General features: G+C 39.9%; 1 protein-coding gene and 1 long non-coding RNA gene across 2 annotated transcripts; one reads left to right on the top strand and one right to left on the bottom strand.

Moving 5' to 3' along the window:
- Window positions 1-28,297: 28,297 nt before the first annotated feature.
- LOC119646179 lies at window positions 28,298-113,196 on the bottom strand. Its single transcript, XR_005248698.1, has 3 exons — window positions 113,058-113,196; window positions 29,657-29,751; window positions 28,298-28,979 (listed from the first exon to the last, which is right to left on the bottom strand). It is a non-coding gene; the product is annotated as an uncharacterized LOC119646179 (long non-coding RNA).
- Window positions 113,197-113,448: 252 nt separating this feature from the next.
- LOC119646605 (zinc finger protein GLIS2 homolog) lies at window positions 113,449-114,915 on the top strand. The gene is made up of 2 exons (XM_038047105.1): window positions 113,449-113,901; window positions 113,967-114,915. The coding sequence occupies exons 1-2, from the start codon at window positions 113,552-113,554 to the stop codon at window positions 114,829-114,831; spliced, it is 1,215 nt and encodes a 404-aa protein (XP_037903033.1). The 5' UTR covers window positions 113,449-113,551; the 3' UTR covers window positions 114,832-114,915.
- The last annotated feature ends 15,415 nt before the right edge of the window (window positions 114,916-130,330 follow it).

Below are 130,330 nucleotides of genomic sequence, written 5' to 3'. Positions count from 1 at the left end.
GACGTTCGTTAATACGTCAATCACGAAGAACATCAGTTGTGGCATGCCACTTCATCCAGGTTGCGCTAATGCGTGAAGCAATTTCATAACGTAATTCCTCATTGACTAATAATATTGATTCACGGTTATTTCAACGATTTCGCGAACACGGTTGTCAAGACTGCATTCAAAAATCTTCATAGTAATCGGGCAGCAACCGGATCGGACGGTAATTTGAACATTGTGCCGGACTACCCTTATTTTTCTACATAGTGGCGTTGACAGGTGGAATTGCTCCGGTGGAAATCGAGGATGAACAAACTTTTCCGTTGAAATTGGCTCGAAATATTCTCGCCATCTATCTGTCGCGGCTTGACGGTCGGTAAGCAAAGTACCGTACTTCTCATTAACGCAACAGAAGTGTTCGATATTCTGTGTGTGTTGGTGTCGGCTTTGGACAAGTCGATACAGATCCCTCTCGCGATCCCCCGGTTGGCATTCTTGTAGGTTTGCCAATTGGTTGGAGTTTGGGTTTGAATGAAAAAAAGACAAATTTTATTTTTTAGTGCCGAATAGGCGTTGAGAAATTTGTGGTAGAGGTGATTCTTTTCACGGACCGCCGTTCCAACATTGTCATTCTAAAGCCAGGTATATCAGTTAATGAACCGTTTACCTGATTTGGTCATCCCTAGGGTTACAGAGGCCGCTTTGAAGATTATGTCTATAACTTGGTTTGAAGATTCTTCCACATTCGTAATATTTGGCAATCGGGCAATAGAGATAATTTCTTCTCACGAAATCGTCACCATTCAATGCGCAGTGGGCCAGTACTTTTTTCACGTTGTTTTATCGGTGGCTTGGTTCACAAGACGGCAATCAACAACAGATCAGATTTTCTCTCTGCGGCTATGGGAAAACTGTTGGAATATGGACATCAGTTGCACCATCTTTTCATCGACTTCTAAGCCGCTTATGACAGTATCGTCAGGGTACAACTGTAAATAAACATGAGAGAATATCCCAAAGACAAGGTTGACTAGGCTGACCCTGAACAATGTGCGAGGCCAGATAAAAGCATCAGGATCACTCTCGAGACCATTCAATATCAACAACGGACAATGAGATGCCCTATCATGCGTCCTCTTTAACCTGGCCCTGGAGAAAGTGATTCGGGATGCAGATGTCAACGCAAGAGGCACCATTATCATAAAATCCACCCAACTACTGGCCTACGCTGACGCTATTGAAATTATGGGAAGACCAACCTGAGATATACACTCTACCTTCATCCAGATCGAGCAGGTGGCACGAGATCTCGGGCTGCACATTAATGAAGGCAAGACGAAGTACATGCAACATCAGTGCCAAAGAACAAAGAACCAACATCATCGAATCGCACTTTTCAAACGGGAAGAATAAAGATAGGAGGCTGCAACTTTGAGACCATTCAACATTTCTCTTATCGAAGGTCGAAAATCACAACCGATAACAGCTATGACGATGAAATCCGTGCACGGTTGTTGGCAGCCAACAGAGCCTACTTCAGCTTACAAAAACTGTTTCACTCGAAACGTCTCACCATAGGGTCAAAGCTCTTACCCTCTCTTATCCATCTTATCATCATCAACGGTGCAACAACCGGTATCCGGTCTAGGCTTGCCTTAATAAGGAACTCTAGACATCCCGATTTTGCGCCGAGGTCCACCAATTCGATATCCCTAAAAGCTTTCTGGCAGGGTCTGCCTCGTCTTCTTTTCCTACTATTGATATTGCCCTTATAGACTTTCTGGGCTAGATTATCCTCATCCATACGGAATAAGTGACCCGCCCACCGTATCCTATTGAGCCGGATTTTATCCACAACCTGGCGGTCATGGTATCGCTCATAGATTTCGTCGTTATGTAAACTACGGAATCGTCCATCCTCATGAAGGGGGCCAAAAATTCTTCGGAGGATTCTTCTCTCGAACGCGGCCAAGAGTTTGCAATTCTTCTTGTTAAGAACCCAAGTCTCAGAGGAATACATGAGGATTGGTGAGTTCATTGTCTTGTACAGTAAGATCTCGCGCCGCCTGCTCGCCGCGTTTGTATGAATGAATTGCACAGACTGTTTCTCCTATATTTGGTGGTGGCTGTATTTGTCCGTCGTCTTCAGTTGGCGTGACCTCCAACTCGCCGATGGTCTGGTTGTTCAGTAGCTCATCAAAGTACTCAACTCACATGCACATTCTGTCGGAAATCAGATTTCCCTCTTTGTCTCGGCAGGATGAGCATAAGGTGTATAAGGCTTCATCCTGCTGACTTATTGGTACTTTTCTAGTTCACAGACTTGTTAGTTCTGCAAGGCTTCCTTTTTCCGTCTGAGAAGTCGCTTCTCCGCTCGACGGAGTTCGTGATAAGTCTCTGCGCGTGCCCGCGTTTTTTGTGAATGCAACATTACTCGCATTCTTCCATTCCGTTGCTAGCTTACATTTATCATCAAACTAGCCGTCCCGACTTTTCTTGCGACTGGGGCCAAGTATCTTTGTGGCCGATCAATGATAACGTTCTTCAGGTGGTTGTGAAAATCATTTGTGGATGCTTCATCTCCAGGACCTCTGTTGACTGTGGTTATTGCGGCATCCATTTCCTTCTTATAGGTGTTGCGGTGGGCTGTGTTGTGGATGGCTTCAGTATTCACTCTCACCTGATTGTCAGAGGGGATTGTAGGTGGTGTCGCAATTCGAGCTCGGAGCACCATACCAACGAGATAGTGGTCCGAGTCTATATTGCTAGTCTATGCGCGAGTCTATATTATGCTGGTGCGAAGATATCAATCAGAATGTTATTAAGAATAATTCGTAATTTCAGTAAAACCCCTCCTATTGTATAACAGTAGAGGGTGTTTACTTCGAGAAATTTCATAAAAAAATTAAATGAAAACAATTAGAATGGGGTAATTATGATTCATGTCCGTTGAAAATATTTTTTTTTTTTTGCGGAAGTCCGACTCACTTACTAAGTCAGACGCCGGACCTAAAATTTCCCTTTTCTCAATTTATACCTGACTGCTAGGTGCCACACACAGGGAGGAAAACCACAAAGTTCTTGCACTTTCCTAATTCCTACCGCCATACAGACTTGTTTATGCTATTTACTATTCTAATTTCATTTGAGTTTTAACTAAATTCCTTCCAGCATTCAGACTATAGCCATGTAATGCGAGTGAACCCCTACCTCGAGGAGGGAGTCATCACTTTCGTGAAAATTAAGAGCCAATCTAACAGAATTTATACATACATATTTTCTTACTTACCTCTTTAATCCATTTTAAAAAATATACTTATCAAGACCTTCCGTATGATATGCCTATTTTTGTCGATTAAAGGTTTTGCATCCACAATGAGCATATTTATAATTAAGTTTTTGGCATCATGGCAGAAGATTATCTCTTCTGGGATTTCATCCGTGTCATTAAAAACGAATACTTTCGTTATCTATGGAAACATTTTCAAAAAACTGCGCGTTTCAAACTTTTTTGCAAGAACTTATTATGTATGCCTGTGTGTCTAAGACTTGTATATACATTAAGACTCACGTGCGTTCCATTTGGCGAGGATTTAGATAGATAAATTACAAGATGTACGCATATACCAACTCATAAAGTACAGATTTACTTAATTCTACGAAGGTCCGGCAAATTTGTAATTTACTACCAGAAAATGACACGCTTTTCATTGTCCAATCATATTTATCAATTGATCCACCCCATGCAGAAATACTATCTTAAATTATAACAATTCTTTTAATAATATCGGGAGGATCGATTGCTGCACCAACTCCGTTGGGGATTCTCGCATCCACAACTGCCACTCGTGGAACACCACGTGCGATTTAAAAATAAAACGCATCCTCCTAAGTGCAGATAGATAATGTTGCACTTGCATCTAATAATCGGCCCCGAGATATAGAAGAGAGCCAAATTCGGACCCCATGCATTGTCTGCGGGTTGCTTGCGCTGATAAGATTCAGATGCAGCGCAAAGATTCCCTGTTCGGTTATCTTGTGTGGTGAAGGTGAGCGCGAAGGTGTTAGATGATTCACGTTTCCGTGATAAGTTCCATTGTTATTCCTTGAGCAGTGAGTAAATTTTGGGAAATAATAGTCTTGTCGGTGTTATCCTGTTTCTGTAGCCAACTTGTGAGTAAAGTATCTCGTATGTTCTTGGAATGGAATTTTTTGTTTCGTTAATTTTTTCGTCGCTGCTTACTTATTTCGACCGTTTGTAAACAAAATCGTGAGTGGAATATTTTGATTATCACTAACGCTTTTTGCAGAGCGACAATAAAACAAAAAATTGATAATTATTTTAGTAAATGTTAGAATTCCAGCAGAGTATTCTGATTTAGACTTGAGTGTGGGGCATTTGTAAATATTTGGCAGCAGCACGTGGGGGTGGGATGAATTGAGTAAAACCCTGGGATTTATGTAATTACGAATTACATGAATTAGGAAAACGTTTGGGAGTACGCAGTCTATAGTTCATACGAACAAAAACGCATGACTTGAAACTTGCTCTACATTAATCCCTTTCATAGGTGATAATAAGTTTTAATTTGATATCGTGCACATACGATAACATTAAATGGGTCCACAGTCCTATGTAGTTGTACATAGATGTACTAGATATTTTATTTGTTATCCTTCAGCAACACATGTGCGCAAATGAGGCGCAGCAGAATAACCCAAGCTCACAATATCAATGTTTTATCAATATTTCTAGAATGATTGTGGATTATACTATTTGCCCCCCTTGTGAAATTTTTGGTGAAATTGCGTAATACGATGCCTTCTCTATAGATACTTTACGCCGTCTTCGTATTCGTCATATTAGCTGTTGTCCAGTCATTCATTTTTGTGGCATGGGTAGCTAGAGATAGTAATAATTTCTACAAATTAATTTCGAGCGATCATTGGCACATTGCTACCAATAACCTAATATAATAAATTGGCGGTGATGCTTGTGTTAGCGTCAAGGGTATGGTTTCAGTACAAGACAATCTGTGACCTTGTTATATATAGAAAGCATTTATGTGTATACATATATTTATATACGTATATCCAACTCTTGCGGGACTCTAGTGATTTTCAGCTACGTGCTTCAAACCTCGTCAGGCTTTCTGAAGAAAACTGCAATTTTGACGGTTCTGCGCCATACCTTCATGAATTTGATCTCTCTGAAATAGGGCGTTGCACTACATTTGAAAACTTACATATAATAAAATGCTTGGCATTATGAAGTGTATAACCTTCCACTACCACTACTACGCTGGTACTATTCTTAAATTCGAGAGTCAGAACCATTTGGTTTAAGTTCAGGATTCGGTGGAAAATGAAATACTTTTCGTCGAAGTAGGGTCAAGCAGGTTTTTAAAGCACCTTACCGATCATAATAGGACCCATACACTGTCAAACAATTTGCGCAATGGGCGATGTGCAACGTTGCGTTGTCCAATTGCATTTCTCATAAACTTGTTGGTAAACGGTAAGAGTAATATATCCTTAAAATGGGATTGCATCTATCTGTATTGTTATGGGGAGGGGTAGGAGGGTAAGGGAGTGATCCCTCTGTAGCCCCCCTCCACATTGGAACGATAATTACTACAACAGCTTATTTTGATTCGAAACTAGCCCTTTTTCGGAGTTCCGTAACTTTAAGAGAAGTGGAAAGGAGGGACATTTTTTTCCTTCTGTATATTCTTTTTACACTCTTGCTCTCCGGGGTATGGTTGGCAAACCCTACTTTACCATGATTATATCAAAATACCTCTCATGGTCAGGCTGGTGCAAAAGGAATCCCACTTTGAATGGCCACAACATTGTAAGGGCGATTGGTGCATCGAGTTCCCCTTCCTTCTCCATAAACTTTCTACCCCCTCCGGGGATGAGGTTGAAACTCTATTTTTACGAAAATTATACTTCAGCCGTCGGCGGAAGAATATTGGGCAACGAAGCACAATATGCCTATACACAACACATCGCGTTCTGCAAAAGATTTCAAACATGTTTGAAATTCGTCAAACATTTGCGCGACGCATGAAAGACGCCCATACATTAGCAAATTATCGCGCAACAGCCTCCGTTGCGCAATTTGTTTGATAGTGTATGGACCCTCTGAAAGTAAGTTCCTCCGAATCTGGGCTCGGTTCTCTATGAGTCTTAGCCGAATTATTCCTTTATTCTTAGTATTTAGTATTTATCGAGCTTCCTTAAATTTTATCTTTTGCCATCTTTGGCATTAGTAAAGATCTTAGAATTGACGAGCTTCTCCTGAATGGGTCCATTTCTTGGTCTTGGAGTACCTGCTGTGGTTGTTCCTCTTGAACGAATACAATGAGTGTTGAAACCACCGCTGTTGATCAGTGATTTCCTTCCATCGTTCTTTGGCTTGGTTATTGGTATTCTTTGTACGATCGCGCTTCGTTTGAACACCTATTTCTCCAAATGTAAATCGCTCGTGGCATTTGATTGCACGGTGGCCAAGTTATCCACAAACGAAACACCACGGTCGACGATTATCGCTTTCTCCCTCCCTAAAGATGCCGGTACTGGGATCCCGAGCCCTGCACTGTAATTTTTCTCCTTCTTTCATCTTAAATTTTGGTTTTATTTATTGAGTATCCTTTCCATAGCCATTTCGGTCTACATACCGGAGATGTGCTAACATGTGCAGGAAAGTGCATGAACACATATTTACATTTAACAGGTATGCTGCTATTCGCTACCACGGGTCGCGCCTGCAGGGAGATCTGGAAATTCTTCATAGGACTGCCTATATAGATCTTGGTTTATCTGCTCGCATGCTCTCTATTTATTTAACTTTTCGCTTGTATTTTTATCTCTCCATATATCCGTCGGTTTGTTTTTTTTTCCGGAGATGAAAATCTTCAAAAGACACTGGGACATATGCTACAATCGTTTTACCCACTAAAACCATCTCCTAACTCTTGTCCTTTTCTTCGGGGAACTACCAGAAAATATTACGTCGCGGGATGGATATAGATCTAGCTACCTCTGGTCATCGATTGATGCGCAATCGCGCCTTCACTGCTTCTCTTGCTTCTTAGTCTGTATTTAATCAGCCTCGCTATGTGGTTTACTGCATTCAGTTTTCCTGGCATGCAATAAAGGATTCAAATTTTAACTAAATCGACTCTTTACGCTATAACTTTAGAATTTTTTAAAATTTCAGTCTGACATTTTGACAGTATATTTTCAATATGTCAGTTTCAAAGCAAATAATAATAATAATAATCGTTGGCGCAAGAATCCATATTAGATCAGGGCTTTGAAGTGTGTTAGAGCACTTCATTCAAGACCGTAACGGTACAAATACAGTACACTGTAGGAAATTACAGTACGCTCGCCCGAAATTATTACCCTGATTTGACTCAGGTGCTCATTCACAGCTGGGTCGACTGGTATCCCACATCCAGTCACGATAACAAATTCCTTTGTCACCAGTGAGATTTGAACCGCGACCTTCTGCTACCACTGCTCTTACCACTTGAGCCATCCAGACACAAATATATAAAGAACAAAAATCGAACTTTTCAAACTGTCACGCTCTACCTTACCTTAGCATCGGCTGTACAAAGTAGGGGGAATGGTCAAAAAGTGCAAATTTGAAGTGAGACAGGGTGCTGAAACTACCCAAACCTAAAATCTGAAGAAAAATAAAGATGCCTCTATATCAAACAGAACATATCGAAAGCTTAATCGGCAGTAAGCAGGTTGGTTTTCGCTCTGGATCCTCCTGCATTGATTACATCAACACCTTTTCTTTTAGGAGAAGCGTGCGATGCTCGGACATCCGCTTCACCTACTCTGCATCGATTAGGGAGTGTCTCTGGAACGGTTCACGCAGGAGAGACATGTCTGAGAAGTTAATAGCTAACATCGGAACGATATATGATATATACATATATGGTTGCTATTTACAGCGCGTCAACCACATGTACGCCCCATTGCGCGCCAAGTTTTCTGAAATGCGGTTCAACTCCAATCACGACTCCCCGAGCTGAACGCATTTCATGCTGTGCCAAGTGGGCTTGGGCAACCCACTCGTCGGCCATCTGGGAAAATTGGGTTCCACTACATGGCGTAGCCCGCAATACAATTGTCGCCCCTCCTTAATGTGTGACCTGCCCACTTCCACTTTTTCCTTCCGTTCATATCGCGTACGGGTGACAGGTCTGTGGGCTGGCCAAACTGTTCTCCAATGGCAGACTGGTGTTGACGAAAATTTGGAACTTTCGAGTGGCAGTGGTGGTCGCTTTCCATGTGCTACTCCCATATAGTAACATAGAAAGAACATTGGCACGGATTCGTCTCAACTTGAACTTGGTGTTGATATAACTACATTTGCAGATTTTAGACAAGATAAGATAGATATGCAAATTGATTGACGCCTTCGATGCTTCGCACATTAATGCAGATATCGACGGTACGATGAGTCTTTAGACGGAGAACTTTGTTTTTTTGTGCTTATCTTCAATTCAACTTTAGCTGCTTCTCATTTTAAATCTAAAGCCATTTGTCCAAGGCTCATGATCAGGTGAAGGAGCAAGCAGATATCATCAACGTAGTTGTGGTGTTTGAGGAAAGATGTCATCGCCTACTAAATTCATCCACGGACTGCTGCATGAAAAACGCCACTGATAGTAAGAAGAAATGATATCGGTGACAAGACGCAACCCGGGTGGACTCCGCTTTCGATTTCAAAGTTCTCTGCGATTCTATCTCGGTACAGCGTGTGACATATTGCGCCATTATTTGTCACTCTGATAATTGCTATTAGTTTCTCCGGAATGCCCCTCATGCGCAGAGCACTCCAGATACACTTTCTGTTCACAATGTCGAAAGCAGAGGGTTCAGAACGGAAATCAGTCTGCTGCTTTCGAGATATTACAAGACTCGTTCGAGTTATCATCTGTATCTCCGTGTAAGTGGAATAGTAGATATGCTTAAACTGTAGGAGCAGGGAGACCATCAAGCCCAGCAGGTTTACTCAGTTTAAGTACATTGATGGCTGAGGAGCATTCTGTATCTAAATGTTACGGCGACTAGTCAGTTCGTCCACGAGAGGCGGAACTTCACCGAATGTGATGCGGTTTAGAACCGTGGTGAAGTGCTTTTTCTACCTCTTTCTATTTCTGCTCGTCATCGTGAGTGAGGAGTCGACCATTGACGTTTTTCACCGAACCATTGAAATACTTGCGATAACCTGCAAGCTCTTTCGTGATGTGGTATACGGTAGCAAAATCGCTTCTCTGCTTCCCTGACCAAAGTAATGAAGTTCCTGGACTTGGAGAAGAAGGTAAATAGCGCTTGACTGAAAACAAACTACGATAATACCAAGGTTCTTCGTATCACTGGTCATCACACCTATTTGCAATAATGCAAAAACATCAAATTGAGACTGTTCCGCACCGATGCTCTCCGGAGTAGTAGCACATGGAAAGTGATCCAAGCTTTTATCAATTCATGCGTTGGCACGTAGGTAGGAGTTTATGATAACCTATATATGTTTTACAAGTTTGCTTCAGAATTTGCCAAACCAAATTCGGAATTTTTCAAACTAATTTCAGACCTTCCCAAATCAATTTCGGAATTTTCCATTTTAATTTATTTTACTATAAAATGTTATACTAACTTTTAACCAGTGGATAAGGATGGAGCTGAGATCCTTTGAGTAGAAATTTGAGCAGCCCAGCAATTTCCTATACTCATTTGTTTTAATGGACCTTGATATTCGGCCTGGGAAATCAATCATCAATCTTTCCTGTTTTCTTCATGACCTCTAAATATAAAATCGTTTACTTGTGACTAGAATTAATTCCTTCTTTTTTTGTAGATCCCTATTAATGTTCACTGTCAATGGAGAGGAGTATTCAGAAGTATAAATAGTGATATTCTTAATTACTTTTAGAAACTTGTCTGGAGCAAGCGAGAAGTCAGGAGACACATCAACTGCTTTCATCACTTTTTACCATCCCCTTTAAAGTTTCTTATTTACTTAATTAAAGTGGACGTAGGCTCAAGGAGGTGCCCGCAATTTCAGGATTGCATTGCATTTTTTGAAAGTATGAAACGACTAATAGTGTTCTAGAGAGTGCCGCTGAACCATTATATTCCCAGACCGAATAGAATGGTTCATTAAAAGAAATAATGCCAAAAAAATTGATGAGCAGCTCAGATTTTTTCAAAAAATTCCTGCTCTATCCCTATGCAGTAGTAAGAAGTTGATATAAAACTTTATAGTAAAATAGTGAAAAAATTCTGAATTTGAAATGGAAAATTCTGAAATGGATTTAGAAAAGTTGGAAGTTAACTTGGAAAGGTCCGAAACTAGTTTGAAAAATTCTGAATTTGGTTTGGAAAATTCTGAATTAAACTTGCAAAGCCTATATATCTATGAGGTACTCAATTATTTATGTTATTTATTAGCATTATGATTTGGCAAATTTTCACCCTCCTTAGTTCAGTTTCACTTCCCTAACGTATTACATGCAAATAAACGAAATTATTTTTGTTCTGGGTAAAGTTTCCAAAAGTTCAGAAATCGCCTTAAAAAGTTCTGATATACACCCTAAACCGTCAAAATTTTATTTCGATTGCTTTTATGTTTGCGCTGTAACACTTTAAGCGCCTGAAAAATTTCAGGGTTATTGATAATATTTAGGGCATTTAATCGCACCTTCCAGGGGGCCGAACAACGCCGATAAAATGGCTGATCGTCCATATGACGATGAAGCTCCGTGTGCAAAAGATCGATTACCTGAAGGCTTATACGACACTAAGTCCATTTCCTATACGTATGGTGGTGTATAATTGGGAAAAACAGTGGTTATCATGCCTCTCGAGCCTTAATTGCACCTCTGTTGTTATCTTCATCTTTCAAGAAAAATGAGTTAATAATGCCCCTCTGCTAATCACACTAAATATATTGATTTGACTTGTTTACTTAGCCGTCGGGGAAAAAGTGCACCCCATTTGAAGTACGTACTACGTATATGCCGAAGTACGAATTTCCAGATTGGACTTTGGAATAGGAGTGGAAAATGGTGTCCCCTCATTCGTCATTCAATATAAATGTAGGCGGGAGTTCTGTGGTCGTTTGACTCGCAACATCTAAGAAGCTGCGCAGGCTGGACAATTTGGCCTCCGGATTTTTGAAAACGAAATCATGTTGTAAATTGAGGGCTTCTGTTTGGAAACGGCCATTGTGTATCTTTGAGGAGAACACATTTTCACAATTCACTATCACCCCCTGAATGACCTTGATTGACTTATCCATTTTGCAGACTTTCAAGGTGAGGAAGTCTGAAGCCTTGCAGAGTAAACCACCACATGTCCCAAATCTCATGTCTAACCAGGTGCCATATAATGTTCCAAACCATAAGGGTAATCTTGATAGTTGGTGTCGCGGCTTATGTACGGGCTGTGATAAGACCCCATTTATCAGTGATAAGAATCCGATTAGATACAATTTTTTCCTCACTTGGGTCTGAATATGAATTTTATGTCACCGTTTACCGGCGTGATAACAAAAGTAAATTTCGTCATGGGTCTCTCATGTGGTCTGCTGGCGGGACGCTTGCGAACGTGTGCTCTTATCATATTCATACGTATGAGTACACAGTTTCAACTGGGTTTTTGTCACACGTAGCAGAGTTGGGAGGTCGGGCAAATTAATCATGTTCCGAAGGTTAAAGCAAGTATAATTGAGTAATTAAAATTTGAACCTCCGGAACACAGAGTTTAATCTGCGACTCGATTTATGAATGGGAAAATTTAAGCTTTTTAAACTATTTAATTGTTCCAACTTAGATAAGGAAGCGCTTATCTCGAGACAATAAGATCTTTCTTGACTTATTTGTAACTGTTTGAGTTTAATCCTTTTGTGGCATGCTGATGAAATATCTGACGAGATTGTGAGCGGAATGCTTGCATTTTGCTAATTTGAGGATATACGAGTTCGAAAGTAGTTGGGAATGCCACCGCAGCTTTTTTATTGTTGCCAATAAACCGTTGTGCCACTTGCGTTGAGCCACTGGCGAATTTAGATAGGGAGGTAGGGTCTCCGAAATTATTTGCCAGTTGACTACATTCTACTTTGATCTACCGAAATATTCTTGCTGGCCATATCTATTCTAACAAACATTCCAATTTTGCATCTTTGGGAAAGAGACAATGAGAAATAGGAAAAAAATGAGCTTTAGCTTTAGCAGCTGGAAGTGGCAATAGATAGGCCACCCTTTAAGACAGGGCGACGAATCCATTGCTGAATATGGCACGCAATGAAACCCACTATCCAAAGTGACCGACGAATGTGTCAATTAAAATAAAATTTAATTTGAGTCCGTTTGGGAAGGATCGTATGACCTTTTTATTTAAATGCCAAATTTAGACTAAAGACTACTTACAATATTTCTTACAAAGTAACCTATCTTGTAAACATTATCCTATCTTTATCATGTGTCGCGCACATGTCCATATTGCATTTTACAATGCGCAGGTCAAAGTGTCTTCACACATTTCTTACGAAATAGGGTACAAGCAATATAAATAACATTATGCTTGTACCATTTTTATTATCAGGCCCGTTCACACATGTTACAAAACAAGATGCGTTCTTCGAACAAGGTCCTGTTATTATCTTAAGATAAGAATATGTCTACAACTATGGTACAGGCAATATAAAATACATTATGCCTGCACCCAATAATATTTATTCTATATGTATACCCTAAATATTCATATTGTGCTATTACTTGTCCCCCTAGAAACACATGGCGCAGAACAGTAGAGCAGGAGTGTTGGTTTCTTGACAAGACCTGGAGAGAGATAAAGCGCACCGTCCTCCACGGTAGTGTTGAACCCGCCCTCTTAGAATGTTCGGTCTCTGCCGCTTTACGGAAATTGCAGGGATATAGACTAGATATTTTGAGTTCAAGCAGGGTAAGATGGCGGGGCGGGAAACACTCTTTTCCGACTATGTAATACGGTAACCTTATCGAAGGTAAGCATGAATTAGGTGTCGCATTTCCTCCTAAGAATCCAATATCAGACTGAATATTGACTGCGGGATTCCTGTCCAGAATGTGGAGCAGAGAAGACTTTTAAAGTAAAGGAGAATTCAGTGTGGTTCAAAAAAAGGTTCTGAAAGCTAACGTTGTGATCATGATGGTTGACCTGAATGTTAAGAAGGGTTCCGAGAATAATAATGAAACCTGAGCTTGGGCCCTAAAAAAAGGTTTGTGACCTGCGGTGACTTGTTCGTAAAACTTCTGCACGTGACGCGATTGTCCCTTGTTCATGGACCTGTTGGTTCGACCAGGCTTCCTTTTTCTGTCTATGAAGTAGTACAATTTCTGTGAGCGCGCATTCTGTATGCTGCATTTTCCGTTCCGTTGTTAGCTCACAATCATCATCGTTCCAACTTTGTTGTCAATTGCCGCCAAATATATTTATCACTTTATAACTTTCTCCAGGTGTTCGTGAAGATCATTTGTCGATACTTCATCTCCAATACCTCTGTAAGCTACGGTTGCAAATATATGTATTACGGTTTGTTGTGGATGTATTTAGTGTAAGTGTAATCTATGTAATTATCAGAGGAGATTCATGGTGGCGTTGTTATTTAAACCTATATTCAAGCCTGGTAGTGATCTGAGTCTATATCAAACCCGACCTTTTATTATGTGGTGGCGTTTATTTAACACATGGCCAATTTTATTTAAAAGAAGTTTCGTATGGGGAGATCCATGTGTGCTTTCCGCGCAAACCAAATGCTTCCGTCAACCATTTCCTGTGATACTGCTAGTTTTATAATCCGCAATCCATTCTCATTGGTAATTTTATGCAAGCTATGGGAACCGAAGTAATGCCTACTTGGTCCTACTTGGCCCAAGTATGACTTTGATATCATACCTGGGGCAGGTTTTGTGGGTTAGTTTCACTGTCTCGTAGAGGGAAACCTTCTCTTATTCTCCAGCCTCCTCTCTAGGGACGTGAATTTTAACGAAGCTTGTGCTTCGAAAATTGCCTCGGAAGCGTATGATGCATATCCGTTTGCTTATGTTTTGAAAGCCGATAATAACAGGTTCCATTTTTTGGTTGGCTGTAAAACACATGGTTCATTGGATGGCCGCCATAAGCAGCGCGTTTTTTGCAACAGAATGGTGTCATCTTTATATTGAGGCTAGGTATCGGCTAGCTACTAACAAGGTTTTAATCATGGTTCCTGTTCTTCCCTCTTCGTTGTATAGTCAATCTAGTCCGAGGCTTCTTTCGTGGTTCTGTAAGCTTGGTGTTTCATGTCCAATTGTCAGCCCCAATTAACCTTCAAACCTGGCGGACCAGGAGGTATTCGATACACCGTCGTCAAAGAAGGGTTGCAAGAGTATTTTTCAAATATAGCCAACTGGGGTATTAACGGTATTTTCCGAAGCAGGTCTTTGTTCTGACGTTGGTTGTGAAGAAGTAAAGCAACGCAGTTAAAAAAATTAAAATTAAAGCGAGCATCTATTCTCAGAAATTACTCATTTCATGATAAAAATAAATATAAAAAATATAGCCATATCTTCTCAAATGTAAAAGTAAATAACCCCTTTTAAATTCATCCCAAAATATATGACATAACATGAAGCAATAGGAATGATTCTGCATTGATCATACTGCGTACTGCGGGTTATAACATTGGAATTCATGGAGTTCAAATTCAGTTGTCGAAAGACCGCCAAGGCAAAATTGTTTAAGGTTTGCCCGTAAATATTGCAGCTCCATCTAAGTGTTCTGCTGACACGTGCTTGCTTGCCTTTACGCTAGCATGGGTATTCACCGGAACCTGAAAGATCAACAGAAATGAGAATTCGCGCGAGCCTACCGGAAGATCAACACGCGAGCTAAACCTGAAAAATGAAAATAAAAAAAATAACGGGTCGGTTGCATGCGTGGAGTCGAAAAACTCGATCGAGAGGGAAGATCTATGACGGTTCGCATACTCAATCGATGTTTCTCCTGCTTCAGATCTGCTATGAGCCGAAACCTTTGAGGTTCCCGCTTTGCCTTGGAACGTTAGATTGCAGAATGTCCCTAAATAAAGTGAGATTTAAAGGTTACAAGACCAAAAAAAATTAAACGCAAATACAAATAATATGAAATGGCACTTCATGGCTACGGAATGATGCCAGAGGGCATGGTTTCGCAATCAAATATACCCTACGTGCTAAGTGCGAGCTGACAAACTTGATGTACTTAGATGGCATCAAGCTATATACTGGTACTGATTGTTTCGAATAGTAGACATTTTCACCCGTGATATTCGGATGGAATTATTAGCCAAGTGTCGAATCCAAACCCCGCTGTGGAGCGGGTGAACCTGCCTCGCGATATCGGAGGTAGGGGCGAGGTTGACATGGCGGCACAACATCATCGTCAACTCGACTCGCTACGCGCTTATTTTTACAGCAGAATGCAGGCGAGTCCCTTGCATGCGGCTGTCTGTAAGACAGACTGAGGGCTGACTCCACCTAACTTGACGGATCGATCTTTAAATCCTCTGACTGGGGTGAAGTCGGACCAAGAGTAGATCGATGAATGGAAGTCGAAGACAATGCACCGTAAGCACGTGAATTGTCTTTGGCAGGCAATTGTCGATTTGCATTTGCTGATCAGATGGCCGTGTGCTGGAGAGCTCTTTTCAGAGACGAAGGGGTTCATGTGTGCCATTCAGGACGGCGTGGTCGTCACCCGATCATAGAAAGAGCTCATAATGAAAGAATGGGTGGAGAACGGCCAGTGCAGGTTGTGTGGTTCGGCGTTAGAAACGTTAGACCAACTCATTTCTGGCTGAACTGTTATGGTACCGGCGCAATATATGAAAAGGCATAATGCTGTATGTAAGGTGATCCATCATAAACTGGAATACAAGCATGGGCTGATCACGGGAACATGTCTGGTTTACCGATATGAGCTGCAAGCAGTACTTGATAGTTCTGTTTACAGCATGTATTGGGACAGGGAAATTATAACTGATCGGCACATTCCACACAACAAGCCTGACGTGCTGTTAGTTGACAAGACGAGTCGCACCGTTTATATTATTGATGTTGATATCCCCTATAAAATCAACATTGAACGGAAATACGTGGAGAAGAAGGTGAATTATGAGCCACTGGCTCGTGAAATCAAAAAATGTTGGCGTCTGGAGTGAGTGGTTGTAGTTCCCATAATATTGTCAAATACAGGTGTTGTACCTAAATGCCTCACGGCTTCCCTTGATGTCCTGGAACTCTCACACAGCCTGGTTCAAACCATGCAGAATGGTATACTTCTCGGGGTGTTCTTGACGAATTCTCCCATTAACTTACCACCACCAGCGCCCCTTTATAATTTAAGTAGGTAGGTTCGTTCGAGCTTAAATATTTGGCACAGTGCTAGTATTAGGTAAAATCCGGCATCTGCCGAGATTGTGACAACTCAGAAAATGATAAAAATATAAGAAATTATATGAAATAGAAAACAGTAAAATATAATAAAAATAATTCAAGTGAAACGAGAAAAATAGTTCATTGTAAAATAAATGAAACTAATGAAAAGAAAAACATAAAATAATAGAAATAAATTAAAATAGTAATGTTTATATGAAAAATAAATAGTAAAACTCTGCTAAAAAGACTTAAAATCCCTCACCCAGAACTCCAGCTCTGGTCTACAGAGATCTAATAACATTATAAACTAAATAAAAGTACAGCACAAGAATCTTAAAAATATGGCAACGCTCTGAGGATGGGATGAGTGAAAGTTAGACTGTTCATCAACATTTTCATTAGAACCTAGCATGCAATATATGCATATGTTACGCGAAATTATCCACTTTCAAGTAATATTGAGATTCAAAGTCCTGAATTTGCAAAGAAGCGACAATTTGACCTATTATAAAACTTTGTTAGTAATAGTGCGATTTTCACCAAACATGGTAGTATCATGCTCTATATTATAGCCTACATTGGTAGATGGTTTTCCAGCCAAATACTACAAATTATAGTAACATACTATCATTAACTTGATTTTAATAGATATTGGTAGTAGGCTTTTTCGAAGCCAAGGTACCATATAGTGGCAACCTCTTGATTTTTTTTCAGATTTTTCAGTTTGGTAGTTTCTGAGAATGGGTCCGCGAAAGAAACGATCGCTTTCAACCCCCGCACTCCCTACCTCTCCAACAAATGTCAAAACTCAGGCCGGCTTCGAAAAGTACTAACCGAGACCTTTCATTTACCCCAGATGACTATATTTGGTGAGAAAAATTTACACCCCCCTTTTTCATTATGAGGTCATCGTACTTTGCTTATCTGCATTAATAGATAGAATTTTGAAGGCAATGAACAATTTGCATAAGTATGCAGCTTTGTTTCGGCCAGTCGGTGACACCAAATCAAATTTGACTCTATGTATTAGCAGCATTTAATTCACTTTTGCTAATTTCCCAAAATGGTGAAATGCAGGTATTTCAACGCCAATCTGGCTTATCTTTCTTTTACTGCTCTTCCTCATGGAAAACTCATAAAACTGAAAAGTCAAAGGCTTTTACAGAAGAGAAAGTTTCCAAAGAGATAAAGCCTGTTTGTTATTTATGTTGGCTCCGATTGCAGTGAGAATAATTAATTCAAGCATGGTGTCATCTCAAAATTCTCATCTCTTTCTATGCTCCATGGACAAATTCTCTGTATAATCGCAAGTCATCATAAATCCGCAGAATTAGAAAGCAAACGCGTGTTCCACATTGGGGATTAATCTCTGTTGATCAGGGTTCACACTTCAAACTTTTCCGCTATGAGTCAAAAATACTCAGCCGTTGATAGACAAATTAATGTCTTAACTGGGAAATTTACATTGAACTTTCATCTTGGGCTACAGCTTGTCTGGGGTTTAAAGTCCAAAACGTAAATAAATAGGCAATCACACCACAACGAATCAATGCAGGTAAGACAATATTTACGAAAACAGATAAGGATGTCCAAAGTCGAAATTTGGATACTACGTGTACAATGGTTTTTATACCTCCATTCTGCATACAGTATATTTTTTTATGAGAAGTTGGATTGCTGTTGCCACGACATCCGTCGTAAGGTACTATGTATAATTTGGAGTGGAAGGGTGGAATGATGAGTTAATTGAATATGGTAACTTTTATAATTGTGTGTTAAGCTTCTTCCATTTGATATGCGGGAAAGAGAACCTTTTTTGTTGCCTATCTTTCTACGAGAAAATGAAGGAAAAAATGGTCTTATTTCCACGTAAGTATAGAAACTACGAACGACTAATGGGGATTGAAACGCCAAAAAACCTTATCGGTATAGTATTCCCTACGCCCTAATAATGTGACGTATCCAGTGTCGCTTTAAATAAACTTATCTATAGACATATTATAGGTAGATTTTCTGTGGAAAGTTAAGGTTGAATGAACAATTTTAAGATATGGAGGAGGATGAGGAAATCCGTTGAAATGTGAGCATTGTTTGAAGTTTCAAACCTACTTCTGGAGAAGGCATGGATAGAGAGGGTCTGCTGGTATGCACGAGCCAGAGGAAGACTTCTTTTAAACTCTGGTGCGATGATTACCCCTTAACCCTTTAAAATGTATGGTATGGAACCTCAGGATGAGCTATTTTGACGTCATACCGGTAAGGCACAACTTTCAATCCTAACCTTACCTGGGGAGAGGGAGGGGGTGAGAAGGATGAGAGGAACAGGCAAGTTTGATTTAATCCATTTAAGGTTCGCTCCTCCTGCCTCTTTAAATGTTCTTTCCTAAATATCTTCACACTATTGTCCTAGGAAAAAGAAAGAACCGAACATTTTACATGCGTGTATTGTTTGCATGTTTAAATCGGCCATATAAATACAAATAGATACATTGTTTCTTATAGCGGTTCGTGATATAATGAAGAACTCGAAAATTAACCCTTTGTTTACACCAGTAATCTTATTTCTCCCAATCTTATGGACTCGTGGTTTTTTTTTCTGTTAACTCAACATTTAAACACACAAAAAACTTAGTAGTATTAGTATTAGTAATAGAATTTTAAGGGTACTTCTTACATTCAAGAATCAACTTCAAGTCGAAACTCGCAGCAATTCTTTTGTTTGGAAATTTTTTTTTTGTGAGGTCTAAGCTAAGAAATTTCATACAACCTCTTGGGATCAAGTTTTTCAAAACCTTCCCTCATTTTTTTCAGGATCGATACTAATAACTTTTTTCTCAAAATGATCATAAAATTCGTCATTATGGCCCAATCTAGGATTTCCGAGATTCGTTTATATTAACTGTTTATATGTTTCACCTAAAATATCGAAAGGGCGATTTTGAAATTTAGTTCGGGACATAACTACATGTGTTCTAAACAAAACTGTATCCAAATTTTCTTGTTCGGATTCACGGTTTGTGTAAAATAAAACCTTATCAAAATCAATCGATTCAATGTCTTTCTGTCTGTTTGTCTGTCTGGGAAGTGGAAACTCAAAACCTATTCAGATGTGAAATCTGAAAGAAAAAAAGGTCAGGCCAGTCTAGAAGTATGTACCAAATTTGTCACCAGCTTAAGTGCCAATATAAAGCATAATTCTGCAAAGTTGAAGGCAATGTAACTATTAATAACAAAGTTGGGTCAGTGTTTTGGAGCTTACATTTTACCACCAGGGTTTCATATTTACAACTGATCTCGGTAGGTACTAATCGAGAGCTTTTATTTGATACCCCCAAATAGCTATCTTTAGTATAAAACAAGTCTGAATACCGGAAGTTCGCGCTTCGGGTACAGCGGCTTTGTGTCCATCTTATGTAAGATTTTCCTATCCGTATATAGCTACAAATCTGTTCATATTTTTCCAAACTACGAAATATATGTACATATTACAGCCATAGATATTATACTCACCCTAAACAAACAAACTGCTTATTTCCGAATACTGTACATATATATGTACGTATATAAATTGATCGTACCCATATTTCCGATTTACTTCGTGCACAAAAGCATACGTATGTACATATATAGTATGCATATTAAATACGGCTGGTTAAATGTACAAATATAACTATCTGAATTAGACACTAGCCGCAAACTTCATTAGCACGCATATACTATATACCTATATACATATATGGCTGTTGGGAGTAATTGATATTTATATACAAATGAGAAAAAAAATAAAACAAAATAATTCTTTGCGACCCCATTCATAAGAACCTATTTCGTTGTGGTATTGATGAATTGATATGTGATAATGACGTCATACATTTTTATATTTTATACTTCTGGGATGAACATTACTATTATTAACTTTATTTGTGCAGATATCGGAACCGGATGTATTTTGAGGCCTAGACTTTGTAGGAATGCACCACTGTGATTTTTTTCAGATTTTTCGGTTGGATAGGTTCTGAGAACAAGACCTGTTCCACTTTTTGTGGGTCATATTTTGAGCCCTCACTCCCCTATATTTCACCCAATATCAAATATGGAACCAGTTTTGATAAGTACTAATTGAGACCTTTCATTTGATACCAGATGGCCACATTTTATGAAAAAAATTTGCACCCTTCACTCATATGTATGGCGAGCGTGATGGCGGTTTTCCCCGCGGATAAAGGGGAGCGCAAACAACACAAGCAAGCATTGAACGTTTACACTATACCTGCGGTAATTGAGGAGGAACTTGCGCAAATTTGCCGGCGAATTGGTGATAACAAAGCACCCGGTTTGGATGTTGTACCCAATAGAGCTCTTAAACTCGCTGTTAAGGCCACATCCGACTGGTTTATCAGCGTTTTTGAAACATGCATGGTAGAAGGAGTTTACCCCGACCAGTGGAAGAGGCAAAAACTAGTTTTGTTTCCGAAGCCAAATAAGCACCCAGGAAACCCATCATCATAACGACTGATTTGCCTCATCAACACGGCAGGAAAGATGCTCGAAAGTGTCATCTACAACAGACTGCTCCCAATCATTGAATATAAGGATGGATTATCGGACCGACAATTTGGATTTCGTCAAGCCCAGTCAACGATCGACGTCGTAGACGTTGTTTTGAAGCAGGCTCGAGACGCGATGTCGTCTAAAAAATGCTGTGCTGTCGTGACGTTGGAGTTGCGTTTAATTCAAGTTAGGAGTGGATAAAAAGCTCACTGGCTAAAACGGGTGTCCCTAGTTATTTGACTAAGCTCCTCGATAGGTCACTTTGGTACGACACGGATGAGGGGTCCAAGCAGTACAGCGTCACCGCAGGAGTACCACAGGGTTCAGTGTTGTGTCCTCTCCTATGGAACGTCATGTACAATGGGGTCCTTGTCCTTCCCGTGCCAAAGAAGGTCACTATAATCGATTATGCAGATGATCTAGCTGTAGTTGTCGTCGCGAAATAACCTGAAGACGTCTAAATGTACGCTAATGAAACCATTAGCGCCATAAAAGCGTGGCTGGAGATGGTTCAGCTTGACCTTGCGGAACAAAAGGCGGAGGCGGTCTTGATTACCAATCGTAGGAAGAGGAATACGGTTAATATTCTTGTTGGTGGTCACGTCATCACTTCGAAACCGGTTATCAAATACCTAGGGGTGATGATTGACGCTAAAATAAATTTCAAAGGACATATGTACTATGCCTGTGAGAAAACGGCAAATACCAGCGCATCATTACCGCGGATGATGCCTAACATTGGAGGCCCAAGATAAGTCGCAGATTACTTGTAGCCGGTGTGGTTCGCTCCACACTATTATACGCGGCACCTTTTTGGGAGGAAGCATTAGCGTATGAGAGTAATCGTAGGAGGGTAAATATAACTTATCGCTTAGTAGCGCTAAAGGTGTGCAGCGCCTTCAGAACAATATCAGGCGAGGCACGGTCTGTTATTGCGGGAATGATCCCGATAGACATTCTGGCTAGTGAGACACGCTGCCTGTACGAGTCAAGGAAAATGAATCCTCCTGAAAAGGAGAATTATAACGAACACAAATCCGCCTCCGTCTGATGAGTTGCCTCTTCCCTGGACGAAATCGCAAGTCTTAAATTTTGCATCTTGGGTGCTTGGCAACTGGCCCGGTCCGCCATTAAGTGGATTTAGGAATCCCTCAATTTTTAAACACAATTTTATTTTTGCTATTAGTAATTTTATTTAAGTAGCTATCGGAATGGGATATATTTTTGGGGTCTAGATTTACATATGTGCACCATTGTGTTCAATTTTTCGGTTAATGTGGGTCTGACAATGAGACCTGTTAGACTTTTCGAGGCATACATTTTGAGTGCTCACTCCCCTATGTACCGCCCAATATCAGAAATAAGATTAGTTTTGGAAACTACTGATCAAGTCCTATCCGGTGATACTCCACATGTCATATTCTGTAAAAAAATTGTACACCCCTCTTCGTATGTATGGGGAGCTACTCTTAAATTAAACAGAAAATGGCGCCACCACATGTTCTCACCAAATCCAAATAAATCGGGACATCGATTCTAATAAGGTCTTATTTCACACAAAACCTTAAAAAGAGGTTCGACTGGAAAACCAACTTTGCTGGCTGTCGCAAAGAGCATCTAGTACTGTTTAAGAATTCACAATCAAATGAAGTGAAAGGAGTTAACTCAATCAAAATTAGAAGGAGCGTATTAGGTAAACAAGAAATTTAATAATGCCATTAATCCGATTAAAAAAAATGGGAGAAAGTGAACAAAAAATAACAGAGTACCTGGAGAAACAAGCACCATTGAGAATAGCAGGAAGAAAATACGTTTCTTTTTCGGGATGAATAAGTTTAGGTGGAGAGCATTATTTTAAAAAAATATGGGTAACGTCAATTGCGACAAAGACTACTTGGACAGGAAATTGTATAGTAGTAGGGCGAATTTTATGTTAGAATACTTGACAACAGATGAGTAATAAAGTAGTTTTCTAATAAGCATTCACGCCCTTTTCTGAAATATTCAGGGAGGTAAAAAGGCTTTGAGGTTCATTTTCAAACTCAATCTAAGCGTCCATATAAACAGCAACGTAACATTGTCAATTTCAGGGAGATTCCTTTGGAGTGCATTTCCATTATTAGAGAATAACCTTTTATAGCTGGAGGTGCTATACAGTGGAGCTCATATTCTCGATAGTTCCGCTGTTTCGGAATTTTTAGCACAAAACAACTCAACAGGTTCTGGCGACTCTTTCGTAGAAGTCAAATTCGACAGGAAAGCGCTTGCTAGAGCTCACTTGCCTCGTTTGGCTTCCCTATATTTGTATAGCGGTTGTGCTTAAAATGTTATCCTCCGGGCGTTCGACAACAATGTTTGACTACTGAACTTTGAAGTTGTATGAAAATCTACTCATATTTTATTTCATGTTTCCTCCTATGAATTGATTGAAATGTATATTTACCATTTAAATACCAAGAAAGCATCAACAAAATAAGAATTGAATTATTTCAAAAGACCATAAGTGTAACAATTAAAGAGCGGCGCCAAATTTTCTACAGAAATTCTTTGTTTGAATAATTTAACTACCCAAAATCCCGTACAAGCTGTATTGAATAGGAAGTTCTGTTTAATTAAAAAACGGAACTCACGCGCAAGTGCTTGGAAGACTTAGTAATCTCCGAGAAGACCCAACAGAAACATTTGAGAATGATAATAACATTACTTCTCAGCGAGCTGCTGATTTCCAGTGAAAAGCAGTCTCAATGGAATCTCAGTAGAATAAAATGACGAAAACACCCCGCGTTTAAGTCAATAAAATGAAGCACCATTAAAACAAACAACCACCCCAATCCAAACAGACATTCAAGTAACTGTGGCGCAAAACACATTGGGGTTAATTATGTCTACCCCCCATTAAGCGGAGCTTTGCTGATTAGAGTCCGCTTATAAAACTGGATTTTCATGGACAGAACATTTGTCCGCAGTATCTGTATACGGGCTGATAACCGCTACCCGACCTGGTACCGAACCAGTTCCAGGCGGATTCGTAATACTTCACTAAATCAAATTCCGTCTAGATAAGGGGGGCGAATAAATAGATGGGCGATCCAGACTGGCTTTCGTACTGATAACGGCGTTTGCACATGAAATTATTGTTGTTAATGTAAATATAGCAGGCGGTTGGAGCAGCGCTTTATTGCTTTTTTCGCCCGATTTAGCGCGGACCCCGGCTATTCGGCGCGCACAGATATAAACATTCATTATGTGTACTCGAGTAAGCCAAATGCCGGCGACTTATAAGTGCAAAAAACAGATAGGTCACTATTTGGGCTTGGTGGATTTTTCCCCGAAAACGAAAACAACCCAGCATACACTTGTTATAATTTAATATGTGGAAAATGAAAAAAAAAAATGGAGGGCCGAAGAGAAATAACCTCCCGCTTATCATATTTTCATGTTAGACAACAACAGGGTTTGGTTTCGAAACGCCAAAAACGATGTTATCGATTGAACCGCTTTTGGCAGGATTTTCAGCGCAGAGTGCCGTGAATTATTATAAGCTTCTAACGATATTTTAAAAAAAAATAATGCGGTTGATTTTGGAATTGGCTGTTTATCGTGCTTCACTCTAACTTGCGAGTTTGTGGGGGAACTTGAACTTTCTTCGTCTTAGTCGACTTAAAATTAAACATTTTCTGCCAAAAAGTAGATAATCCATCCAAGATTCTCTTGCGTTACACTACTCATATCAAAAATCAATATGTCGTGCAAGATTGGAAAGCCTATTTGTATATTGGAAAGTTTATTGAAAAAGAAAGTTAGATTTGGCTGAACTTAATTAAAACTCTTATTAGGCCGTTTCGGATTCTTATTAAACGCGAAACTATAATTTTCTAAGCAAAACAATCGTGAACATGTTATAGTTACAGTCATAACAGTAATAATTTTCATACTTTTTTCATTTACAATTTTACTCCTCTAGTATAATTTCTATATCTATGGGAACCATATCAAGTTGGAATTTCCGATGACACAATCCCACATTGGGCGCCAATATTTCAGTTTGAATTTATATGCTTACATGGGGTATTTTAAAAAATCAATTCTGAAACGGTTATCATGGTTTTATCAAAAATCAAACCTTATTAAAATCCATTTATTGTCTGCCTATATGCCCGACCTTCATCATATCTTTCCGTCTCTATGTCAAAAGCACAAGAATTATCAGAAAACTAAATTATTTTCAAGGTTTTGTGAAAATTGAACTTTGGTTATATGCATTAATAAAAACTTTACTAGCGATGGAAATGGTATTTCTAATTTAATTTCCCGACATTTCACTATGCAAACTCCGTGAATACATATTATTGGTTGGTATTTCTACCAGGCCACAAGCGTTTTTCAACAATTTCTTTAAAGGTCATCCCGTGTAAAGGCCGTTTTTTTGGCCTTTTTTTGAAAAATTATTTTGGAGGACTGGATAAAGATAGAAATGTGATTTTTTCACCATATGTTTATTGATATCTCTAGTATATGTGACAAATTTTTCAGCTTGATATCGTAGTTAATTTTCGAAATAATAATAATCGTTGGCGCAACAATCCACATTGGATCAGGGCCTTGAAGTCGTTTAGAGCACTTCATTCCAGACCGTAACGGTACCCTACAGTACACTGTAGGAAGCAATGTGGTCGAAATACTTGTCAATTTATGCACCCATCGCTGGAGGGCGCTGTGTTCATCTGAGGAAAAAAAACTAAATGGCATTTTAATGTGGAAAATATTCCACGGTCCGCAAACTAGGATAATTAGAAAATATTAAAAGGTAAATTTTTGGTGGGCTTTTAAACTTAATTTTTTGGATTTTGGTGTATTTTTACGGCTTTTTTTTATGAATAAAAAAAACGACCAGTCCGATTCAATTATCCTAGTTTGCAGACCGTAGAAATATGTATTAAGGAAGTCGTGAAAATTTTAAAGAATTTGGTTGAATAGATTTTGAGCAATGTTGGCAGCCGATTTTCAAGCTGCAGTTTTGAGAAAAACGCATTTGAAAATTTAAATGTGATTATCAACAGTAAAATTTTAACTCACCATTAATCTGCTATACCTGGTCTATAGAGAGCACCCTTCGTTTCTTCAAAAAGTCTTGTAAGGCCGATTGTTGCTTTCTGGTTTCAATTCTGGCTCTTTTAGCGAGGTCAGTCGATCGTCGTTCTGACCGCCAAATTCGCGCTTCATTGCGGCGGTCGACATAAACCTGACATATGTGAACAACTTGACACCCCATTGTCACTAGGATTTTGAGAGTGCCATTGAATCCTTCATTGAAAATAATTACAGCCAAAAAAATGGTTATTCCTACGACCCTGGCCCCAGAATGAAGGTGTTTAGGAGCGAAACTCCACATCAACGTATTTAACGACTCATTGTTATTCTGGGTCTCTGCTCCTAAACATCTGTTCAAGAGATCATCTCGTATATTGGTTTGATGACTGTTTGAACTTCTCCAGTCAAAGGTGCCTTCTCGTGGTGGAAACTATCCAGTTCTCCTTTAGCTTCCGCGTTGCACCATTTGTACCAACTGTCCTCGTCTGCTGGGCAATTTTGATGCTGAGGATTTTCGTCTGTAGAACATTTATGGAAGAAAGTTGCCCAAATTTCTTGCTTTATTCCTTCTATCGAATTTGCGTGTCGACGTGTTGCCCAAAAAATGTAGTGAGGTCGTTAATAACCTTATCAGTAAGTTTCCCAGCCCCTTTCCACCAACGCCTTTGTGATTCTTCTTTCCATTTCTAAGCCGCGTTCACATTCTTTTCTCGACATGTCCTACGTATTCCTTTTTAAGGTTTTGTGTAAACACAAAACCTTATTAAAATCGGTTTACTGTCTGTCTGTCTGTCTGTCTGTCTGCCTGTCTGTCCGTCTGTCTGTCTGTCCGTCACACGCATTTTTCTCGGAGACGGTTATAGCGATTGACACCAAATTTGGTAGAAAGGTGGGAACTGTGAACGCTCACGCATACAGTGAATTACATCCTTTTACATTGAATTTAAGCGGGAGTCCCCATACATGCAAAAGGGGGGTGTAAAATTTTTTTTCATCAAATATAGTCATGTTGGGTATCAAATTAAAGGTCTCGATTAGTACTTTTCAAAGCCGATCTTAGTTTTGACATTCGTTGGAAGGATGGGGAGCGCGGGGGGTTGAAAGTGATCACTTTTTAAAGGGGGCCATTCTCAGAAACTACCAAACCGAAAAATCTGAAAAAAATCAGGAGGCTGCCACTATATGGTGCCTGGGCTCCGAAATACCTTCCATGACGATATCTGTTTAAATAAAGTTAATAATAGTATATTACTACAATTTTTTGTAATTGGTTAGAAACTCCCCTTAAGTTCATCCTAGTACCATGAAATTTTGCAGTGATATAGGCTATAATATAGAGCATGATCTTACCAAGTTTGGTGGAAATCGCACTATTATTAACAAAGTTATAATACCTCAAATTTGTTGCTTCTTTGAAAATTGAAGACTATGAATGTCAATATCACCCTAAAGTGGATACTCTCACATAATATATGGATATATTACGTGCTACGTACTAAGAAATACACAAAACCTTTCGTACCTAAAGCGTCCAGCTTCCGGTTTCCCGACTTGTTTACTACTACGTATATTTTATTATTTGCAAACATTTGCAGAAAGACCGGAGAAAAGTCCAGCAAAATCCAATATACAATATACAAAACTTGTCGCAATTGGAACATCCATGTTCATGCTTGCTGAAAGTTTCTTTGCTGATGTTGCGAAGTCCTTTTTCTTCTCTGATAACTATCGCTTTCCATGAAATACTCGTTTTTTAGTGCGAGCATGACGTTGAACGCTAAGGCGATCTCCCTTTGTACGATCCATTTAAAAAAATCACTGGACACACAAACAGCACAATATTTAAAACAAAATATAACTGAGTATAACTTGAAAGCCTTTCAGTGCTCACTCTAGACTGGATTATCCTTTTTATTCCAAAGAGCAAATAAGTTTAGACAATTGATTGGTTTTCCGTCTTTTTATATTTATATCTGTGTTCGAATTTATAAGGCTCAGGTAAAAAACTAACAGGTAAAAAAGGATTCGATGCTCTTTCTCATCGAGTACTCTAGCCGCGGTTGCAAACTCCTTACCTGTTTAACCCTGTAATTTCTCAAGGACTCGGAATATCGGAAAAACAATTTGACAAAGGAGTGCTGAAGAATTTAGAAAAGAGGACATTTACAATTAAAAGAATTTATTATATAATTTACTTTATTTTAATCATATAGTGCGCGTTAAAAAGGTAGCGCACCTGGAAATTATCTATGGATTATCTAAACATTGGGCAAGTAGACTAAAATACATATTTCTATCTGAACATAATTGGAATTTACTCAAAGATTTAACTGTTAGAGCGAATTTCATGATTTTTAAATGGATAGAAAATTTAGCACACTTGAAGGAATTAATGGGGTTGCATATATATTTATTGTTTCATTTCATTCATTTATTCATATATATTTATCGTTTATTCTATATGTATTAATTGTTTCAAAAATATTTAATTGAACCTCCATTACATTTAATACTTCACATATTCTTTCTGGATTTTTTGTGTATAATTTCCTTAATATTGTATATTAAAGGAGAATTTCACCCTAGTTATAAAATAATTGTCTTTGTCATTCTCATTCGCTGTTCCGTATTGTTTTTTTTTTGGCTTAGATATGTCGTGCCAGTGTTGCCCACAACTTTTCGATTATTTTGAGTTCGTGTGACCGTGGTGTCTCGATTAGCCACCGACTCCTTTCGCTTGGAGGAAATATTTTACCTTCCTAGCAATATGTGCAGGAGTATTATATTGCATAATGCGGAGTAACTGCTTAAAATCATTTCTTCCTTTTGAATGTCGAATATCGTTAACCATTTAGATCATTTAAGGGACGAGATACCTGCAAACTGCCGAAAACAGGCAAATTTTCAGGATTTTTTTCGTATAGAAAGGTTATACAGGGTGCGGCAGCATAACTTCCTTTTTTAAAATGCGCGCCACTCAGTTATTTGATGTCATAGCGGAGGGCTAGTGGTCTCGTTCAAGAGGGGATACTGTAAAGTTTTTTCCCGACACGGTTCGCCATCATGCGTTGGAATAGTGAGGAGCGTGCCTTTGCCGTTGAGGTTTACTTTTCAAGCGGATGTTCGGTTATTGCAACACAGTGTGCATTTCGGAATCGCAAATCAATTGTTACATGGGTCACTACATTCAGACAAACTGCAAGTGCGACAAAAGGAAGAACTGGAGTCCCTCGGTCCGTTAGATCACCTGAGAACATTGAAGCAGTGAGAGCGTCAATGTTGCTAACAAGAGTCATGACAAACGCCAGAAATCGGTTTACGCAATGTATGGAGAATGGGGGACGTCACCTAACAGATTTGATCTTCAAAACAATGTAAATAAAAACTTTAGACATGTACCTACATTATAAAAAATAAATAAATATTTTCCGATGCATACAATAGATTTTATTGAGTTTTGAAAAAAGGAAGTTATGTTGCCGCACCCTGTATTTTAAATATTTTAAATAATATGGTCATAATTAAGTATATTTCAATGAAGTATTTCATTTTTATTTTACTCTTAAAAACCATGGCCGTAATATTTGCACTTGTTTGAAGGACGTCACAATCGGAATGGCAAATCGGTGTGCTACTTAGCTTTCTTAATTTTTATCTGAAAAAATAAAAGAAATGTTAGTTGAAGCTATAACAGGTCAAACTTTAAACAAAGAAGTGGGGATTTCAAGTAAAAATTGAGACTTTTATGCTTTAAGAAAATAATTTCTTAAGCACATAGCTCCCCCTTTTTACAAATACTCTTTATTTAACCTATAAATCATTATTCTGAAACTTCTCACTCCCTTCTTCACTACTTAGTTCTACAACGACTTTACAAGTATCGGAAACGATAAATAATCAAAATATGCTTGCTGGAAACACTGTGAACAAACAAACAAATATCTTAATACCAAAATCTTATCAAGTGGTTCATCAATTGATGTTTAAGATGTGGGACAGCGAATTAATGCTTGACGACTGGCAACAAGGCATTATCTGGCCCATATAAGAAGGGGGATATCATGAAGTGAAGCAATTATAGAGATATCACGTTACTGAGTACCATTTATAAGATCTCTGCTATCTTGGTAGGCTCCATACGCCCAGAACATCATTGTCCCATACCAAAGAGACTTCACTCCAGGCAAATCAGCAACAGATCATATCTTCTCTCTGCGACAAGCGATGGAAAAACTGTTGGAATATGGACATCAGTTGCATCATCTTTTCATCGACTTTAAGACCGCCTATGACAGTATAGCCAGGGTAAAACTGTACATGACCATGAGAGAATTCGGTATAACACTCTCGAGACCCTTCAACATCAACAAAGGTCTAAGAGAAGGGGATGTGGGGGGTCACGCGTTCTCTTTAACCTGGCCCTGAAGAAAGTGATTCGCGACGCAGATATCAATGCAAGGAGCACCATCCTCTTCAAGTTCACTCAACTACTGGCTTTCTTCTTTTTCTTTAGCCTTTTTCCTGTTCACAAGCTTGGCTTCATCAAATCTCGGATCTGGATGCAATCTCGAGGCTTTCAAATCTCCACCCAGCGTATCAAGCCACCGTTGTTTCCAACTACTGGCCGATGCTGACGATATTGATATTACGGGAAGAACAATGAGATGTACTCCCTACCTTCATCCAGATCGAGAAGGCGGTGCAAGATCTCGGACTGTACATTAATGAGAGCAAGTCGAAGTGTAGTCTCCTATCTTTATTGTTGTTCGTTCTTTATTCTTTGGCGTTGACGAACAACAATAAAGATAGGAGACTACAACTTCGAGACCGTTGAAAATTTCTTCTATCTAGGGTTGAAAGTCACAACCGATAACAGCGAGGCAGACCCTGTCTGAGATGGAACGATGGCGTACGTCAGGACGCTAAACAGCTTTTAGGGATTTCGAATTGATGGGCCTCGGCGCAAAACTGGGGTATCTGGAGTTCCTAACTAAGGCAGTAGTATTCGCACAACACCTATCCTTTTTTTATTTAAATTCTTTTTGGATATTTAAATTCTATCAGATTGAGTAGAATTGATTAAATTAGGCAAAATATTCCAAAATAATTATTCCTATTACCATGGCAGGTGGACACAATAATGACTGTTCACGTTCTTCTCTCTCCGCCGGGAGTGGTCATTGCTCGAGCATCGTTCGGAACACCAATGCTATGTCATTGGCGTAGCCCGTAAGCCTCTCAGGCTGTTAACAATGATTTACGTCTGCCTCAAAGGTGACGATGACCACCATACTACGTTTGGGTGGCAGAACAAGATGGATTTGTATATATGGGCTCTTAGTATCTGTAATGCTTCATTTTATTGTGACACTGATTTATATCGTTACATATCTTTTACACCTGAAACGAGTTGCAGTACATTGGCATTCAAACGACAAATTAAGGACACAGGTTGATAGCGCCAGGAAATTTCAGCACAGTCCACTTCCTTCCTGAATGGGCTACTGACAGAAGGAGAAAGTGAAAGTTATTCTAAAAACTGAACCGGATATTCACATAGCAGCATGAAAAACCACTAAACCTATCTCACCATCTGATATTGAAATTGCTGCTGCTGAGAAACGAAAGCTTTGGAAAAAATTACAACTATATCGATCTTTGCAATCAAAAGGCTGCTTGCCTAATAAATGTATGAAGTAATTGACCTACAAAAACATAAACCTTTATCATCTTATCATTTACTACTGAAAGTAGTTATTCTCTTTTAGAAGGCCCTAAAAAATCAGCAAGCTGATTCCCCGGTAAGATTGCTCACGGTTGACTTAGCCAGAATTGATCTCGCGCAAGCATAGCCTTTCATTGAATATATTGAACGAGTTTTTTGATATCCAATTTCTAGAAAAAAAACTTTTAGGGTCACACGCGAACTAGTGTAGAAAGTGATTAAATACAACATAAAACCTAAAATGCTCCCGGGCAAAATATTATCACCGGATGATACAAGAATCTCCGCGCATATTTATAAAATCCTTAACGGTACAACAACTCGTATCTGGTCTAAGCCTACCTTAATAAGGTATTCTAAATATCTCAGTCAGCCAGGTCCACCAGGGGCCTAGATAAAATGTTTCGAAGGATTCTTTTCTCGAACCAAGTCTTAGGGGAATATATGAGGGTTGGCAAGATCATTGCCTTGTACAGCTCATTGTCTTGAAAAGCCAAATCAACCATTCATCATCATCATGAACGGCACAACAACCGGTGTCCGGCCTAGGCCTGCCTTAATAAGGAACTCCAGACATCCCGATTTTGCACCGAGGTCCACCAATTCGATATCCCTAAAAGTTGTCTGACATCCTGGCCCACGCCATCGTTCCATCTCAGGCAGGATGTGCCTCGTCTTCTTTTTCTATCAAAGATATTGCCCTTATAGACTTTTCGGGTCAGATCATCCTCTTAAGTGGCCCGCCCACCGTAACGTATGGAGCCCGATTTTAACCACAACTGGACGATCATAGTATCGCTCATAGATTTCGTCGTTATGTAGGCTACGGAATCGTCTACCCTCATGTAGGGAATCAAAAATTCTTCGAAGGATTCTTCTCTCGAACGCGGCCAAGACTTCGCAATTTTTCTTGCTAAGAACCCAAGTCTCTGAGGAATACATGAGGACTGGCAAGATCATTGTCTTGTACAGTAAGAGCTTTGACCCTATGATGAGACTGCGATCAGAACAGTTTTTGTAAGCTGGAATATGCTCTGTTGGCTGCCAGCAACTGTCCGTGTTTTTCATCGTCATAGCTGTTATCGCTTGTGTAGGAGGAGGAGGAAAAATTATCAACGGACTCAGATCTATATTCTCCTATTTTTATTGTTCTCATTGATCAGAGCGATTTGAAGTTGCTGTTTCTTTGGTTTTTGGTGCTGACGTTGCCACCGTGTACTTCGTTTTGCTTTCATTAATGGGCCACCCAAGATCTTATGACGCCTGTTCAATCTAGATGAAGGTAGATAGTACACCTCGGGTTGTTCTTCCCATAATGTCAATATCGTCACCACTTATTTCAGCATCGCGGATTACTGGGTTAAAGAGAATACATGATGGGGCATTCCCTTGTCTTAGACCGTTGTTGATTTTGAATGGCCTCGTAGATTGGTCAAGGCCAACCTAGTCAGTCTCATCAATTTAGGGGATATTGAATGGCCGTGTACATTTTTATCCTCGCGCATCGGCAGCCTTGAAGTCGATGAAAAGCTTTGCTGATTTTCGTGGAGTGCAATCTCTTGGGTATGGGCTAATGATGTTGTGGGTGTATGGAGCTATTCGCCCTAACAAGTTAACGGAGAGTGTCTTATAAATGATACTCTGACTGATGGCTTCATATATAAAATAAAAGTGCGAAAATGATAAACTTGAAGCAGAAAATCCTGTAGATATAATGAAAACCTATGGAACATTGAAGTAGAAAATCTGATCATTAGGTCCGGACTTCAAAATTGTTAAGCTTTAGTTTCAAAATCTGTAAACTGATTCTTCATGAAATATAATTTGGTAACTGATTATCATTTCCGGACAATTATTCGAAAGATACAATAAATGGAATGTTTTCTAACAAAAGGTAATGAAATAATTGTGTGTACACACCTTTTAAAGAGAAGACAACATTTTAGAGAATATTTTTTGGCACAAATACTCATATGAGGAGTTTGACAATTTTCCGTCAGCTTGCAATTCGGTAGAATATGATTTCATAGATACTTGGAGAAGATATGCAAATTCAAATTGGTATATCGAATGCGTCTGTTCTTAAACTGAATATTCACTGTTCAAACATCTAATATCAAAAATGATATCATTAGATAATCAAAGTATTGACATTTGGTGCAAATAAACAGGAGTGAACATCGAATTGTTAAGCTATTGCGTCAGGCCGCCATAGCTCGATATACGTATTTTAGCCGCTTTTAGAAAACTATGATCAAAAAGGGTTCCGGAATATCTAGGATCTTATTGTGAAATATCACTCGAAATGCTTTTTGCAAGGTTGCTATTTATACTGAAGCGGGATCAGCAGAGATGAAAAGAGCGGAACATATACTAATGCCATTCTTTTTAAACGTTACAGAAGAAAATCAACTAATTTATGAGAAGACATCAGAATAAATATTTGAAAATTGAAAATATTCATGAGAATCTATGCTCGATTAGTTGGCGCTTATCGAAATTGTAATCGATATTGAAAGAGAGGTTGATATGACAAATAATCGAAGGTATCTGGGATTTCAAAAGCATTCATAGGGCATTAGCAAAGCTTCTTAATTAAATCATTTTCCACTGGCAATCATTTATTTACCCTTCAAGATACATATGTTTTCCACCCTTTAAAACGTTCTGCTATTCGTAATTTGCTAGTTAAGAGAGCAACAAATAAAGTCAAACGACTTTTAAACTTATAAGGAACTTTAGCTGTCTGGAAATATACGGCAGATCAGCACAATTATGCACCTGAGATATGAATATTTAATTGAAATAGGTTTGTAGCTGCCGCCGGAAATAAGTCACTCTGTTTTTGTAGCCAGGAGAATTTTATTTGAATATTTAAGAAAATTTTACGATTTTAAATAAATAAATTTAATTACGTATGTTCGTATACCGCGAGTGTCTCAGATATGAAATTTACCGCACTGTCATTTACCCTTTACGATTCTAAAAGCAATGAACATCGCTTCGCAGTGTTGGAGACAAAGATTTTGTGCTAGATCGGTGGTATAAGACCTATGGTCACGTCCGCAAGTAGAACTTCTGTAACACAGATCGAAAACAAATTTTCGGCGAATTTTTATATTATGTTTATAAGAACGTCCTCTGCTTGAAATTTAATCAATCACATTTTCGTTGCATTGGCCTCAATAACGGCATTTCAAGTCTATAATGTCAAGTCATAATAGCTCCTCCTTCTTCTTGCCTTTCTGAGTATGTTTGTTCTAAATTACTTATGCACGTCCAGAGACATTTGGCAATTTATCATCTTAAAGTTTGTTATCGTATTTTCAATAATCTCTGGAAAGTTTTCAACCCTTCCAGCTTCAAATTTTTTATATCTTAAAGAATACTGGTTTGGAACAATTTGCCAGATAATACGTTGTTTAAACATTTTTTAATTTTAACTAAAATTTAGCGTTTGACAACTTTCTCATCTAACATTTTAACGCTTAGAGACAAGCAAAGCGGCTCACATCTACCACTTAACTTTCCTAACTCAAATTTCATCTTTTCCGGTTATGGCGATCGAACATGGAACTTTACTGCCCCACAAACAATAGAGAGACAACCCGGAGCTGGACTGAAAATTATGCGAAAAAACGAGATAAAAATTATACGGATCCTGGGTGAACATTATACGGGCCCCATATTATCCCTTTGTTTCATGAAAATTTCTATTCCGGCCCACCTAGAAAATTCCGGGTTTGGGGGAACCCATTTTCGCCCTCATTGGAGACTTTGTATGTCCTTGGCATACGGCACATATATCAGTTTTTAACGAGATACAGATCCAAGTTGCATGAGACGATGATTCCATTTTTGGGCAAGTTTTTCGAGATTATCACTTTTCCAAGAAAGCAGCATGTGCACGGACTAGTATGTAGGGCGCTGGTATCCCGTATGGCAGTGTCTATGACAATATGACAAGAACACAAAGAAGTGGAGGGAGAATAGGATGCTCCCTTGATGAACACTGACAGAGATACGAAGCGTTTTTCATATACCTGGCACACTTAGAACTGCGATCTTCGGATTAAAGTAGAGGAATTTAATCCAACGCACAAGTTTCTTTGGCAGAGAGTGTCGCGGCAAAGCGTACCATATGAGTTTGCGTCATGGTCAAGTGCCTTCTCTAAATCCAGGAAAGCAATTAAGAGAGGGCTACGCTTACCGCGCTATTTACCTATGAGTATTCGCACAAGGTGCATTGTGTTAGACGCTTCACAACCCGGTTTGGTTCACGGTTATTTGAACGATGCTGCGAATATGATTGTTAAGAATACATTCAAAAATCTCCAAGGGTGTGGCGGAGCGGTACCAAGGATCCGCTTTACAGCCCTGTCTGGGATGAACGATGCGCGCACCCGCCGGACGAAACGAAACTTAACGTTACTAAACGTATAAAGTGAGGAGCATAAATTTGCAAAGAGATCTAAAAAGTTTTTCTCCTGATGTCCCCATGTGGGGTGTCAAATGAAAGGTTAGTGTTCAAGTAAACTGCAAAATAGGGGAGTTAGGTGCTAAAATGTACAAACTTAAAGTGAGACAGGATTCATTTTCGGAAACTACCCAACCTAAAAATTACAAAAAAAAACAATTCACATAAATTTAATGATAGTATATTATCAACTTTTTTTAATTGACCGGAAAACCCTTTTTCAGTTCCTCTTGAGAGAACCAATAGCCACATATGAAAGATAGTTTCGCGCAAATTACTGAAAAATTTCGTGAAAATTCGCCTATTAGTATCAAAGTCTATCAATTACGCGTGAATTTACTGCACCTTAAGCCATAAAAATAAAATGTTGAACTCATAATTAACGAGAATAATTGAGATACGAGCAAATTTCTAGAGTCAGATTTTTTCACGATGATTAAGATCCAAAACGCCTGGATAATACTCAAACACATAAAAAAGATACTTGAGGGAAAACCTAGAAGACAAAGCTCAAGTAGGAAAACCAAGGAAACGCTGGGCGGATTCAAAAGATGAAGAAGGGTATCAGTTTTCCGATTTAAGAATTGAAGCATCCAAGGCACGAAATTGGTCTGCAGAGCCTCAAAAATGACGACGAATAAGTTGTCACTTGTACTATTAATAATTTCAAGTTTACAGTAAAACGCTTTCATATGTTTGGAATGACGGCCAGGAGAAAATGGAAGTATGTATTTGGAACTTTTTGTAGATCTGTCGACAAAGTATTCTAACTGCTTTTACCTTTTTACATTGTTACAACAAGTCGGGAAACCGAAAGCTAGACGCTTCAGGTACGAGAGGATGTATTTTTTTTATAAAGAGAATTGAGTGTGCCTTTGTCCCATTAGTATGTAGCAGGTAATATATGCATATATTATTTGAAAATATCCATTGTGTATGATATTGACTGAATTTGCATAGAAGCGACACCAGCTTTGACCTATTATAACTTTGTTAGTAATAGTGCGATTTTCACCAAATTTGTCAAGGTTATGCTCTATGCTGCATCCTACATTGCTGCAAATTTTGTGATTCTAGGATGAACTTAAGGGGGGTTTTACTCAATTTCCCCGAAAATACGGTAATATACTATTATTAACTTAATTTGAGGAGATATCGATATGGAGAGTATTTTGGAGCCTGGACACAATATAGAGGCAGCTTCATAATTTTTTCAGATCTGTCAGTTGGGTAGTTGCTGAGAATCGATTCGTTAAAGAAATCATCACTTTCCACCCGTCTGACTGAGACCTTTAATTTGATAACCCACATGACTATATTTGATGAAAAAAAAATTTACACTCCCCTTTTACATGTATGGGGTTTTGTGTTTACACAAAACCTTAAAAACAAAGGCAGTCCTCTGTAAAATACGTAGAAAATGCCTCATATCGGTTTCGTTGATTAGTTACAACATTTCGACATCAACAAGAAAATTCTACTATTTCAATAGATAACCCAAGAATTCTGTTTTGGCAAATTCAAATTTCCAAGTTATTAAAGTTTTTTTGCGGTAAGCAGATAGGGTTTTGATGGTTCCTACAATAGTTGAAAATTTAACTTTACTTTAGAAATTTGAAAAAAAATGTTAAATTAAAAATAAGGTATGGATAAATAGTTGGATGTGTACTTTCACCTTTTGATTGTTTGGCGGGATTCACTAAGCAGAATTAGCTATAAAGTGTGGACTACCAGTCTTTGTCAAATTCTTGGCACTGTAAATTTCTATAAAATTATGAGATTAGTGTAAACTGTAGGAGACAAACAGTTGACCCGTGGATCAACCGAAAATCTGCCTCTACGTTATTTTCATGGTGGTCGTGGTAGATTCTAAAGAGGGGAATTCATTTCATTGGGCTAAGATGGGAATTCAGCCTTGACTTGTGCTATTGTACTTCAGATTGATGAAGGGTTGGGATCTAACTAACTAACTAACGCTAACTACTCCGACAATTGTTGTTGTGGAAAAGTTTGAATTTTCTGGAAAGCTAATGAAATCTTTTAAATATTTTTGAATTCCTGAAAATCTCTTAAATTTTCGCAAGCACACAACCAATTGAAGTCAAATATTGATTGGATGCAGGCTCCTTCTTCGTGTGAAAAATGCTCAAACTGAACGGAAAATTTTTAACATCGTATGTGATTGAACGTTATCAAAATCTAAAGGAAAATCACACCAGACGGTCCTATGTAATGTGATATCATAAGCTTTGAGCAATCGCGCAATTTAGGCATTTACCGGACTACAAAGCTTAGTCTAAACGCAAAGCAAAAAATACACAATTGGATTTTAAATTGAAGCCACATAAATTTTCGGCCAACTATTTTTGCAATCTAGTCTAGACAGAGCAACAAATCCGTGATTATTTATTTTTGTGTGCAGAGCAGCAGGATAGATACACAGCGACTGACCAGGAGTGAACACCAAATGAATCTTTCTCGGTGCGCGTACACTAGATAGTTTTTTTATGGAATCTACTACTGGTTTACACCTGCATTTTTCGCAATGAAATATGCTGCGCTACATAGCAATTTTTCCGGGAAACAGACGGTCAATGTTCAAATAGTATCACGAGCCTTCGATGTGATAATGTGTCAGACGTAGGGGGATTGAACATTTTATCGACGTCATTCGATGCAAAATGATATAATACATAATAAGTAATAAGGCACACGTGCTGGTTGTCGTCTAGACTAGGCGGAATTGCGCTAAGTGTAGGAAAGTTTTTATCGATTGTTGGCCTTCCACCAACCACCACCAGCGCTGATTGTACAAAAAAAAAAATTAAAACGATTTTTACCGGTTTTTTGAGATTATAAACAAGTTATCAAAACACCACACGCACATTTTTCTTCGCTATTAGGACTGATTAATGAATAGACTGATAAGACATGAGAAGCATCAAATGAATTATTGTAGACACCACCAGATAAATTACGGAGGAATTCTTCTAGGTGATAATTAAATGTTGATTTATCTTGGAAGATTTCAGTTAATGTCGAAAACTATAAAATATATGAATTACACAGATTATGGGAGTTAGAAACAGTTGGCAATACAAACGCAGAAAATTTGCAAATCTTTTGGCAAGTTCGATAATGCGAGCAGGGTCCTTGACATTCTTAGTGCATCCGAACTTTTCGCTTCAAAATCTCCAAAAAAATCAAGACAAGAGGATCTCGAGACGAGGGAAGAAACGGTGAAATGCATCTTCTTTCGATTTTCCCCTTTATGGCAACTACCTTAGCATTGCAAAGCCTAATGACATTTAAAGTGATGTCTCTCTGAAAGTTAGGGGAGGCGGAAATCAGAGAGCAAAAATTAGATTGAAGATTAAAGATTCAAAGGAAATATATGGAAATTGAAACTAAAACAAAATCTTATTAAAGTCGATTCAATACCTGTTTTTCTATTCACTTGTGTGTTTGTATGGTTGTCTGTCTATCTATCGATCACCCTCAATTTACTCGACAACGGCTGAAGCTAATAACATGAAATTTGGTGGCAATATGTAATCTATAAAACTCTTTACATAAAGCGATTGGCATCATTTTCTGTTGGGGTTGCTCATTTATGCAAAAGGGAGGGTGTAAATGCCTTTTTCTACGGAATATACTCATGTGAATATTAAGTGAAGGGGAACGATTCGTATTTTTTGAAGCAGCTATAATTTTTTACATCGGTTGTGAAATTAGGAGTTGGAATTTAAAAATGAACATTATAATGTAAAACATGTCTTATTCTAAGAATTTATTAAACGAAAAATGCTCTCGTTCCATATGTAATCGTGAGTAGAGTGATGAGTAGTTTCTTGAAAAGTCATATTGTGAATAATCGGTGAAAGAATACTAACTTAAAGTGATAATGGACTCATTTTTAGAAATTACCCAACCGAGAAAAACTACAATTATGAGTTAAAACATCTAGGCCTCTAAAAACCACTGAAACCAAGCCTAATTTCTACTACTTTGGATATTTACTGGAAAACGTATTTTAAGAGTACAAAATTTCACAATAAGGTACAGTATGTAATCGGACTTGATATTGGAAAGTTTTATTGGGAATCCTACTAGCAGCACATGTGAATTTACTGCTCGCTAAGACATTAAAGAGTTTCATCAAAATTACTTTACTAGATAATGTGAAAATGAATAATTATATGACATTATATTGTAAACGTTGAAGGAACTCTATCATGTAATAACTTATGAGGATTACCGAAGATCCAAGGACCATTTTGAGTGGCCGAAGACAACCAGGAGCGATTCAAGTATCTCAAAAACCTAAAAAGATGGCGAAATCAACAGTGAACGGCCGCCTGCAAATACTGGAGCTCTATCGGGGTGTTCCGTCGACACGCTCGGGATTGTTGGGGGTCTCTTGGAGCACTTGCCATTTAAGAAAACACGTATTTGTTTAACCAATGTGTGGGTCCGCACCGAATCCTGAAAAATACCAATCCAACACGGAACTTCGCTTGCACCAAACGAATAATCTATACGCGAGCTAACGTAAATTGAAACAAGAGAAAAAATCACGGCTCGACCGAGCGCAAGAAGCCGTAAAACTCCAGCCTTGAGTGCTGCGATCGTGAGGGAAGATCCACGACGGATCGTATTCTCAATAAATGCTTCTACTGCCTCAGATGTCACATGAGGCCTTTGAGATTCCCGCCATGCTTTGGCATGACCATCATATTGGAGGACGGAGGAGAAGGGGAAGTCCTCAAATTAGAAACATTTTGCTGTAATAATATTTTTTATATAATTTCCAGCGGAAAATTAGTAAAATGAAATGATTATTATCATTATTATTATGTTAAGGGAAAGTCGCACCGCGTCCTTGAAGAACTGTTGTGCCCTTTTTACTGGTTATAGTGTACCTATTGATCATAGTATCTCAAGCAGGCCCACAACCGTTAGCAGCTTTAGTATATTCCCCACTTCCAGATGTTTCAGCTTTGCATCTGGTATTAAGTGTTCTCCCAGATGCCTGGGCCTACTTTGCACAAGTGCCGGACACTGTCCCAGGACGTGTATAGAGGTTTCGTCATCCTCCTTACAAATCCTGCAGGCAGTGTCCGTAGATATCCCTAACTTCCCTAGGTGATAGTTTAGCCGACAATGACCAGTGAGAAGGTTCTTTTTGGTGAGGTTTAAGCAATACTTTGTGCGCATGGGTTCGTATCCCCCAATAAGCACCCTAGACTGCTCCATTCCTGGCAGGCCCGCCCAGTATAGTTCCCTCAACCGTTCCTCTTCATTTCTTAGATTCATAGCCATGAAACCGTTTCCGATTCCACAGAAGGGCTCTGAACCATGTAAAGGCGTCCCTGCTCCCTTCTTGGCTAGTTCGTCTGCTGCCTCGTTGCCTTCCAACCCAGCATGGCCTGGAACCCAAAGTATCCACACCTTGTTGGACGAGCCGAGTGCATTCAGTCTCTCAAGGCATTCTTATACCAGTTTAGAGTTCATCTGGTTGGACCTAAGTGCCTTGATCGCTGCTTGGCTATCGGTGAGAATAGCTATATTCTGCCCCCTATAGTTCCTTTGCAGATTAAAGGAAGCACATTTGTCTATGGCGTATATTTCCGCCTGGAATATGCTAGTGTACCTGCCCATTGGCTCAAAGTACATTTTCCTTGGACCAATGACACCGGCACCCGCGCCCTCTGCTGTGAGGGATCCGTCAGTGTACTAAGTAATCAGTTGCTGAATTAAGCCGTATGTCGCAGCCACGCTCTCCCAGTTTGCCTTGTTACTCCAACGTGTTTCAAACTTCTTATAGAAGTGAAACCTCGTTGTCATGTTATCCCTTGGTATCAGTAATTCGGGATACCGCCTAGAAAGGATATCAATCTTCCTTCGATTTAAGGAGCTCCCCGCCTCACTTATACTAGCGGCCATCCTGAATATTGATCTCCTTGCCTGCATCTGTATGTGCAGATGGAAAGGGGTTAATCCCCCTCCAGGGATGCCGTTGGGCATGTTCTCATTGCCCCACTGATACACACGCAAGCCAGCCTTTGGAGCATATGTAATTCCCTGTCTTGTGTGCTGAGTTCGATTCTTTTTGCCCAGATTACCGCTCCATAGGTAATCATTGGCCTTACTATTGCAGTATATATCCAAAGTAGTATCTTCGGGCTGCAACCCCATTTTTTTCCTGCTATGGATCTGCAAGTCATCAGAGCCCTCGTGGCTTTCCGACAAATGTTTCCGACATGTGCCTTCCAGAGTAATTTTTGGTTAGCGTAATTCCCCCAAATGAAATGATAGAATAATATAAATAAAAAATAAAAGAAAATATATATAAAATAAAAATTTATGGTGAAATCAAGATCTGCCTCGATCATTTATTATTATAGACAATTGACTAAGGTGTAGGCAGTAAGTAAAAATATGTACTATTAGAAAATAGGAAATCAACATATAATAGTATATGAGAAAGTATTTTGGAACATCTGATTATTAAGTTTTGTTATGCGAAATCTATTGTCAAATTTTCGGGGCAGGACTCATCAAACACAATTTAGCTGATTTAGTTCGAATCGCTTATGCTACACACCCATGCCGATATGCGGCACCTCAAAAGTATTTAATTTTCTAATAATAAATATTTTTGGTTAACTATTTAGCATGAAACAAATACAACGATATCGCAAATTTTTTTCACAAATTCGCCATTTTGCTATTTTTAAAAAATATTTTTCATATTTCGACAAGAATACAGAATAGAAAAAAAGTGTTATTTCGAATTCAGACCATAACAGAAGGCTTCCCCGAGTGAGACCCATCTACTTTGGTCATAAGAAACATACATTGATTAATGCAAAATTTAGTAAAAAAAATTCTATCTAAGGTAATAGTGCAGTGCGACGCTCGACACAAAACACTCGTAGACGCATCATGAGCACTGAACACCTCACAGTTTTCCGAAATTTTCCTTCAGTGAAAGCATTCTATTTTGTGAGGGCATTAACGTCGGTGTAGTACTTTTCTTTTTTCTCTTTCCAGGGGAATCAATGAATGGTTTTACTCTCCACTGCGAATTTCCGCGCCCAGAAGAAAGGAACAAGAAACAAAAACCTGTTATTAACTGCCGCCTCCCATGTTTATCTTAAACATCAAACGTCTTTCAGGAGCTTATAGACATCATTCCAAGATGCGTGATGCGGCATAGGCGATTTGATAGTATTCACCGTTATTTTTCATATACTTCTTTCCTTAAATTTTTGATAAAACTGAATATCGGGACGGGAATTAGGAAATTGAAATTTTTTAGTCAGATTGTCCCTGGCTGAGGCGAGTGAAATGTTGCATATGTGGCAAGGCCGTGGACACTAAAACCACCATCATCAACCGATGTCTTCACCTGAAGTTCGCCAATTCGATATCCCTAACAGCTATCTGGCGTCCTGCCCTACGCCATCACTTTATTTAAAACAGGGTGTCCACGTCTTCTTTTTCTAGACATTGCCCCTACAGACTTTCCTTTTTGGATATCCTCATCCAGAGGGATTAGGTGACTCGTTTACCACAATCTATTGAGCCAAATTGTATCCACAAGTGAATCATCGGAATCGTCTATTCTCCTGTAGCGAACCACCAAATCTTCAGTGGATTCTCCTCTCCAATCCGGCTAAGAGTTCGAAATTTTTCATGCTAAGAACCCAAGTCTCGGAGGAAAACGTTATGACTGGCAAAATCATTGGCTTGTACAGTAAGAATTTTGACCCATTTCCAGCGGAACAATTTTTGTAAGCTGTAATATGCTCGATGCGCCGATTTCGTCGTCATAGCTGCTGTGATTTTCGACCCTGGATAGGAGGTTTTCTTAACGGTTTCAAAGCTGTAGTATCCTATCTTCTTGCTGACGTTGCCATCATGTAATGTATTTTGTCTTGCCTTTATTAATGTGCAGCCCAAGATAGATGAAGGCAGTTTGTACATCTGGAGTTGTTCTTCCCATTATGTCAATGTTGTCAGCATAGGCCAAGTGTTGGCTGGATTTAAAGAATATACTGCATCTAGTCCTTCCCTCAGCATCGTGGACCACTTTCAGGGCTAGCTTAGATCATTCCCTTCTTTTAGACAATTGTTGGCAGTGATAGGTTTTTAGAGTAATCCCGCTACACTTTATACTAGCTTCACACATCAGCCAAATCAGCCAGTTCAGATGCAAAATCATCGGATTCTGACAATTAGTGATCTCTAAGCCAGGCGGACCGTTTCCGCCATGCTGGGTGCCCCTCGTGAGGGCAATTCCGGTAGTAACCACAGACGTCTAAGGTCTGCGGCGGAATGGGTGATAACAAAAACTGAACGGGGTATAGAATAGGGCCTTTAAGGTGGCCGTGGAATCTAGACTGGGTATACTCGCTGAGCTATTCGAAGCGTTCATGCCCAACGGGATATTTTCTGCACCATGGAAGTGAACCAATATTGCCGTCTAACGCTAATCTCCTAAAGCCTGCCATATGTCTACTAGGCACTATGAAGAAAATGTTAGAACCGGTAATCTACAATAGATTGCTTTGAGTTGTTGAGGGCTAATAAGTCTTTTCAAATCAGCAGTATGTGTTTCGAAAAGCCAAATCAACCATTCATCATCATCATCAACGGCGCAACAATTTCGGTTTAGGCCTGCCTTAATAAGGAACTACAGACATCCCGGTTTTGCGCTAAGGACCAACAATTCGATATCCCTGAAACCTGCCTGGCGTCCTGGCCTACGCCCACCGTAACCTATTGAGCCGGATTTTATCCACAACCGGACGGTCATGGTATCGCTGGAGATTTTGTCATTGTGCAGGCTACGGAATCGTCCATCCTCATGTAGGGGCCAAAAATTCTTCGGAAGATTCTTCTCTCGAACGCGACCAAGAGTTCGCAATTTTTCTTGCTAACAACCCAAGTTTCCGAGGAATGCATGAGGGCTGGCATTGTCTTGTACTGTAAGAGCTTTGACCCTGTGGTGAGACGTTTCGAGCGGAACCGTTTTTGTAAGCTGAAATAGGCTGACAACAACCGTGCGCGGATTTCATCATCGTAGCTGTTATCGGTTGTGATTTTCGACCCCAGATAGGAGAAATTATCAACGGTCCCAAAGTTGTATTTTCCTATCTTTATTCTTCCCGTTTGACTAGTGCGGGTCGATGTTGTTTGCTCCTTCGTTTTTGGAGTAGACGTTGCCACCATATATTTTGTTTTGCCTTCACTGATGTACAGTCCAAGATCTCGCGCCGCCTGCTCGATCTGGATGAAGACAGTTTGTACATCTCGGGTTGTTCTTTCCATTATGTCGATATCGTCAGCATAGGTCAGTAGTTGGGTGGACTTAAAGAGGATCGTACGCCTCGCACTTACCTCAGCATCACGGATCACTTCCTCGAGGGTCAGGTTAAAGAGGTCGCATGATAGGGCATCCCCGTGTCTTAAACCGTTGTTGATGTCGAATGGTCTTGAGAGTAATCCTGCTGCTTTTATCTGGCCTCGAACATTGGTTAGGGTCAGTCTAATCAGTCTTAACAATTTCGTCGGGATACCGAATTCTCTCATGGTCGTGTACAGTTTTCCCCTGGCTATGCTATCATAGACGGCTTTAAAGTCGATGAAAAGATGGTGGAACTGATGTCTATATTCCAACAGTTTCTCCATCGCTTGCGGCACAGAGAAAAGCTGATCTGGTATTGGTTTGCTTGGAGTGAAGCCTCTTTGTATGGGCCAATGAAGTTCTTGGCGTATGGGGCTATCCGGCCTAGCAAGATAGTGGAGAATATCTTATAGATGGTATAGATGGTACTCAGCAACGTGATACCTCTATAATTACTGCATGCAGCCCTTTTTATGTATGAGACAGATAATGTCTCGTTGCCAGTCGTCAGGCTTTGATTTCCTATCCCACACCTTGAGTTTAAGTTGACGAACCACTTAGTGTAATTGGTCGACTCCATATTTAACCAATTCGGCTGTAATTCCATCGGCTTCTGGCGACTTTACTCCGATCAATTGCATGGACTGTTTCTTCTATACTTGGCGGTGGCAGCATTTGCCCCTCGTCTTCAAAATTCCTTCTTTGTCTCGGCAGGATGAACATCGAGGTGTATAAGGTTTCATCCTGTTGACTTGTTGGTAAAACTTCCGCGTCTGATGCGACTATTCTCTACACTTTTCTAGTTCACAGACCTGTTGGTTCTCCCAGGCTTCATTTTTCTGTCTGTGAAGTCGCTTCTCCGCTCAACGGAGTTCGTGATAAGTTCCCGTGCGTGTACGCGTCCTTTGAGAATGCAACATTACTCGGTATGCAGCATTTTTCCGTGCCGTTGCTAGTTTGCATTCGTCGTCGAACCAGCCATTCCAACTCTTTTTGCGGCTGGGACCAAGTATGTTATAAAAACGGGATAATGTTCTTCAGGTGATTGTAAAGATGATTGATGCTTCATCTTCAGGTTCTCTGGTGACTGTGGTTATTGCCGCATCCATTTCCCCTTTATTGGTTTTTCAGAGTGCTATGTTGAGGATGGGTTCAATGTTAACTCTCACCTGATTTTCAGAGGGGATTCTGGGTGGTATTATTATTCGTATTCGGAGCATCATGCCAACGAGATAGTGATCCGAGTCTATATTGACCTCTTTATATGTTCCTACATTCGTCAAGGCTGAAAGGTGGCGGCGTTCTACCAGCACGTGGTCAATTTTGTTGAAAGTGGTCCCGTCAACTATTGATCCCATCAAATTGAGTAGTGGGTGAGAATGTAATTCAAGGAAAGGCCAGCAAATATTGCGTGGTCGTGATCCAGGACGTGAAAAATGCGGGAAGTTGGGCCTTAATTCGAAAGTCCCTGGCAGCAATTAGTATTTCTATGTATCTCGCTGCCATTGCCGCTGATGTGATACAATGCTCTGTACTGGATCCATTTAACCTTCGAATTTCAGAAGAGGCTGTTAGCCCGACAACATAAGACACTCGAGTATGGTTATAATCGCAAAGTTTCTAGAGGGTACTGAGCTATACTCTTACGCAATAATCAATACAATCAACGACAATCGTACAGTGTTAGGGCCTGGTTAGAGAGCGCTGAATTGACACCTGCGATGGAACAGGCGGAGGCGGTCTTTAGCTAACATAAGAATAGGCAATCACATAATCTCTTCCAAGCTATCGAGTACTTGGGAGTAATAATAGACACGAAGCCAAGTTTTAAACAACACATGCAGTATGGCTCTGGGAAAAATGTTGCCGAGCGTGTGAGGGCCGCAGTATACCTAAATATTTCCAGGGTGCTGTTCCGATTTGGGGAAATGCGTTTTAAATATCATTCTGTCTTTAGAACCGTTTCATAAGAGGAAGCTGCCGTCATCTCGGGCATGATGCCGATTGACATCTTGGTAGGCAAAACGGACAACAATATGGAGCCCAATAGATGGCGAGAGCGATAGGAACCTTCGGGAAAGGGGCGGTGGAGGTAAAGGCTAATTCCTATAATCGAGGAGTCATTGGAGGGACGACATGGAGAGATCGATTATAATCTCACTCATCGCCGGATATCGCCAGTGCCTATACAAGTTTAAACTGGCGATTTCATCCGATTGTCCAAACTGCGCTGTCCAAGATTTATAAAAAAAACCTATAGATTACTTTAGGAGCGATTCTGGAACCAAAAAATCTAATCCGGGGAATGCTAGCATGTTAAAAGGATTGGGATGCGATTGATTCCATGATCGTGCTGCAATACGTAATATGGGGCAGGGAGGAGCTGGAGTTAAGGATGGTTTAGTGGGAGATAATCCCATGCACTGGCGTGTCCATGCTACTGTCTTTTCAAGATTTCTACCTCACAAATGCAGAGAGACATTGAATCGATTTTAAAAAGCCGTCATTTTGTCATTTGTCATTTGTTTCCCTATGTGAAGAACGATGAGTGCATGGCAGTTAAAAATTCAATTGCCCTCATTTTTTAAAGAGCCATTTACATAAATAATTTGATCTGGAAAGCACTGTATTGATAATAGGCCACTTTATACGCTTCACACCTGGAGTTCAAAATGATTAGTAAATGTTCAGCAATTAAGGAAGTCAAGAAGTTCAGGTATGAACGGTTTTGTATTCATCTTATGTGAGCAATTCTCTACGCATGTTTTTCCATTCCTCCATAGTTAAGGATGCAAAATATTCCTTCACATATTGCCTAACTCCAAGATATAAATAGGTACATACATATTAAAACAAATAAATATTGCCTTTTACTGTATCCTACTATATATGTACGCAACTAAATTGATCTAACGCATCTCCACATATTTTGACTTTACTCCTTGCTTCAAAGCGTGCACATGTACGTAAAGTAAATATCTATTTTATTGTACACTACCCGCAAACTTTATTAGCACATACATATATATAAACATGTCTGTTTCCAGTAAAAAAATGTACACCCCTCTTTTGCATATATGCGAAACCATGTAGGTTATAATATAAAGCAAGATCCTACCAAATTTGGTGGAAATCGCACCATAATTAACAAAGTTATAGGTCAAAGTTTTAGCTTTTTTGCAAATTCAAGACTTTGGATGTCAATATCACTTGGAAGTGGATATTGTTCACATAATATATGCATATATTACGCGTTACGTACTAATGGAACAAATACACACTCAAATAATAATAATAATCGTTGGCGCAACAATCCATGTTGGATCAGGGCCTTGAAGTGTGTTCATTCAAGACCGTAACGGTACAATAGGAGACAATGTGGTCAGCATTGCGCTCGCCCGAGATTATTATCTTGATTTCACTCAGGTACTCATTCACAGCTGAGTCGACTGGTATCCGACGTCAAATCACGATAAAAATTCCACTGCCACCAGTGAGATTTGAACCGCGACCTTCCGTACGACAGCCTTGCGCTCTAACCGGACACTCAAATGTCTTTATAAAATAAATACACAAAATGTTTCATACCTGAAACGTCCAACTTCCGGTTTTCCGACTAGCAGTTCTCCAAAATCACTTCTGTCTCATTTTAAGTGTGGAGATTTTGACTCCTTGACTCCTTACATTACTCCTTAATTTACGTCACTTACTGAATGCGTGGGATTTCATAGTACCCATATGTCCACCAAATCTAACCGGTTTAACCGTTTTGAAGAAAAGTGCGTATGACAGACAAACAGTGGATCGATTTTAATAAGAATTTATTTTACATAAAACCTTAAAAAAGGATAAGATACGGTTTTGGTTTTGGACACATAAAACGAAAGTAACAATGAACCACATAGTGGAGGGGTTTCATATGCTACGGGATTTATTCGGTCGAATGTTAGGAATTCCTATGAAGCGGGTGGCAGATGTAGGGAAAATGTTTACGTTCCCAATCACTCTGATGCCTACTTCAGTATGTGATTCAGATGACACGATTTGTAAAAAGGAAAAATGATTTTTGAGCTGATAATAAATTCGAATTTCTATTGTTTGCAGTATTAATATAAAATAACTATTTTTTAATACATCTTAAAAGTGTACATCTCCTGAATTACCTTCTGATAATTTAATAATAGTTTCTTTGGTCCGTCATGAATATTTTAGAAAATTGTCAGAAATGCTATAGAATATGTATGTAGGGTGAGAAAAATGCAATGTGTCGCCAAGCGCTGCGCTGCAAGTTTTTGCAAGTTAAAACTTTTTGGCAACCATTTATTCCACTTCGTCTTTTAGCAATATTTTTCCTGTATTTGCTGAGTTTTGTTCAATTGTTAGTTTTTTTCGTCGAAAATTTGACAGACGTGGTCATTGACAGCTTGGCCATGCACTTGTCCTCCAGTGAGCCTTTTGACTGTCGGGCTGTTGTTCCACGGACAACAATCCAATCATTTCCAGGTAAAATATGTACATATATCGCGCATTGAGTCAGGCTGGTTTCACTAGAGCCAGCTTTAGACTACTATAATTAGCGCTCTATACTCCACTTACAGGTTTTTCGCTACCATCATATTTTCACTAGGCTAACTTTTGACAACTTTATTCAATATTGATTCTATATTTTCTTTATTGGTTAATTGTCTAAGCTTTGCTTCTCTAATATAATTGAGTCCTATTTATAGTCTTATCGATACTTTGTTTACTTATTTATCAAGTGTTTCTTAATTGCATTACGACCTCCCCTTTATCTTTTTTTAATACAAAAAGCAACAAAGTTGCTTTTAATCCGTGTTCGATGGTGTGTTTTTATTTGTATGCACATTTCAGTTTACATACAAAATACATAAAATTGAACAATATCTAGCTAATTTGAGCTTCCAATCCAGTCAATTTTTGAATTCGTTTTGAACTTGAACTTCAGTAGATTGTGCTAAAGCAGAAAGAATGGGACTGAATGTGAAGGGTTGAAGGTTCGGGTCACAAACCAACAGCAACTTCGGCCATTGCAATGTGAAATGCGCAAACGTAAAATAAATGTTTACTCGTAGTACACATTTGCTCACATCTTATCCTGGTGGATTGCATAGTTATTGTGTACGATGAGCTTGCATATGTTACGTCCACTTATCTACTTCAATCGGTGACGTCATTTAAAAATGCTTAATAATGCTTGAATTTATCATCGCTCTTTTATATTATTTTGCACAAAAATACACGTGGCTCGGTATCTTACGTTTGTATAACGTTTTTCTGGAAGACAAATACGATAAGGTGACTCTAACTCTAAATAAGAGCGCATGCAGTGGAATAGTTGATTAAATTGCAATTAATCTTTTAGGTTTTATTTCAGTAATACAATTTTACTACAATTAATACAACATTTCTCAAGTAGCGTATCACCTGTGCACTTGTGGGGGGAAATTAATGGAGGCATTCAGAATTTATTGCGGAGATCTGAGCAATTCTTGAAAATAGTCACGAGACTGCATTGGAACATAATCTTTTACACTCTCATGTCCACCAACATTTCGTTTATTTTTTTTAAAGTGTTGCATGTGAATGTATTTAGAATAGATGGTGTGGAAATTACACATCTATAATAGCTTTGACTTTTTTTAGTAAGCCCCTGATGGACAAAAACAGATGCATTTTTTTTAGAATATGTCATTAATGGCAGTAATTTTCATTATTAGGTTAATTGGCCTAGGTATTAGAAAATGTTACCTTTTACCGTTTATAAAATCCTCACAAAAAGATCTTGTAGTACCTTTTGGACTTTTACATCGAACATGTCAGGTTTATTAACTTTTCACTTTAATTTCTACTAGGACTTACAGCGCAGTTTGCAATCTTTCTCTGCAACTAACCAATGCAAACAGTCTTAAAGTAAAGTAAACCATTTGAATCCATTACTGACCAAGGGGCCTGCTGCATAACATACCTTGGTATAGAAAAGTTGTTTTCTTAAGTTGTGATCAATTCGCTACCATTTTCCTTCTCAGTATCTGAATGCTTACATAGATCTATTTTTTCGTTTCATATAGTATTGAGCCAGCCTTTCTAACATTTAAATATTAAGTTTTATATCACATATTTCGTTGCTGATTAATAGTCTCGTTATAAATAACACCGGCAATTGGATTAAATATTTTTTCAATCTAAAATTATTATATCAAGTTTGATATTTCTTGGGAACCAATCAATATGAAAACGCAAGATCGGAATCATAATTGTAAATAACTCATATAAATGGAATCTGAATAAAAAATGTTGGACGAGATCACCAAAATATTTTGCGGACTAGTGGTACTCGAGAAAAGCTGGACGACCTTTCTATTCAATTTCTTGTCAATAGGTTTGACCGTTTCGGAGAAATGTGCTTGGGATAGAGAGATAGGCAAACACCCAGGCAGACGAACGGACAAACAGACAAACACAATAAATCGATTTTAATAAGGTTTTGTTTTTCAGAAAACACAAAGAATAGATCCCTCTCCATTACATTCCATACCATACATTACATTCTTTTGTTACGAGAAAGTCATGATACAGTTTCCTCAACACTACAGCATAAATTTTCCGGCAGCAAAAATAGCTGCCGAAAGTATAGTATATCATCAGTAACTATGTGTATATATTATAACAAGCGAGATCCTTCGAAGGTTAATTTATGATTGGCTGTACTCAATAATCAATTGCTGTGGTTGCTTGTCAAATCGGCTACGCTTTCATTGAAGGAAAGTAGTGTACAGCTCAACTTCGAGTAGTGAAAGCGCTCATCGGCAGAAAAAAGTAGGGTTACTTACGAATATTTAGTTAGGGTGATTGATAATAGATGAACTTAATGTCAATAAGGAGGTCCTGTCAAAGGGGCACAGTAGTTTTCTAGCAAAGTATTCGCATGCTCTTCTGGAATATTCCGCGGCTTATAAAATAGCCGATGGTTCGTCCTCGAACCCAGTCTAGTTCTTGAGTTAGAACAAAACGTAACGGTTATAAATACGTCTCGAGTTGTACCAGTTGTTCTATAACAGGGAGTTGTAAATTAAGTGTGCAGATTCCGATTAAGGAAGTCTCGGGGTTTCAAGTGAAGAGGGTTTAGGAAGCCCCAGGTTTTTACGTAAAGTAATCCAAGCACTGAAGTCCCGGTATTCAAATGATGTATGATGGCAAGTTGCGATTGCAAGTGCTTAGTCAGATGGTGTTGTCCCTGAACTCTTGGAAGAGGTTGGAATCGCGATGACATCTAAACACACGGATGAAATCGGAATCTACACCAGCTAGGCCGTTTGGATAGTTAAGGGGGTCATCCCGTGTGTCGGATTCGCGGAATCGATTTTTTTTGGTATCAATTCTATCTAGATATGCGCAAAGTGAATTTTTGTTATTCGAAGTCGTATAGATGTTAAACACGTAATAAGTCATATGGGAGATTTATGGCGTTCGCCGTATTAAAGCGCGTATTTATCGGTCCGAATGACGTTCGAATGACTTCGCTAAAAGGACAAGAATCGAAGCCAAGGCTGTACATGTATTTCTTGAAGAAACCTAAGGTTTATGGATAAGGTATAGCAGATTAATGGCCAATTAAGATTTTATGACTAGAAATCACATTCTACTTTTCAAATGCGTTTTTCTCGAAACTGCCTATTGAAAATCTGCTGCCACGATAGCCTAAAATCTATTCAACGAAATTCTTCACAACTTATTCAGAACATATTTCTCCGGACCGCAAAATAGGATAATTGCGATTCATTCAGTAGTTTTTTTTATTCACTAAAGACATTAACAAGGTACCAAAAATTTAGTTTTTAATATTTTTTAATAACCCTAGTTTGCGGACTATAGTTAAGACTGCACGTTAAAATGCCGTTTACTTTTTTTTCTTTAAGATGGATTATAGCGCCCTCTAGCGTGGCAGCAGGAAAACATCTTTTTTGGAGATGGGTGTGTAAATTACTCTGTATTTCAATAATGAACTACGTTATCGAACTGGAAATATTATTTCGCATCCTCAAGATATTATTAAATATACGATGAAAAATTCGTATTTGTATCTTTATGGAGTTCTTCACAAAAAATGTCCAAAAAAGGAGAAAATGGCTTTCACACGAGATGACCCCTTTAAGGGGCTTTTCCTATGTGATGTTCTCCAGAAATCAATTTTTTCTTTCATCCATATTTGGAAAGCAGAATATGTTGTATATTGTAAACATTTTGGACCGAAATTCAAAATATTTACTAAGTTACAACAAATAGAAAAGAGCGCGGCATGTTGACAAACTAATCAAACGAAAATTTTAAACGCGTTTTTCTCGAATCATGGAAAATACAACTGAAATTCTATTACGCCCATCGAGCTAAAATTTTTATATTGTATATTATTCTATCAGTGGTTCTGATCCGAATTATGTATTTTCGTTAATACGTTACTTTAGATTTTGAATGAAAAATATACGCGATTTTTGAAAATTTCTTTTACAACTCCATCATTTCAATGTTTAGCAAGATAAAGTTATGATCATGGGTCGGACGATGGAGGTAAGTATATCGAATAAGAAACCATTCGAATTTGGTTTCAGCTTACTACAAATGGAGATGTGCTTCCCATTAGCTACCCAGCTTTTTTTAGAGGAGTCCATTTTGACAGCAAAAAAACAAATACAAACAATCATTAAATTCATTAGTTAACGATTTGGTATCATAATGGAAGATTGAAGATATTACATTAATTTTAAATGTCAAAAAAAATCCGAAAGATTGGAATATCGTCACATAAGAAACCCCCCTTAAGTCTTGGGGAGGAAACGTCGGCCTGTAGATTACCGAACATAAAACGGAGATACTCATAATAAAGCGGCACAAACCTACAATATTCAACTTTCGTTCATTGAAAGACACCAATGATATGTCAATGTATTTGAATTGTAATTACTAGGGGTTTATAGTAGCGGTTTAAAACGATAAATTTGTAAAAAAACTCAGGGATAAATTTGGCGGCGATTATAAATGTTACTGTAATTTTCTACAATCGTCGTTACCTTCAACAAAGGTAATTTGAAAATAATCTTACCAATAAAATCTGCCACATTATGCACCATTACTCGATTTCTTGTAATCTGCTTCAACTATTACTGCAATTTTCCGAGAAACTTGCGCTCATCCTGCACTGTTCTACGCCACGTAGTTCTAGGGCAATCCGATCGCCAGCCATCCTGAGGTAGTTATCGAGTTATCGTCCCATCTCAATGTGTGACCCATAGTGACATTTTGCGCCATAGATTCCATTTTCACAGGATGAAGAACCTCTACATAATTCCTAAAGATTATCCCCCTCTACTCAACGGAGCCTGAAAATCGCTTGATTTAAATCCGATAGTTTACTTCGTGTTGAGGTATTTGAAAAAAATTGGTGGGTCATTGCCACCGACAACGATAGAGCCTGTTTCATGGGGATCGGTCGACTAAAATTCAGTTTTATTCATAATGTATTGTATGAAGTAGTCCGGATGGCTCAAGGGATTAAAACGCTGGACTGTCGTAGCGGAAGGTCGCGGTCCAAATCTCACTGGTGGCAGTGGGATTTGTATCGCGATTTGATGTCGGATACCAGTTGACTCAGCTGTGAATGAGTACCTGAGTGAAATCAGGGTAAGAATCTCGGGCGAGCACAATGCTGACCACATTGCCTGAGTTAGAATTGCCACAAATGTGAAAAAGTCATTTTGTGGAAAAACAACTTTGAAAAAAAAATTTTGAAAAGTCGCCTTTCTGATATGAAGACATTTTGAATTACAATCAAAATATCATCATCATCATCAACAAACATCCCGGTTTTGCGCCGAGGTCCACCAATTCGATATCCCTCAAAGCAGTCTGGCGTCCTGAAATACGCCATCGCTCCATCTCAGGCAGGGTCTGTCTCGTCTTCTTTTTCTACCATAGATATTGCCCTTATTGACTTTCCCGGCTGGATTATCCTCATCCATACGGATTAAGTGATCCGCCCACCATAACCTATTGAGCCGGATTTTATCCACAACCGGACGGTCATGGTATCCCTCATAGATTTCGTCGTTATGTAGGCTACGGAATCGTCCATCCTCATGTAGGGGGCCAAAAATTCTTCGGAGGATTCTTCTCTCGAATGCGGCCAAGAGTTCGCAATTCTTCTTGCTAAGAACCCAAGTTTCCGAATTACCGAATTCTCTCATGGCCGTGTATACTTTTACTCTGCCTATGCTATCATAGGCGGCTTTAAAGTCGATGAATAGATGGTGCAACTGTTGTCCATATTCCAACAGTTTTTCCATCGCTTGCCGCAGAGAGAAAATCTGATCTGCTGTTGGTTTGCCTGGAGTGAAGCCTCTTTGGTATGGGCTAATGATGTTCTGGGTGCATGGGGTTATCCGGTCTACCAAGATAGCGGAGAATATCTTGTAGATGGTACTCAGCAACGTGATACCTCTATAATTGCTGTACTGTGTGATATCTCCCTTTTTATGTATGAGACAAATAATGCCTCGTTGCCAATCGTCAGGCATTGATTCGCTGTCCCTTACCTTAAGCATCAGTTGATGAACCACTTGGTGTAACTGGTCGCCTCCGTATTCAACCAATTCGGCTGTATTTCCATCGGCTCCTGGCGACTTATGACTTTTTAGCCGATGAATTGCACTGACTGTTTCTCCTATACTTGGTGGTGGCAGTACTTACCCGCCGTCTTCAGTTGGCGGGACCTCCAACTCGCCGTTGTTCTGGTTGTTCAGTAGCTCTCAACCCATTGCTCCAAGATGTACATTCTTTCGGAAATCCGATTTCCCTCTTTGTTTCGGCAGGATCAGCATCGGGGTGTATAAGGCTTCATCCTGTTGACTTGTTGGTAAAACTTCCGCCTTCTATGCCTGGTGGGGTTGCTCCCTGTACTTTTCTAGTTCACAGACCTGTAGGTTCTCCCAGGCTTCCTTATTCCGTCTGTGAAGTCGCTTCTGCGCTCGACGGAGTTCACGATAAGTCTCTGCGCGTGCCCGCGTTCTTTGAGAATGCAGCATTACTCGGTATGCGGCATTCTTCCGTTCCGTTGCTAGCTTACATTCATCGTCAAACCAGCAGTTCCGACTCCTTTTGCGAGTCGGGCCAAGTATGTGGCCCTATCAATGATAACGTTCTTGAGGTGGTTGTGAAGATCATTTGTTGATGCTTCATCTCCAGGTCCTCTGTTTTTTGTTTTTTTTATTTTTAGTAGGGTAGGTGAATGCGTTTACGCACAGAGTGTTGGACTCCCGCAACAGTACGCTGGCGGACTACCTGTCATCAGAGAACTAGCCTGGAACCGTTTGACACATTACTTCGGGCTAGCCCTCCCGCTCTCCCGGCTTTGGGAGCCTTCAAGTCAGGGAATTCCTTTCATCAACGGGAGGGGAGGGGAGGAAGGGAGTTGTTGTTAGTTCAGGGAACCCCTTACCGTCCGATCCCTCCGCCGGTCGAGTACAATTTTCTTCGTAATAAGAAGAGCCCGAACATAATGCGCAATACGATTTCAGCTGCCAGCGCTCTTCAGCATTTCTCTGACAATGTTGTCTGGAGAGAGCTCCCCTGTGTCTGCATAAAGCTGCTGGTGGAGGCCTTCCCACTTCTCGCAAGAGAAAAAGGTGTGTTCAGCATCATCCGCCACTCCATTGCAGAACACACAATCAGGAGATCGCGCCTTCCCAATCCTGTGCAGGTAAGACTGAAAACCTCCATGCCCACTTAGAAGTTGGGTAAGGAAGTAATCAATCTCACCGTGCTTTCTGTTCAACCATGGGTCTAATTTGTCGATGAGCCGCGCAGTCCACTTGCCCCTTGGCTCATTTTGCCAAGAAAGTTGCCACTCGCTTAGGGTGCGTTGACGTTCTTCACGCGCAACCACTTCTCTTAAGTTTTCGTCCTTACGGCGATAGATAGCTTTGCGCTCCTTGGCAAGGAGGGCAACGGGGATCACTCCCGCAATCACCATCACAGCCGGTTCGGAGACGGTGCGATAAGCAGACGCCACTCGCAAAACTCCCCGCCTTTGCATTTGAGCGAGGCGTTTACGATGCACCTCCTTGTCAAGGGCATCAGCCCATACCTCCGCACCATAGAGAAGAACAGACTGCGTTGTTCCCATAAGGAGACGTCTCCTAGTTGATATAGGGCCCCCAACATTCGCCATTAGCCGACTCAAGGCCGCGACTCCAGCTGCAGCCCTGTCCGCTGCTGCTTTGATTTGCTCGAAGAAGCTCATCTTCGAGTCGATCATTAAACCAAGGTATTTAATCGCTGCTCTTGACTCTATAGTCAACTCGCCGATCGATATGGGACGTAGGGTCGGGATTCTCCTACTGGTCAGGATGACTACTTCGGCTTTTTCCAGCGCAAGGTTGAAACCGTGAGCAGTCATCCATCCGCTTACCCGTCGCATCAATATGCCAAGTCTGCTTTGCGCTTGTTCAACAGTGCGTCAGGAAACAAGTGCCGCAACGTCGTCTGCATAACCGACCAGGCGCAACTCTTCGGACATATCGAGTCGCAGCAGACTATCGTAGGAAGCGTTCCAGAGGTCCGGCCCTAGGATGGATCCCTGCGCTACTCCCGACGTGATTTCCATCCTCCTCTGACCCTCTAGCGTCTCATAGAGCAGGGAGCGGTCTTTCAGATAATCCCTCAATATGCGCAAGAGATAGCTTGGCACGTGAAAGGAGTTCTCTAGTGTGTCTAGCATATCTGTCCATCTTACGGAATTGAAGGCATTTCTGACATCAAGCGTTATGAGGAGCACTATCCGTCGAGATCGGCGGCTGTGTGCCTCGGCTCGATTAAACGCATCTACGACCTTCATAACAGCATCCACTGTAGATTTCCCTGTTCTAAACCCGAACTGCCTTGGGGATAAGTCCCCGGCAGCACGGATCGCTTCAGCGAGTCTACCCCTGACGAGCTTCTCGAGCACTTTTCCGGCCGTGTCAAGCATACACAGCGGTCGGTATGCAGACGGGAGCTCCGGGTCTCCTTTACCCTTACTGATCAACGCGAGTCTGGCCACTTTCCAACGACAAGAAAAAATGCCCTCCCTCAAGCACGCGTTGAACACTTCAACCAGCAACTCTGGCCGTTGGCGGAACACCAGTTTGTAAACCTCCGCCGGGATGCCATCAGGACCTGGCGCCTTCCTGTTTTTCATAGTGAGAACAGCTTCTTCGAGTTCTCTTAGTGTGAAAAGGGGGCAGTCCACAACGCTTTCCGCGCTATTTACATCAACCCGTACAGGGTGTCTGGGAAACAATGCCCGCACAATGCGGTCCATCTGGTCGGTGCTCAGTATGCAGGGTTTCCGCAGAGCCCCGATTTTCCGGGTGACAAGCTTATAGCCAAGTCCCTACGGTTCCTCATTCACCTCATTAACAAGATTCTGCCAGCCGCGAGCTTTGCTTTTATTTATAGCGCTGCGGAGTCACCTTTTTGCTGATCTATATTGTGCCTTTATGACACATGCCTCCTCGTTGGCGTGCAAACGTTGTGCCAAACGGCGGAGCTTATGACACTCCTTCCGTAGGTCGGCAATTTCTGCCGTCCACCAGTACATTGAAGGCTTGTCGTGCCTGGGGCCTCTCCGGGGCATGGAAGCCTCACACGCCGTCGTTATCAGATTCATCACTGAATTTACGACGGTGTCAGCGGCGACACTACCACCCCCCGGAGTGCCCCCCAGCACGGCCTTATCTGCTCCAAGAGCTTCGACGAACTTTCCGATGTTCACCCTCGCGACGTTCCACACGCAGGGGGAACGTCGTGTTGGTGCTCGCCGGCAAGTAGCGTCAAACACTTCGAACGCAATGTACTGATGATCACCAGGTCCTCTGTTGACTGCGGTTATTGCGGCATCCATTTCTCTCTTATAGGTGTCGCGGAGGGCTGTGTTGTGGATGGCTTCAGGGTTAACTCTCACCTGATTGTCAGAGGGGATTCTGGGTGGTGTTGTTCTTCGAGCTCGGAGCACCATGCCAACGAGAGTGGTCCGAGTCTATATTCGCCCCCCTATATGTTCTGAAATTCATCAAGGCTGAGAGGTGGCGGCGTTCGATCAACACGTGGTCAATTTGGTTGAAAGTGGTCCCGCCTGGAGAGGCCCACGTATGTTTGTGGACCGCTTTCCACGCAAACCAGGTGCTTCCAACAACCATTTCATATGAAACTGCTAATTGGATAATCCGCAGTCCGTTTCATTTCATTTTTTGGCTGACTAAGAAACCTACTCCGAACACGTCGTTTACTGGATGGCCACTATAATATATGGTGTAGCGGCTCTTCTCCAGGAAACCGGTCCCTGTCCAACGCATCTCCTGTAACGCTGTTACATTAGCCCTATATTGGGACAGGATATCGGCTAGCTGCTCATCAGCTTCATCTCTGTACAGGGAGCGCACGTTCCATGAGAAAATGCGCAAATCGTTCTTCCTTTGTCGTTGCCGGGTTCGTCGTTGTGTAATCCGTCCAGTCCGAGGCTCCTGTTGTGGTTTCGTAACAAGTTGTTTTCCGGGTTGGGTTGTCAGCCCTACCCAACCCCCAACCTGGAGGACCAGTTGGTACAATTTGTCCCGTTTTGAGGCGCGGGAGACTCGCCTTCATCCTTCTCCGTCTGCAGCTTTTCGTGAAGAAAGAGCTCCCAGGGGTTACCACGTGGAGATGGAGATAGGGTTTGGTAGTAGAGCTGTTGATGTTGGTTCAACAGGCATTTCCCAGGTTTTATGCTCCATCGTGGGTACCAATCCACGTTTCGCCCTGGGACCTATACTACCCTTTGACCACCAAACAAAATATAGTTACATCAAATACAATTTCACTCGTAATAGGGACTGATGACAAGTGCACAACATGCTATTTACATAGCGCTATAAGGTTATGTAAAGACATAAAGCGACTATCTCGTCGTAAGGATATAAAGCGACGATCATCGCTCGATCCTACCCTCTTAAAATTTAAAGACAGGTCGGGAAACCGGAAGCTGGGCGCTTCAGGTATGAAAGGTTTTGTTTGCTTCTTGTGTGAGTATATTTGAGTGTAGAACTATCCCATTTGTACGTAGCCCGTTAAGAATATGCATTTAACATGTCAGATTTAATACTTCGGGTTGTAAATTTACACGGTAAAGACAACTTTGAGCTACTGTAACTTTGTTACTAATAGTATGATTTTGATCAAACTTGGAGATAATATGCTTCATATTGTGTTTTATACTACTACCGACTTTTATAACTCTGAGATAAACTTAAGGGGGGTTTTACTCAATTTCCCCAAAAATATGGTAATATACTATTATTAACTTAATTTGAACGGATATCGATATGGAGAGTATTTTGAGGCCTGGGCACCATATGGAGGCAGCTTCATGAATTTGTTCAGATTTTTCGGTTGTGTAGTTTCTGAGAATGGGTCCGCTCAAGAAATCATCACTTTCCACCTTTCCACCTTTCCTCCTACTCCCCGCCTTTCTAATAAATCTCGGCTTGGAAAGGTACTAATCGAGACTTTCATTTGATACCCCACATGACTATATTCGGTGAAAAAAAATTGTACACCCTCCTTTTACATGTATGGGGAACCCCCCCTAAATTTCAACGTAGAAACAAACAAACGTGCAAACAAAACCTTAAAATCAATTCTGAAAACGTCCTAATGTGGGGAGAAAGAATAATAAGAAATATTCATATTCCAAGTGCGCAGCTTCCGATTACCGGTTTGTTGTCTTGGTTTGTTTGTTTGGTTTTTTTTCGGAATTTATTTTGCAGCTATTAATTATGTTCTAGTTGAAACTTTCCTTTATGTTGTAGCATTGTTTGTTTTTGTTGCATGTGGGCTAAGGGTATCAACCCACCATGGCACCAAGTACCTTGGCTTGCACTTCTAATTTTTTCTGCACTGAATTCCCGAATTTTTCTATTATGAGGCCATGGAACACTAAGCTGAACTTTAATTTCTAGTATTGGAACAAAAGGAGAATCCCTCAAAAAGTTAGAGGTGGACACATGTATATACATATATTCGTGTCTCTATTCAAAATCTTTAAAATATAGAAACCAAAATGAGATAAAACTAAAAAATACAAGAAGACTGTTGTGTTGGAAAATTGGTACCGGAAAAAATCTAAAAATCGATGAGTTGCTCTCTTCTTAGAGGGTGGAATTAATAATAAAAATCTGCTGCTATGTATAAATTATTAATGAAAGTAATTAAAACAGCTAAGGAGGGCTTTTGTGAAGCATCTCTTAGAGAAGTTACGATTCAGGAAAATGCAGGATAAACAACTTCATTCAAAACATGTGTGGCCTATATTTTTGCGCTACTTCAACCCCTATCTGCTGCATAAAATAGGCGACGAAATAATAAAACTGATGCATATGTAGCTATGCAATATTCGGCAATTGATTTTTTTTTGGTTGGATGGGAACCTTTGAGCTGAAGTTCCAACGGAGTACAGTAAATCGTTGAAGTGACTTTACTGGCGACGTAAATTGACTAAAAATCCGGAAAACATATTCACATTCCTACCGCATGATAATATTTATTTTGAATTACAAAATATACTACAAATAACAATCTGTAAGCTCCTAGTTTCATAAAATGGTGTATTAGACGTCACAAATATTTACACAAGGTTGGTCTCAGCCCGACAGAAAAATCACCGAGAGCCAACTCAATGACGCTATTATCAATTGATACGAATTGAGCCATATGCGCGAGTAGTTCCACTCGTACTTTCATGGAAATACACCTGAAGCTGACTCACATGCCTCAGATCCGCATCGGAAGATAACAAATACCCCTTGTTTTTGCCCACCCCAATTGGAGCTTGCGGGAATCTATTTTGGCGTCTCATTTCTTATCGCAAAAGTATGAGGTATGGAATGAGGCATCGGATTTCCGTTTTCGATTCAATTGAACTTTCGTTATTAGTGGAAATTAGTGGGAATTGATTGATGGATTTGCAATTTTTTAGGAAGTAAACTTATCGATATGAATGAATGGTTAAAAATAATTTGCAGTCTCATTAGCAATGAGTCAATTGATTCAACCATGTTGGCTTTGTTCGTAGGGCGCATGTTACTCATACAACAGCCTTGGTATATATCATTAAATAAATGGGGTCGCTGTGTACGAGTGAAAAAACATGCATAGAAAGTTTCTCAGACAAGATGAACACAAAACTTTTATAACCGAAGCGTTCCGCTTCCGGTATTCCAACTTATTTAGCCTTTGTTTTGTTCGGTCGTGGGATCAGCCTTCGGTCCGTTTCGTATTGACTTAGCTATTTAGGCTAATCTTAGCGGGTTAGTTCTTCAGACGATCGACCACGAGATGGGTGTCATCATATATCTGTCGCGAATATCCTCATTTTGAACTTGCTTCCGTCCTATCTCACTTTAAGCGTGCACATTTTGGCTGCTTACCCGCACACTTTACGCAAAACCTTAAACAAGTCGGAATACTCAAACTCAACACGAAATGTGCGCCGCCTTCTATATGTAAAGGGATTCACAGACCATACCTCCTCATCAAATTTTGTGGCAATTGGTTTAGCCATTCCGAGTAAATCCAGACGGACGGACGGAAATTGAATCAATTTCAATAAGGTTTGGTTTCACACAAAAGCTTAAAAAGAAATGAAGGACATAAAATGATTTTAAAATGATACATAAACCAATTATGAGGAGTAGCATTACGCAGATTAGGTGACGGAAAAAGAGGAAACCAAGGTTGAAAGGAATAAAAAACTAAAAGAAGTTCATAGAAAACACAAAATCAACGGCTAAATTAATGACATAGCTGAGCAGCTAATTTTATCCGGAAGAACTATAATATACATACGTGACCACAATGTTTTGAAGGCTGTTTACTGTCACCTTTTCTACAAATGATGATCCTCTTCACTTTCATTACAGCGATAATTTTTCAAGTTCATAAAGGCCAGTCTTTCCTACCAGGAGATACTAGTAGTAGTGTAGTTTCTGAAAAGCTTCTGCTAGACAATAGTAAGTCAAGTTTGCGCTAAAGACGTTGAGAAACAACAAAGCCCCGCCGGGTCGGTATGGAATACCTGCGGAGCTACTAAAGCGTGGCGACCAATCTCAACATCCTAGATAGGGGGATATGCAGGTGATGTGAATATCCTGAGACGATCGAAAAGGAACGCAAAGAAGGCTTGACAAGAAGCGAGTATTCATCGAAAAATAAACGAAGAGGAAACTGGAATGATACACAAACCAAAAAGAGAAAAAAAAACCGATCAGATAAAACGGAACATTTAACGATTACAACTGTGAACAAGTCGACTGTTTTGTTAACTTAGGCACAACCTTACAAAGGACAAGAGCAAAGTAGAGGAAACCAAGAGGGAAGCCATGCTTGCCAAACTAAGCACTTTACCTCGTATTGTCAATTGTAGAAAATAATGACATACAGAAAACACAGTTGACAATATATAGAACGTTGATTTGGCCTGTCATGTGTTATGGAAGCGGGATGTGGGCGATGAAATAGGCCTGAGGACAAAATCAATGTTTTCTAATATCGAGTCTTCAGGAGAATCCTAGGCTGAGTGAGGTTGAACAGCGGATGGCGAAAGAGATGCAATAGTGAACTGATCTTATTATACGACAAATCAGAGGTCGTCATCCATACTAACATTTGAAAGCTTCAGTGGTCAAGCCATGTATACCGTATAGACTTTAGAAGAATTCCTAGGCGACTACTCAAGGGCAAGATACGGATGCGAGCGTTCATTATACAATGCAATTTACAAGCGAAATTGTAGAACCCCGTCGGTCGACTGAGACAAATAAAGAGGAAGACTTCGCAAGGCCAGGGCTTGACTTCGGACTAGCAGAAGGAGCAGGAAGAAATGGGGTCTCTCAGAAAGCTGATGAGTCCTTCGACAATACAATTAGGAAAAGTACTCCTAAATTAAATTTCACCTCATTTTCTCAGAACATTGTTTTCACACCTTCAGAAACTATAAACCATAATGTAGTGAAATACTCAGGAAATGTATGTATACATCACCATTATATTCTTGGTAATTTTATTTTATTAGAGAATTATTATTATTTTATTAGAAAATGTTCTTTTTCAATCATATACCGAGTTGTATGCATGTACGTATGTAGGTCTTTTGTACGATGATGTGTAAATTTGAACGCTGTTGGCACTTTCATCCTAAAACCAAAAATTTACAAACAAGAATTGTTTCTAGGAAATCTAAAGGACCGCATCAACGCTACGCGTCGTTACGCGACCATAGGCTGCACTAAATGTCAAAATATCTTTATACGATTTTATAGGAAGCAATACACACTGAGCGATGTGTCACGGCCGAGTTGGCTGGTAGAAAATATTTTGCAGCGTTGCGTGTCATTTCTACATAGTGAACTGCTGCGATTGTGTCAGTTTTGGTTTGGATCCAAATGTGAAAATGTCAAAACATGTATTTGGCTGCCGCGCCAGTGAAATATGGGCATAACTCGTCGCAGTAGTTGTGCTGAATGTAGTGCAGCACCTAGGGTAGATACGGTCCTACCTTTAAAAAAAACAACAACGAAAACTGTGTGCAAACTGCAAAATTTTTACTTTAGTTTGTAAGTGTTTTCATTAGAATAATAATAGCCGTTGGCATGTCAATCCAATTAGATTTGGACCTTGAAGCGTATTAGAGTACTTATTCAAGATCTTAACCGTACAATACAGAATGACGGTACACTAAAAGAGGCAATGTGATTAGCATTGTGCTTGCCGTGATTATTACCCTGACATAATCCAGGTACTCATTCACAGCTGAATTAACTGGTATCCAACCATCAGTCAGGATGCAAACTCCCCTGCCGCCAGTGAGATTTGAACCGCGAGCTACCGGGTGGTAGCTTAGCGCTCTAACCACTAAGCGATCCGGACGAATATTACTATATTATTGCGCTTTATGACTCTAGGATGAACTTAAGGGTGCTCTCGAGCCAATTTCCATAAAATATAGCAGTATACTACAGTTAATTTTATTTCAACAGATATCGATGTGTATAATATTTTGAGGCCTAGATATTGTGTAAAGACAGCTTCCTGACTTTTCTCAAATTTCCGGATAGGTACCACGCGCCTATATTTGATGGAAACAATTAAATTGTAAGTAGACTAATGTTACTATAAGCTTAGAGGATCACAGTTCAACCTTTCCACTAAATGAATTTGTTTCAATGGACATAAACGTTTATGTGAGTCAGTCAAACGGACAGGCTGACAATGTGTCGATAGTAACAAGGTTTTGCTTTCCATAAAACATTAAAACAAACTGGAAACCGGAAACTGGGCGCTTCGAGAATGAAAGGTTTTGTTGATCTATTGTGCAAGAATATTTGGGTACACGATGGTTGCAATTATGTATAACTGGTAGTGAATATATGTTGAATATACCCAATATTCATTACTAGTTTGACGCGCAAATTTGGCCTACTACAGGTTTGTTAATGATAGTAGGATTTCCCCCAAACTCCAGTATGATGTTTTATATTATCGTAACGGAGAGTATTTCAGAGCATAGATAACATGTACCACCATAATTTTTTTCTTAGATTTGTCAATCGACCCTTTTTGGACTTCCGTATCCCTCCCCTTCGCAACCAATGTCAAGGCTAATATTACTAATACATAGCTAAACCTCAGGAAATACTCTTCAAGATTTTTCATTTCATACCCCACATCGCTTTATTCGATAAACTTTGTAGCCCTATTTTAGGTGTTTGGGGGCCCCCCGTAAGGATCACGCGCAGTAATGAAATTCACCGCATGCGTGAGGGTTCACAGTTCCAAACATTGCATTGAATTTCGTGTCAACAGGTGTAAATTTTTCTAAGAAAAGTGCGTTTAGTAGACAGGCAAGCAGACAGAGGGACGGACAGACAGTAAACTGATTTGAATATGGTTTTGTTTTCAACAAAATGATCATTTTTGGATATCTGAAAATTTCTGCATTCCACGGACAATGCAATATGTTCTTAATATCGCAATTTGCTGGATTGGCGTTTTTTGCTAGTTCGTGCCATATACCATCCGCCTATGCCATGATCTTATGGTCGATAAAATACAACATTCGTGAATATGAATACGAATATATTCGTATAAGTGAATATTTTCGTATTTAGACAAGTGAGTATGAATACAGAGCAGATGCATATGGGCGCCATTTAATATTTATTTCTTATGTTGCCCTCTACTCCCACCCCACATTTCGTGTCAATTGGCCGTGACTTAAAAAAATCGGAGGTTGAAAGCTATCATAACTGGATTACATATGGTATATGTTCAGTTAATAAACATTAAAAATTTCTTTTTATTCGAAAGTTATATACTCTTTTTTTGATTAGATTAAAAAATGTGATATTGAGGATTCTTTTGAACCAGAAAACAACGCTTCCCACTTGAAAAATACTTAGAAAGTCAAATATTTCACTGCCTAATAGATTCTTTCGTCTCCTGAATCATTTAGATATCGCTTCCCCTGAACACAATCCGGGTTCTGGATTGGTAGTTAATTTTCCATTTTACTAATTATAGTATTTCCGACCCAATCGGGGATCGATTCCGGAACCCGAATTTGATTCTATGACAATCAATCAGATTGTCAGCCCATTCTTCTCCCGCAATGCGAAGAGCCAGTCCGTTTCTTTCTGTTTTGCAACGCAGGGAAGTCGCCTTTAATCAGCTGCAAAAATTCAAAATATTCCTTCATGTATTTCCAAACCTAAAGATATACACAGGCATGTACATTTTTTTTTTCTTCAGCCTTTGTCCCGTTCACAAGCGGGGTCGGCTCTTCGTGATCGGCTTCGCCATTTGGCTCTATCGAATGCCTTATCTGGGTGCAATCTCGAGGCTTTCAAATCCCCATCCAGCGTATCAAGCCACCGTTGCTTAGGTCTGCCTTTTGGTTGTTTACCATCGACTTCGATGTTCAGACCAATATTGGCAAGTGAATTCTCGTTTGCACAAATTGCGTGACCATACCATCGAAGACGCCTCTCTCGCAACTTTTCCACGATCGGTGCAACCCCATAACGATCGCGGATATCCTCATTTCATTGAAGACATAATTATTATAATCACCCTAAGCAAACAAATATTGCCCAGTAGGACAGTTTACGGACAGAGTGCTGGACTCCCGCAAGAATACGCTGGCGGACTACCAATTAAATACCTCTTTGTCGTCAGGAAACTATCCTGGAACCGTTTGATACATTATTTCGGGCTAGCTCTCCCAGCTTTAGGAGCCTTCAAATCAGGGAATCCCTTTCGGGTGGGGGAGGAGGAAGGGAGTTGTTAGTTCAGGAAACCCGTTGCCATCCAGTCCCTCCGCCGGTCGAGTTCAATCTTCTTCGCAATAAGAAGAGCCCGAATATAATGCGCAATACGACTCTAGCTGCAAGCGCTCTTCAACATCTCTTTGACAATGTTGTCTGTCCGCCATTCCATCGCAGAACGTAATCAGGAGATCGCGCCTTCTCAATCCTGTGCAGGTAACACTGAAAACCTCCATGCCCGCTTAAAAGTTGGGTAAGGAAGTAATTCCTCCATCGGCCTGACTCATTTTGCGAACAGAGTTGCCATTCAGTAGCTGTGCGTTGACGATAAGTAGACACCACTTGCAAAGCTCCCCGTCTCTGCACTTGAGCACTTGAGCCGCGCAGTCCACTTGCCCCTTGGCTCATTTTGCCAAGAAAGTTGCCACTCGCTTAGGGTGCGTTGACGTTCTTCACGCGCAACCACTTCTCTTAAGTTTTCGTCCTTACGGCGATAGATAGCTTTGCGCTCCTTGGCAAGGAGGGCAACGGGGATCACTCCCGCAATCACCATCACAGCCGGTTCGGAGACGGTGCGATAAGCAGACGCCACTCGCAAAGCTCCCCGTCTCTGCACTTGAGCAAGGCGTTTACGATGCATCTCCTTGTCAAGGGCATCAGCCCATACTTCCGCGCCATAGAGAAGAAGTGACTGTGTTGCTCACATAAGGAGACGTCTCCTAGAAGATATAGGACCCCCAATATTCGGCATTAGCCGACTTAAGGCCGCGGCTCCAATTGTAGCCTTGTCCGCTGCTGCTTTGATTTGCTCAAAGAAGCTCATCTTCAAGTCGGGCATTAAAGGAACCGCTGGTTTTGACTCTATAGTCAACTCGCCTATCGATATGGGACGCAGGGTTGGGATTATCTTTCTGGTCAAAATGACTGCTTCGGTTTTTTCCAGCGTATGGCTGAAACCGCTTACCCGTCGCATTAATATGCTCATTACTGCTTACTAGCAGTCATTCATGTATATACATATACGTATGCATCTAGATTAGTCACGAAGAATCTGAATATTTCGGCTCTACTTTGCACACATAGGAATATCACTCGCAAATGGAAGCATACATATATATCTATCCGAAATAGCCACTATGTGCAAACTTGCTATATATTTAAATATACATATGTCTCGTTTCGAGAAACTGAGAAACTGGTCAGTCAAATAACTAAGAAAATCTAAAAAAGACAAAATAGGTTGTTCCCATTCGGCCTTCCTATACATACGTGGGCTTTTCATATTGCAAATACCGGTATTTGCAAGACCAATAAATAACACTAGCGAATAGAAAAAGCAAGTTTTGATTATTTTAAATATAAAAAAGTGAAAGTAATTAAAGTAATTGGATGTATTTTAACGTGTAAATTTTAAATGAATTCGTCTTTGTGATTATTTTCAGATTTTACGGTTGGATAATTTCTGAGAATGAGACCTGTTACATTTTATTTTTGCTATATTTTGGGTCCTAATTAGACTAACTTTGACACTACCTCACATGATCATATTTTGATAACAAATACAACCTATTTTACATGTATGGGAACCCCACTTTAACACAACATAAAATCATCATTAAAGGAATTACAGACCATATGTTGTTACCAAATTTCGTGACAATTGGTTCAGCCGTTGCGAATAAATTAAGCATGACAGGAAGATAGATAGACTGACAGACATTGAATCCAAACTAATAAGGTGTTATTTTATACAAACAAATTGGAATGATTTGTAACTTTCTGTCTTAATTTTTCCAAAAATAGATGTCAAAAAGTCGGGAAACCGGAAACTTGACGCTTCAGGTATAAAAGATTTTGTGTTTCCCTATGTGAGGAGCGACGAGTGCATGACAGTTCCCTGTGTATTTTTTGGAAATCGTTTTAAATAAATCGTTTGCTGGAAACTCTGTATTTATAAACGTCAACCACATACGCTTCACACTCGGAGTTTATTAGTCGGAATACCGGAAGTTCTCGCTTCGGGTATAAAGGTTTTGTGTTCATTTTAAGTGAGAAACTTCTACGCACATTTTTCTACTCGTATATAGCTACAAGTCCAACATATTCCTTTTCCAAACTACTAGCCATACGTACATATTACAGCCATAGATATTATCCTTACCCTAAACAAACAAACTGCCTATTTCGGGATACTGTACATACACTTAGACGTATGGAAATTGCGCAAAAGCATACACATGTACATACAATATAAAGTACGTATACGTATATACGTATAGTACTGGTTTAATGTACAAATATATCTATTTAAATTAGAATTACCGGCAAACTTCATTAGCACGCATATATTATACTATATAGCTACATACACACATACATGTCTGTTTGTAGTAATTGATATTCATATTCAAATGACTAAAAAACTAAAACTAAATAATTCTTTGCGACCCCATTCATATGAACTCACTTCGATGTGATATTGACGAACTGATCTGTGATGATGACGTCATATACGTTGTAGAATTCGAGAAATTCACGCAAATGGTGAAGTTTCAACCCCTATAACTTTGTTAATAATTGTTCGATTTTCTTTAAACTTGACCAAATTCTGTACTTCTGGAATGGAAATAAGGGGGATTGCCGAGTAAATTTCTAAAATGTGGAAATATGCTATTATTAACTTTATTTACGCAGATATCGCAACCGGATGTATTTTAGATTTCATAGAGATGCTATACTGTGATTTTTTTCAGATTTTTCGGTTGGATAGGTTCTGAGAACGATACCTGCTACACTTTTTGATGGTCATATTTTGAACCCTCATTCCCTACCTTCTACCCGATATCAAATATGAGTTTCGAAAAGTATTAATTGAGCCTTCTCATTTGATATCCAACATGGCGATATATTGCAAAAAAAAAATTTGCACCTTCCATTCACTTGTCTGGAGAGCCCCCCTAAACTCAGCACAAAATGGCGCCACACCAGACCACCCGCTCTCACCAATTTTTGTGACAATTGGTCTAGCCGTTTCCGAATAAATCGGGTGTGACAGGCAGACAGACAGACGGATAGACATACATCGAATCGATTCTAATAAGGTTTTGTTTCACACAAAACCTTAAAAAGGGCTGAGGAAAAGTAGATTCTTCAGGAATGGAATTTTAATATTTCACTGGAATGTCAATTATTCTTCTTAATTATGAAGTTAGCATCTAATTTGCATGGTTTAGGATGCGGTAAATTCGCCCGAAATTGATAAGTTTGAGCTGCTATAAGTTTGATATTAAAAGCCGGATTTGAAAGAAACTTGGCATGCTTATGCAGGGTCTTCAGTGCCGGTGCACGTTAGTAGTCCTAGGATGAACTTAAGGGGGGGGGGGTTTCTCAGTCAATTTCTAAAAGTTGATAATATACTATTACCAGGTTTATTTGAGCAGATATCGGAATGGAGCATATTTTGAGGCCTAGATTTCATCTAAGCGACCACCCTGATTTTTTTCGGATTTGTGGGTGGTGTAATTTCCGAAAATGAGTCCTGTCTCAACTTAAGTGTGTACATTTTGACTCCTTACTTACGTACTTCACAATTCACGTCAAAACAAATCAGTTTCGGAAAGTACTAATAGAGACCTTGATACCCCACACGACTATATCCCGTGAAAATTTTTTTAAATCTTCCCTTTGCATATATGGGGAGCCTCCTTTTAAACTCCATCTAAATTTATCTCATTCGCTGTATGCGTGGGATTTCATAGTTCCCATCTGTCCACCAAATTTCGTTGGGATCGGTTTAGTCGTTTTGGAGAAAAGTGCGTGTGATAGACGGATAGATAGACAGTGAATCAATTTTTATAAGGTTTTGTTTTACACATGAAATTAAAAAAATAAAAAAGTTCGTTAAATTAAAGAGTATTATCTATACAATGACCCGCAATTGTGAAAAAAGTAAAATTTAACGAAATGGCGGAGCTTGAACAAAAATTTTAGATTTTGCCCAGAAATTTGATTGTTTTTGGCATGACAACATTACATTTTTCATCCGATAAAAAAACTGCAGGGACATTGTATGGAGAAATGTGTATTAAATATGCTAAAAAAACCAAGTCGATCGGGCTATATGTTATCAAGTTAGAACTGCAGCAAATTTGAAAAATATAATTTTGAGAAAAACGCGATTAAAGATAAAAGTACAATGACAATGACAATTGACAATGAAATCAATCGTCAATAAATAGAATATACAATATAATATAAATAATATGCGGAAAGCATTATTACCACTCATACATATCTGTGTGTGTGGTCCCTAATACTATTATGATTATTCACATCGCCGCATAACCCGAGCAATGAGTTAGGGACGGCCCCTCAGGTAGTGCACATTTATAACCGACGAGGAGCAACTACCCTTAGACCGTTGTAAGTTAAAAACTATTTGAGATACAATCTTAAAAATTTTATATATTCTTTTTAAAAGTATAAACTATTAAAAAATTCAAAAGAAAAAAATCGAGTTCCTAAAAATTTCACAGGAGTTGTGCTCAGTTTAGTAAAGCAATAGACCCGGTTTGAACAAGAGAGCCGATTTTTTTGGCCTGTTACATCCAAATTAGCATGAAATTTTTATCAAAGTTAATATCATCAGGTGTATCACTATCTTCCTATAACTGCAGAGATTTAGTCAGCATCTCTTCTATGGTATAAATGTAGTAATTCCCTAAGTTCAGAATTCTCAAGGGACAGTCTTCCTCTATTTTACTTTTCCAATGGAGTATCTGCGATTTGACATGAGATAATACACTGACTGCAATAATTTTACAACGCGGGCCATAAAACATATTGGCTAATTTAACTTGACATGGATTCATTGTCTTATCCAAGTTTGTATTCCGCTTCTATTGACTTTACTTGGGGGTTGGATATTAAGCGCCCCCCAAAATGGAAAAATAAAAGCATTTGTATAGGTAGGCACATACAGAATACAACCGCATATCATCCGATGAAAACATCGCTGTTATCTTTGGTAACACAGCAAACCAAGATAAGATGTCTGCCAAAATTCAGTCGCGATTACTTAGTCCTTGACACACTATCGGGGAACTTACTCAGAAGGTACCACAACACAGCAAAGTGTTATTTTGTTTCAAGATCATTGATAACAACAATTTGTACGCCGAAAAATATTGGCTTTATAATTCACAGTCATCATGAGGTAGACATGTGAGCACCGAGCATTTGAACACTTATGTTACATACTTGTGATTTTAAATTTTACGGTATCTTCCGGCATTGATAAAGGAAGGTGTAAGCAAACGCGTAAATAAAAATGAACCAAAATGTAGGCGCTTGATTAAAATATTCGTTGGTCACCAAGGGCAAAGATAGGGATGTTAGTACGACTGATCAATAAAGATAAAAAGTTCCAACAGATTTATTAGAGCACAGAAATTCCGGTGGCAAATATACAAACATATACCAAGTTTTAGAACAAAAATTTTATTAGGTTGCGTTTGTTTCTAATTTTTTGCATTCCCTTCGATTTAATAAAATTAGATTATTGATTAAATATATTTCACACCAGTTGTAAATTGTTGTGAAGATTTATGTGTTTATTGGAGGAGACCTAATCTGTGGTTTCTGAAATTATTCAAGCGGTGGGCGTGCTGATACAAAATCAGCCTCTATCTGAAAAAATGACGGCGCAGTGGATTTCATTTTTAGCTTCAATCAAGTATCTTCATCTTTGTGGTGTTGACCCGTTGCATAGGGTCACGCTACAGCAGGGCGAAAAACACTAACAATAAGAAACTAAGAAATAAATTATTTATAGAATCTCCACCTCATGTTAATGATATTCCTGATGAAATTAACAATTTTCCAAATGAAGTTAACGGCTTTCAAAATGAAATTAACATTTTACAAGTCAATCTAACTTTCTTACCGCCATTCTCCTCCATGGAAAATCTAATTGAGATGGTATTTTCAAAAATCTAGGAATGGGCATGGTGGTTTATGTGATAGTACATTTACGAAACGAAAGAATTATTTCGGTAACATTCAGAGATTTCACATCTTACGTAGTTGATATTATGACGCTTCTTTCATCTGTGCCGATTGGACGCTTCCCGGACCAAATCCACGTCATTTCAAATTAAATTTAGGATTTTCCAAATGAAATTAACTTTTTCCAAATCCAATGACCGATTATAACCGTTATTCAAATTAATTTTATAAGATCTCGGCTAGGTAGGCGTGGTCGATCCTTTTTTTTGCATATTCTCAAAATTGACGTTCGCAGTGTTTGCATAATAGCGCCCGATATTTCCACTTTGAATTTAAAGTTCCAGTGCGGTCTTGCGCATTGTTTGCGGCACAAGAAAAGCAGAAATGCGGTTGCGGTTTATGTACCTTTTTAGGGTTAGTAGGTTTCAGTCAGAGTAGTCTTTTGGGTTAGGGAGTGAAAAGAGCTTCCTTCTACATATATACAAGAGTACCTACCAGCAAATTTTTGTCAAAAATGATAGAGGTAGGAAGAGAAATTCTGTATTTATAATATATCTTTTAAGAAAGAGAATTAGAAGGCCAAAGGAACTCTACAGCTATTTACGTCGATCATGCCAATAAGAAACTCGGTAATGGAAATATTCAGAAGAAAACTAGTAGATGTAGAGGCACATAGATACAAGATCGGCTTTATTGGAAGGGGAGTGAAACGAAGCGATAGGAGCGAAAACTGATAAAAAACAAGCATGGAAAAGCTAACAAATTAATTGAGGAGAACTAAATATAAAATTGGCAAATTTATGTTAGCAACAAGAAAAACGCAAGAGGAGTAAAAAGCACGGATGTGGAACTAAAGGAATTTGTTCTCCCGCTATTGGAAATACGCATATCTGATTAAAATTTTTGTAAATGACCGAGAGGTTAAAAAGTTAGCCCGATCTTCAGTGCTTCTTGAACGAATATACATATCTTATCTACGTTTCGCGAATCATGAATTTCAACAGTGAACCAAATGCGACACTTGCACGGATTAGGACAAGAGAGAGGAAATAAAGCAAGGAAAAAGATTAATCAGGAAGCTGTATAAAGTGAACAGGGCTTGTCCTCATGATAAATTTTATAGCGCACCGCATTAGTCAGTTGCAGAAAAAAAACTTATCCATTTCATATTTGCTAGGAATAGTAGTTAGTTAGTTTAGTTTACTGAGCCACAGCTCCGAGCACTCAGGCCATTGTTAGGTCCATTGTACTATCCCCGTAAATCGCCTACGGTGGTCGCAGGCTCTAGCGAATCTGAGAATGTTCTCTAGAGGCAGAGAGTATGCAGATTCTCCATTGAAGAAAACCTTGCCAAGGTGTCTTCGTGTGAAATTTGAGGATGCTGGGCAGCTGTGTAAAAAGTGCGTTTCCTCCTCCTCCTCACATTGGCTGCACATAGCCGAAACCACTACCCCATTTTTTTCCATATGGTAGTTTAAGGAGCAGTGTCCCGTTAAAAGCACTACTAGGGTTTTCATGTCCCATTTCTTAAGGGACAACAAAAATGCCGCTCTAGTGGCCCTAGGCCCTTTCACAAAGATTTTCGCTTGCTGGCAAAAGTCCAAATTTCTCCACTCGGTTGCGTAAATCCTTGCAATTTCACCCTTCAGAGTAGACTTGACAGTAAATGGTCGGATTCCAAGAGCTGGTTCTGGCCCCACCATTGTGGATCCAGACTCTCGGCGAGCCAGTCTGTCAGCTTCCTCATTACCGGCGATGTTAGAGTGCCCCGGCACCCCCATCAGGAATGTTTCGTTCAGTGATATGTCGTTGCTATTTAGTGCTAATAATGCCGCCCGACTATCGGAACAGATTCGAATGGTGCGGCCCCTCCACTTTTGTCGCAGTGACATATATCTCCGCCTGGAATATGGCCGTCATTTACCCGAGGGGTTGGGCTAGTTCTATAATCGGATTGTCCGAGAACGCTCCTGCGTCCGATCCATCCTCCATGACTCACCTGTCGGTGAAGATTGTTTGGTCTGTAATCTTAAAAGGCTCATGGCCATTTGTCAACCATTCTTCTCTTTCGGTTATTACGACAGTGTATGCCTTTTCGAAGGCGAATCTGGAAACGATATGATCGATCAGCATCAGGGCTACCGGATGTTTTTCAAGGAATTTCCAGATAGACGCATGACCGTGTAATTGGCCCCAATGGTATCGAGTCTATATGCGTCGTTGGCTGCTTTCCGTTTTACCTCCAAGTGAATGGGGGGGTAAATTAAGGATAGCTTCAAGTGCCGCAGTCGGCATAGTACTCATTGCTCCAGTAATAGGCAACCAAGTCTCTGAATCTGCGTTAGCAGCTTCCTGCTGTTAGCATCCAGTATATTCGTTTGGGTGAAAGTCCCGCATTCTTACAGCACTCTGCAGGATTTCTAATATTGTTCCTGGATGTGATGCTTCCACGTTCACTTGGAGTCTTGGAGTACTTGATTGTTTGTTCCAACTGGATTTCCGCCCCTGCTAATGTGGGTAGCGTATAGCTGCCCCACCTGACGTTCCTAGTGAGCATAACTAGTCCAGTCTTCCTAGCGTTCACCGTGAGTCCATTGCGGAGGCACCAGCTGTGCATTTCATGCAGAGTTGCATTCAAGCGGTCACATACTGTGTCCGCAAACTTGCCGGTAATTATTACGGCTAGGTCGTCCGCAAATGCTTACGCGAAGACATTTTTGTCCCCCAGGAGCCATAGCAGGGTATCCATTACCAAGTGCCATAACAGTGGAGAGAGAACCCCTCCCTGTGGGCAGCCCCTGAGACATCCCACTTCAATAGACTTCTGGCCGAACGATATGTGGATTTTCCTTCACTCTAGCATGTGAAGGATCCAACTGATTAGCAGCGGTTCGATTCCATGTTATCTTGCCGCATCACAAATTGCCGCGAATGAGGCATAATTGAAGGCCATGAATACGCCTAAGGGGTTTTCTTTTTCGAAAATCGCCTTTTCAATTTTTCCCGTAAGTACTTTTCGAAACCATATTTGTAATCAGGTGTAACATGTGGGAGTGACGGCTCAAAATAAGACCATAGAAAATTGTAACAGGTCTCGTTCTCAGAACCTATCCAACCACAAAATCTGAAAAAAATACAGTGGTGCATCTCTTCGAAATCTAGCCTTCAAAATATATCCGGTTCAATATCTGTACAAATAGAGTTAATAATAGTATATTTCCTCATTTTAGAAATTTACTGAGTAACCCCCCTTATGTCCAACCCAGGAGTACAAAGTCTTTGCCATTTTTTGTGAATTTCCTGCATTCTACCACGTGTATTACGTCATCATCACATATCAATCAATACCACAACGAAGTGAATTCATATGAATGGGTAGTCATTTGTATGTGAATACCAATTTCTCCAGACATGTGTGTATGTAGGTATTTAGTATATGCAACCTAATGAAGTTTGTGGGTAGTGTCTAATTCGGATAGATATATTTGTACATTATACCAGCCATATTTAAAATACGTACTATGTATGTACATATGTATGCTTTTGTGCACGAAGTAAATCGCAAATGTTTGTACGATCAATTTATATACATCCAAGTGTATGTACAGTATTCTGAAACAGGCAGTATGTTTGTAGTTTGGAAAAATATGAAGGACTATCTTAGATTTATAGCTATATACGGATAGAAAAATGTGCGTAGAAGTTTTTTACTTAAGATGAACACAAAACCTTTATACCCGAAGCACGAGCTTCCGGTATTCCGACTTGTTTTTGACAGAATATGTTCATTACATGAAAGGGCTCGATTAATACTTTTCTTATATTGGATGAAATATAGGAGAGTGAGAGCTGAAAAAGTCTGCCCTAAAAGGTGAAACCGGTCTTATTCTCAGATCCTATTCAACCGAAAAATCTCAAAAAAAAAAAAACGCATCCGGAACCTAGGCTCCAAAATACATCCCATTCCGATATTTGCTCAAATAAAGTGGATAATAGTACATTACCATATTTTAGAAATTTATCCAAAAGCCCCCTTAGATTCATCCTAGAAGTACAAGATTTGCCATCAATATAGGCGATGATATAGGACATAATACTGAAATAATTTCTTGAAATGAATTCTGAACGCAATCCAACTATTATTAATAAAACTGTAGAAGATCAAAATTTAGCATTTCATGTAAATTTATTGCACTCGAAGACGTGTATGACGTCATCATCGCATAAAAAGAACTGAAAAGAATGGCGGGTTCCCTAGGGGATTTTTCATTTTCCTTTTTGAGTTAAACATGCAAATTTACACTTTCAGAAAACATGTCGACCGGAGGCAAAAAAATTCGGCCAAAATTTAATAAACTATTGTTACGATCTTGCTTTACGTAGACCCGTCACTTGTTACGTTACTTGCTTTACCTAAATCAAAAAGTTTACGGATTAATCGCCATGTGGCGCTCTTAGCACCCGGCTGTCCTTCTTTTTGTGTTTGTGTGTTGCTCAACTGTCACTGATATTGTCGCCAAAGTTTGGCATTATTTTATCATCAGTTGTGAAAGTTACGTCGAGTTGAGTACATGTGGCTTTGAGCCTGTTCACGATTTTCGAAAATTTCATGCAAAAGAAGGGCCGTGCGCACATCGCCAAGGACATGATTTTCATGGCTGATTCTGACTCAACATTCATCAAACGCATCATTACTGAAGACGTGACGTGGGGACACGCAGTCGACACATCAGGCGAGTGAATGCCGCGCGTCGGATGAGCCGAGACCGCTGCGTTTCCAGTCAAAGAAGAAGGCGATTTTCATCGATTATCACGATGTGGTGCATAGTTAATTTTTGCCACAAGGCCAGACTGCCAACAAGGAATGCTATTTGGGTGTTTTCAGACGTTTGCGTGAATCAGTCCGTCAAAAACGCAAGCATTTGTGGGCTAACAATTCGCGGATCTTGAACTACGATAATCCACCGTTGCATAATGTCATCATTATCCGCGAGTTTTTGGCTAAAAACAACACGAATACCATCCAACAACCACCACAATCCACACCACCAATTCACCTAATTTGGCCCCATGCGATTTCTTCCTTTTTAAACGAATCCAAAAACCACTGAGAGGAACGCGTTTCAGTAGCCGAGAGAAGATAATGGAAAAATCGATGGCCCTAATAGAGATACCTAATATGGAATTTTAAAAATGTTTCGAGGACTGGATCAAGCGTTGGCATAAGTGCGTTGCAATCGATGGGGACTACTTTAAAGGGAACAATATCGGTTTTCAACAATAAACAGATATTGTTTATTTTTTTAATGAATCCCGGGAACCTTTTGACCAAGGTAGTATAGACTCGTATCACTGGACTGCGAAGCACTAGATAAAAACCCGCTCTATAACTTTATTGTAACTTGTTTATTTTACGACGAGATGACGGTGGAACTTAACCGAATGTTTATTTATGTTTATTTGACCCTGACAAGAATAGTTTTGTTTTTCCAGCGGTATTTAGACTCTGTCACTTGTTTTTATCGGAAACTTGTTACAAATTTGCGCTGGTTCCAGTTCCAACATAAGATTTGTCCTAACACTACGGAGAAGTTCCACCATATTGAATCTAGATGTAGACTACAATATTCGATTGCAATGCGCTTTTTCTGCAATCGTTCGTCAATAATCCAGGTTACTGCTCTTACGATCGCGTTGATTTATTCGTTTACGCGGGCTTGCAAATTTTTGTACCAGGCAGGCTCATGAATCTGAGAAGGAGCTTCGAATGCTTCACCCCCTCTCGTGTTGGCCACATTGATAAATTTTGCACCTTAAAGGTTCCCAAGTCTATATACGACTGAAATATAAACTCACCATAAAATAGGAAAAAGTACAATATACAAAATACTTTATCTATTTTTTAGGTATGCTTCGAAGGTATTTGCGAATAGCTCCGGTCTACTATTTAATGTCTACTTCAAAGCTATGTTGGCCATGCAAAACTTAGAGCCCTTTTGTCATTGGTATTCTCACATATTCTGCAAGAAACGGCCATTTATTTTGTCCCACCTACTACCTTCATATAGCCTCGCAAGGACCAGCCCGTCAGGTATATAACAGGTAGTATGCAAACTGCGGCATCGATATATGAGATTCAGGAGAATGCCGTTATATGTTCTTTTTGGAGATAATAATCACGTGTGGTCAGATCCTTCTCATGTCTTTCTTTTTTTGTGAGCTACATTTATCTGGCCCCCTTTGAGATCAATGCCACTTCGCAGGTTCTGATGCAATTTACTTTTGGCGAGTAATTTTAGTCATTCTATTTGCCTGCTGTTTTGTTCGCAATGTTATCCTTTAACCTTTTGAGAGTCTCTTGACCGATTGGTCTATTCAATCGATCCCCAAACAGTTTTCAGGGTTTTTACTCTCCCTATTTCGTAATTTGAGGATGTATGTATGTATTACTATATACCTTGAATAGCAAGAGTCGCTGCTCGTAAAGGTGGAGATGTGCGGAGTATCGAATTCTCTAAATAAGTCTGCTGCTTACTTCAGTCTCACTTTATCCTGCTCACATGTAATGTTAGAAATCACAGTAGCCAGTTTCCCAATACTGGGCCACAATCGTCGTTGGGAATCAGTAGACAGGACCCAGTTTGCCTTCTTCTTGAGAGCGCTGATATCGAAATTCCAAAGCCCAGCACCATTAGGAACTTTCTACTCCATTACGCAGCCAAGGATATTGTTACCTTCCAAATCCTGTAAGAAGGGACGAGTATTCAATGAATACATGTGTACATAGTTATCAACGAATGCCTTCTCATGTTGTAATCAGTGAATGGATTTTTATATAAAAAAAATATTCGCTGACTGTAAGCAAAAAGCTACTCTGGCCTGATTTTATTGCAACCACCAACCATGTAACTAAATCTAATCTGACATTTGCTGATCCCGCATGGGATGTGAACAAAAACAAGAACATAAGAAGATTCTCAAGAAATCTCAAGATTTTATTAAATAAATGAGATAATCAGTGGCAACAAAAAGCCGATCCAGATGAAACTGGTTGTGTTGACTTGCATGATCTTTCAATTTCGAGTTCATTTTCAACAAAATCTCGATTTTCGCGTCGAAATCTACTATGAGTACACATGCCTTATCAGCGCATGGTGCACAAAGTACACATACTGACATATGGATGTACGCTTAACATTGATCGCAATACTGGGGCTGCGCCACCGCCGCTTGCTCTAGGGCATTCGGGGCCACCAAGTGGGAAAGATAGCAGCGATCTGTGCATTAAGTACGAAGTGTATTCCGTCGACCGCTGCTTGGTAAATTAAAAACCCCCTCGAAGATTCCTTCGGCATGTGTCCGCGCTTCACAATTGTATGTAAACAAAATTACTTCACCCGGATCGCGACTTTAATGACTTAACATTGTCTATGCACGTTATCAGCTCCAGCGAACACCGGGGTATTGCGAAGTAGCATATTCCCTTGCTTCGCTTCATACGTACGTAGACGTAACCATTGCACTTAGCATTATTAATATTTGCTCAGCGGAATTCTCAAGAAAATACAGTATTTACAATGTTTCGGAGCCATGTGCTTACATGTAGACCTACACGCGAAGCTTTCGCAATGGGGCTCATTTTTGGTAGAATGGGGAGAGGGTGGTATATCCAGCTCCCGCATTTTGTTATTCCTCTTATCATTTATAGCGTAAACTTCCATCTGCTGGATTGTGCCCTTTTTGCTTCCTTACTAAGTGTCCCGTTGAAAAATTTACCAATACCGAATTTGATTACAACGAAGTGTTCGAAGCGAGTTTGAATGTTTTGCTAATGAAAAGTTGTCTCAAATGTGTCATAACTACTTTTTATCACTGAATATTATATGTTCATATATACTAAATTGTTCACCCTCTCACGCCACAATATCGCTGTTTTGATTTGGCAGCTCTTGTTCGGGAGTTCATGGACGCATACAAAATCAAAACTTATGATCCCCAGGAATGGCCGGTGCAGTTTTCAGGGTCATTTATGTGAAAATAGATTGCGTGCTGTATCTGTACGTATGTATGCATATATAGAAACAGACACTTTTCACAACCATATTTATGGTTTACACTTCCTAACTTATAATTAAAATTAAGTGATTTCCCAATAATCTACTGGCAACTGCAGTCTAAATCGGGGAAGCTTGCACTATGACATAAGGAAAACTACTTCATCTACGCAAAGGTTAAACGAAAATTCTGCGTTTATTTGTACATAAATTGTAATATTTGCACAAAACATCCAATCATAACGCCCATATTATACGAGTATGTACTTATCACTGGGAAAAATACAAATTTTTCGGTTGGATGCCTGCGTCGAGAATGAGGCCTGTTAAGGTCTGTTGCTTGCATGTGTGAGCCTATTCAAAAGCACTGGAACTGGGGCGTAAAGATGGTGAACATATCATCTCAAGTTGACTTTTGGTAACCCCAAGAGGAGACTTTCAATTCATTTATACATGAATATATACATATATGGTTGCCTAGCACTTCAATAACACTTACGCACCATAGTAATTGGTTCCTGACAATGTGCCTCAGCTGTTTCCACGATTTTCCGAATTGCTTGCACTCTTTCTCCAGTGATCTACTGCACTTAGTTCGAAGGCGACCCATCTGTCAGCCATCCTAGGATAGTAGGCTCCACTGTATGCCATAAACCGCAATGGAAGAACCTTGATTTTGTTGATTATGTCTTTAGTCCAAGTCAAGGTTCATGACTCGGTGAGAGAGCAAGTCATCAGCTTAGTTGGGGTGTTTGAGGAAAGACGACATCATCATTGAACTCCTGCATGTCTTGTGGCCAAGCCAAAATGAAGAACGTCGCCGATGACGAAACAAAATGTATCGGTGAAAAAAAAAAAACTAAACCAGGTGAACCTAAAATTTCTTTGAGATACCCCGATACAACATATGGTATTTGGTACCGTCATATGCCGCTCTGCTAAGAGATATTAGTTCTTCCAGAATGCCCCTTCTACTTAGAGCATTCCAAATACCCTCCCTGTTGACAGCAGCTTTCTTGGAACCGATAAAGAGCAGATGAAGCCGTGATCTAAACTCCGCACACTGCTCCACAAGGAGCCAAGAACATTCTTCTAAAGGAGGAGGGTGATGCAATATACGCAAGCAAAATCGTTATTATTTGCAAAAGCTTCTGCTTCATTCACCAACGTGATTACGAAATTGTTGTTAACGTCCAACATCTTGAACTTCTCGTACTTTTTGCGGTAATGGTGCCCTAGCGCATCGCTACCATACTCACTGGCCGTTAACACAGCTCCTAGCTCCTTGCGTTAATCGATTCGCTTCAACGTTCTCGAAGTCAGCCAAGTTATGCAATGTCCTTTTGCACCAGAGACAAAGGCACTTTTGAGTGTGTTCATCAATATTTTTTGGCGGGCTGTTTAAAAGGTTTGTTACTTCCAGCAAAAAAAATGCCCCACTGTTGAACGACAGTGAAGGCCATGGTGTTTTATGTAGGCACCTGTCGTGAGACTTAATTCTACGGTCCTCTTAAGACACGGATTGATTTTGTGACCACAATCAGAGCCCCACTGAGACAAGCAACAACGGTACCAGTCTATACCAAGAGCATGGCTTAGCATTCATTCTGGTGGATGCAAGAATTACCTAAATCTCTACCGAACTATGGAGTACGGCACCCGTGTTGATACGCAACACTACGTCGAGGCCCGAAGGTCTCTTCTCGCTTGAGCATAACCACAACCACCATGAAACTCCCACTAGGGGGGCCAACCGCAAATAACCGAGCTGTCCTCACATCCAACAGGAGTTCAGCCGAAGTATGTGAGTCCAGGGGCTTTCCCGATTCCCATGGTACCAGTATACCCCTGGTAAGGTTTCGTGACCAATTTGCCACTTCAGATGAGTCCTCGTGCAGACTCGGGTCTGATCGCCCTAATTAGGCCTTTGGAGCATTCGCCTACTGAATCACGGCCGGCAAACCAAAGTGATTACAGCGTCTCCCGGTGCCACCACTATGGAGGTTCTCCTCGGCCACTTGGTTTTGGTTTGGCCGATAGGGTTGCCGCCCCATCTCCTTCGCCGCCACCTCTGAGCACCACTGTTCAACGACAGTCGGATAGTGAAGGCGGTTTGTATTGAATTTGTGTGGCTGATTCTCTATTCGCCTGCGAGCAGATACAATAGCGAGATAAGCGGCCATCGAAGCCGATGTCAGCACTGCTGTTGGTAAGCACATTGAAAAACTTGTTCCTAAATCTACTGCTGATTGTGATATGGCCAACCTGATTAAATGTTCATTGCCGGTCAGTCGAAACCCAACTGAGCCCCCAAGATCATTGCTCTCCATCATAAATTTCATCCAGAATTCCATTTCAGATCACCCATCATGATCACAATGTTACACAATGTTACCATTAGGAACTTTTCCCTGAAATGCGTGTAATTGCACATTAAAAAAATCCTTCTCCACTACATCAAAAATCTCCGTTGGTACAATATTGTGACGCCAGTATCAGTCCGACACCGGATCCGCGTCTACTGGCACTTGACTTTCCAGAGTACAAAATTGCATTGCCATAATGAAGAGAGGAGACTGTGTCTCATCATCTCACTTCGCTTGGGTCCAGAATGGCCAGCTATCGCTAGGATTCCGGTTTGAGTTGGAGAAAGCCCAAACCTAGAAAAACACTAATTCGGGCGGATAAATTTTAAATTTAATGCCAGGTGGAACCTATAGTTCGCAATTACTATAATTGATGGCAAGAAGAATCCAAAATGAGAAAAAAATAGAGGAAATTGTGAGGTTGTTACAGAAAAAATAGAATACTCGAAAACAAAATCAACAGAATCAGGATCACTTAGCCCTCTGATGAGAAAGAAGTGGAAAACGAAAAAAAATGGACTAATGCAGCAAACAGAAGTGCTTCTAAAAGCGATCACACTAATTAAAAACAATCGACAGCAATGATCAATGCTAAGCCAGTAAAATCAGCAGCAATCGCGGCTTTGTCCCTTTCAGATGCGGAGTCGGCTTGTCTTGATCGGTTGCGCCTTTTTGCTCTGTGAAAGGCGATGATCTAGATGCACTCGCGAGACTTTCAAATCACCATCCAGCGTATCGACCCCCCACTGTTGCTGTGGCCGGCCTTTGGTCGTTGCGTATCAACTCTGATATTCAAACCAAGCTTGGCAAGTGAACTCCCGCCAGCGCGAATTAGGTGACTACACCATCAAAAACTCCTCTTTCCCAATTTTTCCACCATCAATGCAATCCCATATCGATCGCGGATATCCTCATTTCGGACGTGATCATATCGTGTTACGTCACTGGTTCAACGTAACATGTTCGTCTCAATTACCGCGAGACGCCATCCATTGTCTTTTATAGTCCGCCAATATTTAGAACGAAGAGACGTTCGTTGATATGTCGATCACAAAGAATGCCAGTTTGCGGGACACCACTTCATTCAGTTTGCGCTAATGCGTGAAGCAATTTCATAACGCATATCAACATTGGCTCATAGAATTGATCCGAGATATTTAAATCGCTCAGTTTTGGACAGGTCACTGCCACCGATTATGATAGCGCCTGTTTCATTAGGAATGGTCGTCAAAAATTTTCTTTTATTCATGTTCAACTTGAAACCGTCTTGCATGAGGCCATCATTCTGTTTTTGAACAAGTTGCTAGAGATGGTTTTTGCTATGAGACGCCTGCATAAAGCAGTGTATAAGACGCTGGACGTTGAATGTCCCGTGTGACAGTGTTCATAACAAAGTGGAGTGGTGATAGGACGCTTACTTGGTGAACACCCCCCGAGGCACGAAGCGGTTTTGATAAACCCACCACACTTCGAATTTTACTTTTCGGATCGCGGTAAAGCACGAGTTCTTGTTGAGGTGTTGCCGTACAGTACACCAGATGAGTTCGTGTGGTACACTATCAAACGCTTTCTCCAAATCTAAAAATGTAATGTGTTTTTTCCATGACTAACCGTGCAGCGTGTATTGCATTAATAGTTTCGTAGTTCTTGACAATCCTTGCTTGATCCACGGTTGTGTCGGGAATATGATTGTCAAGAATGCATTAAGAAATATTGATGGTATGGGATAGAAACTGGATCAGACGGTTATTTGAACATTCTGCTGGACTACCTTCCTTTCTTCATATTGGAACGGCCGTGCTTTCTCGCCAGCCAGATGATTTTCTGCCCTCCTCAACAACCTGAACTCACTGAGCCACAGTGCTGGATTCTAGAGTTCAATATTCTGTGTGCGCTGGTTTCGGCTTTTGCCAAGTCGATACTGATCTTTCTCACCGTACCGAGCGTTCAATTTATAGTAAAGATCTTTGTAATGGATTGTTCAAGTAACAGTGAAGAAGAAGAAGAAAGCGTTCTTTACTTCTCGATTGGCGTTCTCTTGTAATTTTGTCAATTGGTCAATGTGAACTTCATAAGTCGTTAATGGTATCACGAAGACCCTCATATATGGCAATGCCAACATCATATTGATTGTGTGGGCTACCAAAATAGAAAAGTTTATAGTCATTTTTACCGCGTTTTATTAGAACTTTTGGCACTACACTATCGACTTTCTTACAGAGCGCAGATATCAATGCGTCTTTTCTGAACGGCTCTTGCGAGTTCCTACGTCTTCCCAGCGAGATTACCAATATTTAGTGCTGACACTACTTTTCTTGCTTCCTGACGTCGTCAATCCGCCAAGAGCGATTGCCCATTTCTCGACAATGAATGTCCTAGTATTTCTCCGAGGGTTTGGATATCCCAATACAATCATTTTTCTTTTTAACGATTGTTAATGCCGTTTCTTGGTCAGCCTGTCCCGGGACCTGGCACGAAGAGAGATTAGGTACTATTTAACATAGTGAAGTTACTATAATTATACTTTATTTATCTGTTTCCCTGTCTCAGTATTTCATGTTTGTTTCACTGAGGATAGTATAAAGTATGTTGCCTCAAATCTTACTCCTTTATCTGGGTTGTAACCAGCATGCTATATAAACAACATCGAGGAGTTTAGATACGATCAAATCGTATTCGCAAATAATTAAAACCTCGCGGAAAAAAGAAGAGCCCTCAGTAAGAGAATTTCTTTCCGTTATCTTACGCAAAATACGCAAACAAGATGACACGGTATGGTCTGACCAATGGAAAATCAAATGACTAACATATGTTAAAAATGAAATGCACAGGGACTTTGCAATCACATCGACAAATTATCGACACGTCTCAATGAAGGAAACAACATCTACGAAAATTTCAGATAATAAGATAAGCAATATTTGCTACCGTTTCAAATAGCTTCCCACCCAATATGTCGTTATCCTAAAAGAAGGTAAGTCATTGCCCAAAGTCACATAAAATCGTCCAATCTTGCTACTTCCTGTAATGCCTCAATAAAATTAGTAAAGAGTGCAATCGCATTCTCAACCATTAATCAGGCTCTAGGACCAAACACTCAACGATTGACTAAGTGCATGACATTACCAATGTCAGTAAAAACGCTTTTGAGGAAAACAAAGTCGACTCTCCAGAATGCCTTGTGAAAATTGCTATTCGGGCATTAGGAATATTTCATCAGGTGTTCCTAAAGGAAATGTCCTTGATCCGACACTCTACCTTTTGTTTACCGGAGATATCCCGCAAGATGAAAGCGCCATGACTGCTACATTTGCGCACGGTAGTGTCAGGTCGCAAAATTTGCAGAAAACTATTGACACCTCGGATTGAACGAAACGATGGCGAATTAAGCTAAATGAAACGAAGTCTTCCCACGTTAATTTCACTTACAATATAACAAATGCATACCCAATATTGCTGAATGGTCAGATCAGAGCCGTAGAGAGAAAATCCGGGCTCGAAGTGAAAATCATACGCAAAAACGAGGACGGCGGTGAAAATTATACGAGTCTGGTAAACATTATGCGGCCCTCTATTATCCCTTTTTTTAAGGTTTTGTGTAAAACAAACCTTATTAAAATCGATTCAATGTCTGTCTGTCTGTCACACGCATTTTTCTCCAAAACGGCTAAACCGATCCGAACGAAATTTGGTGGATAGATGGGAACTATGAAATCCCACGCATACAGCGAGTGCCATAAATTTAGGTGCAATTTAAAGGGGGCTCCCCATACATGCAAAAGGGGGATTCAAAAAATTTTTTCACCGGATATAGTTGTGTAGGGTATCAAATGAAAGGTCTTGGCTTGTACTTTCCGAAACTGACATTAGTTTTGGCATAAATTGCAAAGTGCGTGAGTAAGGAGTCAAAATGTACGCATTTGAAGTGAGACAGGACTCATTTTCAGAAACTACCCAACCTAAAAATCCGACAAAAATCAGGGTGGTACGCCTAGATGAAATCTAGGCCTCAAAATATGTCCCATTCCGATATCTGCTCAAATAAACTTACTAATAGTATATTACTACTTTTTAGAAATTTACTGAAAAACCCCCCTTAAATTCATCGTAGGACTTCCAAATTGTACCAGAATAGAGGACAATATTTCGTACATACGTGCTAAATTTCGTGAAAATCTGGCAATTGACGCCAAAGTTATAGCAGTTCAAACTTAGCAATTTCGCGCGAATTTACCGCTTCCAAAGCCATGCAAATCAGATGCTGACGTCATAATTACCCGGAATAATTGACATTCGCGTGGAATATTAAAATCGCATTTATGAAGAATCTATTTATCCGCAGCCCTTTTTAAGGTTTTGTGTAAAACACTTATGTGAAATCTAATCTTCGAGAGATGTCCCATTCCGGTATCTGCTCAAAAAATTTACTAATAGTATATTATCAACTTTTAGATATAGACTAAAAAACTCCCCTTAAGCTCATCCTAGGTGTACCAAATTTTGTACCGGCATAGAGGACAGTCTCGTGCATACACATGCCAAGTTCCATGAAAATCCAACTATTAGTGTCAAAGTTATAGAAGTTCAAACTTATCAATTTCGTGCTAATTAACAGCATCCTAAGCCATACAAATAAGATGCTGACGTCATAATTAACGAGAATAATTGAAATTCGAGTGAAATATTAAGATTCCATTCAAGAAGAATCTAATTCTCCCTAGCCCTTTTTTTATATTTGATGTTGGTTAAATTGTTGGCATCTGCTAATAATAGTAAACTGAGAGCGTGAAGCGCATGAAGTTGACCATTATCAAAAGATTTATTTAAATTGCTTTCTAGAAAATAGAGGGCAATGGAATTTTTAACTATATTACACGGAGCTGTCGTGCACTCGTCGCTCCTCACATCTTTTTCTTTTTCTTCGGCCTTCAGTTCACAAGCGGGGTCGGCTCGTGGTGATCTTTTTCGTCATTTTATTTTATCAAATGCCTGATCAAGATGTAATCGCGAGGCCTTTAAATCCCCGTCCAGCGTATCAAGCCAGCATTGTTTTGGCCGGCTTTTTGGTTGCTTTCCATTGCTTTCGATGTTCTGACCACTACTAGTTGTTGAATTCTTGTTAGCGTGAGTTAGGTGACCACAACATCGAAAACGCCTCTCTTGCAGTTTTTCCACAATCGATGCAAACCCATATCGATCGGGGATATTCTCATTTCAAACGTAATCAAAACGTATCACGCCACCAGTGCAATGCAACATCTTCGTCCCCATTACCGCAAGATGCCGTTCATTGTCCTTTATAGTCGGCCAACACTCAGAACTATAGAGAGCGGCAGACGGACGGCATTGCAGTAAATTTTAGATTTGGGACGTGCGCTGATACGTCGATCACAAAGAACACCAGTTGGGGAATGCCACTTCATCCAGGTTGTATTAATGCGTGAAACAATTTCATTACGCAGTTCTCCATTGGCTGATAGCATTGACTCGAGATATTTAAATCGCTCTGTTCTGGCAATGGCAGTAACCTGCCCAGAACTGAGCGATTTCAATATCTCCGGTCAATGCTATAAGCCAATGGAAAACTACGCTATGCTCCTCACATAGGGAAGCACAAAACCGTTTATACCTGAAGCGTCAAGCTTCCGGTTTCCCGACTTGTTTTGTTGATATTTGCAATCTGCATAGCATTGTACCAGAAGCTAATCAGAAACTGTAACTAGCGCCTTAGCCGTGAGATAAGTCCCTATCCGAAATGTTGTTGACTTCCGATAGTGGTGGAAATTTGGAGATGGAGAATTTCTATCCCTTTTAGTTTCCTTTTAAGACAAGCGAGGAATCCTTTAAATTAATTTTTAAACCCTAGCCCCAATGTACATATTCCATCCACACCCGGCGCTTAATGTACGGGTTCCGCTAAGTTTCTCTTCGATTTTCGCAGATTGTCTTGTAGTATGAAATAGCTACTCGAAATATTAGACCCATCGATTTTTTATCTGTTTCATGCCTTCAATAAAATTCCCCTCTACGTCCATATAAAATATGGTTCTGAGCTGGAATCTTGCTACCATTCTTTTCGTCAAGTTGTAAGCGGATTTTAAATCACGTCTCTTTAAGTTATCGTTCAATATGTAGATTTCGTCATTTACTTACGTTCGTCTCCTCTTTCTGCAGCGATAAGTCTTAATTCCATGTATTTGTTTCGTTTGGACCGTGTGAGTCGCTCCTGATATTGTCTATATATAGCGCTTTTATTTATTTATTGCCTGATAGCACTTTTCATCAAATCGTTCATCCTTTTTTCGCCGAGGTTTACGGCCGATGGTTTTCTCTGCAGATGTTGTGATTGGGTATTTCCGTTGACTTCACTTCGCGTCATTGGTATCGGCTGGCTGTTGTCGGTTCGGCGACTGCGGTGTTAGTCCTTCTAACGTTTCGACATATCTCCGTGCGATTTGTTCGTTCTGGAGTTTTCCAATATCGAACCTGATAGCTGGGACGCACTTACTACTGACATTATTTGCTATCCACAGAAGGAGCAAATCCAGTAGCAAAGGGGCACGGAAAGCATTGTGTATCTTTTACCCATATGTCGATGACGTTTAGATGGTTTTCTTGTGTGTGCATTTCCCCATATCATGTGACAAACCACAACAGCTGTGCAATGTCACATGCCCGCAACTACGTGGACCAACACCAATGCACTGCATTACATACACGATACTAACATCAGACCTTACGCGCACAATTTTTCTCCCACAATTTCCGTCACGATCGAAGCTGCGCAATGATCTCTCTTCTCCCAAAATTTCGAACAATACGCTGGGAGTTGAATCTCCTGTATACGGGCTTCTTGGCTTTCCGGCATCGATATTTCGCTTTGATGTGGTCGATCTGGTGGGAAATTATCTCGTCTAGTGAGGTTCAAGTTCTCTTGTGGAACTTGCTTCCGTTTTCATTTGTTATATCATGGAGATTATGACCCCCAGTAGTTTTACTGTGGACTAGCGCTTTTCTGATCTGTGCATTGAAGTCGCTGAATGCTATCTTCACGTCGTTCAAACTCAGCGACTATCGAATTTGTCTTTGTCTTCCGTTGGGGCATATACGCGGAAAAATTTTGTTTTCCTTTGGAGTGCACCAAATCGGATCTCAATTTCAGGTTCAACGACAATAGTATCCTGTGAACAAGTTGTCAGCCCGTGGCATAGCCCCCAATAGTCACAACACGCAATTTGCCCTCCTTCCTCACGGTGACTGATATCTTATTTAACAAATATAATCAATCGCTCTCTGGCTCTATCTCGCTGGAATTTATTATCCGGTACATGTATATTTTTTTACTATGTAGAAATATTTTCAACCTTTGTAAGTTACAATTTTCTGGACATTTGTTACTATATTTAGTTTTCTTGTTATATTTTGTCTCTTTACATTATACTGCTTAAACTTGTTAAAAATTTGTTTTTACTATCTGTTAACGAACGTTAAGTTTTTTATTTAAAATGTCAAGTCTATCTCAAAAAGTTTTGAGTATTTGGTTACCATCGTTGTTTTTGTTAATTCAATTTTGTCGACCATATTTAGCCTGAGAACTGCTATCTCCGACTTAGCTTCTGTAATTACTGCCTCACAGCCTCTGGAATACGTCGGGTATTACCCCTTAGAATTCACACAATTTGACGAAGAAATTTTATTGTTGGGACATTTCGATGATTTATGATTATTGAAGTGAAATTGTAAAATATTTCACATTACCTTAGAGATTGAATTCAAAATGTAGATGCAACGCATCTGTTTCATCAAAACTAATCATCGATGATCTACGGTTCCATAAATTATGAAACAGGAAAGTGCTGTAAGCATTATGTGTAAAACAAAACCTTATTAAAATCGGTTTACTATCTGTCTGTCTGTTTATCATACGCATTTTTCTCGGAGGCGATTGTAGCGATTGACACTAAATTTGGTGGAAAGGTGGGAACTGTGAACGCTCACGTATACAGTGAGTTACATCATTCTACGTCGAAGTTAAAGAGAGTCCCCGTACATGTAAAAGGGGTGTGTAAATCTTTTTTTCATCAAATATAGTCATATGTGGGGTATCAAATGAAAGGGTTCGGTTAGTACTTTTCCAAGCCGGTGTTAATTTTGACATTTGCTGGAAAAGTGGGGAGTGCAGGGGGTTGTAAGTGATCATTTCTTCAATGGCAGAAACTACCGAAAAATCTGAAAAAATCAAAAATATATGGAACCTAAGCTGCGAAATACCGATACCGTTCAAATATCTGTTCAAATAAAGTTAACAATAGTATATTGCTGTACATTTTAATAATTGGTTAGAAAACCCCCCTTAAATTCGTCCTAGTACCATGAAATTTTGCAGCAATGTAAGTTATAATATAGAGGATGACCCTATCAAGTGGTGGGAATCACACTATAACTAAGGAGGTTATAATCGGGCAAAGTTACCGCTTCTTTGCCAATTCAAGAGTTTGAATCACTTGAAAGTGGATGTTTTCACATAATATATGCATATATTACGTGCTACATACTTATGGGACAAATGCACATTCAAATGTCTTTATAAAAAAAAACCCACAAAACCTTTCATACCTGAAGCGCCCAGATTTGTTTTAACTTGTTCCTACTATGTTTCATACTCTACCACTACTACATACATGTATATGCATATTATGAACAAATTATATTCTCTTCTCACCAACTTCAAAATTGAACATTCCGTATTAATAATAATCCTAATATTCTATCGAATTCATTATCAACCACTTGCAAATTTACTATCAACTCTAATATCAAAATCAGTCATGCTCTAAAGAAATGCAGCAACGTCGATCTAACGTAAAGTTAAGAATATTTAATCCTTCGTCTAACTTCATCATCCTCGATTTTTTCGTTTTCAAAGATAAATTTCACAATTTCGCATGCAGTACGCAATCTCTTGAAGTTTAAATGATTAAAATACAATCGATGCCCTCGTTGTTACCTTGCCTGGGAACCAGTTTATCGTTATCCAATGAATCCAACTGTCGTTACTTTCATTGATTATTTGGATGTTCACGCGCTTTCAAACGGGGTCGACATTCCTACTCCAGCAATAGAAAAATAACTGACGCATTCGATGGTGTTCATCGCTTCTTACTAATCAAGACAGTCGATGAAACATTTTATCCGAACGAGAGATTTTTCGTTTAATTTATGTCTTCTGCAATCAATGGCTAAAATGCCTTCAGTGATCTCCTGTCAACCAGCACCATAAGGATGCATGCCCTCACCAACTGCTGCTCTATATTCGGTGCAAAAAATGTTACATCCCTCTTTTGCATGGGAACCGCCACCCCGCCTCTTCACCTTTTAGACTCAATGTAGAACGATGCTTTCACAAAGTGTCGTATCAATGGTAGATAACAGATACAGACAGTCAAACACTGAGTTGCCAGGATCAGGGAATGCCCGGCGGATGCGTATGAAGATGCATTTGTTCACATTTTGAGTACGTGCATGGGCAAATTTATCCGTAGGTCGGGTAGATGAGGCAAAAATTGTAATGGGACGAAGAGAGAAGGTGCAAACCTAGGGTGCAGGAGCTCGAAACCCCAGCACCGGCTGCTTGTGGAAGAGGGTAAGCAGGCCCTCGGTCGGCGATATTCCTCGACGGTAGTGCCTTAGGGGTAGACAGCTTGGTCACCGTGGCATCTTATGCTAGTGTTAGTCCGCCACTGCCCGGAACACCCATAACAAAAGCGCAGAAAGTTTCGCCCAGCGGAGAACGGTTTATTTAATTATCGAAACTTATTAAAGAAAAGCATAACATGTACCAAACAATTTATGGTAAGAGCCATCAAGGTTCTGTATAATAAATCTCTGGAAGAAGCGAAAGAATCGAAAGAAAGTCCCAAAATTAGTCCTTCGATTGTAACATAGTAAATACAAATGACACCCAATCGTATACTCATAGATGTGCGAAGAAGCAAGAGCGTTCGAGAAAAGGAGGAGGAACACCCAGACAACCAACAGGTTGCCAAAAAATAACCAGCTGGAATATTGGAAGCTGCACGCTTCGGATATAAAGGTTTCGTCTTCTTTTTGTGTGACAAATTCCCTATGTCCGTTTTCCCATGCGTACACATCTAAAAATTCAAAATATTCCATGATATATGTATGCATTTCCAAACTCCAACTCCCCCATTCATATGAATTCACTTTATATGATGATGACGTCATAGATGTTTTAGAGTACAATAAATTTACGTAAAATACAGGACTTGGACTTTCTATAATTTCGTTAATAATAGTTGGATTTATGTATCATATTATTAGCTATAATGGTGCCAATTTTGTACTTCTAAAATGCAGTTAAGAGTTTTCGATTAAATTCCTATTATAAAATACAGTAATATACTATTACTAACTTTATTTGAGTAGATATCAAAATGGGATATATTTTGAAGTCTTGTTCAGTTTTTTGGGTAGGATTGGTTCTGAGAACGGGACCTGTTACACTTTTTGGCGACATATTTTGAGTCCTGACTCTCATATATCTCACCCAGTATCAGAAATAAGATTAATTTCGATACTAATCAAGCCCTTTCATTTGATACCCCACATTACCATACTCTGAGAATAAAAAAATTACATCCCCTTTTCGCGTGTATGGGTAGTCTCCATTCCTTAAACCCAGCGCGAAATGATGTCATTTGTATTTCGTAAAGAGACTCAAAGTGCACATGTTCTCACCGAAACGCGTGACAATAGCTTCAGCCGTTTTCTGTTAAATGATGATGATGATTAAACTATGAAAGATAGACAGACATTGAATCGATTCTAATAAGGTTTTGTTTCACAAAAAACCCTGAAAAGGTGTCTAGTACACTTTGAAGAAGCGGCTATGATCTTGGTAGGTGGGAAAATAGTGCCCAAACGATGGCCTCAAGGGACTCTCATGCTAGCGTTGAAAAAGTTTACTATCTACTCGGGGAGAGTGCTGAGGTGCGTGCTGTAAGCTATGCAATGCAAGGATTTAGACCATGTCACGTATATGAAGCTGCAAAATTTTCAGGAAGTATGCATTGTAAGCCTCAGAAAGGCGTATGGAGGCACATAGGCGGTGACCATGCGATTACTAGTAGGCAATGCACAAGCTGTCCAGTACCTTAGGTTGTATTGGACGGGTAGTTTGTCGCTTCAAGTATCTCTTCCATTGACATTTGCCAAAGGCACGTATAAGTACGGATGATCGATCTGACCGATGCAGATGGTGTGTGGAAGAGGATCACATTGCCCCACAGGTATCCCAAGTACATATTCTGCGATTGAAAGGAGAGCTGAATACTGAATGCAACATGCTTTCATTGAGAGGTTGCATACAGTTGCAGTGGATATGACAGTATTTTTCGGGATTTCTTTTCGACACCTTAGTAAATGTTTATTTAAGAGCTGTTACCTAAATCGATTAATGCATATTGTAGTTGTAAAAGTTTTTTTTTTTTAAGGCAAAAGATTTAAAGGTGACGGATCTACAGCTGTTCCCCAGAAATCCTCGATAGCGAGGAATACATGAGAACTGGCGAGATCATTATCTTGTACAGTAAGAGCTTTGACCCTATGGTGAGACGTTTCGAGCGGAACAGTTTTTGTAAGTTGAAATAGGCTCTGTTGGTTGACAACAACCGTGTGCGGATTTCATGATCGTAGCTGTTATCAGTTGTGATTTTCGACCCTAGTTAGGAGAAATTATCAACGGTCTCAAAGTTGTAGTCTCCGATCTTTATTCTTCTCGTTTGACCAGTGCAGTTTGATGTTGTTGGTTGGTTGGTTTTCGATGCTGACGTTGCCACCATATACTTTATTTTGCCTTCATTGATGTGCAGCCCAAGATCTCGCGCCGCCTGCTCGATCTGGATGAAGGCAGTTTGTACGTCTCGGGTGGTTCTTCCCATGATGTCGATATCGTCAGCATAGGCCAGTTGTTGGGTGGACTTAAAGAGGATCGCACGCCTCGCATTTACTTTAGCATCACGGATCACTTTCTCCAGGGCCAAGTTAAAGAGGACGCATGATGGGGCATCCCCTTGTCGCAGACCGTAGTTGATGTCGAATGGTCTTGAGAGTGATACTGCTGCTTTTATCTGGCCTTACACATTGGCCAAGGTCAGCCTAATCAGTCTTATCAATTTCGTCGGGATACAGAATTCTCTTATGGCCATGTACAGTTTTACACTGGCTATGCTATCATAGGCGGCTTTAAATTCGATGGAAAGATGGTGGAACTGATGTCCATATTCCAACAGTGTTTCCATCCCTTTCCGCAGAGAGCAAATCTGATCTGTTGCTGATTTACCTGGAGTGAAGCCTCTTTGGTATGGGCCAATGATGGCCTGGGCGTATGGGGCTATCCGGCCTAGCAAGATAGCGGCAAATATCTTATAGATGGTACTCAGAAACGTACTACCTCAGTAATTGTTGCACTGTGTGATATCTCCCTTTTTATGTATGAGACAGATAATGTCTCTTTTTGCCAGTCGTCAGGCATTGATTCGCTGTCCCACAACTTGAGCACAAGTTGATGAACCACTTGTTGTAATTGGTCGCCTCCATATTTAGCTAATTCGGCTGTAATTCCATCGGCTCCTGGGGACTTATGATTTTTAAGTCGATGAATTGCACGGACTGTTTCTTCTATTTATGTATTTATGATAACCTTCTTCAGGTGATTGTGTGATCTCCAGGATCTCTGTTGACTGCGGATATTTCAGCATCCATTTCCCGCTTATAGGTGTTGCGGAGGGCTGTGTTGTGGATCATCCGAAATCAGAATTTCAAAATTTGTCCATTAGTATCTCGTATTGTCTAGTCCCTGAAAGAAGGACTTGCAAACTTTGAAAAAAATGGCAACAGTTTCGACAAAATTTTTATGTTTTTGAGGTGTTAAATTTTGTACTTTTTTATCTGAACAAAAAAAAAATTTAAAGGATTTAAGAATCCTATAGCTTTTATAATAATAGATGAGTGGTATCAATTTAGTGTTAATTGGATCGGTAAATTTTAAGTAATCGTATCAACAGTAAAGATACTTTCAAAAGAAAACGATTATGAGTTAATCGTGTTTAAAGTTTCAAATGTGTTCTGTCATAATCAAACTAAACTTATTTGAGCTTGAGTCATCGATTCCACTGCCATACAGTATTCCTTCTACAGACTCCAAAACATCGATTTGATGCTGCCTACAAACTATTCTAGATTCTGTTGTGGCTGCAACCCCAAGCAATGTATATGACCATCAAGATTCGAACGTCTATACACAGCTACGCGGGAGTAGCGAGGCAACGTTCTATAAATAGCCATAACGGATTTAATGCTCCAATCGTTATGAAATGGTGAGGATGCTTTTAAGGTACTGAATGCACTTGAAACACATGCAATAAGGAATTTTTCGATTTTCCGGGCCATCACAACTGTACCCCTTAAAGCGTCCAATAGTCGATGATCATGGTGTTTAGGCAGAGAAGGCATGATGAGGTAAACTAACTATACCTCACGCAGCTTCTCACAGGACATGACAGTTACCGTAAATAATTGTATAGATTTAAATTAGACTGCTCACCGAGGACGTGTTCTATAGCGCGTGCTGTTTTTCGCGGAGAAGAGGACCCTAGCTCCTGCGGTTTTATTGGGTAAAAATTCCACACGCCGGAATATATGCACCAGACTCTTTTGAAGGTTTCCACATCCGGCAGATAAGATAGGCAGACAGACAAACAATGAAGCAATTTTAATAAGATTTTTTTCTACCCAAATCTTAAAACCGCTGATCAATGCGGCCAGAGTCGAATCACTGCGGAAACCGGGCCGATTCAATCGAAACAGTGAAACATCGCACCCTCAATTGCTTCAACCTCACCATCGAATATTATGCGAATAAATCTCCCCCAACGCTTTTTTAGGCTCATGTTGGGCGCCATTCGTAATCATACAGAGTGGCTGACAAAAGTCAACTCCTACATTTTGATTTGATATGAAACGAATTGGATAAAATTGTGATACCAGTTGATAGTATAGAGATAAGGATTTTATAGCCACAAAACAATTGTGGGGGTTAATGGCAACTTCAGCCAATAACTATCTGTAGCTGCATCGGCGAAATTGTGAATTTGTTATCGAATTATAAAATAGAATCTGTTTCAACTATGCTGAATGGGTTACTCGAAATAATTACTTATCCTGTCCGGATCATAATCTATAATCTCCCATGTCAAAAAAGGAACCTCGAAAAATCGCTTAATTTGTGTCATTAAAGTATATTCTCGAAAACTGGAAAAAACCCAACCGCTATCACATTTAACTGGCCATAATTCATTTCACAAGCTAATCTAAACAGATCATTTAATTTACAGTTCACCTGATTGAATGATTACCTTTTGATTGGAGCCATATGCGCAGTTTTCGCACCTTCTTCTGACATTCAAGTCTCTGCAACGCGTAAATTCGATTTGAACTCATATGCGTTACCCACTTTGGCAGTCTGTAGCATCTGTTTCAGTTATTTGATATCAAATTCATCTTCCACTAACTCCCCAAATCGTGTTATCAGTTCATCACGGCTATAGGAGCAAACTATGCCAAGGAGATCGAGAGAAGTGTGTAGCTCACTTCCCACGCAACATACGCTCATAGTTGCTTCCCCAGCGTGCAAACCCGAAATTTAATAAATAAGCTTTAAACGAAAATCCTTGAGTCTTATCTAATACAAAAAAATATATCTGCAAACCATCGGTTCTAACAAAACCAAAAAAAATATCGCGTGGAACTTTTTTCTGTTACCTTAAAATAGATTTTCCACAATAACTGGTTTTCGCCAGTAATTACATCACTTTATGATACTGTTATTAGTGTTAATTTACTTTTGTTTTTTGTACACTTTTTCGCTTTTCTCACCTTCTCTACCGTCTGACCGATAAGACAATGGTCCCACTAAAGTCTGCGTGGGTAGCGGCCTCTCGTTGCAATCATCCCCCGGAGTGGTGATATACTCGTTCTTTTTTTGATAACTGAACCTACGTATATATGTACTTACATATTTATTGGAGTCTTCAAGTGATACCGTAAAGCGTGGTGAACTGACCTGGAACGACTTTTGCTTCACACAAACCGGGTCATTCCACATAGTTAACTAGATTCCCGAATCTTCACTGTACAGTTATGGAGCTCATAAAACAGGATTGCTTGAATTTTGATCGAGCCTTTCAAAATCCTTCCTGATCTTACCGGGGTGAAATTTTGAAGAGAAAAGTATGTACATAAAACAGCAAAAAAAATCCTGCTCAACCAGTCAAATTACTGGGGAGGGCAGAACTCTCCAACGAAGAGGCCACGTTATCTCTGAGAGAGAAGGTCCTATTAAAGGTCAAGGAAATAGATCAATCACCAGCACTTGGAGCAGTGAAGTTCTCGGAAGTTAGCTTAAGCAATCTACATGGAGCAAGAAATAGGACCGCTGGAGCTTGATCAAGAAATGATTGAGCGCCCATAAGACATTGCCTACAATATGGTGCATGAGCAAAACTCTTGACAATTGATCTGCTGCTCTTGTTAAAAAAACAATAATTTGTTCCTCGAAACAAGAAGAGAAGGAAACTCAGGGACTCCTTCAATGAATTTTTTTTTCGACCACATGTTTTGTTATCTACCGTTAGCGAGGGGGAATTACAGGAGATCTGCGTACAAATATAAAATACAAAACTTTTTTTTTTCGATTTACCGCGATATTTGGCACTCTAGTACCAATGCTTCCAACCGTACTTGATTCATGTCTCTATCCCAACGGCATACTGATTGCCGGAATGATGTTTTCAGTTCAAATGGTCACCAGAATATTATTTTAGTTTTACAGCGACCTTCAGCTCGCCTTGTTACCTGTCCTGCCCACCAGTATGGTTATTGAACAGCGCCTTCGAATTTGTTTTTCATACATATATACATTAAAATCCTTAATTTTTTTTCACGAATCTTGCGCCTAGTCTATGCTTCTCCATCATAGCTCAGGGCTGGGATGATAGTCAACAGCTGATACAGCTGAGCGTGTGATTTGGAGTAAAACCCAATCCTTTCCCGATGGAAATAGCAATCTGAGAAAGTGAGAAAGGGCTGCATTTTACACGATTTGGGCCTGTGCAAGGACAGTGACCAAAGGCGGGAGGGATGAAGGGGACTGTGGGATTACGGGGCATGGATTGTGGAGCCTAATTGGTAGAAGGAGAGACCTCAATTCAGGGGAGAAGTTAATGTTTACAGATATCGCATATTGTACAGGATAATTAATGTTGATTGACTTAATCTAGACTAGATAAAAAAAAATAATGAAAGGTGATCATCACCTGCGCGAGGATTGACTGTCGGAACATTGGCCCTACGCGGTTAGCCTTTGTGAAAGGCCGGAGAGGAGCTTTGATAAAAGGAGGGAATAAAACAGGGAGGGGAGGCGTGATAGTTGAGAGGAGAATTGCTGTCCGAGAGGAAAGCCAGCCTGAACATGGTAGCCCATACTGGGAAAACATAGATCAGGATTGATCGAAAGAGAGTTTTGTCTAAAAGGATTTTGGTGCCAGGGAACAGGGTCCTCGATGAGATGTTTTTTAAGGCAGCTGACGCCGTAGAAGTATTGGCAATAGCAGATCTGACGTAAGGGTTGGATTTAAGTTAGTTGTTGAGAGAGATTCCCAGGTATTTAATGTTTGGTTTTGGCTTGAGGGTGTGGTTGGTAATGCGTAAATGGAGGCATTCACTTTCTGGCACTATACGCCGGTGGCACTTCCCCCTGGGGTTTCTAAGCAAATAGCCTCAGACTTAAGGAAATTAACTTTGAGGGCCCACCAGTTGAAATACGCGATGACCCTATTGGTTAGGAGTTTTAGAGAAAGAAGGGCTAGTGAGGGCCTGGGTCGGCTCGCATATAGGATGGTGTCATCAGCGAGGAGGATCCCTCTTGATGCGGGAGGGCTATTGTCATTGGAAAAAAAGGGCTGCCTGAGATGCCGTTGGTGTGGGGGATAATTTTACCTGAGGGAGAGGAATTTCCACCCGCAACCCACCTTTCTTAGAGGAGCTCATGTTGACCCTAAAACCAAATACAAACAATTATTAAATATTGAAAATTTTGCATCATAATTCAAGACCCCAACATATAAAAAGATTGAAAATACTACATTCATTTTTATTGCCAAAAAAAATTGTACAGAAAGGTCGAAAAACCGAGCATCACATAGGAAAACCTCCTGATGGAAGTATTCTGAAGTAGTCTGTCCTGCTTGTTGTAAGAGGCGACCAAAAGGAATAAAAACCTGCAAATACGACCTTTGGATATCGAAAACTGACTATCAGTGGCTTTTGGAATGTTCCCACGCTCCTCGCCAACGGTAGCGAGGCTCCTCAGAGCGCCCATTTTCTCGAAATCGAGCGAGCATTCCAAGGATATCAGCTGAATATTCTGTGTTTAAGTGAAATAAGGTGGTAGAACTCTTAAGAGAACTCGCCTGTCGCTTACGGCAATGTGATTTTGCACTCTAGAAAGCCGAGTGGTAGCAGATGCGAATCCGGTTTGGGCTGTTTCTAACGGCTATCGCAAGGCGCGGGTTTTTGACCTGGAAGATTCCGGTTTATGTTAAGGAGCACCACAATCGCTTCTACGAGCAATTAAACGTAGTTCAGGGGAGGGTTCCTAAAAATAATGTTGTGATCGTGATAACTGCCAAGGTGGGCTCTGACAACACCTTGCTTGAATATGTTTTGCCGACCGTAACCATAATGGCGAAATTTCTACCATCTCGTTATTGATGGCCCATTGTTTGATTACAGAGCTTGCCATAATGGCAGCTACGTTTCACTCGACCCACAGTAGTAGTAGATTTATCTCAAGAATGTGCGTAACAAGAGAAGCACTAACATCGGTCTCGAATACCCATCTAATGGTCGTTTATGTTTGCTTGTATGTGGCGTCCGGGACCTCTCGGGAGCTGCGACCCCCCAAAATCGACTGCTTGTATAATCCAGCTGCCGTCGACAGTGGGACAACTGTGTTGCTGCTCGTATGGCAGGTACACTCAGTAACTCACCTGAGAATATGGATGAGCACTGGGCCGTCATCAAAAATGCTGCTTAGGTCATCGACCACATCCCGAATCCCGATCGTAAGATCTTGCTGAATTGTGGAATTACGGAATTGTGGAAGCGGATCGATTAACGGAAGGTATTGAAGACTCTATTGATCGCTGCGCTACCGTGAATAATTCCGGGAAGTTCAACGTAGTCTGCCCGTTATAAAAGGATACTTGACGTAAGGAAGCGGAAGGTGTGGCACAATGGAATAAATTCAGAAATGTATACTGCATCACGAAAGTAGTAGTACTTCGATGGTCCTATGAAGGATTATATCCGGTGAAGTTCCTCGTCTTGTGGATGAAGTGGTTAGTCACCGTAACATGCAGATACGGACTGTTCCACCAAGCAGAAGAGCAATCATTTCACCATCAATGCACTCAAACGGTGTAAAGACGCTGGGTTTGACAGTCTCCCCGCAGAGTTATTTATCGCTGCACCTGCAGTTACTGAAGATCTACTACTTCCACTCATACAGGACCTTGCGAATTCAAGACTTTTCCCAAAGAGGATAATCGTTGAGATTTTAAATTTCCCTGCCGCTGCAAGAATAATAGCTAAAATAAGCCTAAAACTCATTAAATAACATCTCGAAAACTTGATCTAAAGAGAGCCTGGATTCCCCTCCGGATTCTCCTGCATTAACCAGATCAACACTGAACAGGTAACCGAATAGTCGGTTTTCGAAAATGAGTCCTGTTTTATTTTAATTGACGAAAGTCATCTTTTGAATCTTCCAAGCGAATTGACTATTGGAATGGATCTCGAATACTACAGGGCAATAATCACGGGAGAGCGCAATCCTTACCATATTGTCTCCTATAGGGTACAGTCTTGGTTAAGATGCTCTAGCACACTTCAAGGCCAGGATCCAATTGGATTATCACGTCAACTATTATTACTATTATTATATGGTTTAGCATTCATTAAGGTTGGAAGGTGGCGACATTTCATTAGTAGTGGTTTACTCGATTGAAAGTGGTGGCGTTTCGAGAGACTCATGTTTGATTGCAGATCCCTCTCCGCGCAAACCATATATTTCCAACTACTATGACACTGCTAGTTAAATAATCGCCATGATTTTGATGTTATACCTGTGACAGGCTTCAAAGGTTCGTTCTGTGCCTCGTAGAAGGTGTTCTTCTGCTGCTCTGCAGAGGCGTGAACGTTAATGAAGCTCATATTTTAGAATTTACCTCGCAAGTACAGAATGCATAGACTTTCCCTCATGTTTGGATGAAATGCTCTTGTTGTTGGTTCAGTAGGTGTCTCCAAGGTTTTGTGCTCCCTTGCGGATACCGAGCCACAATTTCGACGTGTGACCTATATTATCGTTTGACCACCCTTTAAATTAGCCTCTAATAATGGCTGTTCAAATGTTTAAACTTCAACGATTTTGAAAATGTGCTCCCTACGCTACGTGGGGATTCGATTCACTCCGCAAGTGCCTATTCTTGGTTCGTACACCCATTCGTAAAACTGAACTCGGATTTTGTAGAATTCCTAGAAACTTTTAGGAATTCGTTGTATCGTCAATATTGAAAGCCCAGATTCTCGGAATATTCGCTTAATGCTGTTTATTAGCTTGTGCTATTTGCACTAGACTGCTTGACGATTTCCAAGTGTAATTCCAATCTATTTGAAAGGAAAAACACGATGAGACCAGAGCACGGATTAATCATAAATTTCAAATGACGTCGTTATAAATTGAACTTTTATTTAAACAATCAAACTTAATTTACGACAGGAAAGAAGCAATAAAGACACTTTTTATTTAAACAATCAAACTTAATTTACGAAAGGAATAATAGAGACATTTTTAACAGCGCGAGAGATCCGTCGTTGTTCCAGGCTGGAGGCAGAAGAGAACGATTTGTCTTCATGTGTTTCTTTCTGCCCCCAACTCATGGCACACTATCTCCGCTAGTCCTCCTCTCCCGTGGCGAGCTCTACAAAGTGGAAAGTTCCGCGCCATCTATTTGTTCGCATTCGCAACCTAAGCGAGGGGTCCGTGGACCAGGAAAGAGGGAGTAAGTTGCCTCCCATTTGGTCCAGTCCAGCATTAAGTTGATGCGGACTTAGGACCCCATCATTCCTAAAACGAATTTTTTATGTGTTTTATTGGTCGGATTATTTGCTAGTTATTCTCGTTTTAGGTTATGAAGATTGTAATAAGTTACAGTAACATTTATAATGGCAGCCTTTTTAAGCTGCTGTTAGGAACTGTCGGGTTCTAGTGATGCATTGCACTCGATTCCCACATTTAATGGAATATCCCGGATTCGTTTGCGTATTATCGAATTTCTGTTAGTGAATGTGATGCTACCCGCTGCAGCTGGAGTACATTACTGATGCGTCCATAGGCGGTGCATTCACATAGAAAATGTTCTATGGTTTCTGTTTCCTCAATACAGGATGGACAGGTATCATCTCGAAGAATCCCAATTCTGAACATGCCGATATGCCCAGCTAGTGTGCTAAGGCCAGTCAGAATAACCACAATACTTTTGCAAGTGTGCTTGCTTTTCGGCAGGATAAACTTTACAGTATGTTTGTTTGGTTCTGAAGGAAAAGTTTGTTGTATTAAGCAGCATTAAGGCTCTGCCACCTGCCATTTTTGGAAGCTTCTTCCCAGTTTTTGATAGCGGCATTAGCCAATGTTACTAACACTCTAATTGATGGCTCCGGTCCCGATTTGGGAGAAATCGAGTCCTCTTTTGCTAGGGCATCCATTTCCTTATACACTACAATGACCTGAGTAGTTCCACCGTATTGAATCTAGAAATATAGTTTAATCTGGTTTTTTGATCCAAGGACTGCTCAACGCCCTCAGTGCGGCTGGAATATCGCTACAAATGGCGAGAGAACCTTTCAACCACCTAGGTTGCATACACTTCAGCCTGAAAGACCATTGCATATTGTCCCAAAAGAAAAGCCCACTTATCGATTTTATTCGAAAGGTAGACTCCTGTCCCAGAACTCTGTGCTGTTTTTGAACCCCCGGTGTAGAAGACAGTATTTTTCTGCTTCGTCCCAGTTTTCTCTATGTTCCAGGGTAACTTTATATCTCCTCAGATCAGATATAGATTCGAGAATCAGAAGGTATTACCAAAACTAGATTTAGTTCTCCCAATAACTCCACCAATGCTCTGTGCCCTCCATATCCATTTTTCCCCCATAGATCTAATCGAGTGGGTCTATGAGCTTCTCTCATTGCAGCACTTTGAACATATATCCAAGGGCTGCAAATTGAGTAATGCATTTAGAGCTGCACTGAGTATCGGGCTCAGACATATCCAGTTCTTTGCAGTGCGTCTAGTTTGCTGGGAAAACTTCTTGGCTTAACCCACCACATTACGGATGCATAAGTGAACATCGGCCGACACATATATTCACATTTCTACATGAGACCTAAGTCCCCATGTTGAAACAAAGGCACAGCCCATAAACTATAAGAATTCGTTTCTTCTTTACCGCTATATGTTTGCTCCAGAGAAGCTTCTTGTCTAGAATAACTTCCAGGTATTTCACTTCTTCGTGGAGTTGAAGGGTTGTACTCCTCACCTCTAGATTGCAAAGACCATTTAGTTGCCTCGTTTTTAAGGTTTTGTGTAAAACAAAATGTTATTAAAATCGGTTTGCTGTTTGTCTATCTGTCCAGACGGACAGACGTCTGTCACACGCATTATCTTTATCTCGGAAACAATTATAAAAATTGGAACCAAATTTGGTGGAAAGGTGGAAACCGTGAAGGCTCACGCAAACAGTAAGTTACATTATTCTACGTCGAATTTAAGGGGGTTCCCATACATGCAAAAAGAGGATGTACATTTTTTTACCAAATATGGTCATGTGGGATATCAAGTTAAAGGTCTCGGTTAGTACTTTCCGAAGCCGATCTTAATTTTGACAATTGGTGGAAAGGTGTGGAGTTCGGGGATCGAAAGTAATCATTTCTTTAACGAAGCCATTCTCAGAAACTACCCAACCGAAAAACCTAAAAAAAGTCAATAGACTGCCACTATATGGTGCCTAGGCTGCGAAATACTCTCCCATCAAATTAATAATAGTATATTACTATAATGTTCACTAATTGGCTGCAGAACCCTCCTTAAGTTCATCCTAGAACAATGAAGCAACATGCAGCAATATAGGCTATACATAGAGCATGATCCTATCAAGTTTGGTGGAAATCACACTATTACTAACAAAGTAATTATAGGATAAAATTGCCGCTTCTTTGCAAATTCAAGACTTTGAATGTCAATATCACACGAAAGTGGATATTCTCACATAATATATGCATATATTACGTGCTAGGTACTAATGGGACAAAGGCCCACTCAAATGACTTTATAAAAAAATACACAAAACCTTTTATACGTGAAGCGCCCAGCTTTCAGCTTCTTGAATTTTTATAAATAATACCATTGCGGTTTTATTTGTATTTACTGAAAGCCCAGAAGTGGCGGTAGCACACCTAGTTGGGGGCCTTTCTTTGTTTCTGTTGTAGGTAGGTAGCGATCAGCACCTACTTCAGCACACAACAATCATCGCGTTAGCATAGCATAGAAACAATTAAAGTTTCATCAAGACCATGCTCTCGGGCGAGATTACAAAGGGTTTGGAAAGGCGGAGTCAAAAAACTTTCCACGTTGATGAGCATGTTGGTTGAATAATCATCTTTTTAAGCCTTAGGCACGTAGCCCAGAGAAAAAATACAAGAAAAATATTTCTTAGAAGCTATAGATACCATCAAATGCAGCTGCTTTGAAGTGTTTAAAGGATAGTACATCAGCTCTTGCCTTTTCATTGGTAATAGCCACTCTCGCATCGTCCCAATTCCCCTTGCAACATCACCGTGTTGAAAGGTTTGCAGCAACCGCCAAATTTCTCCCTATCAAATCTACCTCTTGTTCTCTTGAATATTGTACCTCCAAGAGAATCTGTACAGATTTAACTCTGGATTTCGTTAAAGGTGCATTTGGTTTTCGAAGAGAGTCCAACTTGGCCAACCCATCCCTTTTAAGGACTCTGTACAACCTAGAAATTTTCCTTGAGTCTTACTTCGAACCCTTTACAAGCCTCTTATATTCATGCTGTGGGTTCCGGAAGATTAACCAGTTTTCATTCTTATTACTTTTAAAAGCACGATTCGGAAGTCCTCTGGTTGACTTCCTCAGTCTTTGCAGTTCTCGATTCCACCAAGAAACCGTTTCACCTTTTATGCCGCGGGAAACAGTGCAACCCTTTTCAGAGCACTTTAAAAGTATGAGATTCAGAATTTCCAATTGATTTTCTACCGCCAAAGGAGCACTTTGTTGCCGAGAAATTCATTAAACTCTTTTCCTAGGACTCTGTCTATGTATTACAGACTGTTAGCCCTAATTCGATGGGGGCAGAGCCGGCGTCATCAACAACACCGCAATGTACTACAGGCAACAGTTTCAGTACTCGCCGAAGCACTCTTCATCGTCCAACTGAATTCTCCCTTGAAGTTCGGTTCAAGTTAGAAAGATCGTGAATAAAATTTTCGAAAGGAAAGAGCATTTTACTATGACTCTGAATCGTATAACATCAGTTGATACGACAAGCGGATGTAACATGCGAATAAGGACTGTTCTTCCGAATAGAATCGAAAATATCTTTATCATCAAGACGCCCAAGCGGGTAAAGCCGTTGGTCTTTATGGTTCCCTGCAAAACTTTTCTGTGCAGCTCCTGCCGTTTCTGCAGAGCTACTAGTTCCACTCATTTGTAAAAGCGAAGAAAAGCAGCCTTCTTTGTTGGGACAACTGGAGGCGTATTTGGTTCTTTCTGCTATCGCGAAGGTGCTAGCTCAAATCATCCGATAAAGAGCAGGTTTCCACCCCGGGTTCGTCTCTACCGACCATATTAACACCATTTGGATAATTGAGGAGCGTTGGGTGAAGTTAAAATCATCGCTGTAACTGCCTCTTATTGATTTCAACGAGGCTTTCGACAGAGTCAAAAGGGTGTGAATCTGGGATGCTATGCGTGGGAGCGGCATTCTAGAGAAACTAATAACTATTATCAGACTGAGATACAATATAACAAAGTAAAATGTCACGTGTAACATCCAGGTAAAATCTAAGATAAATTTGAAGTCTAAAATGATATCCGCAAGGATTGCATTCTGTCGCCGATACTTCTCCTTCTCGTTATTGATACTCTGGCTGGAAGACGTGGAGGGGTTTAATGGACTTTGTCATCTTTCCTCAGACAATTCGACTACGTTGATGCCACCTACGTGCTCTCTCATCGAATAACGAGCAATGACCAAATGATTCTAAATTTGGAGAAGACAAATATAGTCGGCCTGAAAATACTCAACAACCAAATCTAGATTATCAGCCTGCGGGTCGTTGCTCTGATCCTACTTGCATCAATGGATAAAACATTAAAGGGGATGATTTAGCAACACGGAACTTGATGCCGCCCGGTGCGTAATAGTGCTAAATCCCTTGTTTTGTTGTGTTAACACGAACATCCAATTGAAACTGTTTCGCGCCAATCTTACTTCTAGATTGCTATATGGGAGTATCCATATGGGAGGTGGCCACCACTACTACTCGGACTTTCATCAAAATGTTTGCGTCAAATTAGGGTACTTTGACTTGATTGGCGTACAGGTCACATGCACGTGGACGTGTTAATCAAAAGGGATAAATGGAAATGGATGGATCACACATTGAGAAAGAGCAGCCTCTACCATGCAGCAAAACCTACTACCCCTACGTGACCGGAGAGTGGATCACCGCGATATTATCTTGAAGCAAATTTTTTGTAACTACCAACTAGGAATATTTGCGTTTGTCCTTGTACTTTTCCGTTGATCTAAGCTTATTACTGGTGCAGCATTAAGTGGAATGATAATGAATCATTGAAAATCAAATAAATAAAAAAGTGACAAGTTATTGCTGAAATTGCATTTCTCGGGGAAGAACAAAGTAAGCGCACTGAACTTTAAGTATCTCTAGACTGGCATATATAGTACGTTCGGAATATTACCATGGACGAAGACCAATCTGGAAAACGTCCAGCGGCATATACGGTCTACTACGTCTAAATTCCGAATGAATTTTTCAAATCTTACCATGGAGCAGATGAACCTGCCTCTTTACATCGAAGGCAGGAGTGTGGTGCGGCACAACATCACCGCCAAGTCAACTTTCTACGAGGTTATTTTTGCATCAAAGTGCAAGCGAGTCCCCATAGCGTTGGCACCGGGAGACGCTGTAATCACTTTGGTTTGCCGGCCGTGATTCAGTAGGCGAATGCTCCAAAGGCCTAATCAGGGCGATCAGACCCGAGTCTGCACGGGGACTCATCTGAAGTGGCAAATTGGTCACGAAACCTTACCAGGGGTATACTGGTACCATGGGAATTGGAAAAGCCCCTGGACTCACATACTTCGGGTGAACTAGTGTTGTATGTGAGGACAGCTCGGTTATTTGCGGTTGGCCCCCCTAGTGGGAGTTTCATGGTGGTTGTGGTTATGCTCAAGCGAGAAGAGACCTTCGGGCCTCGACGTAGTGTTGCGTATCAACACGGGTGCCGTACTCCATAGTTCGGTAGAGATTTAGGTAATTCTTGCATCCACCAGTATGAATGCTAAGCCATGCACTTGGTATAGACTGGTACCGTTATTGCTTGTCTCAGCGGGGCTCTGATTGTGGTCACAAAATCAATCCGCGTCTTAAGAGGACCATAGGAGTTAAGTCTCACGACAGGTGCCTACGTAAAACACCATGGGCTTCACTGTCCTCTAAGTGGGGTCAGGTCAAGGCAAGATAATGCACGGTAAACACGTGAATTACCTCTGTCATCTATTTGTCGATTTGCATCTGTCGAACAGATGACCGTGTTCTGAGGAGCTCTTTGCTAAAATGGAAGGAGTTTTATGCGCCATTCAAGATGGCGTGGTCACCACCCGAGCTTATAAAATGCTGATTATGAACTATCAGTCACTGGCGGGGAAAGTCAATGCAATTTGGCATCTCGAAAAGGTAGTTGTAGTCCCCATAATATTGTTAGTTACAGGTATTGTACTCCAATCCCTCCGGGCTTCCCTTGATATCCTGGGACTCTCAGACAGTCCGGTTCAAGCCAGGCAGAAATATACCTTTCCACATACGTGTTCGATATTGCAAGGACGACAGATTGTCTCACTCGTAGGATCGTCTGAGCAGATTGTAACGAAGGGTATTTTGGGACCTAGATACAATGTGCGCCGTAAATTTCTTCAGATATTTCGGTTGAGTTTTTAAAAATTGGTCCTTGAAACAATTGACTCCTTTCGCACTCCGCCTCTTTGTAACCAATTTTTTCACCCATCTTTTAGGTGTATGGGGACTCCTCCTTAAGGTCAACGTTTGTTATCGACAAAACCTACCACTGAAATCTAGGCGGAAATATCAGACGGCTTTCGTAACCAAGGGGAACGGCTCAGCGACAGTATGAATGTGACGCCATTTCCGGCAATCACCAGAGACAAAATGCTGGAGATCTTAGGTGGAATAATCGGCTGTAAAACCCCGGGCTTAGACGACACACCAAATAGTTCACTGAGTACTGCGACCCAGGTGGACCTTCCTACTATAGATCCATATTTCTTTTGGTACCATAGAGAAAATGTTAAACTAGGTAATTTACGATGCATCACTCCCAGCTGTCGACAGCCAACGAGAACTTTTAGATAGACAACTAGGGTCCCGTAAAGCCAAATCAAGCGATGATACCATCAAATTGGTTGTTGGCTTGGCCAAAAATGCAATTCACGGAAAGAGTAGTAGCAGTAAATATTGCGTGATTGTGACCCTGAATGTGAAAAATGCATTGAGTTCGGCCAGTCAGAACCTTATACGAAAGTCTCTGGCAACGGTTGATGTTCGCACCTATCTGGCTGCAATTGCCCATAGCTACTTGCGAAAACGGACGCACTGGTATGACATCGGTGATGGAAACCAGGGCTGTGCTGGGCGTACTACTGTAGAACATCATGCACAATGATATACCTAATATTCCAATTCCGGAAGAAGCTATTGGGTGACGCCGACGACATTGCACGGGTTGTTGTTGCAAAGCATCAAGAAGATGCTGAGTTGTATTCAAGTGAAGCAATCAGTGCTGCTAAGCCTTAGTAAAGAGAGCACTGGGCTTATACAATATTTGCAGAGGAAATTTGCACGGAATACTTGCAGGCTACTTATAGCCGCGGTGATGAGTTTTATTCTGCTGTGAGCAGTCCAAGTTTGGGGAATAAAGCTGCATGACCTATAATTAGATGGCAACAGCGTTGGGACCAACCAAAAAGCTTGTTGGACACCCAAAAAAAAAGTTTTTTTTACGCAAACCCTTAAAAATGAGAAACCCTTAATGTGTACTCACGAAAGAACGAGAAGGAAAACTCACTCTACAAAGTGGGATGAAAATTATAAGCTAAAGAAGCCAAGTGAACATGAAAGTATGTTTTCTTACGGCATTTCTGTTGCTGTCTAAAGTACCTCTGTCTACAGAGTTTCCAACCTTTAAAGGTTGATTTCAAGTTATTCCTGTTTGTCATCTTATTTAGTACAAGGAGAGTTTTTAACGTCCTAGGTACATATAGGGATCGTCCGTTCTAGAATGTTGTGCGGCGCGTGAAATTTGTTACGTAGCTATTTCCTGGTAAATTAATAGGATGCAGTCAGGGAAATTCCAAAAATCAGCTACATCAGGAGAAACCCAGCCATGCCCCTACCTTTAAATTTTCTAATGGAGTACGCGAGAAATTAATAATTTAAACTATTACAGATATATTTGCCAAAATAAACTGAAAATTGAAGTGCTAACTCGAGTAACCGCTCGAAGAACGGTGGCATCAAGACTGTTTTGAATGATGAACAAACAAGTTCGGATCGAAAATAGTACCAATAGATTAGATACAGCAAACGTTCCAAATTACTTTGAATATTTATATCTATTGGAACTATACTTTGAATTCAAAATCATCTAAGTTTATTCTTTTGGTGCTTTCATGAACAACCCTTCAAGGATCAATGGGATCCTTTGTAGATTAAGCCAAGCCAGCCTAGCGCACACATACAACACAATAAACCTTACATCAGGACTTACATAAGAGAGTTATTCTCTACTTTACCAAGCGAAGCTCAGAGTTACGAAACCTGTAAAAGCAAACCTATTGATGGTCTAAACCAATGAATCGGAATGGATGCTTAAACTTGCACGAATTTCTTAACATTTTATGAAAAACCATGTACCCCGACGTTTAGCGAGGGTAGATAAAAAATAATTGAAATATTTTCAACGTCCAACTCACCGCTGCATGTGGGAGCTGAATCATTTTTGCAAGTCCCAAAAGACTAACGAGCAGATAATGTCCACAAAAAATATTGCACTGAATTAAAAATACTATCAAGATCACATCATCATAAAATTCCCTAGTCCAAATTACCCATATCCACGCTATAAGCGCTAGTATAACTGCTTCATCATATATGTAAGCCGGGAACAAACTCCACGCGAAGTAATCTTGTGGGGGGAGTGTACTGTATTTCAACAGCTTGACGCTCGAAATTCATTGAACACGAATTTCTTGATAAGAAATATGGAATATTTCGCGCACACTGTATATGTACGTTCCGCGACTATCGTTATCACTACTATCAGTTGCAGGCATTTTTCCTTTAAAAAAGATACTATTGCATACTTGAGGTTTAGTTCTTATTAGACCGCCGTACAATTAACGTCGCAAAATTCGGACAATTAATCGGTTAAAAGTCAGAAGTCGGTCAAGTCCAAAGGACAGTAAAAATGGAGTTTCTGAGTTACAACGCTTATAGGCGGCCTTATACATTAACCCCGCCTTGGAGTGAATATCCTCCGTTTATTGGATTATCTAAGTACGAAGGACACTATCAATTTATACAGGATGACTACCCGCAGTTTCCAACGCCGCCGCACTCTACATCACCCCCAACTTTATATCTGGATCCATCACACAGCGAAAAAGATAGAGACATTTCGTCTGCAGCTCCAGAATCATCAAGGACTACTTCGGTAATCATGCGTGTGGCTGATAAGTCTATTGTTGAAGTACGACCGAAATCCACAAACATTGAAGTTGAAGAAGAATTTGTTTGCCGTTGGCTGAATTGCTCAAAGTAAGACTCAGATATAGTGAAAGTAATTATTTGCACATAATTAACAATGCTTTGTTTAATTTCAGAATGTTTGATACGTTGGAAAGTCTTGCTGCGCACGTTACGCAAACCCACGCCGTTGCTTCTGGAGATGGACTTTACTACTGCAAATGGGAGGGTTGCTCGCGCATGGAGCGTGGCTTTAACGCGCGTTATAAAATGCTAGTCCATGTCAGAACGCATACCAAAGAAAAACCTCATCAGTGCCCCCAGTGCGAAAAGAGCTTCTCGCGGGCGGAAAACCTAAAAATACATACGAGATCTCATTCGGGTGAAAAACCCTACGTTTGCCCAGTGGAAGGGTGTACAAAAGCATATTCAAACTCGTCAGATCGTTTCAAGCACACAAGAACTCATCTTACGGAGAAACCCTACGTCTGCAAAGTACCAGGATGTCAAAAGCGCTACACAGACCCCTCATCACTCCGCAAACACGTGAAAACCTTCAAGCATACAAGTCTCATAGAAGAGAACAAAGCCAAGGCGCAGTCAGGTGATCATCTCGTGGACCAGACACCTCCTAAGGAGACGGGAGCATACCGTATATCGCGAGATTCCGAAGAAGCCCAACCCAGAATTCCGTATCCCGAATTCACGAGTCGACTGATCGAAAGGACCCCACCGTGCAGTTGCAGCTATGAATGCCTAAACAGCTATCAGCACCCGGAAATGTACAAGTTGGATGGCTACTATGACGGTGTCTTTTTGTCATACGATCGTCGCTTCCATATAAGTGACGATGCGGTCTCACCTGCCCCACCAGCTCCTTATTGGGGAGTGCAATCAAAAATTGTCGATACGCATTGCATGATGGAACCAATGGATTTGGATATGGACATGGACGTTCCGTTGGATCTCAGTGTGCACCGCCATACAACGGGGCACAGATAACAGTTGGGTTTTAGATATAAGTGATTGTGCTAAGTAATATTATGAGATACACCGGGACTACTTAAGTAAATTATTTATATTTTAGATTGTGTGCTTTTTGTAATGAAACATTTGTGCTGTTCCTGAAAAGCTAGCGTAAAACTTTTATGTGTGATAAGTTTTGTGATTTTTTTATTATTGTCAAATACAAACTTTATAAGAAGCTTATTTCATTTGTTTCAATCAAGTCGAGAAAGTTTGTAATACATTCTGTGATGATGACATGCGGGATGGGCAATCTCGAAAAAACCGGTTCTACTGATAACAATGGAAATTCTCAATTATTCAGTGAAAATCCATTTTAATGACTCCCAAATCCCAGCTCCCCGGACAAAGTTCTAGTTCGCAATAAAACAAATAAATTGTGAAATGAGTTCGTCGGGAAAACCGGTTTTTGGTTATTGGTGCAGTCTTTTGACATTGCGTTTTCTTTGCCCATGGCCCTTCCTTTTACGAAGTTGAGCGCCTTGGATATATGCTCGTAATCCAAAGTGTCTGGCTCCACTCTAGTTTCTATAACGGAGGAAGAGCTCATTTTGACTGTCCAATACTCAGTCGTACAAAAAAAAGGACTTGCAAACGGGAAGCTCGGCGCTTCATATATGAAAAGTTTTGTGTATTTCATATGTGACAATATTTCATTAGACCACGATTCCATTTATACGTAGCTAATAGGTCATAGTTATTGTCATGACTGAATGTCGGATACCAGCCAAATCAGGTGTAATAATCTCTGGCAAGCACAATGCTTCCCACATTGCATCCTACAGTGTACTGTAGTGCCTTGAATGAAGTGCTGTAACACACTTCAAGGCTTTGATCCAATATGGATGGTTGCGTCAACGATTATTATTATTTTTAATAGGTTATAGTATATATGAATTTAATATGTCAGACTGCTACCTGTGGTTGCTTTGAATTTAGACGAAACTGCCAATTTGACCTATCACAGCTTTGTTATTAATACGATTCGCTTCAAACCTCCCAATATGACTGACCTGTTTTTGAAAATTTTTGCAATCCTATAATGAGGCATTGCGGTTAAATTCAAAATTTTTTACCATGACTAACTTTTTTGGACAAAAATCGATATGAGATGTATTCTAAGGTTTGAATTTTATATAGAGGCATCCCTATGATTTTTTTTTTTTTTCAAATTTTCGAATAGAGTAGTTTTTAAAAATAGATCCCGCCTCACTTCAAATGTGTGCTTTTCGGCCCCTCACTCCGCTACTTTTGACAAATGTTAAATCTGTTTCATAAAGTACTAATCGAGGCGTTTCGTTTGATACCACACAGGGCCATATTCGGAGAATAAAAATGTTCACCCATTTTTCGAGGACATCCCCATAAATATGTGGAATTTTATAGTTTGCATATGGCTACAAAATTTCCAGAAAAGTGCGTGTAAAAGACGAACCGATAGAACGACTGATAGACCGACAGTAAACCGATTTTAATGAGGTTTTATTTTTAATTTTAGTTTTATTTAAAAGTTAAACAATGCTGTTAATCAATATATTTCATATACAAAATCATCTGATATTGATTGCAGAGTCCATTTTTAGTTACCCGCACGCATTTTGTTTTCCTGGTTCTCTTTATCCCAACTTCCTACATATTTCCCCTACTCCCTACCTAAATCCACAATTATTCAATTTGACCCTCTTTCCAACAATTTGCCTGTATATTAACTTTCTGTTTGCCCACGCCCTAAATCCAGGAGTCCCATAAAAAATATTTGTTTATTTTTCTAATTGGTATTATATTACTGCCAGCTTTGTGGTGTGGTGTGTTATTCAAACCTCGAGAAGTCGATAGATGGTTGCGATACTTGGTAATCAGCTGGTTGCCGGTGAAAGCTTAGGAGAAAGCACTTTACGTGAGCTTCCAGTAACTAATTAACGAAAAGCTCCTTTTGTAAAAAGTCAATGATCAGCTGACGTCTCATTTATTAGCCGTTTGAGTGTATATGAGACCTAGAAACTGCATAGAGGCAACTTAGATTTCCACTTTCATTCCCGTACTCACCCCTTTATACATATAATAACTAATGTCAAAACTAATGCTGGAATCAAGAGGTACTAATCAAGACCTTCCATTTGATACACCAAATTATATATTTGGTGAAAAAGTTACAATCGCCTTCTGCATGTATGGGGACCAAAAACCTTCTGCATGCACGGGGACCCCCTTAAACTCAATGTCACAGTACAGCAAGTATTATTCACACTCAATGGACCGGAGTTGCGAATGTATTGGGGAAGTTTATCGGCACACATCATAGGCACTAAACCACATATGGATACTGCCAAATATTGGGAGCCTACGATGAGTACGGATAAGGTTGCCCAATACATTCGTCAGTCCGGTCTATTGTGGGTGGGTACTGCCAATTAAATACGCTAAGATCTTCCTTAATACATGCGTGGGCATTCACAGTTTCCACCTTCCCGCCATTTATAATGGTAACGAGAATAATAAAAAGAAGAAGATCTGAGGAAAGGGCGTGTGACTGACAGATAGGCAAAATAGACGGCCTGACAAAGAGTACGGTTTTGTTTTCCACAGAACCTTGAAAGTTCATATAAAAGTTGAAAGAAGATAGAATGTCATTACTAGGTAACAGCTGTTTTTATTTATTTTATTTTATTTATTAAAATCGGTTTACTGTCTCTCTGTCTCTTTATTTTTTTTTTTTTGTGAGGAGGTGGAAATTTTCAAAAGGCTTTGGCCTGGACACGCCAGAGTATGGGATTTTCACCCACTAAAAAAACTCTCGAAATGTTCATCATTTCGGTTGTCAAGATGTCAATCGGCATCATTCCCGAGATGACGAACGCTGCATCGACGGTCCTGAAGGCAGAACACACCCTTAAGGATGTTCTTCTGTAAACTGTACTCATTTTATGTGTATTGCCTAAAACCTACAGTGTTTTTCCCCAAACTGGGACTGCATACAGCATGATTGAGCTCACCACCCTGGCTATGTCTGTTTGTCTGTCCGTCACACGCATTTTTCTCGGAGACGGTAATAGCGATTGACACCAAATTGGGTAGAAAGGTGGGAACTGTGAACGCTCACACATGCAGTGGGTTACATCCTTTTACGTTGAATTTAAAGGGGGGGGGGGGGCTATGGGGGGTACCCATACATGCAAATTCATACATGATTCTGAAAAGTTTGAAGGCAATCCATCTATTATTAACAAAGTGAAAGAGAAGGTCAAATTTTCGCAGTTCAGGTAAATTTATTGCACCCTAAAACGTGGATGAAGCCATCATGGGGATTCATGGGGGGAGTTATTTACATATCAGTTTCAATTACTCGAGGTAGACATGTGTATGGGCATTTATGTGCTAATAAAGCTTGTGGTAACCCATATATATATATATGGTTACCAGAAGTTCTTAATTTACGTACATAAGTACATGGAGTAAAGTTGAAATGCGTGAAGATGCGTGAAGATGCGTAAAATCAATTTAGATGCGTACATATATATGTATGTATTGTCATGCGATAATATGTTTGTTATCTTGGAGTTTAGCAGAATATGATTGAATATTTTGTATTCTTAGCTATGTGCAAATCCAAGGGCTGTAAATTAAGTAATGCATTTAGAGCTGCGCCGGATGTAGTGCTCATGGCGGCGATAGTACCCAGACACACAATCAAATGCCCCTTCAATGTTCACGAACACCCTTGTAGCGTACTCGCCTTTCAAAGTTGTGTCCTCTATCTTAGAAACCAAGAAGTGAAGAACAGACTCACATGACTTTCCACCCTGGGAAAAGTTTTAGTTTTCATTTAGTGGATACGACGTTACCGCCTTCTCACGAATGTAACGCTCAACCAGTCTCTCCAGACATTTCAGGGAAATAAATGTTCAACTGATTTGTCTGAAGTTCTTTGTATTTGAATAGTCATCTCTCCCAGTAAGCCTGTAGGAAGACTACCTTAACCTTCTGCAAAGAGGTAGGCATTTCCCCCAAAGCAATACATCCTCGAAAAATGTTTGTTAGCCGTCGCTCTAAGTGTTCTATTCCTTCCTTTAGCATCGCTGGATAGATGCTATTTATGCCAACTGCTTTGAAGTGTTCAAGCAATAGTAAATTAGCTCTTGCCTTTTCATTGTTTTCTGTAAAACACTTATGTGAAATCTAATCTTCGGGAGATGTCCCATTCCGGTATCTGCTCAAATAAATTTACTAATAGTAAGTTACCAACTTTTAGAAATTGACTAGAAAACCCCGCTCAGGTTCATTCTAGGAATATTAAATTTAGAGAGATAGAGGGCAGTATCGTGCATACGCGTGCCAAGTTTCATGAAAATCCAACTATTAGTGCCAAAGTCAAGCCATACAAATAATATGATGACGTCATAATTAACGCGAATAATTGACATTCGAGTGAAATATTGAAATTCTATTCATGAAGAATCTATTTCTGCCCGGCCTTTTTTATATCAGGTGTCGATTAAATTTTTCACATTTGCTAATAATATTAAACTCAGAGTATGAAGCATATGAGGTTGACTATTATCAATACAAGGCTTTCCATCAAAAAATTTATTTAAATAGCTTTCTAAAAAATAGAGGGCAACGGAATTTTTAGCTATGTGACACGGAGCTGTCATGCGATCGTCACTCGTCACATCTTCTTCGTTTTCTTCAGCCATTGTACCTTTCACAAGCGGGGTAGGCTTGTCGAGATCGGTTTCGCCATTTTATTTTATCAAATGCCTGATCTGGATGTAATCGCAAGACTTTTAAATCCCCCATGTATCAAGCCACCGTTGTTTCGGCCGGCCTTTTGGTCGCTTACCATTGACTTCGATGCTCAGACCAATATTGGTGAGTGAATTTTCGTTAGCGGGGATTACGTAACCACACCATCGAAAACGCCTCTCGCAGTTTTTCCATGATTTATGCAACCCCATATTGATCGCCGATATCCTCATTTCAGATGTGATCAAAACGTGTCACACCACTAGTCCAATAGAACATATTGGTCCCCATTACCACAAAACGCCGTTCATTGCCTTTTATAGTAGGCCAACACTCGGAAGTATAGAGATACTTCGATCACAAAGAACACCGGTTGTGGTTGTGCGTTAATGCGTGAAGCATTACGCATTACGCAGTTCTCCATTGGCTGATAGTATTGACCCGAGATATTTAAAACGCTTAGTTCTGGGCAAGTCACCGCCGAGAGATGAAACTGCATTTTCTTTTTCTTCAAATGGGGCCGTTTTTCCGCGATCTCATCTTTCAAACGCTCTAATAACGCTATGTAATAGTCACTGTTGAACGTTTTTTCCTTCTCAAGATAGTCGTTGAATATTATACCATGTGAATCTCAAAATACTGATGCCATAGCCTTGACAACCGACTGTTACGTCTTTGCACGCTCTGGAATCGGTTCACCACTTGCAGTCCACCAAGATGACGAAAAAATTAGAGTCCTAAACCTGGAACAAAAACTCCCGATTGGAGTTTAGATATTACAAGCGGTGAAACAATATAATAACACTATTCTACAATTAAAGCAACCCCTCTACAGGTCCAAGAACATAAAATCGACCATCAAATCATTAAAGATGGTATAAAAACGTCAAAACAAAAAGTAATAAACAAAAAGAACAAGAATAGAGGAGAATACACAGAAGATCGAGAAGAAGGATTTAACTACAGGACTACTAGGCACAAAGAAGAGCCAAAATTTCGGAAGCATAAACTCAAAAATGTTCACGAATGCAATATTAAACAACCCTTACAATATGAAAAACGTTTGAAAAACCATACAGAAGAAAGAAAGATAATCCCAGAAGAAGGACAAACCCTGGAATTTACAGATGAGCAGAAGAACCTTATCAACAAAGTACTACATCAAGGTCCATTAGACGAGATTTTGATATTTAAGTTTGAAGTTTGTGAATATTACCAGAAAAGGCATTAAAACATTAGCCCCCAATACATGGATAAATGACATTTTAAATTTTTACATGAATTTTCTCAGGAATCGAAGTAATCAGGAAAATTCCAGAAACTTAGCTAAAATATATGCAATGAACACATTTTTCGTATCAAATCTTGTAGAATCGGATTACGAGAAAGCCAAAAGATGGACACGGAAAGTGAAAGTGTTTTTGTGTTCATCTTATGTAAGAAATTTCAACGCACATTTTTCTATCCGTATATAGTTACAAATGCAACATAATCCTTCATATTTTTCCAAACTACGAGACATACGTACATATTACAGCCATAGATATTACGCTCATCCTAAGCAAACAATCTGCCTATTTCCGAATACTGTACACATATATACACGAATTCCGATTTACTTCTTATATCTATCTGAATTAGACACGCAAACTTCATTAGCACGCATATAGTATATACCTATATACACACATGTCTGATTGACAAATAACTAAAAAACTAAAACAAACTAATTCTCTGCGACTCAAGTCAAAGAACTTATTTCGTTGTGGTATTCACGAATTGATATGTGATGATGACGTCATGCAGGTTGTAGAGTGCACGAAATTCACAAAAAATTGTAAAGTTTCACCTCCTATAACTTTGTTAATAATAGTTGGATTTTCTTCAAACTTGATAATTACTTGACATTATGTTCTTCGTTACACGCATGACAAATTTTGTACTTCTGGGATGAACATAAGGAGGGTGGTAGGTGAATTTCTAAAATGTGGAAATACACTATTATTAACTTTATTTGTGCAGATATTGGAACCGGATATATTTTGAGGCCTAGATTTCGTAGAGATTTTTCGGTTGGATAGGTTCTGAGAACGAGACCTGTTACACTTTTTGGGGGTCATAGCCCACACTCCCCTATGTTTCACCCAATATCAAATATTGAACCAGTTTTGAAAAGTACTCATTGAGACCTTTTATTTGATACCCCACATGGCTACATTCTGTGAATAAAAAATGTGCACCCTCCATTCACATGTACAGACAGACAGACGGACAGACAGACACCGTCTCGATTCTAATAAGGTTTTGTTTCCCACAAAGCCTTAAAAAATTACCTTTTCACAGGAAAATGTGCAGTTTTTCCGACAAAAGATTATCTTAGAAATGATCCAAGGGAAACTACTCGAATGGTTACAACATACAACACACGTAACAGTCTTCAACTTTCAGATATTCTTCACATTAGGATTATAGATCCTGATGATTCCCTTCACGCAGCAAACTTCAATAATCGAGGAAATCAATTCAGAAACATGATATGCACAAATCAGAGCTAGTAACCAAATACGACATAGTTCTACACATTATATATCCCACAGAAATATTAGAAGTCGTGCATAGTTTGGAATCGGTAATAAAATCAACAGGAAGTAAAGTGAAAAGAGGTTTCATTAATCTTGGTGGCGATACGATGAATTGGGAATTCGGAACAATGGACAATGACGATCGAAAGGGCATACAAAATCACTTATTAGTTATTGACAAAAAGAATCATGACATTATCGAACAAACAAACGAACAAATTAAGACAAATGATAAGTTTAATAATAATACCATGGAAAATTCGTCTGGAACGTCGGCGGGACTCACTAAGGCATGACATTGCTAGACTGATTCAGATCAGCACTGGCAGTGCCAGCCGACGGGTGAGAAATAAAGTGCAGAGGGTTTACCGGAACTATGCCATCCCCTGTGAGACACCCGTAGTTGAAATTCTGGACACACTAAAACAGAAACTTTCTGTCATATGCAGTCGGTTACGACGGTATGGCGAAAGTTATTCCAGACGTGTCCAGAATGCAACATACGCGAGGAACCAGCAGAGCTTTTTCAGATCTCTCAACGAATCCCAACAGAGCGTCCAGACAATACAGTTCTCGGTGACGGAAGCGAAAGAGTATTGGGGTGGACTTTGGGGGTTACCTGCCCAGCATGCTGAGCATGCTGAGTGGATCACCGCCGAAGGCACCCGCCATACCAATACACCTGGCATGAATTTCGCGGATGTTACTGAAGAGGAAGTTCGACGAGCCATAAACATCTCGAAGAACTGGAGGGGCCCAGGTCTGGATCGGGTGCAGAATTTCTGGTATAAGAAATTTACCAGCGTACACAGTCGGTTGGCGCGCAGTATAAATGAGGTCATGGGTCGGCCGGAGGAATTTCCACCTTTCCTCACTGCGGGGATTACCTACCTTATCCCTAAGAAGGACACGGTGCAGGACCCCGCAGACAAAAGACCGATCACTTGCTTACCAACCCTCTACAAATTCATCACGTCCATTATTAGTGGAAGGATCAATGCGCACCTCGAGACCAACAACATTCTGTCCGAGGAGAAGAAGGGCTGCCGAGTTGGGTCAAGGGGTTGCAAAGATCAACTCATTATCGACTCGTTAGTTGTAGGACAAGCAACTAGAAGCCAGAGAAACCTCTTCAGTTGTTATATCGATTATGCCAAGGCTTTCGACAGCGTTCCGCATACCTGGCTAATCGAGATCCTACATCTGTATCGCATTGATCCGAAACTAATCAAGTTTTTGGCGACAGTCATGGAAGGGTGGCATACCACCTTATCAGTCCGTACAGCTGAGGGTGCTAATACCTCAGAGCCCATCCGTATACGGAGGGGCATCTTCCAGGGGGATTCATTGAGTCCCCTTTGGTTTTGTATGGCACTGAACCCCCTTTCATAGCTACTGAATGATGCTAGAGGGCATGGTTTTGCAATAAAGTATGGTCTACGTGCTAAGTGCGAACTGACACACTTGATGTACTTAGATGACATCAAGCTGTATGCTGGTACTGACGACCATCTTAGAAGTCTGTTGCGAATAATAGACATGTTCAGCCGTGATATTCGGATGGAGTTTGGATTAGACAAGTGTCGAATCCAAGCCATCCGCAAAGGTCATCATGAGCCACATGCCGGACATAGCATTGGTGACCTCCACATCGAAGCTATGACCGAGACAGACTTCTACAAGTACCTAGGAATTCTGCAAGGAACCCATGCTCGAGTTGGTGATCTGACAGAAGCTCTGCTGTCCGAATTCCTGCGACGTGTAAAGCTGGTGCTGAAATCGCATCTCTCGGGGAAGAATAAAATAAGCGCGTTGAATATATTCGCCATCCCTTCACTGGCTTATGCATTCGGAATATTGCCGTGGACGAAGACCGATCTGGAAAACGTCCAGCGGCGGATACGGACAACTATGTCCAAATTCCGAATGCATCACCCAAAGTCTGCCGTGGAGCGGATGAACCTGCCTCGTGACATTGGAGGTAGAGGCGTGGTTGATGTGGCGGCACAACATCATCGCCAAGTCGATTCGCTGCGCGCTTATTTTTACAGCAAAGAGCAGGCAAGTCCCTTGCATACGACTGTCTGTAAGGCAGACTGTGGACTGACTCCACTTAACTTGAAGGATCGATCCTTCAATCCTCTGAGTGAGGTGAAGTCGGACCAAGAGCGAATCGATGAATAGAAGTCGAAGGCAATGCACGGTAAACACGTGAATTGTCCTTGGCAGCCATTTGTCGATTTGCATCTGTCGAACAGATGGCTGTGTGCTGGGGAGCTCTTTGCTGAGACGGAGGGGTTCATGTGTGCCATTCAGGGCGGCGTGGTCGCCACCCGAGCTTATAAAAAGCTCATCATGAAAGAATGGGTGGAGAACGACCAGTGCAGAATGTATGGTTCGGCGTTATAGACGTTGAACCATCTCATTTCTGGCTGTACTGTTATGGCACCGGTGCAATACATCACCAGGCATAATGCTGTATATAAGGTTATCTATCAAAACATTGCATACAAGAATGGGCTGATCACGGGAACATGTCCGATTTACCGATATAAGCCGCAAGCAGTACTCGATAGTTCTGCTTACAGCATGTATTGAGACCGACAAGTTCTGGCTGATCACCATACTCTACATAACAAGCCTGATGTACTGTTAATTGACAAGAGGGGTCGCTCCGCGTATACAATTGATACAAATTCCACTGCCACCAGTGAGATTTGAACCGCGACCTCCCGTACGGCAGCCTTGTGCTCTAACCAATCAGCTATCCGGACATAAGTTTAAATTTAATAAAACCTTTAAACTTAAAAAAAAAAATGCAATAGAGTCAGAACGACTATAAATTTTCGGAAAGCTTAACCAGATTAGTGAACTAAATAAAAGAAATCAGGTCGAAACCCTCTTTTTAGAACAAATGATCAAAATAGATCTTTTGAAATCCCAAATCGAAAGCATTCAGAATAACATTGTTTCCGCCAAATCGGGAACTCTACACCCTAGCATACTTTCAGTCGCAAAATATGTTAATAATTCAATTACTACAGCAATCAAAATTCCAGTTGAAATGAAAACCTATAGAAAAAATTATTTATACCAATTGTAACCTTAAACGGAAAGCAATGGGGCAATGGGGTACACCATATGGAGGTACCTATGGTTTGCATTTTAATTTTAAGGAGGGCTTCGGGGAGTATGCCTACCACACAAACAGGTATAACAGCCTATTTGGGTGATGGAAAAAGAAGAGATGATACTCCAGTAGAATACCAACTGGAAGAGAGGGACTGTATCATGTGTCGATGTAATCCATCATGAGAGTGCAAGAATATTCCTAAAATTTCGTTTCTTCTGCACGAGATAAAATGAGTAAAACTATCAAATCTATCATGATTCCGGATAACCCAACAATGTACACCACCTAACAAGGTTGACCGATGAGTAACTTCTGCTAGAAAAAGGCGAAATAATCACATCTCATTTTAACCATGCTACAATGGATCGAGATGCATGATCAAAAGTTAAGAAAGTAAAATTTTACTGTTCCCGAGACAGAATCAAGAGATTTTCTTGACACAGGGTTGGGAAAATTCTAAAACATCATAAGCCGCTGTTACCCTACATGGGGGGGGAGATAGATGTAGATACCGATGGAAAACAATCAGCTCATCTTATTCTCGTATTGTGGTAAACGATGTGTCTACCTTCCGCATGATATCAAGGATCTAGTGCTTACTATTCTTAGCTTTAAACTCACAGACTAGTTCTTCCATATCGACCGTATAGGTACGTATATCCATAAGTAATAACAACTAAGATAATGGAAAAATGTAAGAAATATTCTCTAAAACCTTTCCCTTTTTAAGGTTTTGTGTAAAACAAAACCTTATTAGAATCGCGACGGTGTCTGTCTGTCTGCCTGCCACACCCGATTTATTCGGAAACGACTAGACCGATTGTCACGAAAATTGGTGGTTGGTCTAATTCAGATAGATATAAGAAGTAAATCGGAAATAAGGGTACGATCAATTTATATACGTGCATATAGGTGTACAGTATTCGGAAACAGGCAGTTTCTTTGTTTAGGGTGAGCGTAATATCTATGGCTGTAATATGTACGTATGTCTCGTAGTTTGGAAAAATATGAAGGATTATGTTGGATTTGTAGCTATATACGGATAACACAAAACCTTTATACCCGAAGCGCGAGCTTCCGGTATTCCGACTTGTTTTAAAAATTAAAAACGTCAGACGGACAACCCCTAAGCAAATTGTGTTATATTTGAGTAGGTTGGAAGAACTCTAGATTAACCAATTATGATTGTGGGTTCCTGGACAACAACAGGGAGTGTCTGCATAATAAGATGAGGTAAATAAGTGAAGAATTCTGAAATTAATCAGACTGCATTCACTGTTGCCCGCATCAACGATGTGTTTAATGTCATATGTGAATGAAGAGAAGGAAGAAAGCTAAGAAGGAGCTCGACTATATCTGTAGACCTCAATGTGAACCAGATTCAACTAATGATGATTATTCGTGAGTGACCAACTATCCTATGGAGTAAAAGGTAATTGTGAATATGTAGAAAAAAGAGAAGAAGATGGTCATAAGAACAGGTAGATAAAGAAGACAAACATAAGCCCGCCTCAGTTTGTCAATATAAGTAAATCTCAGTTTGCATATAATTGAGTGGGATGCAATTGAAAGTTCAAAATAAGTGGCTCATTCTGATGAGCGTTAACTAAGCTAAGACTAGAAAAATTATGTAAGCTCAGACACATGTGAGGTACGAATATATAATATTATAAAGGAGTCATTGGCAGATAATTAGCTATAAGCTAGGTGTGAGAGCCAACCTCAAAAAGTGTATTAGAAGGGCTATTGATATGAGAGTCTAATAGGTATTTCGATCCTTCCCACAGGAACTTATCAGTAGGCTCTGAAGAATTGATAAATTCAAAATTAAATTTCGATCTATTTTCATTTATAATATAAAGTTGAGTCCCTGATATAGAAGTTCATATATGTGTACCTTTTTAACATATTTTGTTCATGAAGAAATTCAGTAATAACGAGAGAAAGAAAGAAACAAGTACTTGGGATAGTAGAGAAAAATTATTTAGAGATTATAAGTAAGTGGATAAAGTATTGTGACAGATGATAAAGAGTATTGTGACAAATGAGAATTGTGTGATCACAGGAACAGCACCAAGCTCAGGATTTTTTGTGAAAAAGTTGATATTAAAAAGGTAACTAATGAGCGAAAAATAGGTAAGCAAATAAGCTTTATTTAGACTACTCAAGGAGCTGTTGAAAGGGGTGAGTGAAACATAGCAACAAAGGCAGTGGCTGAAAAAAATAGTTGTAAGAGGGGAAAGACAAAATCTCGGGTAGATTTAGCAGAACATTTATTAACATAAATTAGAAAGATCAAACAGAATTCAATTGGATGGAAATTAAACAAATTAAAATTAATTCAGAATAAGGATAAATATAAAAAGAATAGGAAAATTGTACCAATAAAGTTAGATAGATTATCAGATAATAAAGAGAATAGAATTCGAATGTGTAAAATATAGAATTAGTGATTTAAGGATATTGTAAACTGTGTTAATTAAAGACAGGAAAGAAAACCAATTAACATTCAAAGAAGGACAATAAGAATGGAAATGACAACTTAATGACAAAGGAAGGAATAAAAAGTGAGTAAATAGGTATAAAATAGTGATTTAACTTTAAGGAAAAACTTAACTAGTTAAATTATGAAAGAGAATTGAATAAAATAACTCAATTTAACTAATATGAAGTAAATATGGCTAAAAAAATTAATTAAATATGGCTAAAAAAAATTAAGGAGAACCCCCTAGAGGAAAAAAGGACTTAACTAGATATCAAATAGATAGACTGACATAAGAAAATTAATAAAAATTGAAAATTAAAATTAGATGAGAAATTAAACTATAAATTCTTGTATAAAGACGGATTAGCTAAATAATTATATACCGAATAACATCTAATGAGAGAAGTAATGGTGTGTTGTGTTGTAAGACTAATTGTGTAAGAAGAAGCATGTAAGACGAAGTGTGAATTCGATCTAAAAGTTGTGAAAAAGGAGTGTGGAAGTTATCGTTAATGGGTATGGTTACCAGACAAATTGGTTTTCAGTGATGATGTTTTTGATCTCAATCGCTCTTTCATTGACAATGTCAGCCTTTTTAAGGAAAGCCTCATCTATTCTGTCTCTCAGCAAACAGACCCATAAATATTCGTCTGTTCTTTCTTTTAGTTGTGTCATCGTGACTTTCTTAAACTCCGGAATTTCAGTGAGTCCTACTTTGTGGAAATTTCTTTTTCCTACGACGATGATGGTGTTGTCAAACTCAATGGCATTTCTGTTGTTTAATGTGGTGGCTTGAAATTTATTATATGCTCTCTTCTCCGAATACTCCTCATAGACTATATTCCCTTCTTCATGCCACTTTTCTATGTATTCAGTGGCTTTGTGTTCAGAAGTGATTCCATGGATTTGGTTTTATTCTCGGTTCCAAACAACAACAACAAAAACAATACCTCATTGTCCTTTGCTATTATTAGTTCGGTGCGATATTGTTCCAAAGTTGTTTTTGAGTCTCTTATAATGCTGTCTATGAAGATCTCGGTAAGCCTTCTCCCTACGATATTGCTGGACAGAAAATAGTTCTCCCTTCAAGCATGTAAACTCTATTGCCGTGTGTCCCAATGCTGTTGGTCATAAGGAAGTCAGATATGACTGTGGTGATTTTTTGTGTTTCTTCAATTTTTTTCCAACATACGTTTTCTCTCTTCTTCAGTGATTGAAACTATTTCGGTAGTTATTCTTGAGATTGTAAGTTGTGAATTGTTACTGGGATCACTAGCCGTTTGTGCCTCAAATTTCTTTCTGAAAGTGGGTGTTTTCTGATTTTTGTTCCCTTTTGATAACTTCCCTTATTTCCTTAAGGACCCCATCTACTGGTACATATACTTCCGGGTGCTCTAAGGTGAATTTGATAAGCGTCAGTTTGTCTAAATCAATTAGGTTGTCCGCGTTCAGTGTTGCTTCCTGTTCCTCTTCATCATCACTGTTAATGTAGACGATCTCCATTAGCTGTTGAGAAGTTTTACTATGATACTTGTCTAGGATGATTTTAATGTCAGTGTTGGACGAGTGTTCAAGTACATCACTATATTTGTCTTGGATTCTGATATACTTTTCAAAGTTTTTGTTCGAGTAGATGTCAGAACCATTCAGCATCGTGTCTATAGCCCTCTTTACATGGATGGAGACGTTTTCAATGTAGCAATTACTGATGTCAGAGTCAATTTTATAAATGACATCTGAGTCTGGTGTATCTGGATTAAAAACTACACATGGGATGAGTTTAAGTGGGGGCAATGGTTGCGAAGTACCCCATATAGAGGTGTCTATGCTTTGCATAATTTTCTTGTTATCTGAGAAAACTGCTCTTTGTACCATTTTTGCAAAGTTTTTATATAATTCCTCATATTGCACATCTGTGGTGTTTGGAGCGGGCATAGTGTTAGGGTTCCGGTCTTTGATCATTTGGATTAATCCTTCTTCCTGGCTGATCCTTAAGGTGTCCTTCAGAATATTGTTTTGTAGAAACGCGTTGATTCTGAGACTCCTTCTTCTTCTTAGTTACCTTTGTTGTTGTTGACTATTCATATTGTCCTGTGCAAAAACGGAGTCGTATTAGCGGATCTTATTGCTTGTCCCGGTGCAAATTTGAAATGGTGTTGACCTAATTGTAAGTAATCATCTAAAAACTGATACTAATATCTAAATGCTAACAAGACTGAAATTAATGAAGTGCAGGAAGGATCTATATTACTATTAGTTACATGAATTGTTTAACTATGCTAGGTACACTATAATTTGTGTAAATTTCTAATTATGTTAGGAAGATTGAAAATTGAAGTATGTTATGGGAAATATTAAATTAGTACTATTAATGGTTGTAAATTTCTAACTGCTTTATGTTATAGGAAAGGTTAGATTCGTACTAGTGATTCGTACTACTGTATGTTAAAATTATTCCGAGAAAAATTTGTTGTGAGGGTTAAATAGGGTGTATTAGTTTGTGTTAGTGGCTAAAATTAATTACTAAGAGTT

This window comes from Hermetia illucens, chromosome 1 (genome assembly GCF_905115235.1).
Source record: "Hermetia illucens chromosome 1, iHerIll2.2.curated.20191125, whole genome shotgun sequence".
NCBI classification, from domain to species: domain Eukaryota; kingdom Metazoa; phylum Arthropoda; class Insecta; order Diptera; family Stratiomyidae; genus Hermetia; species Hermetia illucens.
Note: the sequence above shows the minus strand (reverse complement) of the source record. Positions and strands in the feature narration are given on the sequence as shown.

Coding starts and splice junctions, on each gene's coding strand:
- LOC119646605 (XM_038047105.1), top strand. CDS start 113,552: ATGGAGTTTCTGAGTTACAACGCTTATAGGCGGCCTTATACATTAACC. Junction 113,902..113,966: donor CGTTGGCTGAATTGCTCAAA/GTAAGACTCAGA, acceptor GTTTAATTTCAG/AATGTTTGATACGTTGGAAA.